Source organism: Homarus americanus, unplaced genomic scaffold (assembly GCF_018991925.1).
Source record: "Homarus americanus isolate GMGI-L3 unplaced genomic scaffold, GMGI_Hamer_2.0 scaffold24523, whole genome shotgun sequence".
In the NCBI taxonomy this organism is placed as follows: domain Eukaryota; kingdom Metazoa; phylum Arthropoda; class Malacostraca; order Decapoda; family Nephropidae; genus Homarus; species Homarus americanus.
In genome coordinates, this window is record NW_024744357.1 from 5,258,263 (window position 1) to 5,398,262 (window position 140,000).

The following is a 140,000-nucleotide window of genomic DNA, read 5'->3' on the forward strand; positions in this document are numbered from 1 at the left end:
CCGAGGCAGATAAGCGCCAACGTCGGAAAACGCTGCCGCCGCCCCTCCCGCACTAGATGTAGCCCTCCACATGTGCAATGAATATGGACGACACTGCCGGTCCCGTATCGGCCTCTTTAGTCACCTCAAAACTCACTAACCTAGGTGACATCCCTAATAACTCATATCATTGTATCATAGCTGGATGATCGTCATACTCGATTCTGAGTGACAGCAAAGTAGTAGTGTGTGTGTGGGTGGGTGGTGTGTGTGGTGTGGGTGGGGTGTGGGGAGGGTGGGGTGGGTGGGGTGGTGGGTGTGGGTGGGTGTGGGTGAGAGAGAGAGAGAGAGAGAGAGAATAAATAAGATATGTTCTGGAAACTGAGTCACCTCCTTTTCCTCCTTCTCCTCCTCTGCCTCTTCCTCCTTCCTTCCTCCCTCCCTCCCTCTTCCTATGCCCCTTCCTCCTTCTCCTCCTCCTCCTCCTCCCCATCTTCCTCCTCCTCGGGGAATTCTACAAAATTATAATCTTTATAACCTGGGTGATGACGGCGTGTGTGGCGGCCGGGGTGGTGTGTGCACACACATACACACGTACGCCCACACACATTTCTACTACTACTACTACTACTACTACTACTACTACTACCTTAGAGTCGTCTTATCAGTTCGCCAGGCAGGTAATTTTTCCATGTCCAGGTGACCGACACTCACCCGGCGGACCAGCTAATATTTTCTGAAGTAAACCAAGACAGGAATTTATCAGGAGCTGCAACACTCCACATTCCTGTACAGGCTTAATCAGACAGGTCAGTCACGGGTGCAGCTTGTCATTAGTGTACCTGTATCAGTGACCTACAGGTGTATCTCAGGTGTAGGTCATTTATCTCTACAGTAAGCTACCAACCTAACCTAACCTAACCTAACCTAACCTAACCTAACCTAACCTAATCTTTAGATGAAATAAGCTAAGGTTGGGGAAGACCTGAATCTTGAAGCGTCATAGAGAGAGAGAGAGAGAGAGAGAGAGAGAGAGAGAGAGAGAGAGAGAGAGAGAGAGAGAGAGAGAGAGAGAGAGAGAGAGAGAAAGAAAGATTTTCCCCAGTTGTCACCCCACCAGCACACAATACGAACTGTGTTATTTTTTCTACCTGTCAGGACGCCAGGTAGGAGGATGTTGGACCACCTCACCTGAGATATATAACGAGGAGTAGACGTATTTTTATGAAGACTTAAAGTACAGTTAATATTTCCATAGACTCTGGGAAATGTGGTTGTTCTTGGAGGTTAGGTTAGGGTAGGTTAGGTTTTACTAATTTAAATGTGAAAAGAAAGCAAACACAGCCAGTGGTACAGACAACAAACACAGCCAGTGGTACAGACAACAAACACAGCCAGTGGTACAGACAACAAACACAGCCAGTGGTACAGACAACAAACACAGCCAGTGGTACAGACAACAAACACAGCCAGTGGTACAGACAACAAACACAGCCAGTGGTACAGACAAACACAGCCAGTGGTACAGACAACAAACACAGCCAGTGGTACAGACAACAAACACAGCCAGTGGTACAGACAACAAACACAGCCAGTGGTACAGACAACAAACACAGCCAGTGGTACAGACAACAAACACAGCCAGTGGTACAGACAACAAACACAGCCAGTGGTACAGACAACAAACACAGCCAGTGGTACAGACAACAAACACAGCCAGTGGTACGACAACAAACACAGCCGTGGTACAGACAACAAACACAGCCAGTGGTACAGACAACAAACACAGCCAGTGGTACGGACAACAAACACAGCCAGTGGTACAGACAACAAACACAGCCAGTGGTACAGACAACAAACACAGCCAGTGGTACAGACAACAACACACAGTGGTACAGACAACAAACACACAGTGGTACAGACAACAAAAAAGTGGTACAGACAACAAACACAGCCAGTGGTACAGACAACAAACACAGCCAGTGGTACAGACAACAAACACAGCCAGTGGTACAGACAACAAACACAGCCAGTGCAGGACAACAAACACAGCCAGTGGTACAGACAACAAACACAGCCAGTGGTACAGACAACAAACACAGCCAGTGGTACAGACAACAAAACACAGCCAGTGGTACGGACAACAAACACAGCCAGTGGTACAGACAACAAACACAGCCAGTGGTACAGACAACAAACACAGCCAGACAAAACACAGTCATGGTACAGCAACAAACACAGCCAGTGGTACAGACAACAAACACAGCCAGTGGTACGGACAACAAACACAGCCAGTGGTACAGACAACAAACACAGCCAGTGGTACAGACAACAAACACAGCCATGGTACAGACAACAAACACAGTCAGTACAGACAACAAACACAGCCAGTGGTACAGACAACAAACACAGCCAGTGGTACGGACAACAAACACAGCCAGTGGTACAGACAACAAACACAGCCAGTGGTACAGACAACAAACACAGTCAGTGGTACAGACAACAAACACAGCCAGGTACAGACAACAAACACAGCCAGTGGTACAGACAACAAACACAGCCAGTGGCAGACAACAAACAGCCAGTGGAAGACAACAAACACAGCCAGTGGTACAGACAACAAACACAGCCAGTGGTACAGACAACAAACACAGCCAGTGGTAAGGACAACAAAACACAGCCGTGGTACAGACAACAAAAAAAGCAGGGTACAGACAACAAACACGCCAGTGGCAGACAACAAAACAGCCAGTGGTACAGAACAAACACAGGTGACAGACAACAAACAGCAGTGGTACAGACAACAAACACAGCCAGTGGTTACAGACAACAAACACAGCCAGTGGTACACAAACAAACACAGCCAGGGTACAGACAACAAAACACAGCCAGTGGTACAGACAACAAACACAGCCAGTGGTACGCAGACAACAAACACAGCCAGTGGTACGACAACAAACAGCAGTGGTAAGACAACAAACACGCCAGTGGTACAGAAACAAACACAGCCAGTGGTACAGACAACAAACACAGCCAGTGGTACAGACAACAAACACAGCCGTGGTACAGACAACAAACACAGCCAGTGGTACAGACAACAAAAAGCATGGTAGACAAAAACACAGCCAGTGTACAGACAACAAACACAGCCAGGTACAGACAACAAAAAGAGGTACAGACAACAAACACAGCCAGTGGTACAGACAACAAACACAGCCAGTGCATGGACAACAAACAGCCAGTGGTACAGACAACAAACAGTGGTACAGACAACAAACACAGAGTGGTACGACAAACAAAACAGCCAGTGGTACAGACAACAAACACTAAGTACAGACAACAAACACAGCCAGTGGTAGACAACAAACACAGCCAGGTACAGACAACAAAAACAGCCAGTGGTACAGACAACAAACACAGCAGTGGTACAGAAAAAACAAGCGTGTAGAACAAAAACAGCCAGTGGTACAGACAAAAACAAGCAGTGGTACAGACAACAAACACAGCCAGTGTGAAAACACAGCATGTACAGACAACAAACACAGCCAGTGGTACAGACAACAAACACAGCCAGTGGTACAGGACAACAAACACAGCCAGTGGTACAGACAACAAACACGCCAGTGGTACAGACAACAAACACAGCCAGTGGTACAGACAACAAACACAGCCAGTGGTAGACAACAAACACAGCCAGTGGTACAGACAACAAACACAGCCAGTGGTACAGACAACAACAGAAATGGTACAGACAACAAACACAGCCAGTGGTACAGACAACAAACACAGCCAGTGGTACAGACAACAAACACAGCCAGTGGTACAGACAACAAACACAGCCAGTGGTACAGAAAAAAACACAGCAGTGGTACAGACAACAAACACAGCCAGTGGTACAGAAAAAACAGCGTGGTACAGACAACAAACACAGCCAGTGGTAGAATAACAAACACAGCCAGGTACAGACAACAAACACAAGTGGTACAGACAACAAACACGATGGTACAGACAACAACAGCCAGTGGTACAACAACAAACAGCCAGTGGTACGACAAACAATGAAGAAAAAACACATAGTGGTACAGAAAAAAACAGATGGTAGAAACAACACAGCCAGTGGTACAGACAACAAACACAGCCAGTGGTACAGACAACAAACACAGCCAGTGGTACAGACAACAAACACAGCCAGTGGTACAGACAACAAACACAGCCAGTGGTACAGACAACAAACACAGCCAGTGGTACAGACAACAAACACAGCCAGTGGTACAGACAACAAACACAGCCAGTGGTACAGACAACAAACACAGCCAGTGGTACAGACAACAAACACAGCCAGTGGTACAGACAACAAACACAGTGAGTGAGACAACAAACACAGCCAGTGGTACAGACAACAAACACAACCAGTGGTACAGACAACAAACACAGCCAGTGGTACGGACAACAAACACAGCCAGTGGTACAGACAACAAACACAGCCAGTGGTAGCGGACAACAAACACAGCCAGTGGTACAGACAACAAACACAGCCAGTGGTACGGACAACAAAACACAGCCAGTGGTACAGACAACAAACACAGCCAGTGGTACAGACAACAAACACAGCCAGTGGTACAGACAAAAACACAGCCAGTGGTACAGACAACAAACACAGCCAGTGGTACAGACAACAAACACAGCCAGTGGTACAGACAACAAACACAGCCAGTGGTACAGACAACAAACACAGCCAGTGGTACAGACAACAAACACAGCCAGTGGTACAGACAACAAACACAGCCAGTGGTACGGACAAAAACACAACCAGTGGTACAGACAACAAACACAGCCAGTGGTACGGACAACAAACACAGCCAGTGGTACAGACAACAAACACAGCCAGTGGTACAGACAACAAACACAGGCCCAGAAACAACATAACATAACTGACGCTTTAATAAACACTGTGACCCGGGAGAGTTATACACACAGACATACAGACAGACACACAGACAGACAGACAGACAGACACAAGACAACAACCTGACACATCACTTAACAGACACAAGACAGACATTTAAGACATAACACGGGACGAGGCGGGTCATAATAAGGTGATATAGAACAATGTTAACTGCTCAAGTGGTGAGAAAGAATGAAAGAATGAAAGAAATATCAAGTTATGTTCAGCACCAACAGTTAGATAGATTCCACCATAAAAATATCATATATTTTACCTTTTTACCCAGAATAAAATTTTACCTGAGATGATTAACTCAAAATAACTATCGTTTTAATTGTCATTATAATCTTGAAACTTTTCTCTAAACTTTAATTACTTATTCTGGTATTTTAGTTTCGTTTTTGTTTTACTTTTATCATTTAACTTCACTTATATTTCTGGCCAGGTGATGTGCAGGAAGATGTGGCTAATAGCTGATCTTGGTAATTTTATAAACCTATTTTTTGACATTAACGTATGAAATACTTAACAAATTGTTGAACTTACTTTATTTTGAGTTGTTTGCAGATCTTTTATCTTTGTAGGTCACTGAAGTCCACATCCCTCTGTGTTGAACTAAAGCTGCCGTTCTCTGGTAGTTGTAGGGCTTGTCGTCACTGGCTGAGAGGAGTACTGAAGGCATACTGTCCGGGTGACCAACCACACGAGTAAGACTACCCATGGTGCATCAGTGAAGGTGGACAGGCTTACCAACCCTACCCTCGACGGTCCAGCAGGAGGGAAGAGGTTCGGGCGATTAAAACTACCACTTGAGGTAACGACTCCTACCTGCGGGGTTTCCGTGGAAGAGGGAAGGAAGGTGATTAAAACTCCGGGCGTAACTGTCAGGTCGAAGGAGGAGGAGGACTGAGAGGGAGAGAGAGGGAGGAGGAGAGAGGGTGGAAGAAAGAAGGGAAGAGGGGAACATGGAGGAGGAAGAAGAGGTGACTGAGTGAAGCTCCTTGGGTTTACTGCCATCATAAGCACGAAATATTCCAGGGAGGGAATTGACTTTTTTTTATGGCCTATAACTCTTAGACGCATTTGTCACCACCAGTGTCGTCCCCCTGGCGTCACCCACCTCCTGCCCTGGGGGTGGCCGTTACCCAGCGTCACCACACTCCTGCCCGGGGTTATGCGTTACCCAGCGTCCCTACTCCTGCCCCGGGGTTGCCGTTACCGTCACCACACTCCTGCCTGGTTGCCATTACAGCGTCACCACCTCCTGCCTGGGGTGCGTTACCCAGCGTCACCACCTCCTGCCCCGGGGTTGCCATCACCTCCTGCCCTGGGGTTGCCATTCGTCACCACACTCCTGCCTGGGGGGTTATGCGTTACCCAGCGTCACCACACTCCTGCCCCGGGGTTATGCGTTACCCAGCGTCACCACACTCCTGCCCCGGGGTTATGCGTTACCCAGCGTCACCACACTCCTGCCCCGGGGTTATGCGTTACCCAGCGTCACCACACTCCTGCCCCGGGGTTATGAGTCACCCTGGCATCACCATCATCAGCCTTCCTCATACCTTGTCAATATTAATGTCTTTTCTTACCGGGTGGCAGCCAGCTCAGGGTCTGCGTGTTCTTCTACCCATTCTATAAAGCGTACTGCAGCTCTCAATACGAAGACAGGAAGATGCTCCTTCAACTGTACAACTCTCAAGTACGTCCCAGTCTGGATTACTGTATACAGGCATGGAAACCCTACCTCCAAAAAGATCTAACACCCCGAGTAAAGGGGCAACACAGAGCGACTATGATGATTCCTGAACTATGTCATCACGATTATCCAAGTAGACTGATGGCCTTAGGACTAACAACCCTTCAGACAACCCACAATAGAACAGATCTCGCCCCAAACATTAAAAATCCTGAAAGTGATGAAAAACGTGAACCCGGGACACTCGTTAGTGATGTCACGCACCACCAACACGAGGGGACATAACTACAAGCTCGTCAAGTTATCATGCAGAACGAATATAAGGAAATGTTCCTTTATAGAGGCTGGTAGACCTATGGAACGGTCTACCAACCCAAGCTGTGGTGGTAGTGGTGGTAGACCTATGGAACGGTCTACCAACCCAAGTTGTGGTGGTAGATTTGGAACAGTCTACCAATCCAAGCTGTGGTGGTAGACCTATGGAACGGTCTACCAACCCAAGCTGTGGTGGTAGACCTATGGAACGGTCTACCAACCCAAGCTGTGGTGGTAGTGGTGGTAGACCTATGGAACGGTCTACCAACCCAAGTTGTGGTGGTAGACCTATGGAACGGTCTACCAACCCAGGTTGTGGTGGTAGACCTATGGAACGGTCTACCAACCCAGGTTGTGGTGGTAGACCTATGGAACAGTCTACCAATCCAAGCTGTGGTGGTAGACCTATGGAACGGTCTATCAGCCCAAGTTGTGGTGGTAATAGCGGTAGTCCTATGGAACAGTCTACCAGCCCAAACTATGGATCAAGAATGGTACTGGGCTTCATAATAGCCCTTGATAAGACTATCAAAAACAATGGAGGGATCCTACACAGGCCACTGACCTCCTCCCCTCGGAAAGGCCACCTTTAGTGGATGACCATTAGGTAAATATTGCTGGCTGTAAATTCCACATTGTCATAGCGTGGAAGTCACTCCAATGTGAAGGTATTATAATATTAAAATATTTTTTTCTATCAGAGGGTTGGTGCCAGGGGCTTAAATTTGCAGCTCTTTGCCAGTATGTAGTGCACTACCCAGAACTCACCACGCTGAGGTGGCTGCAAGGCGAGTTCCACTCCTAACCCATCCCAACCTCCCGTCCTTAATGATGAGTAAGTCTTAATAGAAACGTGTGTTGGTCACAAGCAGTAGCTACTGTTTTAACACTTGTGTCAACTTCTGAGGATCCTGACATAGACCTTCACCTCTACACTGACATGCTGCTGAGCAACTAAGTCCTTCTACAGCACAGCTACGACGTCCTCTGCTGTGGTATTATTGCAGCTGCGTGTTTACCACTCCAATTAGCGCTGGCTCTAATGGAGCAAGCAGCGACTGAATGCAACCTTCTTCCTCTTCTTGTTAGGTGTAATGGGCTGGGAGCCCAGAGCAATTTTCCAGATAATACTGAAAGTTTGTTGTGTGTCTGTATGAAACAGTAGACAGTCAGTGGTTGCCTGGTTGGAGGATGATGGTCACTCCTTGTCTGTACTTAAGATCATCCTGCTCTTTATATTTCTGGTCATACAGCTGGCTCACCACCACGGAAGGTGTTGTCAGTGCTGCCTGTGTAACCTGGTAAACAGTTCCTAGTTCGCACAGTGGAACTTCTAATGATAGGTTTGTCTTGACCATTTGAGAGGTCTCACTTCCACTGGTTGAGTCCCGTCCTGTGTGGTCACGTACACCTAAGCAGCTCGCACATTCCTCCACCATTCTTTTTGGCAGAAATCTAACCTTGTCCTTTACTCCAGTTCTGAGCCATAATTCAGTACAGTAGTCAGATATTTTTTTTTTTTACATAATGTAAACACTAGAGCAACATGTGTGTCTGGAAACCAAACCACAACAACACTGAACTTGATGGAGGCATCTGCAGCCTTAAGTAGGACCCTAGTACTGTATCTGCCTCTTTTATGTTGCACAGATGGTGGAGGCATATAACTTCTGTGTTGGTAACAGCCTTAACTTTCTTTCCATCTTTGAAGCCTGACCAATGACTTTGGCTACTCGTGGATGCAAATGTCGTTGCTGTCTTCTATTTGGCCACCTTGTTCTTTCAAATTCTTAATAGATTGGCCACAACCATACTAATCAAAGACAACATTAACACAAGGAGCAAGATTCATCCCCAAAAGGATTCAAGACCAAGTCAAGTACCTTGTTACTTAAATGACCAAATGTTGGTACACCTTGATTGCAAACCATTTATAGGACAGCCATTCCATCTATGATCCAGTGAGATGGTTCAACGCATGGAAGGCGATGTTGTACGCGATTTCTTTATCCAGTTCAGCTAGAAGTGTGTCTTTAGCATGTGACAAGTGAGCAGTAGAGGACAACTAATGAAAAAGGTACATCTTTTAAGTTAACATCTCTGGTTTTAACCACAACAATCCTGCTAAACAGTATTTTATCAGCGTCAACTGCAGCAACCTTGCGAGCGACGTTGTTGGCTCTTATTCTTCACTGACATGGAGGAAAGGTCTTTAGATTAAGTGTGTTTATGGCATCATAGACAAAAACCTTATGAAGCTGCTCAAGTTAAGTCCTTCGTGGCCACGTTTTCTGGGGTTACCGACCTACCACACCTGTTACTGTACTATGTTATACAAATTTCTTAGCTGGTGTCTAGCTGAGGGATTGATCATCTGGCTATTGATAGTAGAGATTAGCTGTTTGACATTTAAAAAAATACAAAATAGGTGTCAAATGTTGGTAGGGGATGCTGACCATCACCAGTGGAAGTATCATGTTCCTTGCATTCCATTTTTATTCATGTGGGGATAAAGTAAGGAATCCTTTTTCATCAGTTAATGGTAAAGTTTCTCTGTCCCATAATCCACCCCATACATAATGGAATGGCAAAATGAACATTGATAAAAATTTGTTAAGTAAATATACCAACAAAATTTTTCCACTGTGACCCTAGCAAACAGCAAAGGTTTTCTCCAGGTGCAGCACTGTAGTTTCCTCCTGTACCAACACTGGACAGAGAAGATAACAAACAACAGACCGACTGCCTAAATGACCAATAACCAGATAAAAGTAAGTGGTGGGTTCACACAATAAATCACAAAGCTGGGTTAAATAAAAACACACTCTTGTACAGAATAAGTTCACTATTCTTTGTTCCAATTACACAAACAAACATTATTATCTACAACTACACGACCCAGAGATCACTTGTTGTTATGTTATGCCATGATCAAAACACTAGAGTTAACACTGAATGGTTAATGAGGGGGTTTAAAACATATCCTCTCTATAATGTTACATAAGGACCTCTTCCTCATCCTCCTCCTGTTCTTCCTCTTCTCAGCAGCATTAACAGACATCTCTTCCTCTCCTCAATCAAGCCACATAACACAGCTCAAGACAAAATATTTTCTACCATAAATATTCTCCTCTCGATGGCATTGTGTACTATTGGGTAATTGGTCAAAGTGGTTCCAATCCTAACCTAACCTACGTTCCAACTGTAATAAACCTCATATCTTGATGGCAGGATTGGGTTGGGTTGGGTTGGGACCCCTCTGACCTACAACCATACTGCTGGTAAGGTCATAGTTTAGTTTAATTCTGTATAACTCCTTAACAACAACAAAGATATGAACAAACAGGATCTTATTGAAGGTTTAGCTCCCCACAATACTGAATACTGTGGTGTAGATGTTCACCCTATGGCCACTACTCCCTCAACTCTGTCACTTATAACCTGGAGGCATCCCACACACAACCCACCCTCCCTCCCCACCACCTTGGATTCATTACGTCTTCGATGAAAAAAAATAATAATAAGTCACGAAAGTTAAATTATGGTTAACAATTTTTCCTAAATAAATATGTTTGTGTTCATATACAATAGTGCCTCAAAATATAAATACAAATATATATAAATATATGTCTGTAATTACTGCAATTTTGTGATTTTTTCTAAATATTTAATATTTACTAAAAGTAATTTTATATTTGTATAGATCATGGAACTTTAAGTCTTTTCTTCGTCCCTGTGAAATGAAAGGTATTAGTACAGTTCCTTAAATGCTTCACTCTATACCTGGTTATTTTTATATACAGTATATCAACAATAATCTGCTCCCAGCACTACACTCTGGCCCCCAACTGGTCTCCTCTTGTGAATATTAAAACATTACACGCTTCCATAACACACAAATACAGTACAGTACACACTTAATACAGTACTCCATAATGATACAGTATAGACAACATCCTTCTGAAGGTACAACACACACGTCTCATATACAGTACAGTGGGTTTATCACAACTGTCCCTCGTACGGCCACACGGTATATAATAATTACTTCACATAGTACTGTACACAAAGAGCAACACGTCTGGACAACATACACGTAAAATTGCAACAAAAAAGTACGAGATAGACGCTATGAACGATGACGCACGAGGAAATCGGTCTTCTGAAATACGACGGCGAGATAATCGGTCAAAATAAATGTATAGCAAACCAACTAAAACTCATTCTTCATAACAGCCCACACAATGTTGTGATGATGCCAGGCAGTGCTCAAGCAAGCAGTCAGTCAGCCAACCAGAAGGTATGTCCCAATACACCATGCAGGGCTTATCACTGTTGCTTGTACACAAGGGTTTGCTTTATTTACCAGTACACCCACAAAAACCTAACATTACAAAGTCTTCTTCAACATCCATGTACCTTTGTAATGTTCTCTCAACAAGTATAAGAAATATTATGGTCCTCAGAGGGCTGCCTTATATAACTATAATTCTTGAGGGTTTATCAGTAAAAAAAAATACACCCCATATAACATGTTGAAAAGAAATATATATATATTTATATATATACATGGGTACTGTGTGAGGTGACTGGTGACCATGACAGTGGCTGCCTCTGTACCTCCCAGGGCAAGTATTGTCAACTAATACTGAATTAGCCTTGTTCCATAACTTACACACTAACTGTTTTTTTGCCTAGAGATCTTGCAATACTTTTTCTCGAAATGAAGTTAATTCATAGTACTGTATATTCTGTATATTATCATACACACATACACCAGTATGACACAGGCTATATACTAAATGTATTCCTCTTTATCAATAAATTGTGCCTTGTTGTTCATCAAGACACATAATACTGTAGAGGTGTTCTTCCAATATCCACAGATGTCATCAAGCCTGAGGACAAAGCCTCAGTATAAAAGTCAGTTTGGCCATACAGTACTCCCATTAAGATTTGTTCAGGAGTGATCACATTCAATTAAGTACAGGTCAGACACAACAGCCAGTGAGAGCAGACTATACTCTACAGTAGCTTGGGTTTTAGATCTTTTACTGGTAGGAAATAATGGCTACCAACTGGATGTTAAAATACAACTGTAAAATATGTTCTTGTTTGTTGTACTCATCATTATTAGCCATATTACGTCTTGTACCATAAGTGATTCTGACGTGCACACATTTCAAGTCTCTAATGTGAGTGTAAGTATATTTGTACAGTCAACCCTCACTTTACGCGGTTAATACAACCCACAGGGTACCGCGGAAAGTGAGAAACGCGTAAAGTGAACAACATAACATATGGGATTAACTGAAATAGAGACCGGGCCGACCCCCAAACTCCACTTTTTGACGACACACAACTATGTTGTAGTAAAAATAACTTCTTAAATTTATGATGGTATGCACACACAATTAATAATTAAGAGAAATATCAATAATATTAGGTTTTTTAACACTTACATTAGTAGAAAAGATGGCTGGGCACACGGGGATGGGGGGTTGGTTCCGAGGCAGAGGGCAGATTATTGGCCGTCACCTGTATCACTATCCACCACATAGGCTTGCAGGGCCTCTTTGTCAAACCCCTCAAAGTCCATATAAGTCCATATCCTCACTACAATTATCACTATCACTGACTCGGGCCGGCTGTGGTGGGTGGCAGGTGAAGAACTCGGTAATGTTTTAATGACTGGGCGACCTTGTGCGCACCCTGCTTGCGCTGCTTACACAACATGGCGGATGGCGGGAGAGGGCAGGAGAGATGGCAGGAGGTTTGGATCCAAAAATGGCGCGGCTCGCCAGCCGCTCTCCGCGTAAAGGGGTACACGCACTGCAGAATGTGAGCATCCCGGGTTCCGGCAGGGTCCCGCGTAAACGTGGAAACGCGGAATGTGGGACCGCGTAAAGTGAGGGTTGACTGTAGTCTATTGCTCGTTGCACGGTTTGGTCTAATCATATGTTGCTGTCTCATTGCTCGAGTGCACAATGATGGAGATACAAGGTGGTAGTGGTGGTGGCTCCTCAACACTTACTTAACTGTTAGGAAGTTCAGAATCTCCTTCTATAAGAGACAAAACACATGTGGGGTTTTGACTGCAGCAAATGATGACTGTGTGTTGTTACTCCAACCACCATAGCCCACACTGTAACCTTATTAATAGAATGAGCATGTGATGTTCCACCTTTCACACTCACTAGGTCAATGGACAAAATATCCTTTAGCTATTTATCAACACAAAAATGTAATGTCCTTTATTATGCATTAAAAGCCAAGGCATATTGTCTTTCTTATCCTAAGGGAAAAGTTTATTCAAGTAATTTCACAAAATCTCGAAACCACCACACTAGATATGCACCTTAATACTGTACTGTGGTCTGTCAGCTTGTACAGTAGTGAGTGTGGTAGCTAAGCCTCGTACTGTACTGTACCAGCCAAGCTGTCTCATTAATCCATCAAGTTCTGAAGGGTTAAACCATCCTCATCCAAGGGTTAAGTGGCAATTATTACTCACAAATCAAAGAGACTCAAATCTAACGCCAATGTCAGGTGGGGTCACAGTACTCACCGTGGTAAAGAACAGAGCTGTCATTCCAATCATTCAATGGTCTAAAATTAAAATACTAATTCCATCTCACACAGAAGGTTGGCACCACAGAAGGTACTGCCCAGCGAGCATTATACCTTTCACTTCGGGTTTGGTTCAGTGGCTTAATACTGGAAACTTATAAACAAGCGTTGGATGATGTCTCGAGGGTAAAAGGAAATTATCAACCATAAGCATGAAAATGACTTACATTCCTTCACAAAGCACAGACTGCAGTTAACCACTAATCAGCATTACGAGTCCCTCCTTTATTACGAGTTTTATTTCTTTACAGATCAACTTTCCATTCTCATTGACAACCACTTTCAAGAATTCAACTAAAACAACTAATTACTCACATGCAAAGTCTTGACAATTCCAAAGTCGAAGTTAAAATCCCATTAAATACATATACTGTAAATCCCAATTTGAGAAGATGTGTCTGGGAGTATACAGTAGTGTAGTCAATAAATCATATATTCTAACACATTTAATAACCCTACCAAATAACTCAAAAGTACAATATATAAATATTATACAAAGTATGAAATTATCAAAATCATTACATCACTGGTTTAAAAAAAAAAAGAAAAGAGGGAGAGAGAGAGAGAAGGGAGGGTTCTGTTGTAGAGCATGACAACTGCCCACTGCTGACAACTGATACACAAATATTACACTGGGAACTAAAACCTGAGCTGATGGTAGAACACAACACATGTGACCGATGTAAACTGTGTCATCCATCAGTCTAGTTGACAAAGTTCAGACAGGACACTTCCCTAATAATGTTTCAAGGCCACTGCTGTGCTCACCAATCCTATCTTGCTGAGTAAACCAAAGAACCTAAAAGAAATACATGTGTACTGTACAGTTCTCTCATTTATAACACCACAAAAATAAAAGTTTACCTATCAACAAACTTATTAAGATTTGCACATTATTTGTAAAGTATAATGCACACCTTCCCAAATGTATAATAAAAGCTAAGTGATAATGCTTGTTAGTTATCAGGTGGTAGAGTTCCCTCCTTCACGATGACTAGTTTTACCCAGTGTCAGCACAACAGGGCCTCAACAAGCTTACCATAGCAGGAACCTTACTCCCCCAGCAATCAGCATAAAACCCAGTCTGGGATTGTGAAGCACCAAGTTCCCTGTGTCCCTTGTCTCATGTTGGACTGTACTCTCTATTGCCACTAAAATCATTCCTTAAATCATTTTTGTGAGGGTAACACACACACACACACACTTGCACACATACATACATACATACATACATACACACACAAAAAATAAATAAAATAAAAACTGATTCATGTGGAATGAGCAGTGCAATATATTCCTCAGTTTCATTCCTCTTTAAAGCCAGGCAATAATATTTTTTTTATTCTTTTCTATTTGTGAATGATATATACTTTTTCTGCAGAAGGCATATCTCTCATTAAAAAGGGGGGACCTCTCGGGGGGAACATTTTCTCTACGTGATGACCGCCAACTTTAGGAGGAGGTGCAGGTTTGGGTACGAATGGTCCCAGGCAGTCATCACGGGTGTCGACTAAATAAAACTAATTGACTCGCCTATAGGTTTGTTTTCCAGCATTTAGCAAATGGTTAAGAATAAAAAAGGCGCTTCAGACTTCCAGGCCTCGCAACACAACAAACATACGCTACAATAAAAAAATAACCCTCGGCACGAAACAAAATAAAATACATCGCTCCGCTATTTCAAGGCCGAGCTTCTAAGTCTCAGGAGCCTTGTTCATGCAGTTTTAAGTCCAAGTTGAGAAGCATCACAAATGTCACTAATAAACGTGTCTGTCTTTTCTTTATCTCACATTGTCCACCTACACAAACACCACCCGAGTTACCACAATAATTTGTTTAATATCGCTACACCAGCCTAATCCTCCTTCTTCTCTTCTAAAGACTTTGGCGGTGGTTCAATTTCAGCCGCCGTAGCACCGTTGCCCAGTGAAGCGACCTCCTTCATCTCCTTCGCGTGCTTCTCCATGTCTTGTGAGAACCCAAACTCGTTCATTCTTGAAGGATCAACACGATATATGTAACGCTGAGAAGAAAGACAGATATAAAACACATTAAAAGGTGAACACATCCGGAAAACTTTACAAATACATTACTGGAACACCAAACACCTATTAGTTTATTCATATACAGTAGCTATATATCACTGACCTTGTGTTCATATATAAACTATGTCCTCCTTATTTCAGTCGTCCCCTTACTACCTACACTACCCTACTCCCCCTCAACCACACAACATGGGAGAGAAATAATGGATAGGAACAGACCAACAATTTCTACTCAGGTGTTGGGAATTATGGCGAGTGACTGAAAGACTCGAGTATTATCTTACTCAGCTAACACTATAACATCATCATAAACACTAGCTCACTGTACCTCACTTATAATCTGTAACAATAAGCTAAAGGTATACAGTACAGTACCTTCAGTTCTTTATAAAACCCTTAACTAAGTCTCTTACCTGTACCTATCCTATTCAATAACCTGGAAAACATATTGACTAGTGTATATGTAGACGTATGTACATTCACTCACTCTCTAACTCACTCACTCACTCTCTGGCTAACTCACTCACCCACCCACCCATTCACTCACTCTCTAACTCACTCACTCACTCACTCACTCTCTGGCTAACTCACTCACCCACCCACCCATTCACTCACTCACACTCTAACAGGTAAACACCAGAGACCAGCATCATACCTGGTACAAGAAGATGAAGAAGATGACGTCGTCTCTCAAGCAGCCTAACCTATACATGGTCGGCATCTTAATTACAAAGGCGAATATGTCGTCGATGAAGGTGTTTAGGGCCTTGTAGGTGAGCATCCTCCAGGGCAGATGAGCCACAGACTTGAGCTTATAGTTGATGAACAGCTGAGGCGTCATCATGATGAAACCTGAAGGAGACGACACTTGATTTATTTTACCATCTCGGCTAATTGGGTCTCTTGTTTGGTTAAGTCACATTTTATGACCAACACAGACACATCGAATTTCATAAAAAAAAATAGTTAATGATTATTTTCAATACCCACGACTTTGTGATGGCAATAAAGGTTGAAATACCAATAACTAACAATGGTTATTTGTCTTTAGCTCCAAGAAGTTAATGATCCAACGTCATAACATTATCCCGAGCTTAAAATAAAATGTAGATATATACCGAAGGTGAGGAGGAAGCCGTAGAGCATGGAGAGCACGAAGGAGTACCACCCCTTGTGCTCGTCGTACACCAGGGAGTACATACAGTAGCCTCCCAGTAAGGGAAACAGCGCCATTGACAGGTACTGGAAGGCTAGTTCATCGTACTGCTTCGTCAAGGAATGGATGTACGTTCCCTTGTCGGTGAATTTAAGTGTGGGGATACCCATGATCCTCCTCTCTCGGTTTAAGGAAACATTGGTCACCTGATGAGTAAAATAAATGGAGATTAATTCACTGGATAAAACAAACTAGTCATGCGCCAGTCAACGTCCTAAATATGTTCTTGGAAACGTGACGTTAACCGAAATGGACGTTGTCCGATCATCACATAAACTTTGTATTTATACTTACGTGTATGTGGAATACTATATACGTACATATACACTTTTACTCTTAAATCACTACTGTAATGTGATACAGGTGATTAATTTTTATCTCTTGTGCAAAATACATGACATTTATATTAAAATTATTCACTGTTTTACAAGGATAAGAGCAATGCCAGCAGATGGGGGAGAGAGAGGGTGCGAGGGGGCGTGGGGGGAGGGGAGGTAGTACGTTTGACAGTTGGCACAGGCCCAGGTCTAACGCGTGTATATTTATCAGTTCTTAAGTGAAATGACCTGGGTGAATATAATTAACATTGTTGGGATTCTTGTAAGATACTGATTAATTTGAATATAAACATGCTGTAATTTGCACTAGACATAACAATTTTAGTACCATAATCAAATTAGTACATGTGCACTCCAGCTTTGCACTAAGGTCATTTATTTCTTTTACGTTTCTTTTATTATGGTGTGTGCATGTAAATGGATGAAAATAAATGAAGAAATTTATGTAAATCTACCCAAAAATACAGTTGAAAAACTTTTTATAAAATGTACTACAGTATTGTACACTAATGTACTACATTTTTTATATCTTGAGCAAAATATATGACGCTTATATTCAAATTAATCTCTGTCTTGCAAGGATTTCAGCAATGCAAATTATATTATCCTAACTTTAGTCTGAGATATTATATAAAATAAACATAAAGAAATCACCAATCTTTTATCTTGAACACGAGGGTGGTGGGAAGAGGGCGGGAGGTGAGGTGACAGAATGTCTGGCGTTTGTTTGTTTATTTATTTGAGATAAGATTTGACAGTTGGCGCTGAAGGCCTGCCTGTGTGTTTATTTATCATTACTTAAGAGTGACTAAGCTCTTCTCATAATTTGCCACCCAAACGACCTGGGTGAATATAACTTACATTGGAGGGATTCTTGTAAGATAGTAATTTATTTGAATACCTGTATAAACAAGCTATATTTGCAATAGACATAACAATTTTAGTACCGTAATCATTTAGTACATGTACAATACAGGTTTGCACTTAGGTCCATTGTTACTGTACAATATTGACTAAATTCACTAGATAACGTACGCCTGGCAGCACAATCTATAAGAATACGCGATGCATACGTGACTGTGCCCGCTCTAGGGCCATTTAGGTTCGCTAGGTCCCATTATTTGAATGTTTTTTTTTTCAATTTAAATTTTAATTGTTTATTCCTTGATAGAGGAAGCGGGATCCTAGTGCTGTCACTTGGTACCCCTGTACCATAACACCAGAAGCAACTGGCCAGTGTCACAAGTATATACAGTACAGTACAGTCATCCCTTGGTTATAGCGCCTAATTGGGACCCCGCCGATAACGAAAGTACAGAACCTATGGGATTTATTCTAATTGGTTCCAGGCACCCAAGACCCAACCCCAAGTTTCCCATTTTACGACCATTTATACCCACTAAATATATATATAATGTTATGGTAAATATCATAAACACACATAGGCATGGCTAGGTTTATTACAAAGTGATGAAAAGGGTACGCTTAATACTGTAGTCCACAAAACATGTAGCTATGCTTTTTTTATTTGGTCCCCCATCATACGAGTCCGTTTTCTCTCACATCAGGACGCCTGAGTCCTCCGTTTTCTCTCTTAATCTTAGAGTGCACCAGAGACTTCACTATACTTAGTAATGCCACAGAATTTGATATTGCAACCCCAATTGCAACTGGGGTTGCAATTGTTGAGGCAACTAGATATGTCTGATTACAGCAAATGTGTTATTGTCAATTTGTAGGTGAAAGATTTTATCCTCAATAGATGTAGGTTAACATTACACCTGGAGGCAAATGTTTAAAAAAAGCCTAAGGAAGGAAGCATATTCCTTTAACACATAATATCTGACCAGTATGGGGAGGATCATCGTATCTCAGTCAGGGGGTCGTGGAGTGGTGGTCCAGCAGGCGTCACGGATTTTTATTTTTTTTTTGAGGCGGGCGGATATGCGATCGGACGTTGTTCGGTTGGACGTTAATCGGCGCATGACTGTATAACACACTAATAACCTCTATTTAATGGACTATATGGTGAGGAAAGTCTGCTATATAGAGGGCCCATTAGATGTGAAACCTCCATCTAGTGGATTATATGGAGAAAGAAGTCTATTATATGGAGACTGTACTGTATAATTAGCACTTGATCTGAGTTTAGTTTCATGCATGGCTGACAACTGTACACATGTAGGAGGAGATACGAGAAATAAAATCAACATAATATTTCAAATTAACGTACATGTATGTGTTCTCCAGAAGTTGAGAAACCTTTCAAATTAAGTGTAGTAAGTAAGGCATAATGATTCTGTGATTGCATAATATGGATCCTACACAAATCATTCATATCTATAGCCAAAGATACTTTAATGATCACCACCACCCAGTGTAGGAAAAGTTATGGTTCAATCTATAGCTACTAAAATAATGGTAATCTTGTATCAAAAAATGTACTTAGCATAAACCACGAACTAACGGGAAACACACACACCACCACACGATAGGAAGGAAGGTAAGGTAACCTGTACATAACTTACCTTAGTGATTTTCCAGAGCTCAATACCAAGGCCTATGAAGCACGACACCTTAATAACAAAGTTGGTCTCATTGTCCAGCACATAGAGAAGTACAATGACTGACTGGAACACATTGAAGAAAACTGAACGCACCGACAGGCCCTCGAGACTCTCACGGTTGTTCCAAAACTGGATATCTGGGAATTTAAACGAGATGAAATATAAGTGGTGGCATAATAATCTTTAACTTACCAATACTAAAATAATGTCTTATGTGCTGTTTAACATTTAATAGTTAAGAAAAAGCTTGACAAGAGGGATTCTCAAGAAGATTTGGAACTCCTTATTATTTTACCTGATGATTGAACACCTTAATGTTGAATGAGGGGATTAAGATTAGACTAAGTTAGTTTAGTTTAGTATTAAAGTTGTTTAATTATCGCCTATGAAAGTTACAGTACAGTACCTACACCTTTACCACAATATGTACTGTACTTAATCTTATTTTCTGAGTACTGTACTGTTCACCAAGGGCATATAACTCACCATTCTTAAAGGCGAGGAACTCAAACACAGAGTGGAGGAGGGAGATGATGATGGTGAGAGCCAGCAGGTACGGAGACGTCTCCAGGAAGGCCTCCTTGATGGTGTCCTGGTCCTCCTCGTCCTCCTCCCCGCCCAGACCCTCCAACATGGCAGTCCCCGGCCACCTGGTGGGTGTACACAACAGCTTGAAGGTGCAGCGTGGAATTCTTATTAGGTGTTGATGAATAGACGAATAACCTATTATGTCTCGTACGTCATGTTGGTGACACTTCCAGGTGTTGACCGAAGCAGCAGAGTAAACACCGACTTATTGGTATTTTATGATAGTCAGATTCTCAAGAAATGAAGATGGGCAGATCTGGGACCACACTTCTTTTATTTACTGTATAACACAAATTTATTTTTTTATGGATTGTTTTGGTGTTTTAATACATTTTTGTTGTCATCTTTGGTGTTTTATGGGACTGTTTTGCTCTTGGCACTTATTGAAGCAATACATCTAAGTTTACTGGTTACAATATGAGAAGTTATAAGTAGGCTGGTATATTACAGATAGATGTGTGTGTGTGTGTGTGTGTGTGTGTGTGTGTGTGCATAAATTAAGACAGGTCATGTTGTTATTGTTTATTTATCTTTCATCAAATGGAGAAAGAGTTTTGAAAGACTAAAACAGCCAAACCCTCGATGCAATGCTGAACGGATCACACAACTTTCACAGCTCCCTGGATACTGTATACTGTGGGTCCATTATCTACCAGTAAGGCTGTAATTTGCTCCACTCTTTTAAAACCTTGGCTAGCTAGTATACAAGGTGACTGGAGACAAGAGAAAACACAGTCTCTCCCACCAGTGTTATTCCCCCTCTAACTAATCAGGACCCAATTATCTAACACACTTTAAAGTTCTTCCTCCACCACCACCACTCACATACTCTACAAGTGGACAGGCAAATCACTCAACTAACATAAACAAAAATTCAACTGAAGAGGATTAATCCCCAGCCCCCAACAGGTAGGACAGACAAATGAACACATGGACTCTGCAGCGAAGTTACCTACCGTATACCAGCATAAATACCATCTACAAGTACTTCTTCTTACCCATATCATGTACTGTGCCAACCATAAGATATGTAGCTGTATTAAAACTGGTGGAAGAATTCATTTTACACATTTGATCACTCACACACAACAAGGCATACACACACAGTAGAGGATAAACACCAAAAACACCATCAATACAAGAATAAACAGAGCGACATGAGACATACAATATACGATCTGATATAATGTACACAAACAGTAGACAAGGGAGCACACAGAGAGCTGTTAATTCATCTCCTGAGGCAGACACAGAAAACAAAGAAGCAGACGTAGATTCATGAAGAGATAGAGAGACAAGAGTACGTGTCAGCCTCCGTCCTTCACTAATAATAAGGAAAGAGAATAATATATTGAGAACTTAAGGAGAATAAGTAACAGCAGAAGAAATATAACACAGCTTTATTACGACTGAGACACACACACAAGTCTTTGATAGTCGTACGTGACCCAACAACAGCAAGATTCACGTACAGAGAAATAACCGAAGGAGAATTATACCGTACAGTAGTAATATATCATCGGCCAGTTTAGTCAACACAAGTGTACAGTAACCAATGCCAGTACAGTACAGTGTAATTATCAAGGAGGTGGGAAGCTACTACTCACAGTTACTATAGGACATCATAACTATAAACCATAGAGAAGGAGTTCCCAAGCATTTCCCAGTGTGGCTCCATCTAGTGCTGCCACCTATCCAGTGAGACCCCAAATCATTATATATACTGTATACAGTATATGACGAGTCTTAAAACAGATACGGACATGTTTTATACTTATTTAACTGTAAAAACAAGTCTAAAAGTAAACACTGGCAGAAACATTCATGTTTAATGTGTGACATGTTTATACCTGGGGGTGGCAGTATAATTATGTGGTTAAGCAACATAACGTACAATTTTCTTAGATACAACTCTGTCATATTTTGTATGTGATATGTGTGCATCATCATTTAATGAATTTTCAGTACATATTACATTAGTCATAATTCATATGTAACACACTTTTACATCTGTCTTGAACAAAAACTGAACAAAATCATGACTCTGTTAGCAACTCTGGGAATCTATCAATGAAATTTTCTCTCCGCATCCATGGAAAGTCGGGAGTAAGGTGAGCTGAGAGCAGATCAAAAGTAGGAGTGTGGAACTTCTCTTGTGAAACCTGTCATCAGGGCAAGCCTGAACCTGGATTGACCTAACCTGACCTGACAAGGAGAGTATCTGCATTAATCCCTAGGACCATAATTTATGGTCCTGACTTAACGAGGCAGTACCTGTTGGCCACATCCTTCACTCCTTGACACCTGGACTAAAAAAAATAAAAAATCACATGTGACCACTACAAGACCCAGGTGACTCCAGCAACCCTATGAGGTCTATGGGAGCCCAGTGACCCTAAGTTCTATACGACCCCATGAACTCTATGCAACCCCTTATGATGCATCTTGTCCCAACCCCATGTTTGGGAGCCACTGCCATTTAGCAACACTGGTGACTTTCCAACTACTGTACGGTACTGTAAAGTTGACAACTGGCAGATCATTATCAATTTCCTTCTGACATAACAAATCTGTAGAGAAGCATCAGGAAAACAGCACCAGAATGATTGCAGAAGCAGAATAAAAACAATAAAAAGCAGATAATTTTACAATGTTGAAAAATACTTCATAAACCACAGCCTTGAAGGAGGCACAAGAGTATCCTGATCTATGAGGAGACTTAACAAGGAGGCAGAGAACAATAAAGGACTATCACACTACAGTACATTACACTTTTAGCTGAACAAGTGAGATACAGTGTCTACACTGCCTGGCTCCACACCACCCAACACTGAGCATCAAGTACGTGGTGCTGATGGAGTCCCACACAACTCCGCACTGACTAGAGTAATGAAGACCTTGACTAGACTTAAAATGTAATATATTCAGCACTTGGCAAGGGAAAGGTATCTCACTCGGTAAAGACATTCTTCTGGCTGTTAGGTTCATTCACAGCCTTCTTGTTCATAGATTACATATGAACACTGAACATTTATATTGTATTTGAAATCAATGTGTCTGCAACATATTACATCACAACCCCACAAACACCCGAGTACCTGTTCTAATACAAATAAATACAAAATACAAATATTACACCACGATGAAACGGCAAATGCCAAAACTATTACCTCGTGCGTAGAACATGTCGTTGCTGTCGAGTCATAAGCATAAAACCTGTCAACCTCGGCCTCACACTCACTAACTCACTAACGCCATATAAAACAATATGATCCAACAGGTAAAACTAGTTGTCTACCATAAGCTCCAATCATGACACCATGTCACCCAGGACCCATAATGCTTCAAATAATCACACTTAATCTTACCTTCATAAAGAAACACCATTTGATGTTTTCTTTTTTTACTCTTTCAGATTTGTCCTGCTATAATAGTCATCATCAGGTGGCTGGCAGGAAACAACACCAACAACCTATCCCATCATTTGGTGATTTTCATTTACCCATAAAGTATTGTCCAAATAAATGTGCTTTTTGTACAAGAGCCTCAATTACTTATCTGTAAAAACTTAACAATACTTCCCAAACACTTAACTGAACCTAAGCATCACTTATACTCTATATTATTCCTCAATACTTTATACAATAACTCTCAAGTATTTCCAGAGCACAAGTTTGATCTCGTTATCATAATACAGTACTGTAGTGATAAGAGGGGAGGTGTGTCATGAGGGCAGCTGAGGACTCCAACTGTGATATAACAAGTGACAATTACCTGCACCACCAGACACAAGTGACTGTGTTGTACAACTCTACTTCACCAAGAAACTAAGCCTCCAGAAAAAAAAAAATCTATCCTAAGGAGTAGTACAGTACATCTCACAACCAGGTAGTTTATGTCAACATTAGAGGAGTTAAGCTGGACAAGTGTTGATAATGCACCAACAGGATACTACAGTACATGTAATATCTTATGTTTATAAATACAAATAGTTTTTTAATCAGAGTTTATCTTGGCACATTCATTCAGAGGCCAACAAATGACTGGAAGTCTTCAGACACAACAATAGGCATATAATACTGTCACTAAGAAAAGGGGGTTTAATCCAACTTTATTTTAGTGCAAATATTCCTATATTAAGTGTGAGCCAACACAGCACAGTACATAAAAGTATAGATGCCATAATGTCATCAAAGAAATATTGCACTTAAATAAAACTCTGAGTAAACCTTCCTAACTACAATAGAAGAAAAATGTAGCCGTAGAAGCAATATTGTTGAGGAACCATCACCAACTACCATCGCAATGTGTACATTTAAAGGCACCTCAGAATTGGTCTCACCTTACCACTGAAGATATTAAAACTTCCCTAAAATGTATTTAGTTCCAGCTTTTGTTCCTCCCTTGTAAGAATAAATGTACTGTACTTTTAAGCTATTTCCTGAAACTACTATAAAGCTCAAAAGCAGGGCACTCATTTTCAGGCAGTTGCATAATCTGGCTGAGTTCAAGATCAGAGGCTCCTTGACCATGTTGCTGGCACCCGGGCAAAACAGACTGGCACTCGTACCTGCTCTTCATGGCCTGAGCGGCATACAGCTGCCACCTAAAGAGGGAGAGCGGCTGGAAGGTGACGCTCAGGTCCAGGATCTCGGAGGTATGATTGATGGGTTGGTAGTCCTTCACCAGGTTCCAGTACGTGTTCATGAAGACAATCGGTTTGTACCTAAAATGAGAATGTATACGGCAAAGAGTTACATATTGAAAAACTCACAAAAGAATTGTTTACAACTTCTCATATCATCTTATCTACTACAGCTCACTCCTCCACAGAGCTTACTGAGGTGGCGTTGATGACTCTGCTTGATGATTGTGATTAAATTTTACTTCACCAGAAATCAATCACTAAAATTAATATATAAATTTTCACGCTTGAATATTTTCTTCCTTCTTCAGAATTGCAAGAGTAAGGGCAGAGAATTTAGTCATCCCCAAAAATATTTTGACTTTAGAATACATACTCCAAGTTTGCCAGCCGTGGGGTAAATAACATCTACAGTACCTAACTTTTACTTGATATGAGCATATACAGTATATACATTCTACAGCTCAGGTAACACTTGTGGTGGTGTTTGCTAAATAATTATATCCAAACTTAAGACTTCTAGCATTGCCCCACAGTGCACCCAAAAGTCAGTGTTACCTGTCTCCTGCGGGCGTGAACTCCATGTATTCGTCGAGGGGCGGCGGCACCGCTCCGGGCGTCCACTGGGTGAAGTCATACACCATGTTGACGGTTATGTTTGGGTGCCAGTGAGACACAACTTCCTCCTTGAGAGTATCAGCTTTCTGCCCAAGATCACAAGAGACATATTAAGATAATAGGAAGAGTGAGTTAAGAGGGACTTCCTACTTCTGATATTTACTATGATTCATCATATTTGCTGAATTACTTGACATAAATACATCATATTGTATAATCTGATTTAAATCCAAATATTATCTCATTTTTATCTCACTACAATAATGAATAAAAAATTTTCTATCTTTTGGATATCATGAACAGAACACACTCCTCTGGTAAACCACACACCATGACCTCCTCGTCAGTAAGCTTAGTCTCTCCGGTGATGAGGTTGCTGGTCTTCTTGTAGCGACGCCTCTTGTATTTATTGAGTCGCTGTGAGCTGTACACTGTGTACTTCTTATTGTAACCTTCAAGACCATCGGCAGGGTTGGGGGAGTTCCCGCTCATCACAAAGTACACGTGGAGGTAAATCGAGCCGTTGTTCCGTAGAAACTGTAAGGTCGTGAGATAATCCTCAATAATGAAGATAAGATCGGATTTCATTCGTATACTTCATATGAATATAACAAAAATCAATCAAATGAACAACTTTTTCTCTACACTACCGAAGATGTGTTGAAGGTAATTGACTTGGTATAGGTTCCATCTCCATTGGGTCCACTCGTCCAGTCTCCAAAAACGAGGTCTTTTTTACACCACACCAGGGCTTTGGGGTCCCTGAAGGGAGGCAAGTCATCAAACTCAGCCATGTAGACATAAAGGTCCATAATTTGTCCGTCCTTGAATAGATTTAGGGCTGGGTTACGTCCACTGGGATCCAACTGTCCCTCTGTCCCACCCTGAGGCCCAGTGGGTTGCTGAGGACGTCTGTACGAAGCAATTAAAAAAATAATAATAATAAATAAAATGCAATGGACATACAATAACAACTATATATCACAACCTGGTAAAAGACTCTCATATATCAATCAAATATTAGTTAAGAGGAGAGCTTATGGTTAATCTAAAGCCCTGAGCTGCCTATCTACCTGAAGAAGGATGTTATGAAGTATATTATGATGGCTCTGATGACGAGGGACTTGGTGATGGCCATGAAAGACTCTCCGGCGGTAGGTTGACGAGCCTGTTGCTGGCCTCCGTCTTGTGCAGCAGGGTCTTGGGCGGCAGGAGGTCCGGCGGAGTCTGCCAGGGCGACCTGCTGGTCTCCCTCTCCCTCTCCTCCACCACCACCACCTCCTCCCTCCCCACCACCTCCTCCTCCCTCACCTGCTGAAACCACCTCTCCCTATAAAAAATAATCACACACACACACTGTTAAATATCACATCCTTCAATTACACATCTTAAACTACGTAGTTCCTATACAATAAATCCTTTCCTGTGGTAAAAAGGTTCTGTATTAAATTACACTCAAAACACATTATATATCTCTTGCAAATACTCTATCGTATATATACATTTCCGAGACCCCACAATCATCTCACAAGTTCAGAGTTGGTACTATTCTGTTTGGGGACCAAGTATCTATGTGTAACTACAGCACACAGTCTACAGTACAACATCAATGGACCTAAAAATTAACGTCAGACCAACTTAAACATGTACTAAAATTACTATAAGTTGGGGAGATACGTATAAAATAATGTGATCCATTATAAAACCCAACCTCAAAAATATTACAGATAGAACGCTGAGCACAACGTGGAAGTCGACCGATAACAACGTGGAAGTCGACCGCTAACAACGTGGAAGTCGACCGATAACAACGTGGAAGTCGACCGATAACAACGTGGAAGTCGACCGATAACAACGTGGAAGTCGACCGATAACAACGTGGAAGTCAACCGATAACAACGTGGAATTCAACCGATAACAACGTGGAAGTCGACCGATAACAACATGGAAGTCGACCGATAACAACGTGGAATTCGACCGATAACAATGTGGAAGTCGACCGATAACAACGTGGAAGTCGACCGATAACAACGTGGAAGTCGACCGATAACAACGTGGAATTCGACCGATAACAACGTGGAAGTCGACCGATAACAACGTAGAAGTCAAACGATCCAAGAAAATACTAACGAGTTGTTCGTCAATTATAGCCAAACCAGCGTGTTCTACCTGTAATATTTCTGAGGTCGTTAAGTTTTAAAATGGGTCAGAGAACTCGCGGAGGATCTATACCCTGTGTACTGTACTGTGCCATCCTTCCCAACACACAAGTCAACTTTCGTCCCTTAATATGAACTCTTAAAAACTAACATTTACTGATTTACCAGTTTGATAAGTTTGCTTACCCTCCATCAATACAGGCACATGACACACACAGCTTATTAAATGACACTCACATCATGACACTCACATCATGACACTCACATCTTACCACTGCTAATAACTCCCTACTACAGAGCCACCACCACTACAGCTCCTCCTTCATAAGTAAACAACTCTACTCTACTCGAATCTGTTAAATTACTGTACTGTTATTTGACAGGAATTCAACGAGTCTACAGTATATTGGTAAGAATTCTTTTAAGAGACTCGTCAAAGGCCCTGTGAGATGTCCTGTTTACCTTTAGGCCTACAGTACAGTAACTCACCTACAGTACAGTGCCTCACCTACAGTACAGTGCCTCACCTACAGTACAGTACCTCACCTACAGTACAGTACCTCACCTACAGTACAGTACCTCACCTACAGTACAGTACCTCAAGAGGGTTTTGTGAATCCGTCGCAAGATGGAACGATGCGTCAAGTTTTGAGACCAGACACTCAAGCTTATTTCACCTGATGACTTAACCCCCACATCGTGTTAGGGTGAAATAAACTAAGGGCACTCATGATGCAAAACACGAAATAACCAAACTCTGAATAAACATACAGTACAGTATTCTAATAAACTTAAATATGGATACACTTCAGCTGCTTTACAATTTTATACAAGAAAATGGGATGAATGTTAAAATTAAAATGGTAAAATTATATTTTCGGTCATCCCTATGTTTCTAATGATTTTGATCTCACCTAACCTAACCAACCTAATCTAGCCAATCTACTCAAACCAACCTACCCTACCCTACCCAACATAACCCAACCTAACCTAAATTCCTAACATTTCCCGGATGAGCACAATGATAATAATACCAATACAATCGTTACTTTTTCTACATATTGTTTGTTTGTTTGTTTTTTTTCATGGGATTTCACCAATTTGTTTGAAGTTGTTAGAGGTCTGTCTTTGTATCTTTTATGGGGCTTTAAAGTATATTTGTTTCAACGTAAAGAAGACAAATTCTGAGAGGAAAACAAAGAAGAAATCATTGATAACTTGAGGAAATAATGTTTGGACGACCTTAGGGAGCACCAACTCTCTTCACTGACCATCAACGACATAGTTAATGTATATATAAATCGTCTCTGAAAGCTGAGTTAACAAACCCAGTAAACCTAACCTAACCTAACTTAACCAGTAGGTCTTATAAGAAGGTCGTTTAGATATCTAGACGGTCCATCGCTCATCACGATCTTTAAGAGTGAGGTGCTTCCCCGCCTGGAGTACTGTCACCCCGTCTGGTCCCCGGGATATGCTAGGGACTGTCAGTTGATTGAAAATGTCCAAAGGAGGGCCACCAGACTGGTGCCTGCACTACAGCACTTCAGCTACCCTGAGAGATTAGAGCGCCTGCAACTTCCTAGCTTATACTACGGACGGGCAAGAGACGACCTAATTGAGGTGTATAAGCATCTCAAAGGGCACTACTCAGTCGAGTGTCCTTACCTGGAGCTGGCGGACGCTCGCCCCACAAGGGGTCACAGCTCAAGGTTGGAGAAGCCGCAAGCCCAGAAAACTGTAAGGGGTAACTTTTTCGGAGTGAGAGTTGTGAACTCTTGGAACAATCAACCAGAATGTGTTGTGACGGCACCAAGTGTGAGCTGTTTTAAGACCAGACTTGACCAACACTGGAGCAGGTTCAGGTACATTCAGGAGCCGGTGCATGCCCAGTATTTGCCAACAGTGCATAACAGAGACGTGACCGATCGCCCAAGCGGCTAACGTGCCGATCAGTGGTGAAGAGGATAAAAGTAAAAGTAATTTAACCTATTACTAACTTAACCTAATACTGCTTTCATTGGTACCCGACATCAAAATTAATACTTTCTGTTTAATATGGCGGGGTCTAGGAAGTTAGGTAAGGTTAGGTTAGGTTTCTTTGGTTGGTTAGATTAGGTTCTAAGTTAGTTAATGACGCCTCCTTTAAAATACTAACTACAGTATAATGATAAGAACACAAAGAAAAATATATGAAATTGAACAACGCCTTCTGGTGTTAGATATCTCCTGCAGGATTACCTAAGAAAATGTGGGTAATGAAAGTTATGTTACGAGTTAATGCTGAATAAATATCTGAGTGAATGATCATACTTGTTTATGGCCTCTAACCTTCTCTTTTATCATTATATATTATCTCCCCCCTTATAATTGGTCTCTCTATGGTATTATTGCGTTTACACACCGTTCATTCCTACCACTAATCTTTTATCATATTCGAATAAGACGTCTAATTATGAGATAATTTTCATCCATTACATTACCGGCGGAAATGTATAATAACGGAGATAGCTCTTCCAAGAAATTTTCTATTTTCTTCCATTAACCTCCCGCCATTATCGTCTGCCTCTCACCCAACGCTGCGTGTCTCTCGCGTCTCCTTCATAAATCGTACACGTCACGCAGCCAATCAAAAGAGTTTATGCTTTTGGAACCAATTAAAATGATTTGGGGTTTAATTCAGAGTATATTTCGCCCAATCAAAATCGAGTTTTATTTTGGGTTTCTCAATTTTTGAAATTCAAGTTCAGTTCCGACCATGGAAGTCTGCGATGGATGTCTCTTAAAGTATATGGAGCTGATGGAGAGTTTATGGAAAAAAAAACCTAGAAACTATAGCATTTTTTTGATCGCATGGTGTTCCTCCAACCTCAGTAAAGTGTACTAAGAGCAAGACGGAGTGTAAATATCGCAAAGACCAACATATGTGGCGTTAGGTAAGAATCCAACGACGACCAAGAACCAGACCAATAAGGTAAGAAATAGAGGATATGGTGAGAGTCAGTTAAGTTAGGTTAGGTTAATTTTTTATTTTTCTAGTTTTTTTATGTATTTTTTAGTCACTTGGCAACTTTATTTTTTAGGAAAACATCAAACAAAAAAAATCACAAAAAATACCCAGCTAGAGAGAGAGAGAGAGAACGAGAGAGAACGAGAGAGAACGAGAGAGAGAAAGAGAGATAGAAAGAGAGATAGAGAGATAATATAAGTAATATATGACCAGACATGTCATCCTCCCCTCACCCTCACCATCATGACTAAGCTCTTCTCCTCTCACCCTCATACCATTATTCACCCCTTTAAAACCTCAACTAACACACAGAGGATATATATACCCTCACCATTCACACCTAATAACTTACCTGACCATTACTGGGTTCAATATTTTCAGTCATTTAAGAGGTGTGAGAGGGACGTCGTCTGCACCCTGTATACCCCAGCTAGTGAAGGGACGACTGAACGGCGAAAACAACGGGGACGACTGAACAGCGAAAACAACCCCCTCATCAGGAAAAAACCTTAATTACTCTCTATATTAATGTATTAAAGATATATTTATTATCTTTATGTATGTTATGTGAAATTTAATATCGGAATTATATCTTATTTTTTTAATATATTGAGATAATTACTATTTTAACTTTTCTGTGGATTATAGTTTATATTGGGTTAAATGTTGGTTTTAGATGTCATATTTCAATAAAAGAAAGATGATACTTATATTATACTTCATAATGCAGGCTCAGAACACGAATAATGAGGTTAATTAACGCTCTTCCTGTTGGTTAAGCTGTTTAGTAAGTTATCGTCTTTCAGGAGGACCACAGTTACACGTCTTCTGCACAATGTTAAAAATGTTACTATAACTATAAACGCTAAACTATTTATTCTTCACGTAACACAAGGCAAGCAAACCTAATATAATCTATTTAAAACTAATATAAAAATTTAATTATGTGATTTTTTAAGTTAGCTGAGGTTAATTATTCATATCTTGTGAAAATTTAATGGGTTAGTAGCTTTTTCTGTGGTATTATTTGAACATTAATTATTTTCTAGGAAGCACATCCATTGAAGAGTCTTTGATATAATATATATTATTTACTGCATTACCTTTATTTATGTCTTTTACTGAATAAACAATATATATTCTCCCTAGATTAAAATACCCTAGTGGAATTATACATTAAGGCTAATCAAACCTAACGGACAAAGTTATATGTTATTTCCACATAATCTATACAAAAACTTCTCAAGTAAAGTCACATCACTACTTCCTCTCCTTTTTTATTTATTTATGGTCACATTATAAAATACTGACTACTATTTTGTAACCCACCCGACCACTGCTATTATCAGAGTTAGTTACATGGTGTGTTATTACATTCAGACATGTTAATTAATGTCATAATGTAAGCCACGTGTTCTCTGGCCAGTGCACTGCTGACCTACTTAGACTATTACGTGTGTAAACTATAATGAACTCGGTTATTGATACAAATAGCTACCTCTGTACAGTATAAATAAAACAATCTTTAGAGACATTAAGTTTAAATGGAGCAATAATTCCTACTTGGGGTTCACCAGGGCGAGGGTCTGACACTGTTTTGGGGACAGCTGGATTAATAATTATTTCTTTATCATTTTCACCAATTATCAGTTTACTCTCTGTGTTGTTTGGTTAGAAGGACTGAGGAGCACTTGTTAACTTAAACTAGCATAAAGTTAGGTCGGCATTGGGTTAGGTTAACCCTTTAGATTATTTTTATGTTTTACTTAGGCCAGACAGGTAAAGATCTTGTAACTAGACTTATACAACATAAATATAGTGTTAGGACAGGCCAGGAATCCAATGCTCTGTTTGTTCATTTGAGGGATAATAAGCATTGCATTGACTGGAATAATACCTCCTCAATATTACCTTGTAATTCAATTGACAGTAGGAACATTATAGAATCTAGTCTCATTAAACATACCGAGTCCGTCAACATGAATTTAAGCATTGGTATGTACAAATTGGATAATTTCATAATTAAGAAGATTTGTAACCAGGTGAGAAGGTTGGGGCAGCTTACCCTCTGACCTGACTACCTACCGCTGCGGTGCTTTTGTGAAGATCAGTAGGGTCATTACCTCTACCAGACCACTGTGGACTTGATCTCACCCTCCTCTGTATATATATAACATGTTCTGTATTTCTTCTTAATCTGTACTCACCCCTGAAGATGTGAATTACACGAAAGTGCTTGGGAATTTCGTGTTTTCTTTTTCCTTGTGGTTATCAGCATATACCTGGATCACGCGCACCTACAGTGATTTACTTGTGTGTGTATATATATATATATATATATATATATATATATATATATATATATATATATATATATATATATATATATATATATATATATATATATATATATATATATATATATATATATATATATAGAAAGAGAGAGAGAGAGAAATGGAAATTATTTTGACAGCTCCGGCATCTTAAAAATTGGCACTGCAACACTGCCTGTAGGAAGTGGTAGCTATCAAAGAGGGGAGTACTTCCACCTGGGAAGATACTGGAAGCATATGTTGTCTAATGGTAGACCTTGCTGCTATATGCTATATGCAGGTGGGGGCCGATATGCTCCGAAATCTTACGTGTGACTAGTGACAGCCCTCATATACCAATATTTATCGTCCATGGTCTCATATTGTTTCCCACAAAGTATGCACAGAGAGTTGTTTTAGCTACTGTACATATTGGAAATAAAGATATGGTAATAATACAAAGATTATTGCATGCAAAATAATGTACACACACACACACACACACAGGATCACACAGGCATGTGGTTTCCTAGATGTCTTTTACGTGCATTACTATTGGAGCGTCTCGGCAGGCAGGGTAGAGGAGCGAGAGCACATCTTCACGCCAGCACTGCCAACTGACACTCCTTTTACATAAATGAGATTTTTGACCCTACAGACTACTGCTTCATGCTCTTTGGTCTCAGAATGGAGAGGCAATACGTGTGGGAAGACAATTGGATAAAAAAAAGTTTTGGGCCGGGGTAGCACTTACCAGGTTATTTTCCGCATAGCCTCAACTGATACTGAATATGCATTTGTATAAGATAATTAATACTGACTATGTGTGTACTGTAATGGGTAACTCATCCTAAATCTGTGTGTGTGCACAGTACAGTACTGTACAGGGTAATACTGTATTAAGAGAAATTTAATCCAGTTCTTTCATCATGCTGTGATGTTTTGAACACTGGAACACAAACCAAATCTGTTTTCAAATCAAATGTCAAAATGCACGCTTCTCTCCCCATGCTGAACAAACACACAACCATGTGAGAACATGTAAGTTACCCGCAGAAGTCACATGTGCACGAGACCACGTTGTGCGTCGTCACATGATACACATCAATAAAACGGGGATAAAAAAATATATGTATAAGAAGTGACAGTTTTCTTCTTTTAAATGCTTCACCTTTTGTACATTACCAGATTTATACTTTTTTCTAATAACCAGCATTTATTAACAAAACTAATGAGTGATGAATAAAGTCTCATTTATCTTCAGAACAAAAGAGATGATGGGAGACAGGACCCACGTGGCTGTAAGTCCCATACATAAACACCTTAACTAAAAAAAGAAAAATCTTGTACTCACAATAAAATAAGAAAAGGTCTAGCTATTGTATAAGCATGAGTGTAATGAGAAGATGAATATAGAAATATATATTTTAACCACATGAATTTAATAAAAAAAAAATTCATTATGTTACAAATTACTACATGTTATATATTTTAAATATTATTACTTTGTATTTTCAAATTTCTCAAACAGAGGGAGGGTTTAGAAAATAAATTCTTAATTACTATTTCATTACCAAATCAACACTTCAGCACCCAGGGCACAGCCAGTGTGTGCTGAGTCAACTACTGTACACTTAACTTCCTTATTAATGACATGAAAAAAAAAAAAACAATGACTGAAGATTTTATTTTCCAACTCCTGCCCAGCGGTGGGTGAAGGTGTGGCACACAGCCCCGGCAACTCACATAACGTAATTTATGTCATTACTCCGTGGCCGTTGTGGGATTCATCCCGTACTGGAGGGGCCACCCAGTCCAGGTCCACCACCCGCTGTAGTAACCGAGCGTGTGTACAAAGAGTTGAATGAGATGTGACCGTGCTGCCCAGTGTATGGGTAAGAGCCCTGTGTGGTGCTCAACAAAGCAGCTCACTACAGTACTGTGGTGGGTGGGGACCGGCTAATTATCTTTGGTGAAGTGTGGCCCGAGAATACACTCGTGGCAGCCATAAAGAAAATCAATTTAATGATAATATAAAATAATATTTCAGTAATGTACAAATAGTTCAATATGTGATAATACCAACCATATAAAGTACATCCTACTTCCTCTTAAACCACTTATATACAAAAAATCTGATGAATCACTTTCCAAATGCATGATACTACAACATCTAACAATACTTTGTACTTTCTAGTCAAAACTAAACTAAAATTAAGTAAAAAAATAGTGACTACATTAAAATATTTGTATGTAACTAACTTGAACAATCACATTAGCTATACTGTACTGTACTCTACCTTAACCGATCCTCCTCTTTTACATGCAAATATTCCCATAGCTTTTAAAATATGCTTTCTCAAAGCAAAACTCAAAAATCAAGCTTTCAGCATCATTACTTTGGTAAATTAATAATAATTTCCTCCTTTTCAAGTACTGTATTTAGAAAAGTATAAATGAATAAAAAAACTAATGGGGAAAGTAAATTCAGTAATTTACCATTTCTAGATGGTGACCACGGCTCAGATTAACAACATGGAGGCAACTAATAACTGCACGCTGAAAAAATTTTAATGCCTTCGGCAACACAAAGGAGATATGATTACAATTATGTACAAAAAAGTTATCAAGTTGAAATTGATGCTCAAAAGTAAAACTTTTGCTGTAATCAAATTAATAACGAAAAAGATGTCATTCCTGCCTACTGGCAAAAATCAAGAGCATTTTGCACCATTAGACATGACAAATTCATTCCTTTTAAAAAGGCAAATATATAAGTAAAACCCAACTTTGTCTTCACTACTCACACCCTTCATACTAACCTATAAGCACACTTATTGCTACACACTGCACGTTAATGAAGGTGTTGTGTTGAAGGAGCGGTCGTCCTTATGTAAAGTATTTTGCTGCGGTTGCTTGATAAAATCACTTCAGAATATAAACAGCTCAATGAGTATTTCACGAACCAGGTAGTGTAATGTACTGTCCAGGGTGACTTAGATACACAGTGTACAGTACAGTGGTTGTTGCATACTGTACAGTATAGTACAGTACACAACAACCACTGTACTGTACAGTACAGTGGTTGTTGTGTACTGTACTGTATATGACTGACCTACAGACAAGTCATCTTCCTTGACTATGACTCAAAAGTTACACACCACTTGGTTAGGTATAACAGATGAGGCTGATCATTAAATGCACATAAACAAGCAAGATATACAAGTGCAGGAACTTCCTAATTCTGATGGACCAAATCTCCATCTCTCACACAGAGATATAGTACTTGTACAAATCATTTTCTTCTCACACTAAGGATGCATTTGTAATGTGATATCATGCATATAAAATATTCCAATGTCAACAAAGTATATGTAAATTATTTTAACTACAGGTAGTGGCAACTGTTTTAGATGAATACCACAAGTCCAGATGCTCACACCAGAACATAAAAAACCCATAAAGTTTAACTGGGTTTGGAATTAAATTTAAAACAATCTCTAACATTGTTAACAACCTTCAAGTTGTTCACTAACACAATATTTATGTTTATGAATAAAAGTTTATGTGAGTGAGGAGTCTCATCACAAGGCTTTCTTGCACATTCTCAGGGGAGTGTCAGAGGTCCCTTTGAAATGCCAACACCGGGGCGACCAGCCGACTAACTATCATGGATGGCTCGGACGTGGATGTTGGTGGCATACTCATGGTGAGGTGTGATGAGTACTAGAGGTGTGGGGAGGGGTCCTACATGCATCACTTCTGGAGGGTCAGGTACACAATGCCAAGCCAAAACACTCAGCCAAAGCTTCGCGTGTTCACAAGTAGGTAGACTCGCCTGCAAAAATCAAAGCTCCGGCGTTACTTCAAAAGCTCAATACAAAACAACAACACTAAACCCTCAATGTTCCACCCAGTTATGTGCATAATGAACAACAGTAGTCAAGCTAAAATTGATAACATTGTTTATCTTCATCAAAGCAAGTCTTCATTATACACATTGAGCCTTGGTCAGTGGTAACTCACACAGATATTACACATTCCATATTAAAATTGGTTGCAGCCATTGAAAGTTGGCAACATATTCATACAGTATTAATATAAGGAAGAGTAAATATTGTAGTAACATGCAAGGTAGTAGGTAATTTTAGTAAAGACCCAAGTATATCCACAAGTCATGCACATCTAAAACATGCGACTACAGTACAGTACAGTGCTCCGCACAGTCTGGAGATGACCAGTACAGCAACTCTATCAAGAGGAGTGTGGGAAATCAGTCTAGGGAGAGGCTGACCATACAATAGGACAGATAAAAACAATTATAATATAAACATCTTTAATGAGGATCTTCAATTAAATGTGACACAGTTAGTAATTTAAAGCCTTCATTAAAACTAGACATCTGCCTACAAAGAGTATTGATAATTACATGGCCAATAAAGGCTTAAATTGACTAACCACACCACAGATCAACATGTTCTACATAGAGTAGGAACCTCTAGCTGTATGAAATTTACAAAATATCTTTCCTATCATGTTTCAACATCTAAGAACCTGTACACCACTCTTAGCTATCAGTAGTGTTCTATTATAACTTGAACAATGAGTACAGTTTCATGAGATCTCAAAATGTATGTACAGTAGACAGTGATTATCACGCACTCCGTCGCCACCTTCGGGGAAGGGGCAGGGCAAGGGGGACACCAGAGCAAAATCATTAGCGACAAATTTTATAAAATATTTAAAACAAATTTGCAAAGCTAAACCCTCAACATCTACAAAATGAGTCAAATATTTCACATGCTAAAAATTCCTTCAAATTTTTACCAAAAACCCTGAAAAAACTATTAGTGTATTACATGAACATTGTGCACTGTTTTACAGCATTAATGATATTGTCCTTCACTTTTCTGAGGATTGAGGTACCTGGCACTGGGATGTTGGAGTCAGGTACTTTTACACCTGGAACTTGGCTCCTGGTACAGTACAGTATCTGTTAACTGGCACTAGGCTTTAACAACACTTGTTCATACCATTTATTCCAGTTCTCTGCCAGTTCTTCACCTGCGATGGCAAAGAACAAAGGAGCAAATAAGTGTTTCAGCCATGTGAACAGGTGAAATTATTATTAATAATAATAATTGATGCTCTAATACAGACCCCAAGTAGCAATGTTTCCTCAATATCAATTCTTTATCACACACACACATTGCCAGTCAGCAAGCTTTCAATCTCTCCCAACAGTCAACCTAACCACAATCAACTTTACATGAGACAACAGGGTAACAGGTTTACGGTTGAAACTTTATAAAGGAGCCATGGCACCACACACACGGGTCCTGGCTGTGCATGCCTTTGACTAACATGTTATATCAACAATCCAACTGATAGCAATTTCATTCCTAATCTTCACAAAGAAGTTTCAAAATCAACTTTCTTACAGTATTGAAATGAAGAAAAAAAATTTCTTGAAACTAAAGTTTGGAATTGATTAAGTAACCGACCTGGAAATTGTAAATATCTTGGCACTGAATTCTTAGTGAACAACATATTTGTTACAATGAACCTTGAACAGGTGTCTCAGCCACAAGCATAAATTATAAGGTAGTTGACTGTGGGTAAGTTGGTGACATAATGTCATCATTCCCTGCAAATTCACATTTTAAACCCAGGGGCACTGAGAGCTTCCCAGTGATGTATAACTTGCTACAGGACAAAGTCCCAAGTAAGTCTTGTCTTTAATTCTACTTTTTCCACCACTAACAACTTATCACCACACAGCTCTGCTTTCCTTATTTGACAATTATATCAATGACTAAAATTCTATTGACTTGTAAATGGTAAAAAGTGTCATGATTATGTAAATTTTTTGTTTTAATACATTTCTTCAGAACGTGATGACAATCATGGCAAAACTGTACTTTTGTAGTTGGAGAAAGTTACATAAATTAAAATGGCAAGGTTGAATATGACTTCCCTAGGTTCCATTTTACTAAAAAGAAAAATACCAGTAATTGTTAGCAGAGGGCAAACAATGACTTCTCTAACACAAGGTTCATTACTTAGATACAAACACCTGCCAGAAAATGTATTCAACCAGTCCTACCACTTCCCTGAATATATAAAATGACAATTTATTTCCATTATAAATATACTGTAAACCCCTTGTCAGCTATTACAATGTTACCCATTAAATAGGTTAGTGAGAATTTACCATAAGTAAAGTAAAACACAAATTCGTGAAGTAGATCCCCTGACAACTATGAAAATGTAACCATTTGTAAGTCCAACAGCAGAGAAAATTAGAACTTACACTTCAAAAACCTATAATGACAATTTTGCTCTTGGCCTGACACAAGAAACTTGCCATGAGTGACTTATAATGGGTGGTGGTGAGGATCTAGAACAAGTAACATGGGAGCTCCTGAAGCAGGTGACCCACTGAACATTCAAAACACCTGAACATCAAATCCCATTCCCTTCCCCCCTTAAAAAAAAAATAACAATCAATAACATACCACGATGGAGAGGTTAAGCCAATAATCTTTAGTACTGAGGAGAAGAAATTTCCAAACCAGTTAAATCAATGTACTGTACAGTGGGTGTGATCGCCCTTAATTTGTTTAATGTCACATAATGCAACTAACAGTACATAAGTGACACAACACTCTTGGAGTATATGTACAGTTCTGGGGTATTACATGTTTCTAAGAGCATCAAAGGCTAGGTCAGAACACCAAAGTCGAGGGAGCGATACCAATTTTTTTTTAAATATCAGTTTATACAAAAATGCGACGGGAAATAATAAGTGTGGTGGTCACTACAGTATGTACTGTAGTAGCATAATACAAACAACTGCAAAAAAATGCAAGTGTAATAGCTGCACTTGCTGCAGTCAGCAGGGAGAAGGTAAAAGCAAGCCTTGGCACTATCATGTATAAAATGGTTGTACCTTCATCTGAAATCCACAGTAATATTAGCCCTGATATCACCTTCACTGGGTAAAACAGGAAAAAAAAAAGAGAAACACCTAAAAATAAGCGAACTTACAGTGAGAGAATGTCTCGAGCTTTTCAGGACCCACATTGAACAACATTACATTGTCGCCTTAATAAAGAAAATATGACAACACATATGTACTAATATACTAACCATGTAAATGAAGAGTAATGAAATTCCACCAAATAAGTTTTCGATAATTATTCAACATGAAACATTTACTGTACTAGCAATACTTTATTTCTTAACTAGAGGTGCTTCAAATGTCCTTCTGTCCTTACCCAAGCCTCTTGGAAGCAGGTTATATAACCGTGGCAGCACTTGAAAAATCCGGGGTCCACATTTATCAGCGACCGGTGATTGTGCCGTCATTATAATATCCATCTCACCTAATATCAATATAAACTACTGTACACACCTAATAAACTTTCCCTCTACATAACACACTTGTTTTAAAACATTAACATCATTATGCTACCTATGAAGGACTCACCAAACTTACTCCTCAATAAGAATGGCTTCAGACAGCGGTCGGTGACCAACGTGAAGAAGGGGACTTTTCAAATGGAGCCACGCCAATAATAATGTTCAGCGGAGTGCATCAACAAGCGTACAAGCCTTTGCATCGTGGGCTTTCTCGAGTCTAACGTCATCTGAAGTTTGTACTTGGACAACATTCACTATCAGTAAGAAGAATGTTAGCCAGCATGAGCTTTGTCTACAGCAAACTGAACACCAGTGATGGTGCATCACACACAAACACTAACATATGTAATTAACAGTGAAATAAAAGCATCACATTCCTCCATATTTAACATCCAAAGACTGATTCTTCAACAACAACAACAACAAAACATTTCAGGTAAGTTAAACAGAAGAAGGTGATACAATAACTTAATGTTAGTGAACTTCTTGAGAGAATTTATTACAATGTTCAAAATAATATTATCAATTATCAATTGGTGAATAACTTTTTTTTTTAATTAGCACAAAGCCATGTCAGCTAACTTCTCAGTTCTTAAATTATTCAATAGACACATTATATTTACAATAGGATAAAAACCAGATGAGTGATGTGTAAATGTGAGTGAGCCGAGAGTGACTTTTTGTATTAACGATGCCTTTCTTAGCCTCTTACAACATCATCCTTAACACTCCACTATCATAACAAAATGGCACTAAAACATAACCTATACTCTACTGTATCTTTATCTTTCAAATTTAAAGCTTAACTGCAATACATAGTGTACGGTATAACACGCACGCACACACACACACGCACACACATCAACAAGATCCATTTGCCATACATGTGTACCCTCAGCGACCATCACAATTCACACGTGATTGGCTGCTGCTCGTCAAGTCAGTCGTGCCATCACACACACACATTTCTCACACCCCACCCATGGCCATCTCTCACACCCCCACCCATGGCCATCTCTCACACCCCACCTGGCCATCTCTCGAGCCACACACACACACACAAGGCCATCTCAAACCCCACCCATGGCCATCTCGAGCCACACACACACACAAGGCCATCTCTCAAACCCCCACCCATGGCCATCTCTCACACCCACCACGGGCCATCTCTCACACCCCACCCACGGCCATCTCTCGAACCACACACACACACACGGCCATCTCAAACCACCCACATCTCACCCCCACCCATGGCCATCTCTCACACCCCACCCACGGCCATCTCTCAACCCCACCCATGGCCATCTCACACCCCACAAACAGCCATCTCTCAAACCACACACACACACACAAGGCCATCTCTCAAACCCCCACCCATGTGCATCTCTCACACCCACCCACGACCATCTCACACCCCACCCACGGCCTCTCAAACCCCCACCCATGGCCATCTCTCACACCCCACAAACGGCCATCTCTCAAACCACACACACACACACACACACACAAGGCCATCTCTCAAACACCCACCCATGGCCATCTCTCACACCCCACAAACAGCCATCTCTCAAACCACACACAAGGCCAAATCCAACACATATGGCCACCTTTGAACTCAGGAGGGCACAAGGTATCAGACAAACAACACAATTAAGAGATAAGAGAAGCTACCTTTTGAAACTCTCTGTCGTAGGTGCAAGGGGTAAATGATGCAGCTGGTTGGCATCCTGTACAGTACGAGTCCATTTAACAAACATATATCCACTTTAAGTACAGTAAGTAAGTGTCTGCTTAACATACATCCACTTAAAGTACAGTAAGTAAGTGTCTGCTTAACATACAGCCACTTAAAGTACAGTACAGTAAGTGTCTGCTTAACATACATCCACTTAAAGTACAGTACAGTAAGTGTCTGCTTAACATACATCCACTTAAAGTACAGTACAGTAAGTGTCTGCTTAACATACATCCACTTAAGGTACAGTAAGTAAGTGTCTGCTTAACATACATCCACTTAAGGTACAGTAAGTAAGTGTCTGCTTAACATACATCCACTTAAGGTACAGTAAGTAAGTGTCTGCTTAACATACATCCACTTAAGGTACAGTAAGTAAGTGTCTGCTTAACATACATCCACTTAAGGTACAGTAAGTAAGTGTCTGCTTAACATACAGTACAGGTCTTCAGGAATGCATCACTGAGCGTACATTAAGAGGACTCTGACTGACTTTGTCACCTAAGAGAGCCTACACATGGGCCAGCTACAATTGTTCAGGTATAAACATATAATGCACACAATATACAAGGGTGTAAAAACAATTTGTCATACAATTTGCACTCTTGACTAGGTCGTTAATATATCTGAGAGGGAGGGAGGGAGGAGGGAGAGTTACGTTCTCTGGTAGACATAACACAAATTCAACAAAACTACATGATAGGACCGCCACTCTCACCATCTGGACCACCACTCTCCCACTAATTACCACACTTCACCTCATTTACGTCCCATCCCAATAGGCTATGAAATATATTTCAATAAACCAGTTCATTCCATAACATACAGTGCGTGTCTAAAAAAAAATACTCTAATCACTGCCTTCAAGAGACATTGTGGTGGCAGACCTCATATTAACAAGTGAGGGGCAATATTGCCGTTGTAATCCACGCAATCACTAAGGAAATCTTTAATGTACAGCGAATACATTTTCTTTTTTTTGAGACACCCTGTGGGCCAATAAGAAAACTTTCATATTTGGGAGGAAAAATATTCAACACTGTTTCCCTTCATTTTGCCCAATACTGTACAGTGCTGTACTGCAATTAAGTGTTTCTTAACAACAAACTCTGGAGGCTGTGAGAGATAGCAAGATTTAATACAATCCATCTATGTTGACATGATGAATCTAAGGATACTTATTTCTCTGATGTATGGTTAATTTGGCAAACAACTGCATCTTGTAAACTATTTCTGTGGTTGAAGCAGTATAAAAAAGGTACAGTATATATATATATATATATATATTGTATATATATATATATATATATATATATATATATATATATATATATATATATATATATATATATATATATATATATATATATATATATATATATATATATATATATATATATATATATATATATATATATATATATATATATTTTAATGGATGTTTGCCAGGAACACAAAACAAGAGGTGTGAACAATAAGTGAAAGCGATAAGACACTTTCAGCTGAGAGCATTAGACTAGCTAAACATATCAAATTTAGATACATTTCTGATTAGCCCTGAGTTACTTTGGACATATATATGCCACAGAAAATGAAAACCTCAATAAGTAAAAATAAGAATAACAAAAAATCCCTTAATATCATACAAATCAAAAGTATATTACCACTCTCCTCAATAATATGAATTTGGATTCAACAATTTCAGTGACTATCGCCACTATCACATATCTTATTTTAAATTAATTTGTAGAAAATGACAAGGTACCAACCCTGTAGACACTAGGGCAAAAATAAGACAATTCTTCTTATCACAATTTGACAATACTTCCATGCATGTGACGCCTTCCTCTGCACCACGCCCACAAAGGTTCACAAGACCAATACATACAAAGACTAATCATAACTTAAGATACAACAACGTCACCGACTGATGCCTCCAAGAACCAAAATAATGTACCAAAACGTCGTCAAAATTATACCGAGACTCTACCTCAACCAGCAGAGTTTAGTCAGTACTGTACCGATCGACGAGACAGCATCAAGGACTCTACCTCAACCAGCAGAGTTTAGTCAGCACTGTACTGATCGACGAGACAGCATCAAGGTTGACGTAAGGTGAGCGTCTCTAGTTATGGCCGAGTCTGGGAGTAATTTTGATGCTTGTTTTGCATATCATCTTTAAGTTTCTGCTTAATTCAACCAGTTAGGTACATGTTTACATCTTGCGGCTACTGTATTGGGACTATTGCTCGTTGGAAGCTTTGTGTCCGTGACCCCTGGACAGGAGGGGCGTGATGCTCGTCTCTTTCCCCTAACAATCATAAAGCCAAGAAGAGGTAGATGTGACAAGGGAAAAAATTACTCTTCAGCCCAACTTGAGAAGAAATAAGTTTCATTACATACTGTACCACATTCTTGCAGAAGGTGTTAAGAAAAGGAAATTACATTCACCCAACAAAATACATGAAGAACCTAACAAACTTATCTCTGGAAATATCTGTACTTTACATACACAAGTTAATTTTTAACATGTAATATTGCTAATGAGAAATGTCTTATGGAAACCATGTGCTGGTGAACAACTGTTTGCACAACCACATGTGCAAGTAATGTGCATATAAATTATGATCATGTGATAAAAAAAAAAATTATGAAAAAATGGAAGGATGGCTTCAATCTGTAAGATTCACTTTGGCAGATGTGAATGGTGAAAGGCCCAGAGCTGAGAGGCCAGGGGTGAGGTGAGAGGGGGTGAGAGGAGGCCAACCATTCCCCCAGCAGGTCCCAGAAGAGGTGAGGAGTGGGGTCACAGGAGCACCTCCGACCCCTCCGCTGAAAGGAATCAATGTGTTATGCAGGCCGTTGTCTGCACACCTCTCAATTACAGTTATCAGTGGCATGCTCAGAGCACACACGTGCGCTCACACACACAAAAGTCTCTTATAAATAATTTCCAGTACAAATTGCATTCAATATCATACCAAGTTTTACTGGCAGTGTCAGTTTTAATTTAGACACAAACTCAGACATGGACCTTATGTCACTTTCCAAGTCCCACAACTCCAGCTGTCTTTCTTCCCATAACCACAAAAAGAAACATAACTGAAAATGACTCCTCCTTCCAGTACTGTACACTCCATCCATATTATACAATGAAATATTCAATATTCTCTAAAACACCACACATGTATGGTTGAGATTATGAACCCATTAGAACACACACACACACAGACACACACACACAGACACAGACACACACAGACACAGACACACACACACACACACACAAACACAGACACACACACACACACACACACACAATAAAAAAACAAAGCCAAAAAAGAAGCATATAGCTTTAAGTTAGACCAAGGTCCAGTTATAGAGGAGAGGGGGGCTAGTACACATGTAGGAGTGGGGTGATGCTGACCACCTGTAGTGTTATTGTTTGAGGAGGTTCAAGAAATACTCCCCTAGTGCCCTCCCTCCCTCCCTCCTCCCTTTTCATAGTCTTACCCTTAATGGTGGCTATAATGTTATGAGAAACAGCCTCTGGTGTTGGACTCGGCAAATATATAATAACTAAAGAAATAGCATAATAATAATAATAATAATAATAATAATAATAATAATAATAATAATAATAATAATAATAATAATGATAATAATAATAAATGGTCTCTGTCAGGTCGGTTACACTTGCAAATGGACAACTTCCAACAAACTATTTTTTCTGGTAAATAAACAAAATTATTTTTTTCTACAGTAGAATTAAATATAAAAAAGGTGTTAAATTAAGAAATATACCATATTTTAAGTTTTTTTGTGTGTGATTTTATAACTAGAAATTTAAATTCCTAAAACTGTCCCTATCACCCGCAGTGGGAGAAGAACGCTGGCATCCATTTTAAAGTTTATTTACTTTTTATCTCTTTGTAAGATCTACAACTCATTAACAGTATTAAATTTGATCTCATAAAGCAGAAGTAAATTCTTTAAGCAGTGTTTTATTTCTCTGGGACCATTAACATGTGTCACCCCCCCCCCCAACCCTAGACCAAATCTCCCGGTGATTCTAATAATAAAACTTCCCAAAAACTGAAGAGACTAAAATAGGCTGGAAAAAAATATAATAATAAAAATAAACTAAATAAATAAATCACCCTGAGTATCACAGCACAAGTTTATGATATGAAGCAGTACTATAATTATCTTTCTGAGGGGCAGAGTCTTCCTCCAGTCAGTGAAGGTAAAGTGACACACACACTGTACTGTACACGACAGACAGACGGCAAGAGATAGTAATGCTATATATGCCTATACATCCAATAGTACCGAGTTTTACAAATTATATCTACGTATCACAACTCTCGTGTTCTCTTGCACAAGTTATAGGAAGAGAGACAATATTACTGTAACTCACGACCTGTGGAGACATTGTGTTTCTATTTAAACATACTCTGGCACCTTCTGTGTGTGTGTGTGTGTGTGTGTGTGTGTGTGTGTGTGTGTGTGTGTGTGTGTGGTGTGTGTGTGGGTGTGGGTGGGTGGTGGGTGGGTGGGTGGGTGGGTGGTGTGTGTGTGTGTGTGTGTGTGTGTGTGTGTGTGTGTGTGTGTGTGTGTGTGTGGTGTGGGTGGGTGGGTGGGTGGGTGGTGGGTGGGTGGGTGGGTGTGTGTGTGTGTGTGTGTGTGTGTGTGTGTGTGTGTGTGTGTGTGTGTGTGTGTGTGTGTGTGTGTGTGTGTGTGTGTGTGTGTGTGTGTGTGTGTGTGTGTGTGTGTGTGTGTGTGTGTGTGTGTGTGTGTGTGTGTGTGTGTGTGTGTGTGTGTGTGTGTGTGTGTGTGTGTGTGTGTGTGTGTGTGTGTGTGTGTGTGTGTGTGTGTGTGTGTGTGTGTGTGTGTGTGTGTGTGTGTGTGTGTGTGTGTGTGTGTGTGTGTGTGTGTGTGTGTGTGTGTGTGTGTGTGTGTGGGTGTGGTGGGTGGGTGGTGGGTGTGGGTAGTGTGTGTGTGTGTAGTGTGTGTGTGTGTGTGTGTGTGTGTGTGTGTGTGTGTGTGTGTGTGTGTGTGTGTGTGTGTGTGTGTGTGTGTGTGTGTGTGTGTGTGTGTGTGTGTGTGTGTGTGTGTGTGTGTGTGTGTGTGTGTGTGTGTGTGTGTGTGTGTAGTGTGTGTGTGTGTGTGTGTGTGTGTGTGTGTGTAGTGTGTGTGTGTGTGTGTGTGTAATAAACTCAACCACAAACTACTGGCATTACCATCAATAGTTTTCCATATTTTCCGTCAAATTACCATATGAACAAAGACCATCAACATTAATAAAATAAAAATAATCCCCCCAAACAAAACCACTTTTAAAAATATGTTCAACCAAAAAATAAAATATGTCCAGCAGAAACCATCTCATGACACTGTATACACTCAACCCTGACAACATCACACAACTGTATTACTTTCTTATCTGGCCTGGTCAACATTACACCCCAGCCACACTGACATGAAATACTAGATAATTCAGCCTTGCCTCACATCACTTGCCTTTTTCTCTTCATTTCTTTTCAGGGTTGGGTTACCGTGTTTTATAAAAAAAAAAATCGGAATATATTCAGGACATTAAGACAGACAGACACAAAGATTAAAAATAGTAGGAGACATTAATGTGTGACGGTGTGTACGCACAGTAGTGTCTCCGTTAGGACACATATCTTATTATATACAATCATTAAGTCATCTAAGCACATTTCTTATATTTGCTGGAAAAGAAAATTATGTGACATTTTATAATTTTTTTTTTTACATTATCTTATAGAGGAAATTAACATAACATACACAGTACATGTTAATTAATTAGTAGTAGTAGTAGTAAAAGTAGTAATAGTAGTAGTGTTATTTCCCTGAGTCATATAATGCTACACCTATGCTGCATGAGCCAACAATGTCATTCCATCAGAGTGATATCCTACAGAACAATCTACTTCTTCTACCTTCTTTATCATTCTTTTATCTCTTATCATTGTGTACTGTATTCTGTCTACCTTCTTTATCATTCTTTTATCTCTTATCATTGTGTACTGTATTCTGTCTACCTATCATGGTGTCAGAGACTGTATGGAAGTCAAAAATAAACACTGACGAGACACCCTGAATGAGGACAAGTGGAAAATAGCCATATAAAAGTGATGATGATGATGGTAATGATGACAGTGATGATAATGATGATGATACTGTAGTTGAGATGATGGAAATGATGATAGTGATGATGATGCCAAAACAAAAAACCCCGAGAAGACTGGCCAAAAGATCTTCGACACAGCTCTCCTGCCTTTGTTGACGTCACTGTTTGCTTACCTACTTTGGATGGCAGTGCACAGGTATTCCCGCCCTATCACCGTGAACACCCAGCACTGCCGTTCTTTAGTCAACAGCGGGAACTCATATACAGTACCTATCAAACCATCCAGGTAATTGTGGCATTGTACAGGACAGGTATTTGACAAACTATGGATAATCAAGGAAATTTAGTGGATAATCAAGGACAAACTGTGAATAATCAAGGAAAATTGGTGGATAATCAAGGACAGACTGGAGGCTAGTACACATTTGCCAAACATATTCTGTACATAAGCATTGAACAGTAAAAGTAACTCCTTGGAAAAGACTTGTGGTAGCTAGTGTAGATTCATCCCTGATAAAATGACATTGTTAACATAAATGAATGTTATTTTAGTGTAAAAGTCACCAGTAATTATGATAACTACAGTATATTAATGCAGGTATAGTAGTGGTTATCATAATTATCTTTAGAGACAGAATATCATAGTATACAGTACAAAGTAAAGGGTAAAATAAAAATATATATATTCCATGACAAAATATAAATAAGCAAAAGGAAGAGGAACTTTTCTCTAAGTGAGGATGATCCTGTGGTAGAGGAATATATTTACAGATACACAAGCCAGCAGACAACATGCAGCTCTCTGGTGTATCAAACAACATTACTATGGTCAACTGACAAAGGTTACTACAGTACTAGACTAAGCTCTGTGTGAGGTATACAAGTGCTTTTATACAAAACAGGTGCTAGGCTCTGTACACAATACACTTTAAATATATATGTATATACAAACACTAAAAATCATAATAAATCAGATGTGAGAATACATATCACACATACAACTACTTGTGACTGTGCTCAAAGGTGAAACAACTCTTCTACATTTGTACTAACATGAGGTCATCAAGCTACTGTAAGCCTTGGTCAACCATCAACTGTCAATTATGGCCATATTTTGAGGACTTGTTCTGCACATCTTTCCTTGTATGGTAATTATAGACAAAGTTCTTCTAAGTGGATGATAGTAACACAGTACAGCACCAAGCTACGTCACAGTACGACAGACACCATAAGGCAGAAAAAGGGCAATAAAAAACATGGCCTCAAAATTCTGAACTGGGAACTACATTCTAATAACAGTGCAACTGAGCACGAAGGAATAAAAAAACCTGCGATAGAAAACGTACGGGATGTAGTTCATGTTTGTGTCATGGGGAAGCAGGATGTGTGGTGGTGAGGGGGGCTAGGGTCATGTAGGGCCCTCCGGCATCGTGTAATGATTCGGGTGGGCGGCCGAACAGTCCGACATGAGCCGATATCGACCCACGTAGCGCTCTGGGCAGTGGCCATCTGAGGGCGGGTTATTGCACTCTTATTACCACACGGACACACGCTATTGCAAAGAACAGTTGGTGAGACATTCTCCATTTAGTGTGTACTTTGTGAAAGATATAAAATTGAGTCAAACTAAAAAAAAAAAAAAAAAATGGTCCAAAAAATAGAGTTCTCAACACAGTTCTGTCACAACACACTGTAAACAATCCATTCACATGAAGTCTAAAATGCTTTGAAATACATCAAATTGAAAAACTTATATCAAAATCACTTTAAACTATGTCCAACTGCATAACAATCAATGCACATAAATGATACAAAATGTGTGTGAAAGCTTTCTGGATACTTAAAAATCAAATGGTGCTCAAGACAAGAAAAAAAAAAAAGATATTTACTGAGGTTCTGCAAACTGTAGCTGGTATGTAAGCCCTTTGAGCCTATAAGAGGAATCAAGATAAGGTATTAATGACAAAGGATAAAAAACAACACAATAATATGCTATGGTATTATACATCAATGCACAGAATTAGGTTATGCACTTGCCTCATCATGCCTACTGAACAATATATATATATATATGACGGAATAACCACACTCAGTCACCACCACGTCTTGTTGGTGTCTGTTAGCTCCATTACCTGCTGGCCACACATATAGATACTGTACACAGTTTCTCTAGCACACATTATTACTAGTATTTAATGTCAGCTTCAACGACAGATATCATCATAAATTATCATATCACAAACTAGTATAATTAAACTGTACTAACTACTTTATTTTATTTATATTTACACATACATGGTGGTGCTGGTGCTCACATACTCCACAGAGAAACAACGAATAAATAATGAAAAAAATATACAAATAAAAAATTACAAATATTTTCATAACAAATTTAGGAAACTAATATGAAAATGTTCCTAAACTTAAACTCATGCTAAATAAATAAAGAAATTAATAAAAACCACCTTATTATAAATACTTTACCCACTAGGCTTAAGAACTCTGTTTCTTACCGAGACTATCACCGTCATCGTCATTCCTTGTTCCACCGTACACACCAATCATTCCCTATTCTTTCACTACATAAGTCTCGGACATTCCACCCATGATTTTTCACACTTCTGACAAGCCTCATCATGCTTTATACTGAGTGACATCAATCAACATCAACCTCAAACTATCTCTTGTACAAACACACACACACAAAGATCCTCTCTCTCTCTCTCTCATCCATGAACCCTGAAACTCGTCAACCTGTGACTCCGAAACATGACACCGCATCATTGTAATAGTGCTCCTTTATGACCTTATGATCGACTCAGATGATTCGTCATGTAGTGGCCACGATAAGCATTACAGGGTGGTGGAAAATTTATACTGTACTCCATCCTGGTAAAGCCAATTGGTACTGTATTACCCCATTGGCTAGTCAAATCACAAGAGATACAAACCCCCCCTCCCCCGATAATCTTTCTAATTTGCCCCTGCTCTCTCTCTCTCTCTTACCCTAATCACAACTCATCATCAACAGCAAATTCAACCGTACACAATAAATATACAAACGGATGCATTTTAATTACGAATTTATAGACAAAATCGTAAATCCTCTTGATACAAAATATAATTGGCGACTTTTTTCGGGGTACTTAGTCGCCAAGGACGAGTTTTTCTGACCATAGTTATCATATATATGGCCCAAATTCTCTCCTATATTATTCCTCGCTGTCCCACTCCTTGCATGTTTCCCCACTCACCCCACTCTACCTAACTCATCCCATGTCTCCCACTCACCTCACTCTCATAAACTCGACCACACTTTATCTCAGCAGGATGCCACACACCATGCACAGACCACTACACTAAGAACAAGGCTAAACATAGAAATTCGTTTGGTGTGAACTTAATGAATACAACATACGTGTAAATAATACTACTGTACAGTACAATGTAAAACAATGAACAAGACTGACACTGTGTTCTCTTCTGGGGATAATGAAACACAGTAAATAAGCAGGATACTATATACAGGTCCTCGACACACACTACTCCAAACTACCCCACTTAACACTCCAGCGCACCATTGACTCAATATCCAGGCCAGTTTTCATCTCGTCCAATTGGCACGGATGCCATTCTCACAGCACTCAAAAGAAAAAAAAACACCAAAGATTGAGTAATTATGACTGACGCCTGAGATTTTTTTTAGTCACTCCTCGAACTATTCTCTCTCGTGGTGATCCAATACTAATTAGATATATGGCAACCCTTCCGAGCATGAGGGCGTCAAGACTCGAGTACTTCAGTAGTCTCCCAGCAGTCACGCAGGGAGATGCTGTGCACTTTCCCTTTAAATTTTCTTCTGTTGTCCCCCTCACACACACCTGCCCTCCATTGTTCAGTAATATTGCCTGCAAAACTGTTTGTAAAGTTTTCACAAAATTTGTTTTTATTTAATTCACTATTTCACTTATCTAAACTTGTAAACATTGTTTGTGTGTGAACTGCTGGGATTGGCTTTTTGTTTAATAAAAAATTGCTTACAACCAAACTGTACATGTTTGCAAAATTCTAAAACCAGCTTTATTACTGTACTCATAAAAAAAAAATTCACCAATATAAAGCGTATATATCTGCTTTTTTTTAATCTAACACTTATTATCCTTACTTAGTTGGTTGTTGACTAAAATACAAGTTGATCGTATTAACAAATGTAATGCGAGACTTCACATTATCAAAATTATCCCTTTTTTCTTTTTTTTCTCACTTTTTTCTGTTGTTATGAAAAAGAACACTCAATTATTTTATATAAAGAAAATTAACAGGTTGCCAAAACAATCTATCCGAAGACAAAAAACAGATATAGCATGACTCTTCTGTGCAAGGCGGTCATAATTATCCCCGTGCGTGGGGAGGGGTAGTTGTTATAAATAAGGCGCGTGAGTGTTGATGTGGCTTTGCAACTAAGTAATACACACCGAATCACCATGTAATTAAACATTCACTTTATGTCAAACTAACAATACTAATCGTGCAATTACTCAATAACTACCTACAGTAGAGTACTAGGTAATTAAACAAGACATTAAGACACTATTCCATATCAAAACTACAGTACTACGTAAGATACAGTACAGTACATACTCACCATGCACTCTGCGCTACTAAGAGAAAAAGTTAAAATATCAAACATTCTATCTCATTCTGCTGCTGTATGTGGAGGCACTCGGGAAACATATGAAGTGTCTTATAACACACTCTCTTTGGCTCTATATAGTGACGGTCAAGAAAGGACTTGGTAACCGACCAGCTCAGCTCTATGTGACACCTCTCTATGTGCAGTAAAGTGACTCTAAATGACACTTAACTTACACCTAACCTACCATGATTAACACTAACCTACCATGATTAACATTAACCTACCATGATTAACACTAACCTACCATGATTAACATTAACCTACCATGATTAACACTAACCTACCATGATTAACATTAACCTACCATGATTAACACTAACCTACCATGATTAACACTAACCTACCATGATTAACACTAACCTACCATGATTAACATTAACCTACCATGATTAACATTAACCTACCATGATTAACACTAACCTACCATGATTAACATTAACCTACCATGATTAACACTAACCTACCATGATTAACACTAACCTACCATGATTAACACTAACCTACCATGATTAACACTAACCTACCATGATTAACACTAACCTACCATGATTAACATTAACCTACCATGATTAACACTAACCTACCATGATTATAAACTGACCCTAAAAACTCCTGACAATATTTCACGTGACACAATGACCTGGAATGCCAGAACACGACACACAGCTTCTCCGTGACCTTACATAACACCAAGACCAGCAAACCATTATACTGCTGTGCTAAAGAATGACTCAACATGCCGACGTGCAAGCATGCGTGCGTGTGGATGCCTGCCTGTGTGTGTGTGGAGATGCTGGAGTTAGCACATGTAACGTATTCATGGTATTAGTTTTGCGTGAAAGATTATATTTCTTTTGTTTTTTCACAATGAGAATGAAGAAAATCTCACCAAACTGGCTTGCCTGGGTGCTATTTTACACAGTTTAAAACACTTTCTTTAATAAACAGTAAGAGTACGGTACAGGGAGATTATAAAATCCCTCGGTGTTTGCGCTTTCTAGTCAGTCGGTCAGTCAGTCCCTCGGAAGAAGTTACACAGGGGAAGAAAAAAAAAACAAAACACAAAACAACATCCAATTAGTAAGTACTCATCATTTTCTGCACACAAACTAACATCATTATCGGCCACATCTGCCGTGACTTAAGACTTGCAAGGATTGTAGAAGAAAACGCATTTTTTTTTTTTACCCTCTACAATTCATCAGGAGACAAGTCAGAAGAGACATATGGTGAAGAACACAGATTATGTACAGAAAATGAGCTAGAGTACATACCAGGGTGTAACATCTTCCTCGAGGACCTCTGGAAACACAAACACCAAGAGAGAGTTTTGTAAGCTCCCTTGTACAACCAACACACTATATAAGAAGAACAGACTAAAGATCAATCTATAATTATTAATATTGAACACATATATATATACACACACCTATCCATAAATAATACAGACATTACTCAAGAATAAATTAAATTCAAAACTACAAATTAATCCACAAAAAGAGTTAATACTAAAACAGCAGCATCAGTTAAGTAAGTCAAACCATTAATCTGTGAAATTAGTTATGTAGAGAATAAATTCAGTTAGCTTTGAGTGAGTCTATGAATTAGTTAAACCCAAATACAGTACTGTACTACAAAGTTTTAAGAACAACAAGTGAACAATTCAACTTCTAAACAAATGAACCAACAAGATCTACATATATATACTACACTACTGAAACACAAGTCAATGAAACAAATAAACTATATTGAAGATAAGTTAATGAAAAAAGGCATACAAGTCATCCATAAATCATGTCTGACACATTTTAAAAACCAATTAACCCCCCCCCAAAAAATATTAGATCCAACAAAACATAAGAGTTATCCATCAAGTACTAAAAAATATAGATTTCATATCTATAATGCCTTACAAGTTATTAAGGTTTAAAATGGAGTCAGATAATTTACGAAGCTCTGTACGTATATATATTTAGTGTTTTCAAAAAGCTGCTTCACATACAAAGCTTAAATCATAATAACCTCAACGTCTTAACTGGGAAGCTTTAATGGCACAATTTTATAAGAGATAACACCATGCACTGAGAGAGAGAGAGACATAGAGACACACACACACACACAGAGAGAGACAGAGAGAGAGAGAGACAGAGAGACAGAGACAGACAGAGACAGAGAGAGACAGAGAGAGACAGAGACAGAGAGAGAGACAGAGACAGAGATAGAGAGACGAGAGAGAGAGAGACAGAGAGAGAGCAGAATACACACAAAGAAGAAGAAAAATAACACAATAAGCAAAGGTAAAGCACAACGATATACGGTAAACAAAAACAGCAACATGGAGGACATACTTCAAGTCATTCTGGCCACGTTCGCCCTACATCTATAGAGGGGGTTACACTACACCAAAACAAGAAAGCTGGCTCCAGACTTTAAAGGCCCGTACAATGATTCCAACCCCCACAGAGCAGGAGACGCGAGAAGGCAACTAATGTACGCGCTGCTTTAAGTCTGTAATATATATATATATACCAAATGGGTACTGAGACTGTGCAGTGCTCTAGATGGGTTCTCTTCTCCTACTTAGGGAGGTCTTCAATCCTATGTACAGTCGTGGACAAAAAGAATTCTTAGGCAGGCAGGCAGGGGAGGCAGAGAGGGAGGTTGGTGTATGGAAGGACATAGAAGCTAGGTGGAGACAAAATTATAACTACTTTTTTTTTTTTTTAAATTATGAGGCAGGCGCGGCTCACACTCCCTCACCTGCCGAATTCTCTTTGTCCACAGCTGTACGTATCTGGGTGTGGTCACTGGCTGGTGCAGTACAGACACAACACTATTTACTACTATAAAATATATACAATTGTATCTCCCTGGGGCTGAAAAGACACACCACAGTCCAGTCATCCAGACATAAACTGCTGACATAAACTAACTAGGGGAGGAAAAGGGCGACAACAAAATCGAAACAATCATGGGGGGTTCCTGGTCATATTCACCCCCACTCCAAAAAAAAAAACCAAACTGTTTTACAATTAAGCAACAACAGAACTTGAGACGCACTAAGGTTGAACTTTTATCTTAAGTAGCTTGGTTGATACACTGGGAACCCTTACAGTGAAACCTCTATTTAACGGACTATGTGGAGAAGACAGACCCGTCATATCGAGTGTCTGTTAGATGTGAGACCTCCACCTAACGAACTAGTCCGTTATACCGAGAGTCCATCAGGCGTGAATAACCTCCATTTAAAGGATTATATAAAGAGAGAACTCCCGTTATATGGAGGCTTTACTGTACTCATCATCTCCAGTCAACATGTACACAAGCGAGTGGTGTTTGGGGGAGCTGAACGCTGCAGAAAGATACACGCAGGTTACTGTACTGTTAGTTGAAAGCGTCAAGCTGTGGATTCTTCTACTGTATATGTATTAGTTTGGGTTAATTTGGTCCAGACAGATACAGCAACCTAAATTATTATTGTTAATGAATGTGTCTCTGGAGAAGAGCCATTTATACAGTGTTACCAATTTCACCAAAGAAAAAAAAATATGATGTGGAAAGTATCATCATAATGGTTTGTTTAATTCATTCCCTCACCCACCCTACCACTCCAGTGTGTGAGATATCCCTATGTGTACAACAAAAAATTCTCTCCTCACCCCTAACACACATCACATATTTCCTGAGATACATCAAAAATAACCATTAACAGAAAGAAAAAAAAGTCACATCGAAGTCTAAGAAACCATTGTGGGTGTAAACAAAAAGACATTAGCAATTTTTTCATGTTGTTTCCCTGAGGCCCAACTCTACCCTCCTCACTACACTGCTTCCATACCTGTCATATGTCTTCCCTGTGTGTTCTCGTCTTACAACACACACACACACACACACACATTCTACCCCTCCACTTAACAATGGGTCCATCACAAAATACATAATACAGTATGATTCTTTTTCTATAATTTAATGAATTAGTATTTTTCTACAGTGTTTAGCCCCCACACAAGCGCTGCTAGTTCTGAGATGTGGACGTCTACTATTAACTGTACAGTATCTGGGAGGCGGTGGATCGGACTTGCTTCCCAACAAATTGTATTGGTTTTTATAACATCTCACAAACTGTAATGCAAATATGTGTTTCTGAGGTGGAAGTGCACTTATAGTTGAACTACTAATGTCTGATGATACAAATAATAAAATAAAATAAAAATATCAACATATCATACAATGTAATATTAAGGCAAGAGACATAAAAATATTATCAGTGTTCATAACTGATCAACATCCAGGACTACTGATCCTTCATATCTTTTTTTAACCTTAATTTAGAAAAACAATACAAATCTTATCAATTATAAGAGTAAAAAAAAAACATAATATGTACCGGTAATAAATAAGTCCACTACAACATAAATAACCATCTCTGTTAACTCTATCACTCAGAAAAACATACAGTATCCTTCACGCCATGCCTTCACCACATACAAAACACAAGTCATAATTATAGCCATGAGGAAGCACAACGTTATAACTATACACATAAAACAAAAGCAGGTAAGAGGGTCCCACAGCACAGTAATTTTATCGATACTGTAACACATAATTACCGTACAGTTCGTGCAGGGAACAAATTACTGTACACTTGTCACTTTAATCATCGTGGTAAATTATGAAACATTGAGACAGCTTAAATGGGGAAACTGTCGTCAGATGATTTAAGCTCATTCTGACCCTAAAGGCAAACTATGAGCAATAACTCAACACGTCTGACTGAAAAAATATAAAAATAAAATCCTCTTGAATCATTCTGGGGTAAATGAACTCTAGTGAAAAATATATATTAGCTTCAGAGATCCATTACAAACCTTCACTGCATTTGTACTACCAATCCTTTATACTAAAAAAAACAAACTATGGATGACCGACTCGAAAAAAATAAAAAATAAAAGCTGGATAGTGAGAGGCATTGCCATAGTCTACACACACACATCTGAGCACAGTAGTACACATATTTAACATAATCACATGACTTTATATTAAGCAACAGGGCAACAATGCAATAGTAAGCACAGAACTAAACTAAACTAAAAAAAACTATTAAATATGAAACAAAAATCACCTGGCAGAGAGACACCCACAAGAAATAGCAAAGGTGGAGAGTAAATACAATAGCGTAATACAATAGAATACAGTATACGGGGAAGACATACACTTCCTACCTGAGTCCCAGTCTTCGTCTTCTTCGTCATCATCGTCGTCGTCCGTGTCTGACGAGGAGCCGGAAGGGGTGATGGTACTCGGGGTAGAGCCGCTCTCTCGAGACTCCAGCACGTTACTGCTCCCTTTGTTTACGTACGACACCAGCCACCATAATTCAATCTGTACAGTATGACACATCCAGCGGGAATTGGGGTTAAAAAAATATATAAAACTACTCGAACTTACAAAATATTTGCATTACTGTACAACTTTCAGCGCTTTACCGCCAAACATTTCCTCGACCAAACAATGCGTAAACACCAAACGTTACAACCGACTAGTATGCATAATCACCGCTATCGAGGCAAGTGAGAGAACGAGTCACTTTTGACCTTAACGACATGTTGGATTTTCTCTGTAATTACTCCACAAACAAGGCTTTTCTACCCTGACACTTTAAATACAAACATCATCTACCATAAGCTATTAATACACAGTTTATATACCACAGGGACATCAATCACAATTCACGTCAACCAAGAGTGAGGACCTTGACGGACAGCAGCAGGAAGTGAACGCCCACGCACACAAACTCCAGCATCTTGTCATATGAGAGAATGATTCAAAAATTTATTGTCCGTCAAACTAAATTATTCAGTGATATAGACAGAAATAGATTAAAAAATAAAGGAAATTTTAGTTTAAAAAATTAGTTACCATCACCCCTAAAAAAGTTTGTCTCCTCCCATTATATAAATATTTCTATCATACTAAATCATCCACATGTTCCCCCCTTTCCCACGTGAAGCTACCAACGGGCTGCCTCTTTACCATTATCCACAGTTAGTACATCTGCCTCTTTTCTGCATCACTACAAATATTTAACTGCAGTACAACATTCTAAAATCCATCGATCATACTTTCGGTAAAACAAGGTTAATTAAGTGTCAGTGGTGAGTGAGCAAAGTGAGATATTAAGTGTCACGGTAATTTATATATACTGTACACCTTGACTGACTAACACGCTGTGGAATTCCCTGCTACAGTGTCCCCCCCCCTCCCCCCACGTTACTCACATAATCTCCACCAGCATAAAAACATCCTATTCTAATTATCTTTAATCTCTAGTAAAGGGATACTTTTGGTGCTACTGATGACGACATTAGTTTTATCCATGATGAGGGTGATCGTCTCTCAACAGGAAATGGGGATAAATAAAACTACCTGAGCTTGAGTCCAGATATTATCATGGTGTCACACTTATTACCCACTATGATAAATATTGATCATTGTGTTGTTTATCATACTAATCCACCATACTTACCAGACCCGTCCTAAATGCAACTGTTCATTTGACCTTACCCTCACGCCTATAATACACACACACACACACACACACACAAGAGTACACACGAGTACACACACACACACACACACATTATGCTGACCGACCTGAAAGTCTTCCGGTAGTAGTTTGTGATGTGTGTCCTTGTTGGCCTTATCCAACTGGTCCTTCTTCAACACCACCAGTACCTCCTGCTCGCTCGCCCGCGCCTCGTCCCATGGATCTCCCGCCCCGACGCACACGCTACAGGAGCAGAAGTCAGCAACACTTATATAAATGATACGACACATTCGCACATCCAAAACAAAATCATAATAGGGTAAAGGATAATAGTAGAGCCTTTATGACATAATTCAGGTGATCTACAATGTCTCAACAATATATCATATCCCACATCTAACATAGTGTAATGGTAGTCTGGTCACACCTTATATTTAAGTTAACTGTACAGTATCATATTCTTCCGTGTGTCTAAAGTTGCAATTTAATGCGTGTGTCACGTTGCATTTTTGTCATGGCCATCACTTGCATCACTGTCACACATCTGTCTACATTTAAAGTGAAGTGCTATTCTCCAGGAGGTCTTCCAAACCTAATATGGTAACACCCAGACTCTGAAAACTTCTACCCAAGTGCTCACCCCACCATCTGATTCCTCATGTCTTAAATATTACAAGATGTTATAGTTCCAATAATAAAAAATGCCCAATACTATGTTTCTCCAGAGTAAATTTTAGAATATTGACTGTTTTTAATCCCCCCCCCTCCTAGAGAGGTAGTGCTTAACACCATATTATATTTCCTGCATGGAGAACAAATATGTTGGTCTCACATGAACAACAATATTCAAATGCCTTAACATAATTTTAATTAAATTTTGTGCAACCTTTCATTAGTTATACGTCCTTTAATTCGTTACATAATCACCCATAAATCGGAAAATCCCCGAGACAGAGGAAACTCTTGGCTCACATGCAGTGTCTGTATCAATCAACAACTACAGCACCACAATAATATAAAGACATCACAACTTCGTGCCATACAACTCGCAAGTTTAAATTCTCCCTTTTGGAAACTTGTAAAAGATGCATTAAAACCCGAAGCACAAAATACCAGTACAGTACAATCAAACCGTTCGTTAACCGAGGGACCGCAGTCGTTACTTCTTCGAGACAACTCTACGCTGTATTAAACAACACCACCACCACTCTGGAGCCACAGGTTAAGAAGCATGGACAAGCATTAATTTATAAAACTTACCTGAAATAAACTTGATCTAAAAGTCAGTTGGATGGATGGCAAACAAACAAGGGAGACAATTAGAGTATCGTCAGTGTGCTGTATTGTGTTTCCTATGTTCTGAGTGTTCTGTACCTACATCACTTCTGGGAATACGGTAGAGTTAAGCAACTATACACAGATCATGGCCAAGAACACGAAAGCTAAGATGAACCGTGTCAACACAGTCCATTAGTTTAATTGTGGAAATAAGAACCGGGGTTGAAACTTAACACAAATATGAACATAAAGTTTCCTCAATAATAAGATACTGTATTCATAAACTGTAAGAATGTATAAATATTAATCACCCCCCATCGCTGCTCAGGGACATGGTTAAGTTCAATTGAGCTTTCACACGTTGAAGCGACTATTTCTTACATTACAGGTGTGAAGGGTATCTAAGTTAACCCAACAGAGAGACAGGAAGGTTTCTAGTGGTGAGAGGATGCAGTACATTTGAGGGACTACCACAACTCTTTTTTTTTTCAGAGACTTTGGATCACTACGGCTTCAACTCACACCGCCTCCCATTAACTCGTATGAACGGGTCTAACTGAGAATAATTCATTAATTTGAAAGTCATAACGAACAGAATTAATACAAAACCCTAATGTACCCTGATTGATATATATACACTACTGGAATCTGAGGGCCAGATCGGTATACAGTCTTATAGCAAATTTCCATACAGAGAGGTAATACTGAACAGATAATGAATAAACTGCACAATGATTAAAAGATACTTGGTTGGCAGAGTACAGTATCACCTAAGACAAAATTATTTACTGAATTTGTAAAGCGTGATGTGTTCCTCTGAATCACTGAAGGCAGCTCCTTAAAATGACTTTAATACTTCCATTCGCTAGTTAAATCCTTGATAAATGCATTAATTAACCTAAAATACTATTATCCAGATGAATCCTCCCTAATGAATTCTCTGATACACGCTCCTCAACAGTTGTGAGAGACGACAGATGTACAACCATAGCTTCAGTGGACATGAGAAATATCGCAAACTATTAATGCAAAACATACATTAAATCTAAGAAGAATACTTTTGATAAAACCTTAAATACATCTTGGTCAAATAAAGGAGAATCTATACAGCAAATATATACCTTATCTGTCATTAACCAAGGCATACCTACCTAAATCATGTACAGAACTCTATGACATTTTCAAAATTCAGAGAAAAAAACAGTAAATACACAATGCTTCAACAAAGGTTTCCAGCCACCTACTGTACTCACCTTCATAAGCTGCTAACTCAAAGTCTTAAATACCTTCGAGAGGCAAAATAGATCTTCAAAAACAACTACGTAACGATGGTAGAATCACAAACACTACTAAGTCAGTTTACATTTGTTCTACATTAGGTGAGAGTCTGCTGCTGCAAATGTGATGTGACGTGGGTTACTTCATCCCCTTGTCTTGGTCTGGTCTGGATATACCAAAAGTTAGGTATGTGATACTGTACAGGTACCAGAATAATGTACTGTACTATGATCACACTCAGTGAATTTTAAGTGGAACTATTTTGAACCTCTGTTGTAACTTTGATCATCCTCAGCTGTCATTACACTTCACAGGACCTGATTGGTTGTTGGTGGCCAAGGAGGTTTGTGGATAGGTCAAATGTAACCAAAATTTATCTCCCCCCCCCCCACCCAGTTAAAGACCTTTAATCCCTTGTGTACAGGGTTCCCTCTGGTCTGAATAAAACTTTCTGACGTTAATAAATAAAATTTTGAAGTGGCGTCCCCACAGTGAAGGGGTTAATATTGTGAAATGTTTTGTTCAAAATAGTCCAGTACTTGAAATACCTTACATATTATGACTGAACTATACACAAAAGCTTCTGCCTTCAGCATTACTAAATAAGAATAAAAAGAAGTTTACCTTTGTAAGCCAGGTTAACCAGTATGCTATGGGGAAAAATTGAAGTTGGGAGGAAAACAAATGAAGTAAGGAACAAAGATTTACATAAACAAATTGGAAACTGTAACTTTAAAAAGACATTTGGAGATTAATTTTGTGCAGGACAATTATACACAAGGCCAATAAGTGGGTTAAACTACCAACGGTGGGAGAACCCGTTACAGTGTCCGGTCCAAACCATCTCCCACCAAACACTAAAACCTCCACAAGACATGTACAGTATGTCCTTTTAACTCTTCTTCACTATAGTCATTACACTGTAGTAAAATTAATAATAATAAGGTTTAAAGGGGGAAAATAACAATTGAAGTCACACATCAGTGCAGGCCATATAGATAGATAAATAAGTGTGGATACTGTACGGTACATACACAACTCTGGTCTTACAAATATTATGGTAACTTTCCAACACATGGGAAAAAAATCAAGTGATACAAGATGCAACTACTGTACTTTACTCTGATGGTTGTTCTTTAGGGTATTTTCCTTTTCTGGGGTAAGAAGGGAGCAGGGGAGGGAGTGAGGGAGTGGGGGGGGGGGAGGAGGAGGTCAAACATTCTACAGTACACTTTCCAAACACTAAATTTTTAAGTGCACTTGAAGTATATTAAAAAAAAATAACTGAAGGCAGAAAAGTTAAAAATCAAATGCAGCAACACTCACTCACTACCTTAACATTACAGTGTAGTACGTGAAGAATAAGTTCCTCAGATGCACAGCCGAAATGAAGGTGCCCGGTAGGTAGGTGGATAAGTTGTGACATTACAGTGACCTTCCCTCGGCCCTCTTCTACACCAACCAAAGCATAACACAAGACCCACACAAGTTTAAAGTTCGTACTATTAAAATGATGCAGCAGGTACAAGCAGTCAACTGATACAATAATACACACGGTGAACTGGTATAAGAAGCATCGTGGATATGAGCACATGTAAGCAGATATTTCTACTTGCTGTCATGGTCTACCCGGTCACTTCCTGTACCTGTCATGCAACTGGTGCCACTTTCCTCTCAAAATCATAATCATTCAGGTAAAACTAACACACTCATTACTAAGCTTACAGTCAGGTAAATTCTCTGCTCATACCAGCATTATTTTAACAGTACATCAACAAGCATTTAATGACAGTTCTCCAATAGTATACAATGATGATTTTGGGAATGATCAAGTATTACACCGGAGACAACAGAGGGAAGTGGAGTGGAGGGTGAAAAATGGTACTGTACTGTATATTACTTACGGTAGGGGGCGGTGAAGTGTGTTAAGCAACTGTACTCTACATATACAAAGTAAGCATTGTAGTGTATTTGTGAAGACTCAACATGCAAGGAGCAGGGGATGACTACATGATGATGGGAAAAATTACAGTGTGATGGGAAGCAGATTGCTAATGATATCTGTTAAGTGGGGAAGGGAGAAAATGGGGCTGTAAAAATTCAATGCCAAAAAAATCCACATTGATGTAATAATTGAACATCCCCTTCTGCAACAACAACAAATATATTACTATATGGTTTTGTTGCTTCACTAAAATAATGTGTGTACTGTACAACATAGACAAAGTCATAGGATTGGAATTCATCACTCACAGCAGGTTTTTAATATGTTAATGTCACTTATCCAATTACTGTAACATGTTCACTGGAATAACTACATTGAGTACAGGAGAAACTCCATAAAGTTGAGCTCTTATCAAGAGTTTTGTTTTTATTGTGACTTGTGTCAACCTGCAACACTACTTGTGTTACAAGATGATCATTACATACAGTATCTGATGTGTGGTGCTGTGGTCAGTACAAAACAATATGGATGATTTAAGTGTTCACAGTCTAACTAATTCTTGTTACACATTTCTGAGAAATAATTCACCCGCCCGGTGTCCAGCTGACCGCGAAACTTTGTGAAGAAAAAACAGAAAATTTTATGGCTACAGTACAACATCTTTTCTAGGTTTAATCTGTGCGCAAGTCTATCATTAGATTCTCAGACTGTCTTGTCAAACTAAACTAATGTTTGTCTACAAAGACATTATTAGTACATCACATGGGACTCAACTGGAAGTGACTTGGTCCTAGAGATAAACATACTGTACAGTACTAATATAGTCAGGCACACTTCCCAGTTAGCACACACTTAACAACTCCATATCCAGCTTCTGAGTCTGAGGTGTCTACTACTGCAACACTCATATCATATCAGCAATTATGAAGAGATTCTCATGTCATGTAATATTCTTTTGGAAAAACTTGATTTTTTTTACCGAGAATATTAATATTCCAAACTTGCAATGTTTAGTGAAAGGGGAGTTTTCCAGCACTTGTTTCTTAGAAATACATAGGGAATAAGGATAGAAGCACTTTATGAAGACTGTGAGAGCAACCAAGTGTGCGAGTGCTCCTCAAACATTAAGGATTCAGCTAAAAACACCACACTGGGAGGACAGCATCCTTACGGGAGATGCTGGGTATGGTGACGACGACGCTGACGATTTTGGTGGCGGGGCCGAGAAAAGGGACTGAGATCACCCCCGGGGGGAGGCCAGTCCTCCTGTGTTAGGCTGGTGAGATGCCCCGTGGGGAGGCTCTTGCTCTCTTCCCGATCGCGACTGTGCCTCTCGGACTTGCGAGAGTCTTGCCTGTCCCCGCCGAGGCCGGCGGGATGTGCCCTCGCTTCTGCTGACTCCCGTCTCTTGTGCCTAAAGCAGTCATGCTTGGCCACACGAAAACTATTACTTCTGCACAGACCAATAGAGACTTGCTAACCTTCTTGTGTGTAAGTATGATCACTAAATGTGTTGCAATTTAGACAAGAAAATATTAAAGACAATAGTCCTACAAAACTACAATACTGTATAGTGTTTACTGCAGCCTACTGTAGCAGGTTATTTAATACTGCTGTGTAAAACATCCTGATTATGGAACTGATTTATGTACTGGACTTGGAATGGTTAATCATCAAAGATCATTTAAGATTACAGTACATACAATATTACCAGTAAACTTCCCTACACCATAAACACAGCATAATACAAGCTAACAACTATACAGTCATATACTATACTATACTATACAGTACATCTAATTTATTATTCAAAGACAGTGAGGATCATAATAAGTTCAGTTAACTAAGATGGAATAAAACTTGGTAGAGTTAACTAAGGAAGATGGAGTCAAACTTAGTATATACTGTAATTGAAGTTAACTACAGCAGAAGAAGTAAAACTATCATCAATTACTCTTTACATAATGAGAATTGTTGAAAGGATGAAGAAAAAAAATGCTGATTAAGAGGAAGATGATAATAACTGATAACAAGCACTCTTACCTTTGTCTGATATTCTGTGTGTTGCAGGTGTTGTGATTATTTTGGTCAGACGCCGTAATTTCGCAGCCGTTAGTTATTTTTTTCCCTTCCTCGAATATAAAGTGCGTATTTAACCAGGCACTGAGTAATTTGTCCTGAAACATTAAACATTACCAGATAAATATAAACACACACGCACATTGAACACTCCTCGGACTCTGTATCTAAACTGTGTCATTTCAATCAACAATTAAGTTATGTTATTCTTACCTGTTACTGTTATATATATAAAGGTAAGGCGAACACATGAGGGAGAATGTTTTTAACAGTATATAAGGGAGTAGAAGCTTGTCTCTTTTTCTTTATATACATTCTTACATTTCTAGTGAACCAATTAGCCCATAGCTAAAATCTACTGGAAGGAAACTGCTGCAGGAGAGGGAGGTGAAGAGCAAGGAGGAGATAGAGGAATGGGGTAAAGGGATTTACAGGAACACACAGTACAGGAGAACAACAGCAGGACACTACAGCATTGAGGAGAAGTTTGTTTGTTTTTGAGGGGGAAGGGGAGAATATTACAGTCGAATTTGTTTCCTCTTGCTTACTGCCACGTTAAATCAAAGCAGAAATAAAGCTGCCAAGATTGAGAAAAAATAAATAAAAAAATAATAAGCAGTCCTCACTCCATCTACATTCAAAGCTAGTCACCCTACCTAGTGCATACAGCAGAATGAATAAAACCACACAGGATGTTAAGAGAAAGATAGATAGATAAAAATAAGATAAAAATATTGAAAGAGAGACAGGTAGGAAATGGGTAATGCTGGTTTGTTTGTATGAAGCTACTACAGTAAAGGGGGAACACCAGATTTGGGACCTTGTTGTGGGTGGTGAGGACTATAGTGTGATGCATTCATGTACAGCAATAGGAGAGTGACCATAAATAACATCTTGAGGATCTGTAGAAGAGAGAACATTAATCCAAGGTGCCAGGTCACCATTAGTTGCAGTGGATCAGTAAAGTGCCATTTGTTCAATCTCTTCTACAAACCATGGAGATGTTACCACTATTAATTGTGTGTGTGTGTGTGTGTGTGTGTGTGTGTGTGTGTGTGTGTGTGTACCTTGCTTCATGGGGGAGAAGGCCTAAAGGATTAAATAAGGAAACAGTATAATAACTTACTGTTCGTCTAACAAAGTTGGTTCTTTTCAACTCAATCTTGATATCCCCTGAAAATGGTCTGGCTTCCTCATTCTTGACGGGTAGGAGCAGCCATTCCTTGCCTTTTCGCACGTCACACGGTTGCGAGCTATAACCCTTTTTGTTATTGTGGGTGCTTATTACCAGATACACCTCTGAAAATGGAAAACATGACCCATTTATTATTATTTCCAAAACCTGCATAGAATACATCACACTACAGAAAAGCAAACTATATTATAGGTGAGAATAAACTTCCTTAAAATTTTCAGAAGGAAATCAATGATGCATAATTCTGTAAAGGAGAACTACACAGAAAATTACACATCTCAAATATTGTCTAGACAGTGCATAAAGGGTGGGGCAGGGTGGTCTATCTACTTGAAAATCTTGTTTAATGTGCAAGAAGCTGTCACCACCTATAAAAGACCTGCTACCTTACTGAGGTTGGAGAAGCATGTTATATCCAGCAGTGTAGTCAGTCATAACCTGAGTGAGCATAACTAAACCTGGCACCAGAAGAGTAGAAGTTATCACTGACCTGTTCCTAGGCCAAAAATTACATAAAACAGAAGAATACATACAATACAATTTTATTTATTACTATCATTGATGATGAAAGATACAGCTCAGTAATACCCTGGCAATTCAAGAACATTCAGACAGATCCAACTAGGGACAAGGGGTTGGTAGCTACTATCCACAAGTGGTCATCAGGAAACTGGAGGTACTGTAACACATGATATTCCCCAACTTCCTGTGATGTGATCTGCTGCAGGAGGAGGTTTGTGGCCAAGAAGGTGTCATATATGTAGCCTTATACTTTGTAGGAACCAATGTAGAGCCTTATACTTTGTAGGAACCAATGTAGAGCCTTATACTTTGTAGGAGCCATTGTGTTTACCCTCCTCTACCCTCATACAGTACAGGCTATAGTCCCTATATACGAAACACCATGTACAGCCAATCAATCTTGTTAATCATGGCCAATACATCAAATGGTGCAGCCTATCTACGTCATCATATTCCACCTGGCTATTGGCTTGTATAACAAATCAGTGATCATAGTTGTTAATCATTCCCTCGATCAAACACTAAAAATACAATTAAACATTACACAGTACACCAAGATCATTGGTCAATTTTTACCTATTTGAAGTGATGATTACCGAACACTGAACGAGTATACTGCACATGGCTGTGGTTGGTACCTCACATTATAGTTTGAGGGAGGTTTTGTGCCATCCTGTTCTATTAGCAGGAAATGGGACACTCTTTCCATACTTTTCCTGTTATAATGAAATGGTCAGAACCATACATAAAAACCAGGCTCATCCTTCCTTTGTCATCAAACATCCATTCAATTCTTTCTGGTGAAATAGATTTCCTCCTTTCAAAAACAAAGCCCCAGCTGCATATGTGGCAACTCAATACAGTATATAAATAACCAACTCTCCATAATGTACCTCCAAACATCCACTTGGTAAAATAACAGAACTGTGTTGCCTTCTTCACGTAGCGCCTCATATCCTGTTGCCTCACACAACCTAGCATCACCCATCAGTAACACATCCATCCCCAAAATCAGCCAGAGCCACGCTGTCTACTCATTCACTGCATCGCTGCTTCCTGGCCGTCCACTACCTTATCTTTTACGTAACTTGCATCACATCCCCATATTTCTCCAACAAATGTTCTCTATTGTTGCTCAATATATTTAATATGTCATAATACATGATGACTGCAGTTATAAGGAATGATTCTCCACAAACATGAATCCACTGTCTCCTGGAAACTAAATATTCAATAAAGAGTGACAGGTTCATAATATAGGTGCCATATACCAAAGAAAATTCATTAGAACTTATGAACGATGGTAGAAAATGAGATAGGAAGTTCCTACAGCATACTTGGCATCTTACCACCAACACCAGTTTCATAAGAATCCTCAGGTACATCACCAATGTATTACAAATTCTAAACTAACACCTACATAGCCATATAATGCACTGCCCCCCCTCCCCCCTCCAGCTCTGATCAATATATACTAGTTATGTCCTGTGCTGTAAATCAATTAAATACACAAATATTACCTATGGGAAATGTTACAAAGTGTCTGAATGACAGGATATGAAATAAAGAGCCTGTTCTTGGTTCAGCTCAACCTCCACCCCTACAGCAGGACTCACAACACCTACAGCAGACAAGTAACATGACTCACTGACCTGAGTTTACACTGGATAATGGTGCAGTCATTCTGGCTTCCCTGAGGCGGACATAAGGTGGATTATAATTAAAGTTTGAGGTGACTAGTTTGGCATAGTACTCCACATATCTTCTTTGGCTGGGTATAGTTACTCCCTGAAATAATAAAACCATAATTATTCATCACTGGTCCTCACTTCTTAACTTCTATTAGTACAACAGAGCATTACAAGTGAAGTCTATGATACATGTGTAACAATTGAATAATAGTACAGTGTATATAATTAATAAGACAAAACCTTACTTTTCTATCAAAAGTTCTCTTATCTCCATAAAAATCCAATGCGTCTTGTGCTAAAATTTTGAACCGGCAGTGAAGTAAGTAGCAGCATATCATGACACCTGTTCGTCCCTGTGAGAGGAGGAGCATGATCAGTAAACACACAGGCAGTGAGGCGACACAAAACATGGATGACATTACAGTAAGCGGCGCCACTAAACCTAACTTCTCACACCAGCAAATATTCCAGGTACCGGGTATTGATTATCTCACAACCCACACTATCTATCTCTTAACCCACACTATCTATCTCTTAACCCACACTATCTACTTACAGTACAGTCAGTTCTGCTATAACACGATAGTTGTGTTCTTGTAAAACATCGTGTTATAGAAATTCGCGTAATAGAAATAACAGGGCTTATGGAGAAAATAGGGTTAGGTGCAGATTACTACTCGAAATCGAAAAAAATTTAGTAGTTAGCCTAACACAAAGGATAGCACAGTCTAAATAAATGTTACATTCATATCTAATAATGAAATCATACAGTAAATGTAACACTTTACCTTGAAAAAATATGAATATAACTTGATGGGGGAGAAGGGTGATTTTGAGGTTGATAACATCGAGCTTCTCTTCAAGGGTTATAGCCTTTCTTTTACGATCATCACCGGGAATGCGATCACCAGAATGCTTCTTGGAGATATTCTTCTTTACCATATTCACAGTTAACACCACAAAATTGGAGAAATAGTAAGCAAAAATCGCGTTACAGCAAACAAGCGTTCGCGTTATACAAATATCGTTCCTCTATTCATAAATCGCGTTAGAGCCAATTCGAGTTGTCAAAACACGCGTTATAGCAGAACTCGCTGTATGTCAGATTATTTACCCTGAAATATAAATACAGTATATACACTCACAGATCTAGGTACAGTAATAAGGCATAAAGTGTCTTGAGAGTTATGGGTGTGTGTCTAACTCCCCTTACCCCTCTTGTCATGACCCTCGCCACCTCACACTTCCGTCACTGTCTACCTCCCCAAGATAAGCCGTATCTTGCTGGATCTTCCTGAGCTTCATTAAACACTCCCCACTGCCTCACTTCTTTTCTCTCGTCCTCACAATTATCCTCTCTTAATAGGCTTCGGGTAAACCACTTGAGAAAGAAAATCCCAGAGTTTTTTCTGTAGTGATGTAAGATGGTGGAGAGGTCTCGGTCCCCTGACTCTTAGCCCTCAGCAGCTAGAGGGGTCAATGCTCCTCTTAACAGGATGCTCGTTCACCGGCGGGTTGTTCCACCACCTGAGTGTGCAGAGGTTACGAGTGTACAACGAGGGAGAATCCAGACCCTCCCTAAACAAGTTGAGAAGTGAACCCACGACCCTTTACCAGCGAGGCAAATGCCCTACCATGGAACTCATCACATGGTCAAATTATTCACCAACATATTATATATAGCTACTCTTTGTGCAAATCCCAAATATAGAAGAAAGGTAGTTCATGGAGAATATCAAAAAAAAAATATGTTCTTTATCCCTATATGAATATTTTTCCAGTGTAAGAACTAAGAACCTCTCAGCCTTATGTTTCCTCATCCTGTCTCACTATATCCTGAACCATCCAATAAATATTTCCATATCACTCATTTCTAAATACACTCTACACTCTTCTACAAATTCTTAAAATAATAATAATAATAATAATAATTAATAAAAAATTAATAAAAACAATAATCAATAAAAAGCTCCCCATTGTGCATATACCAAATATTGTGTGACATCTACCCCATAAGTGATGGCTCCTGTACAGTATTGTATATGAGTCAGTTCCACAAAGGGCAAGTGTTGTAGGGCCACCAATAAGGTACCTAAACTATTTAAAAATCCTACTACACATTGTTCTGATGGGTGGAAACTGTTTACACTGTGTTTTTATGGTAACTAGAGAAGGCTAGTAACATGTGATCTGCCTTCAGGGGATCACTGGCAGGCGGACTCAGTGCCTTAGCTCATATTATGGAGGGTAAATGTCATAATGTGGTGTAGTCCTCCCTCCCCACTTCCTCATTTCACCATCCAAGGCAACATGTTTTAAATATCCTCACCAAGATAATTCATTATTTAGTATTTTTATAAAGATGAATCATTGGTTTAATGTCATTATTTATCACTTTTACCGACATTACAAATATTAATAATATTTGTTGATGTGGGTAAAGACAACAATAGCTACACCTATAAGAATTAAAGTCATTGTACACTAAATAAAAACACTACTGGACTTACCTTTCCAGCTTTACAGTGCACAACAGCCACATTTTTCTGATCTGCGTTAAGCCAATCTGCCATGTCTTTGCACAATGGCTCGATGTCAATCAAAGGAGGAGGATTGTGGTCAGCAAACGGGAAGGTTCTAACGCGGTTATGAAATCTTGCTATATCATACGATCTATTTCTTTCAGAGCACCTAAAAAAAATACAAAGGTTTTATCTTAATGCACACAATCTTAAGAAACAACAAGAGTAGGATCCACAAAACCTACTTCACATCAAAACCAGAGTGAGGAGCAAGTCAGCAGGTCTTCCTCGAGTACTACTGTGCCTGCCACCCCCAAATGGTGACAGGTCATAAGGTTACTGTATTACAATAATCTCCTCGAGTATTATACCGAGACCACTACTATAACAAACACACAACTACTATACAATACCCACAGTATCATGACACTCACTGGCTCAAGTTCCTTCTGACTGGATGTACTGTATATATATATAACAACTCTCAAGGCATCACAGACACAAACTTCACAGATGTCTCGCTTCAGCTAAGACAACACACACTGGCTCACAGACACCACAAGAACAATTTATACAGATCACCTATATATAAATGATTAACTAAATGCCCTAATGCTTCCTGGGGGGAGGTTAAGTTAGGTGGTTTATATTAAGGTGAAATAATCTAGAGACGCTAATCTTGGTGCTGGCTTTCCTAATAAGGTTCTTCCCTGACCAAACCTCCGAGCAAGTCAGGATATTGTACAAGGTGTTAGAAAGGTCCATGTGCATCTACAATAATTTACATTATAGTTGTTCCTTGTTATATCTACATTGTTATACTTACAGTAAATAATGGGAATGGTAGCTATCCACTTCCAACATTTACTATGATCATTTATAATATTTACTGTAGGTAGAAAAGGGTAAAAAAAAAACTATACTGTAATTTTAATTATCATTGGTACACAGTGACTTTTCTAACATTCTGTATACCAAACTGATAACAGACCTGAATAAAAACTGGAGAGAATATTATACATTATATGAAAACTTAATGAAGGAGATGAGATCTATAATCTGTTCTGTCAGGAGTTAAGAAAAGGCAGGAGAGGATTTTATGATGTATCAGTACAATAACTACAGTATATCTAAACATCATTCCACTTAATATAATAAAAAGATCACATAAGCTACAGTCTAACCACCACCAGTAATGAACAGTTTACAACACACTGACTTCACCACCTGTCCATACCCTTCTTCCTGGCCATATTTCTTTTATAAAACAGGAGTGATCGAGAAGGACAACAATAACATCAGTACATAAGATACAATAATCCAACACTTACTGTATTTAACGGTAACAGGTTGGCAATATAACGAGCAACATATTTATGAGGTAGTATATACAGTAGGGTAGAGGTCTATACAGTAGGGTAGAGGTCTATACAGTAGGGTAGAGGTCTATACAGTAGGGTAGAGGTATATACAGTAGGGTAGAGGTATATACAGTAGGGTAGAGGTATATACAGTAGGGTAGAGGTCTATACAGTAGGGTAGAGGTCTATACAGTAGGGTAGAGGTATATACAGTAGGGTAGAGGTCTATACAGTAGGGTAGAGGTATATACAGTAGGGTAGAGGTCTATACAGTAGGGTAGAGGTCTATACAGTAGGGTAGAGGTATATACAGTAGGGTAGAAGTCTATACAGTAGGGTAGAAGTCTATACAGTAGGGTAGAAGTCTATACAGTAGGGTAGAAGTATATACAGTAGGGTAGAGGTATATACAGTAGGGTAGAGGTATATACAGTAGGGTAGAGGTCTATACAGTAGGGTAGAGGTATATACAGTAGGGTAGAGGTCTATACAGTAGGGTAGAGGTCTATACAGTAGGGTAGAGGTATATACAGTAGGGTAGAGGTATATACAGTAGGGTAGAGGTATATACAGTAGAGGTATATACAGTAGGGATATACTTACAAATTATATATTCTGTAGTGGTCCTTGTGTCTGTCCTCTAAGAAGCGGCAAACGTCGTCAATGTGGTTTCTGTACACCCCCTCCAGCTTCTGAGCAGGGAAGCCCATGGCAATAAGACGATCTGTGATATCTGGGTCGCGTGTGTTAAGGTTTATACGGCGGCAAAAGGTTTAAACACAGTATAACGTAGATCACCACCAAGGCTGTGTCAATCCTTCAAACGTACAAGTAACTGAACTGTCACGAGGTACTACTGCTGCTGTTGTCACCCTTATACCATACAGAACTACTACTTACATTCTTCATCACAAGTTTCAAGAGTCTATGGGATATGTTTACACTTACAAAATTTTAAATATCCAAAACGTTCAACACACAACTGTGGCCAACACACGTGAGAGCGGCCGTCACTGACCAAACATACAGTACCCGATACATGTAAAATATAAAAAATATATTCAGTGTTGTATCAGTTAGTACAATAAATGAGTTAACTAATCTATGCAACTTAGGTAATTTTCAAGCCAAACAAATTCTTTCACCCAGCTGACAGTTGCCTAAAACACCGGCGCCTCTCATGTAACCAAGGATAACTATACCTATATTTCAGAAGCCCAATTAAAACTACCGGTATTTATAGGCACATGAATCACCACTAATAGCAAAGCCAATTAAACAAAACACCAACAGAGAAAGTCCCATTAATGATGAAGAGATCACACAACACTGGATGTACTGTGTGGGCCCCATAACAGTGAGTAAAGGGGGAGATGTACTGTGTGGGCCCCATAACAGTGAGTAAAGGGGGAGATGGACAAGAATGACTCGCTTACACAAAACAAAGGACAGTCTCTTAGTACCACTATGTTAGTACAGTACATGGATATCCTGTACACACACACACACACCATGGGAAGCTTGTACAAGAATGTGTATACAGCCACTACTCGACTTACGACCACCTGGACATACGACCGCCCCAGTTGTACCAAAATTTGTTCAAATTATGTACGGTATTTTCGAGTCCCGATGTTTGTGATTGCGCTGTGTACTGACAAAATTTTTGTTTGTAATTTCCTTTAAAATGGCTGGCAAGCTTAAAAGTGGGAGTTTTGTGGTGCTGAGAAGAAAAAGAGACACTCAATTTAGATTTTCTATGTATTATTTTCGCATTTTTGACTTACGACCTGGATTTGGGTCCCTAACCCCATCATAAGTCGAGGAGTGGTTGTATATGTGGTACACACCAGGAACCAACCATCCCATATGGCACCAGTACTAAAAAAAAAAAATTAAAATTTCACAAAAAAGCACCTCAGTTTATTTGACCTGATGATTAAACACCATAATGCTACCTGGAGGGGCGGGGGGGGGTAAATTAGATGACATCAGGTGAGGTCAGCACTTGGGTGTTTAATCATCAGGTGAAATAAACTGGGGCACCTAATCCTCAAGTTATCCACTAATGTACAGTATACAGGTATTCTGAGCTCGAGCTGTGGTCATACCTGTCAAATACCTTCCATCAAGTGTGTTATCTTAATTGCAGGTGTCAGAAGCAAATGAAGTCACCATGTGTCCTCTTTCATGTTATATTTTCAACACTGGTAGTAACTGTAAAGCTATCTATCTATCTACTGCACTGGGGACCTGGACGGTGTTACGTGTAGCTATAGAGAAAATCCATCAGTGCTGGACACCTTGGACTACAATATAATTCTGATCTTGATTGTCATACTACAGTAGTTATATAAAGTTATCATTAGTCAGAATAAACATATAAGTGAACACGAAATATGACAGAATTATTACAGATATTCTCTCATTTGTGCTGACTGCCTGGCAACTGTCATCAATGCTATCATCATCACCGCAGCTGTCAAGGGTACAACACAGCTCTCAGGAATAACTGGCCATTGACCTGACTTAACACAATGACCACAGCAGCCCCCCCCTCCCTCCCAGAACTATTGTAAGTATAGTAAAGACAATATTACACCTCCCTCAAGGAAGCAAAGTCCTGGCTTACAGTTATCAGTTACAATCCACTAGTTATCAATGATGTCAGCAGTGTGCGTGCAAGATAATGATATTACTTGATAAAATATATAAATTTATACAGTAACCCACTTCTCATGAGCATGATATCTTCTCCTGTTGAATTTCTTTTCTCTCAATTCATGAGGACAATACTGTACAGTACCAGATGTGTTTTATCTTCAGTCCCTAGCCATATATACTGTATAATGTACATGGATGAATTTCTACCCAATAAAGTCATATGAACTCCATGACACTTTTAAAGTAGGTGTAAGTTCTACTAGGTATATACAGTACTGTGTGTGGAGGTACTGTATAAGGACTAGTGAATGTAAACTACAGTGGTCCCTCGGTTAACGAGCACAATCCGTTCCAACAGGTTGCTCGTTAACCGAAAAACTCGTTAACCGAAACCATTGTTTCAATGGGTTTTTGGGTAATTGGTTCCAGCTCACCGAAAATTGCCTAAATTCAACAAAAAAGGTAGAAAAGTACACTTACTTTGAGGTGTGTATGTAGAAGGCTCCTGGATGATGATGATGATGATGGGAATTAGAATGGGGATGGAGGAGAAGGAAGAAGAGAAGGCATTGGGGTGGAAGAGAAGTCACCCCATGGCACCATTTCACCCATAAAATTTTAGTTCTCTTGGTGTATTTCAAGATTATTTTCTTTAAACAACACTGCACTGCATTATATATTGTCAATATGTAAAATATATTTCAAAATGATCAATAATTTGCTTGGAAACACAAAAAAAGCATTTACTTGAAGAGAGTCTCAAGCAAGATGTTACCTCCACTAAAACAGAGAGACTAACGCCTGTCTGGTGTGTTAACAGGCTGGATGGCACGCCAGAAACTAGTTTCTTTACCTTCAATTATGTTCAATAATAGTTAAAATGACTAAAAAAGTTAATATTAAACTTTTAAAATTATTGAATAGTATAAACTTCTTGATATTTACTAAAATAGTAAGGAATTTAAGCCCTAAAACCGATTACTGTATTGGCGGACTAATACTACAGCTGGTGGACCGCCAAATGCAAGCGAAAACATGTTGAAGTCGGCTCGTAAAAAACTCGTTAATCGAGGGATTGCTCGTTAACCGAAGTTAAGAATCTTATGGAAGGTAAATCGTTAACCGAGGCGCTCGTTAACCGAGGGACCACTGTACAGTATCTACCAGTTCCTCGGGAGTGATGGCACCCTCGACACCACCACCATTACCTAACTGTGTTTTACAACTTAGTAATTTTTTTTTTTTTTTTTTGGTGGAGACTAAAAGTTCAAGAAAATTTGTCTTGAAGATTAGGAACCTCAGCTTATTTCACCTGATGAATTAAACACCATAATATTAAATAAGGGGTCAGGTCAAGTTAGGTTACCTTATGGGTGTATTAATCATCTGGTGGAATGAGCAGGACTTCCTAATCTTCATGAGATCCCTAACGCTCGTCTAACCTAACCTAAGCTACTGTACTACTACTACTACACATGAGACTACGATCCTCCCCTACCGAACACACTCCATCAGCTGACCAAAACAGTCCCAACCCAGTGTACAATATTAACAATTAAGTTTAGGCCACAAAAAGTTCCCAGACAAACCAGTGCTACCACAGAGTAACGCAATGCACGTGAGGCGATCACCGTCACTATCACGTGCCAACTGTAAATATACCGTATAGTATAACATAACTAGAAAATACGACTCCAGGTCACTGCGCCTCTTAGATGTACTGTACGTTATAATGATTTATTAGTGATGTTGTATGTGTAGTTTTTCACTGAATTGATAAACACTGGTTGTATCAGCATACCTGTAGTCTTGACAGAATATTATACTGTACTGTACATCCTGAAACCAATAGCTACATATATGTACCTACAGGTTAAAACTCAACAGTATCATCTACAGTAGTACACCCCAAGTATTGTTTACCACCAATCATTAACTACCTGTTCCATCTGTTAGTAAGGTACAGAATTAACTGTATGAAGCATGATCTCAACAATGTAAGACTGCTACACCAATCATCCCTTTACTGTACTCTCCCTGTATGTTATACCGAACCTTCTGTAAAAAAAAAAATAATAAAAAGTCATATCTGTAGTTCTTGTGGTTTACTTGCATGAGGTTGGTAAGTACTGTACAGTATACTGTACATTTGAAAAATAAATTTTATCACAGACTAGCCACAAAATTGGTTATGTTAGGTTAAGGTAAGGCAGTGTGGGAGGAAATTGGGGCCAGGGGCAAATGCCAAGATAACAGGCCAAGCACTGCTGGGACCCTGAACTCAGGGACACCAAGTGTAAAGGCTTCATCCAACCACACAGCTGTAACCACTGCCTTCATTTTAAATCATATGTTGTATAGCCAATAGACCAAGTAGCTACAGTAATATATGGTACTGTACACACTACTGTACAGTACTGTAGAGAGAATAGTCTCCCTAGGACCACATGAAGATTACCCCTCCCCCCAGCCTATTTACCATGATAATTAAACACCCTGGTGTTAACTGGAAGGTTTAGTCAGGTTTGGTTAGTGTTCGGGTGTAAAATCATCCTTAGGTGATATAAGCTGGGATGCCTAATCTTCAGCTGATCTGATTTTGTTTATAAAGTTCTAGGGAAATTAGAAAGTAACATCCAGTGTTAGATGGGTGAGCAGTAGCATGGCTGTGGGTGGTGGCGTGCACACTCATATTAATCTGGCACTCACTTAGTAAGGTAGCAAGGGTCCACATCCATACCCACAACATGCATTAAGATTAAAGGGAAGTTCTCACATTATATCTTAAGGAAATTTTCACCATCAAGTTTGTTTCAAAGCCCAAACTGCAAATCCAGAAGACGAAGTAAAAAATAAAATAAAATGGTGTCACAGTCTTAATAATGTCCCTATAAAGACGCACGAGGGTTAAACAAGTTACTGATGAATTAACAGGTGACACGACCCAATTAAATCAAACCAAACTAGATCATATTACTTCACAAGGTTACATTAGGTGAGGTGTGATAGACTCAGATTGAATGGTATGTATTGGCAGTGATCATTAAAGGTAGGTCGTACAGCCTAGGTTATGTTAGGTTAGGTTAGGTTAGGTTAGGTTTGGTTAGGTTTGGTTACGGTAGTATTTGGGTGCTTAGTCTTGTGTTCAACTAATATTTTCATTCCTTCCTCACTGCATTATAAAGGTATTACATATATAGCATGAGCGTGTGAACTCATTCCTCAAAATTTTTGTGGGGGCAGAACCTTTCCTAATTTATACAGTGTATGTAAGGTAACTATGTAATACTGCACACAATGATATTCAGGAGGTACAGTAAACTTTCCTGTAAATGACACGGTCGAAATATTCCTGACAACTGTACACGAGCCCAGCCAACCCGTGTATCTACCCTAACCTAAAAATAAAGTAATACAGTACGGTTTTGGTAACTCGGATGATGATAGTTTGCTTGCTGTCAGAAATATACTCAATTAGTCTTGTAATGTCCGTTCTGAATGCATACAGATGAGATCATACACAGTACTTCATACACATATTTACACATATATACAGTACTGTATTTTCATAAGTTTGCACCTGTCTTTTCTTGCCTTCTGACCCTCACTGGATATCAATTCTATCATTCTATGCAACACAACAGAAAAACATCAAAATAAAGCCCTCCAAATTATTCAAAATAATAAGGTAACATCCTGCCTTCATATCTTTACCCACTAAATATCCATTACAACTATTGAAAAAAAACCAAATTAGTATAAATCCCATAAATAAAATATGAGAAATAAAGTGGCAACTCTCTCCTTAGCGTCTAAACTTCCCCAAAAGGTTAAATGATGATTGTTGACAAGTGAAGGAGTGTCCCATAATACGACTCTGCATGGGGAGGGGCCTCTTGTATGTGTGGAACTCCCTCATCAGGTGATAATAATGGGTAAAGGTTTAGATCGTTCCCCACCATGTTTACTTTACAGCTATAATGAAGAAATATGTTGAGTTTAAAATCCAATCATGATGAAGGCCACAAGACCCTAACCTAGCCTGACCTGACCTGACCTAACCTAACCTAGCCTGACCTGACCTATAATCCAACAATCCTCGGATACTTTAATCTAGGTTAAGGTTGGTTAGTGTTGTGTTCTTCCTCGATGATTTCAAAACTTGTCTTAACCCCCCATCAGGATTTACATATAATGACTACACTTAAAGAAATATTAAAATAGACATCATTAATAAATATCAAGACATAGTGGCAATGCTAAACAGAAAATTTACATATAGGTATGACTGAATAGAAATACTGAATACGGTACTTTAACACTGTGTACATGGAACACTATAGCATCATTACTACAACTATTAGATAAACTCACGAAACAGTAGTAGCAGCCACACTGGTTTGTCCATCACTGTCACCCACAAGACATGACAGGTACTGTACTGTACATGACCTGGGTACTTGCACTGGTATAGAGGTATGTACATGTTATTTAATGATACAGTATGTTGTGTAAATGTAGTGTAGCAGACACATAAATAGTGAATAGTCCAACCAGTATAATTCTTACATGTGATCATGGACCCTTGTTAGGTTATGTTTGGTGTGTGTCAAATGATTATTCACATCACATGAAGTTTAGCCACACCAGCTTATTTCACCTGATGGTTAAACACCCTAAAGCTACCTGGGAGTTAAGTTTAGGTTAAGTAAGTGTTAGGGTAGTCAATATTTAGGTGAAATAAGCAGGGGGGGGGGGGAGCTAGTCTTCATGTGATCTGATTACTCTGTGGTCCCAGGATACCAAGGTCCAAAAGAGACCATGATCACATATATGTCATAGGAAAATATGGATGTAATATACTGTGTAGAAATACCTATATGACACTGTTACAGACACCCAGCGTTCAACACTTGTACTCAATGATTGGTAATACTGAAGCTCTCTTTGCTTTATTACAGTACAATACTCACTATTTTCTTTGACACATGATGCTGTAGATATAGTAGAAAAATTAAAGTAATTATCAAGATGCAATAAATTCCAGATTTCTCATCTAACCTGACTTGAAACTGTCTATGGTATGCTAAGGCCGGACAGGTTAGGTGTATATTACTTTTGTATTTTTCATTAACTCATTTCAACCTAAATCCTGACAGGTATGCAGGGAAAGCTTCAACATTACAGGTATATCAATCAGTGGATACAGGTGTTGAGTGTGTAGGTGTAATCAACATGTGTCATGCAGGTGGTGGGTGTTTGTTTGACATACAGTTATAGTATTGGACAGGTGTATTGCAGGTATAAGGGTGAATGAGTGGATAGGATAGGTTAGGTTAGTGTTAGGTCAGGTTAGGTTAGGTCAGGTTTGCCTGAGGTTAGGATAGGTCTGCTTAGTACTGAGTTAGGTTAGGTTAGGTTAGGTTAGGTTTGCCTGAGGTTAGGATAGGTCTGCTTAGTACTGAGTTAGGTTAGGTTAGGTTTACCTGAGGTTAGGATAGGTCTGCTTAGTACTGAGTTAGGTTAGGTCAGGTTAGCATTAAATTAGGATAGGTCGAGTTAACATTCAGTAAGGTTAGGTTAGGTTAGGTTGGCATTAGGGTCGTCAACCTTAAAGTGATCCTTGTGTAAGCCTGGTGCTGTGTGTGTGTGTGTGTGTGTGGGTGTGTGTGTGGGTGTGTGTTGGGTGTGTGTGTGTGTGTGTATGTGTTTGTGTACATGTAGGTTTATTATTGTTGTGTGTTTATATTGATGTCATTAAATATAATATAGTGTTGTTTTGTAGGTGCTTAGATGTAGTGTTATATGTTAAAGTGTACTGTAGAATTGTATAAGTATATGCAGTTGTATGAGTAGAACTTAAGTGTATGTGTGTAGGTGTGGCTATGTGTATATAGGATGTATGTATGTGTATAAAGCTATGTATGTGTGTGTAGATACAGGTATGTAGAGGTGTACATGTGTTGCCGTGCAGGTGTGCTTGTTTCAATCACTCTCAAGGCCAAAGATCTTCCTTTAAAAATCATCACTATATCACTACACACTTTTTCCATCACTATAACACTGTCTTTCACTACACAATCCCAGTTTCTATCACCACACAACACTGTCACTTCATCATCCACGTATAACATCTTTAATTAAGAGTTTTTTAATAGATTATCAAGTATTAAAAATTTACAAAAAAAAATCAAAAAAAAAATTAGAGTAACTAAGAATCACACCTCACATATCCACACAGTTCTAATCCACACATATATAAAAAAAAAGGATACAACTAAGATCCAAATCATATCCATCTTCTTTAAACCTTCTCTTTCTTTTTGACACCAAGTTCCTTATACCCTTGCTCATTGTGGTGTCATTTAAGAGAGAGTGTTGGGTGGAAGGCTCACAGTATAGGACACACAACACACCAACACAACACCATCTTAATATTACCCTGCCACTATCATATTTTCCCCTATAGCGTCATATTGTTATTTCCCTAGATACTACATTTTAGGTACTGATTTTTTACTTGAATTTTAATATTTATGGTTATTTTATGCTTTGTGTTGTTTGTATATATGTAAATTAAATAAGTTCTTGTTGTTACTGTTCTATTATCCCTATAAAGTCCTGTTTCTAGAAGGTAATTTATAATTTTGTCCCTAGAAATATATATTATCCAAAAAATTATCATTGAAGATTTCTAACTCATTTAATATATCGTATATGTGTTTATAATAGTATTTTTAGTATAAAGTGGACGAATTAAAGACTTAATTAGTTTTTCTCTTCTTCCACATGAAATTAATTTAGCCTTATGGTCTCCTAAATACACTAGTTATATAAATTATACTATCAATAGTTGAATTACCTAAAAACTATAGCAAATAATACTTTATTAACACAATAAATAGTAAAAATAAGCGTCTCTTAAATATTCCCTTTTCCCCTGCATTAATTCCCTATGTAGAATATCCTTCCCCAGACATGGCGGCGTAGGAACACTGCGCCTCATGAACTAGTGCGTCAACCTTAACCCACTTTCTTAAATTTGTTTTAATTTTTCTTACCATATAGTGTGAATAGATTAAGCATAAAATATATAACAGTATTTGGTGGTATGATTATGATGACGATAGAATAAAAGGTTAATATGAATAGTAACAGTAGGTTAAATACACCGGAAGAAAGTTTTTGGTCTGTAGGGAAGCAGATTGACTCACTATCTCTAACGTCACATTATTTCTTAAGTTTATGAGGGAAATGCTTGGGATATCCGGAAAAATCTATTCTCTGGTGATTAAATGATAGTTGGAAGTACTGTACTAGTTGGAGGGACGCCATTCATTGTCTCGAGGTCATCCTCCTACACCACCACTAGAGTTATATCTTTATATTAAAACCCACTTGTATTTCACTCTTTATTTAAATGGATTCCTATACAATGCATTATATGTTGCAGGTAACCGTGTCACTTATGAGGCTTGATCTGTAGTCTTTGTTATAGGAGTTATGGAGACGCGGTTTGACCACAACTCGCCACCCGCGGCTAATAATTTCCAGAAACTTTCTACACTTAATATCACATTGCGATTATTAATAAACGAATCTACAGACACTTAATAAATCTAGCCTCATTTTTTACTAATTGATTATGATATTATAATATGCAAATTGGTAATAAATTAGGTAGTAATGGAAAATCTTGCCATCATTTTGGAAGGTTCTCACCACCGCCTACCACCTGATGCCATGGCTGTGTACTGAACCGAGGAAGATGCTGTCAGTTATACCACCACTAACCTTACTCTCTGCAGCTGACAGTCTACCTTGTCACACAAAACAAATATAATTCCCTACCCTAAAGAATTCCACCTCTATAGATAACAAGAAAAGTATACAAAAGGAGTAAGAGGGAAAACAGAAAGAGGAGACGCCGTGGGGTATGTTGGCCAAGTTGTCAGGTTAGAACGACGCCGGGAAACTAAGGGTAACATCCGGTGTGTGTGTGTGACCCCGGACCACCCTTGTCCCTCACAAGTCACCAGCGACTCTTGAAAACGTTCTCAACTTACTCACATAACTCGTAAGTGACCAGTCAACCATTAATACTTTCTCCATTCTCACAGTCACAGGAAACTCTTAAGATCTTATCAAATATCTCACAAGTCACCAGGACCCATTGAAATACTCTCCAAACACTTAAAATGGTTTAATGTCTCATATAATCCTTTTAATGCCCTCACATGTCACCAACAGCGCTTATAATGCCCTCACAAGTCACCAACAACGCTTTTAATGCCCTCACAAGTCACCAACAGCGCTTTTAATGCCCTCACAAGTCACCAACAGCGCTTTTAATGCCCTCACAAGTCACCAACAGCGCTTTTAATGCCCTCACAAGTCACCAACAGCGCTTTTAATGCCCTCACAAGTCACCAACAGCGCTTTTAATGCCCTCACAAGTCACCAACAGCGCTTTTAATGCCCTCACAAGTCACCAACAGCGCTTACAATGCCCTCACAAGTCACCAACTGCGCTTATAATGCCCTCACAAGTCACCAACAGCGCTTAGACTAGCAACTTTGGACTGACGTTACGTAATGGAAAGAACTTGACATCAATATATAGATTACAATTATATTCAGTAAGATCGTCATATAAGTTCACATTGGTTCATCGCATTCATACACAGTGCAGATTTACAATTATAAATATTTAATGATTAACCAAGGAGAGCACAAGAAAGACGGTAAAGATGATAAAAGAAGAGTACATTTTCATTGCTGTCGTCTTAAACATGTCGACCAACACGTAAGCTCCCAAGCTGGTTCTAAGTGGTTAGTGTAAATATTACCGGATTACCTCAAGATTAAGCACCCCAGCTTTTTACCTGAGGGTTAAACACCTTACTACTACTACCTGGAGGGTTTACGTTAATTAGAGTCGGTTATGATTAACACTAGGGTGTTTAATCATCACGTAAAATTTAAATTTGGGTGTCTAATCTTCAGGTGATTCATATTCCCTTCTGATGCAATGTACAGATATAAAGACCGGTATTCTCATTCCACATGTGTCCCCTTGAAACAATGGCGACATGTTAGCTTTCAGACCAATGTTAATAACTCTCAACAGCGGGTAATGTAGATTTTGCCTTCTGGTGCAATATATGTATACTGTATATATATAAAAGAGTGGTATTCCCTGTGGTGTGTCAGAGCCTCGTGCATCCTTTGTGTGCTGGCGGCCTGCTCACTGGCTTTAAAAAAGAGGGTCGTCTCCGCTCCGCTGCACACGGGGTGGGTAAGTCCCTCCCTCCCACCTATCCACCCCCTCCTCCTTCCTCCTACTATCCTTTCCCGACGCTGGATATTCGTGGAAGGGTTGGCTTCACTGCCGAGGTACCCTCCATTAACTCCAAGCGTTATGTCACAGGTCTCGAGCCTTCTGGAACCCCCACTGTTAACCTTCCTCTGACACCATTATACCACAGAAGCCCCGACTCTTCTTACGGCGCTTAAGACAATCAATGATTGTAGTTGCATTAAAATTAATCATTATACCAAACACGCCTCGACTCTGTTATGGCGCTTAATTTAAGGCTTAGAAGCAACGCAAGATCGTAACTTCATTTAAAATCATCTATAACACCAAAGAAGCCTTGATTTTTTCCGCCAAGGTGCTTTATTAAAGACACGCCACGAGACATTAGTTACCAAAGGAACAAGATTAGAATAAATTTAGAGCAACAGTTAGCTTACAGCTCAGCAGGGGCGGAGCTTTGTAATAGGTTGTGGACCGTGTGAGAGTGTTGGGTAATGAGCTCTGTTGATTGCCATAGTGTGCCTGACATATACGATCAATTAAAGAAAGATTATTAGAGATATTCAGGAAAAATATCAAACAAGTTAGTATTTGATCATCACATATAGTCCATACACAGGCCGCACCTCCATTATGGGGCTCAGTTCTGGTGCCCTTATTATAGAATGGATATCAATTCACTAGAGTCGGTGCAGTGAAGAATGACGAAAATTATTCCGGGACTTAGAAACCTTCCATATCAGGATAGGTTAAAGAAACTTAACTTGCATTCCCTAGAAAGGTGAAGAGTGCGGGGAGATATGATAGAAGTATTTAAGTGGGTGAAAGGAATCAATAAAGGGGATATAGATAAAGTTCTTATAATATCCGAGCAGGATAGGACTCGGAGCAACGGATTTAAGTTGGATAAGTTTAGGTTTAGGAGGAAGATAGGAAGGAACTGGTTCACAAATAGGGTGGTGGACGAGTGGAACAAGCTTAGCAACTTTGTAGTAAGTGCAGGAACTCTGGAAAGTTTCAAAAGGAGGCTAGATAGATTCATGGATGATAGAGAGTGGTAGTAACTCTCGACAGGAGCTGCCATGCACAGGTCAACCAGCCTATTGCAGACTCCTTATTTTCTTATGTTCTTATACAATGGTTAAAAATAAATCGATTTAATCACATATAATTCCAGATGAAATAAATAACAATAAAGTTAACATAAGTAACTTAAAAGAAATCACATTAATGCCATAATTCATAAATAGAAATGTCGTAAGAAACAAAAAATAATGGTAATTTGACCCCACTGGTCACTTGACGTCATCACAACATAGAGTTAAAGCTAAAATAAAAAGGATTTGTATGACTTAAATGGGTTTTAATTAGGCTAAAGAGGGTTCTAATTTAAGAGACTTTAGAATAGAATAAAATGCTCTTATTTAAGCGGTTTTAAGGTAGAATAAAGGGCTTTTATGGTAAAGGGTTCTTATTTAAGGGATTTTAAGGTAAAGGGCTCTTATTTAAGGGGATTAGGGTATGATAATTTCTTATTTAAGGGGTTTACTATTTAGGATAGAGAGAAAGGGGCAATTGTGGCAGTGAACGAGAGAGAGAGAGAGAGAGAGTGTGTGGTGTGTCAGGAAGCCAGAATAGGGACAGGAAGGGAGGGAGAGAGGTGAGATGAGATGAGAAGGCGAGAGAGGGGGAGAAGACAGGATGAAGGAAGGGAATGAGAGAGAGGAACGAACTATATTTACAGTACCTGCTTTTATTGTATCATCAAAACCTTTTATCGGAAATTATCATGTAAATAGATAAGTAATTACCATTTCAATAAACATATTTGCCAACTAGACATAATCCTGACAGCTCTGTCCTATGTCTTCCATTAAACTCCCTATTATATATACATAGTACAAACAATACATTAGTTTATATAGTTTTTATTAGTTACAAGATAGTTATACAAATTATAGTCACAATGTTAATCAGACACACCGGAACAGGTTAAGGAGGGCAAGTACCCAATTAAGGGGCAGGTACCCAATTAAGGGGGGCAAGTACCCAATTAAGGGGCAAGTATCCAATTTTATGAAGTGATGAACTGACTAGCCTTGTTGACCATAGTGAGGGAAATGTGTGTGTGAAGGTCTGGTGTTCAAAATCGGTCACTGTACAGGATGTTGTCTCTCAGCTTCAAGACTAATTTTACAGACTATGGGTGTGAACGGTGTGTGTGTGTGTGTGTACTGTTATCTGATAGTTACTTAACTCATACATAAACTGCCCCAATTATTGTGAATTCTAAAGATACAAGTTCTAATTTCCCTCTCATGATCCACATCGCGTAACTCATTGGTAAGTACAGTCAACAGGGCACCAGACAGAGTTATTATACTGTGAACATCAGTTAATAAGATGTGAAGGATTACTGATCTAGTTTTGGGTTAAGTTATCTTGTGTGTGTTTAGGTTTTGTGTTGAGTTAGATTAGTTTAAGTTTTGGTTTAATTACTTAAGGTTAAGCCAGTGTTAACTAGAATACAATAAGACAGTTTAATCTGGTTATTTCCCTCAACACGCCGTCACTCCTATAATGAAGCAGCCAGGTACGCTCGAATTCACACCTGCTGGAAATATAATCACGGGAAGTACATATTTAATAGTCTATGTCACTTGCCAATTTTAGAAGCCTGTTTGTTGGTGTGATACTTTATTTTGTGTTTGGTTTGAGTTATAAGGTTTATTGACGAGGAAATAATGTATTTTTAATCTGTCTGTATGTCTGTCATTCTCTCTGTTTCTATATGTTTATCCGTCTCTGTCTCTCTCTGTCCATTTATCTTTCAGTGTGTGTGTGTGTGTGTGTGTGTGTGTGTGTGTGTGTGTGCGTGTGTGTGTGTGTGTGTGTGTGTGTAGTGGACTCCAAAAAAACGTCACACAGACTTTAACATGTCACTAGAAAATTCAGGTGTGTTAGGTATAGGTATATAATCTGATTTGGACCCCCCCCACACAGGACCCCCCCACACAGGATCCCCCACACACACAGGATCCCCCCCCCACACACCCCACACACAGGATCCCCACACACACACAGGATCCCCCCCCAAAAGAGTTCCGTGCTAACTCAAATGCCCCCTAAAGGACCTGGATCAATTGTGAATGCACGCGTGTTCTTGGCAAGTTTATAAGAATCTGGGTCATGAGTGAATGCGTCATAGGGCAGATATATTGTACTGTACTCTCTCTCTCTCTCTCTCTTTCTCTCTAGGTCTATCTCTCTCTATCTCGCTCTATCTATCTCTCTCTATCTATCTCCAAATATTGAGAATAAGTTTGATCCTTGGGTGAAAAACAACGGGACAATGAAGTGGTCGGGAGGTCCACGTTTTGTTAAGTTTATGAAGAACTGAGCCAGGAATTCAGGTATTAACAGTGCCGGATTAACCATGAGGCACTTGAGGCACTGGCTTCAGGCCCCCGACTCTAAGGGGCCCCCAAATCCAAACATTCTCGAAGTTGAAGCGTATAAAACAAGAACTTCGCTCAACGATGTTCTAGCAAAGTCTCAATTTTCTGTGTCTTATAAACATTAAATGTGTTATTTTGCAGAAGCTTAATATTGATGAAATCTTTGATAAATTTGGGTATATTTTGTTCTTGTTATTTATATATACCTTGAGGGTAGGGGGCCCTGTGCCTTAGGCCCCTATTAAGCTTAATCCGGCCCTGGGTATTAACCATAGTTCATATAAGGCTATCTTTGGTAACTAATGGTAGGCCTGGTAACAACGTCTTTGGCCTCAGGACTGATTAACGACAGGCAAAGGGACTCAAGGGAGGATCATCTAGGTGAAGTTATTGTAAACTTGTAAATTGAAAACACAAGCGAGAACACCGGTCATGGCGCGGCGTGGAGAAAACAAATTAAATTAACTCTAATATGTTATCTGTGAGTACTTCTGAAGGCACCTCGTATAGTTTCAGATACAAATCACGTTTTAGGTATAAAAAAGAGACAAGGGGGGTTCATTCTTGTTCAATATAGGTTCAAAAGTTGCGTATCCTATCAGCCAGCATCAAGCAGGCTGACGTAACGCTATATGAAAACAGTATCTAATGAATCTCACCTTCCAGCAGATATTGAATAATGTGTGACAGCTACAGTACCATAGGTTGACTGGGGAAAGGGGAAACCTACGAAATATTATTGCAGTAGTAATGAACCCTAAATGATTACTAAATCTTCTTAACAATGATCAGACTTTATTCCTACTTATTTTTAGGATGTTTATTGTCCGTCCTAACATATACTAAACATTTCAGGTTCTCGAATAAAAGAAATTACAATCAAATTACTACCTACATAACGCCAATGGATGTCTCTGAAGGCCAAAAAAAAATATATATATGACTGATAAATACTGCGCCTTGTGTGGACACGTCAAGGTTTCTTTGTACAAAACTGTGTGCAGCCAACATGTGTTAATATTACAAGAGGAAATGGCTCACCTGAATAATCTCCTCCAGTTTATTTCACCTATAAGATTAACCATTATTTGTGAGGGGGGTTGGGAGGTTAGGTGAAGTAATCTGGGGTGGAGATTTTTTTAGGGGATCAGAGGAAATTATTATGTTATTCTAAATGCCACAACAATATGCCATGTAAGATTAAATAACATTTTTTTTATGGCTTTAATTATATACAGTCCAGATGTAAAACGCTTATATATTTTTAATGTTGTTTGTATTGTGTAGCATTAAACGTTGGCAGCGTTTAAATTTTTTAGCTATTCAGTTCATAGATGAAATATTTTGTTTAATTATTACGTAATGCCAATACTTGAAACAACCTCCATCTACAAGGTAAAACAGTTGACCAACCAGCGAGCACACGGCCCCTCACACCGCCACCACGGTGACCAAGAGCATCCTCACACTTGCATCACCTCGGTGGCCAATCAGCGAATATTCCACCTCACACCACCACCACAGTGACCAATCAGCGAATATTCCACCTCACACAATCACCACAGTGACCAATCAGCGAGCACTACACTTCACAACACTACTAGGTTGCCCACACACAACAGTTGCAACACCTAGTTTTCACACGAGTGTCTTGCTAAGTCCAGGAAGAACTAGTTTTCTCAAAGTTGTTGAAACTAGTTTTTCGTGATATGTTTAGTTATAACTAGTTTTAATTATATACTATTATAGTCCTGGATTTCGGGTTTTCCAGCTGGATTTGAGGTACATAGGTTTGTCCCTCGTAATGCTAGCTGTACCGAACAGCCTTTGGGACATTTAGTGTTAACTAATTAAAACTAATTTATAGTTATTTCGGATTTTGTCTAACGTATATAAACAATAATAATCGGTAGCAGTCCAGACAGTTTAGTTTAGTGGAGTCTGAAAACCTGACTACTGAAGGCAAGGGTAACTGTTCCCATTTATAACATTATTGTGCATATATTACTAACATACTGTGTGAACAACATGTCAGAGGAGATGGTCACTCACTCAAAGGGAAAACATTAATTTGAGTATTAATTTTGAATTGTTGACATAGTAACAATATAATATTCTCAACCACAGAGTAAGGCTAGATATTAATAGATTATGCTCATCTACAGGAGCCGAAGCTTAAAAATAATTTATTATCCCTATTTATAAATATTTTGTTTTACCTTTTTCGGAAACAATTTGATCTATACAAATATTATAATAATTGATAGTCATTTACACGGTAGATAATTATTTGTACGTTAGGCAGATAATTTCCTTGGGGGGGAATTATCAACTCTATCAACGTTATCTGATCTTACAAATTCTTAAAATATTTCTTATGTCGGCCATAATAAGTTTTATCTCTAATACAAGGCTTAATTAGGACAAATTTAGTGTATAATATTTAACTCAACTTGCTTTGTTTTCACCCTAAATGTTATTAAGTGAAGGTGAAGTTAGAATTAGCTTTCACAAAATATTAGTAATTATTATTAAAACAACTCGTAGTGTCCTGTAAGTGTGTTTAAAGCTCCGTTTTGTTTAAGTCTGTATTGTGTAGTGAGAAAAGTGAAAATATAAGTGCAAGTGATATAAGTCAAGAGGGGTGGGAGGAGGAGGAGCTGTCACCATGCAGGGCTCTTCCGGATAAGCCCCCCCAACCATCCCGCTCCCACCCTCCCTCCCTTGTCTCACCAGCCTCTGTTGTTGGTATTTTGGGGGTGACACGTAATTGTTGTAAATCTTTTATAAATACTGCTTGTTGGTGTGTGTGGGGGGTAACTGTTGACTGAGATAACTCATATAAGTTTTAATATTAATTTCGTGAAGCCAATGCCTATGGAGAAATAATTCAATCGGGAAATTTTCACTACAAATTAATTGATTTTTTATGGCATCTAAATGATTCTAAATATTATGTTTAGTCTTTGTTTTAATCGCGTGAGTAACTGTGGCGTCACCATTAACATCCGTGTGAGATACCTACTGCACTTGGATTTCTCGCCACACGTTGAATCGATGTGAACATGTACAACCCCTATTGCTCATATAAGCATCCAACCTGTTTGAAGCTATCCAGTGTATTCGAGTTAATGATGATATTTGGTAACTTGTTCCACTCATCCACTACTCTGTTACCAAACCAGTGTTTACCTATTTCACGCCTAAATCTAAATTTGTCTAATTTAAAACCATTGTTACGAGTTCGCTCCTGGCTGGATAGTTTGAGTACCTTTGTTATATCACCTTTGTTTAGCCCTGCCTTCCACTTGTACACCTCTATCAGGTCGCCCCTCACTCTACGTCTCTCGAGGGAGTGCAAATTAAGATGCTTTAACCTGTCTCTATACTCAAGGTTCCTAATGCCCGGGATTAGTCTTGTCATTCCCCTCTGAATTCTTTCCAAGGATTCTATATCCATTCTGTAGTACGGTGACCAGAACTGAACTGCGTAATCCAGGTGTGGTCTCACAAGAGCAAGATACAGTTTTACGATGACCTCGCTAGTCTTGTAACTAACACTCATTTGTATGAACCCAAGTACTTTATTAGCCTTGTTACGAGCAAAAACACATTGTTTACTTGGCTTAAGGTTCCTACTTATCATTACTCCTAAATCTCTCTCACAGTCTGATTTCTCTATGGCATCGTTGTTCATCTGGTATCTGGTTTCCCTGTTTACATCTCCTATACTGAGTACTTTACATTTGTCCACGTTGAATTTCATCTGCCATTTTTCAGACCATTCGAAAATTTTTTTTAGATCTTCCTGTAGTTTTGCTGAGTCCTCGTCAGATTTAATTACTCGCCCTATTTTAGTGTCATCAGCAAATTTACTTATGTTATAAAGAATAAATAATAAAATAAATAAAATAACAAAAACAAATGTACTTATGCTGCTGTCAACGCCGATATCTATGTCTTATGTATATATATAATAATAATAATAATAATAATAATAATAATAATAATAATAATGGTCCAAGTACTGAGCCCTGGGGTACTCCACTAGTGACGTTGCTCCAATCGGATTTAGTGTCGTTAATGCTCACTCGCTGTTTCCTGTCCTGTAACCACGCCCTAATCCATTTTAGAATATCTCTGTGTAAGCCAATCAAATAATGTAACGTTGTCAATAATAATTTATCTACTGTTTTCTGTCCAGGTTGCAATATCGTGATAGTTAATGACGTATGTGGTTGATAACACTTAACACTGTAACCAAAGTTATAATACAAAATGAAACTGACAATAATGATGTTAGTTTTTTGTAATATTTCGTCTTCTTGTATTAACCTAACTTAACCTAACTTAACCTAACCTAACTTTTATATTAGTAAATTAACTTAAGTCAAATAGTTAAACAAATTCTTCCATCTTAAGGTAGGAGAGAATTGATCAACTTGGGAACCTTTGAGACTACGAGGGGCGATAGATAAAGAATAGCTATTATTAATGTACATAGTATTTAGTTAAGTGTTTAAGTAAAGGACATTGACTGGGGGTACCACAGGATACAGTGAACGTCCTGTGTGTGTCTCATAACAGTACACCCACGTCATAGTACACGGTATGTGAACCAAGGGGCGGCCACCATGCCTCTCATACTCTCACGTAAAGTTAAATGTTTAAGTATTTTAGTTTATTGATTGAGATAAGAATTTAACTTATGATGTTTAAGAGCAAATTATAGTTTGTTCTTGGCAATAGTGAGCATCAGAGTCTTAATGAAGTCATAAAAAAAGAACATTCCACAGCGCAAGAAGTCTCACACTGTGGGAGTGTTCACTTCTAGGAACACAGGGAACACCAAGACGCCTTCACAACTAATTGTCGGTTTAGAGTGCGTGAGGCGGAGCACACTGATGACGTCATATCCTGCCCCGGGGGGGGGTCTCTTCCGGTGACGTCACGAGCCTCTCTGGTGCTGCCTAGCAACACTAATGACGTCATGGCTCGGCCCCCGCCCCTCTACCTGGCCACGGCTGTCAATAAGGTCACACCTGGACTTACCCAGCAACGATGGCGCCACGACCGACTCAGCGCTCACCTGGCGACACCACACCTCGCCTCGTCATACCTGGCGACGGTCAATAAGGTCACGCGTGATCCTTTTACCGAGTAACGAATCGGTCATGGCATCACGATTAGGGGCCAGCACGGCAAGAGATGACGTCACTAACTCCTACTCCGCAACGACCGGTGATTACGTCGTGGATTAAAAAAAAATAATCTTTAATCTTATTTTTCTTTACGAGTCTTGGAGAATCTCGGGTGTGGGGAGCGAGGTGTGACGAGGGAGAGTAGGAGGGAGGAAGAGTAGGGGGAGGGGTGAGTAGGAGGGAGGGGAGAGAGATTTTCTGGGAGGGAGTGGGGGGGGGGAGAAGGAGTCCTTGTGAATTGAATTGAATTGAAACATTTTATTTAGCCAGAATAACACAGATACAGAGTGGATAATAATAACAATATTAACATGGCTGAGAACCTGAGCTGCACCTGATATATACTATACATTTATCTCAAGGAAGTATTATGTAACATTTAGTATCATCTGGAATAGTACAATAGCATGGTGGTAATAAGAACATGTTACCACGGTTATCACTTCAATATTTATTATTTTTATTTATTTATTATTTATTTATTTTTTTATTTACTTATATATACATAAATTACAGTGGAATTGAAAAACATAAGTATAATGGGGGAGCAGTACAGTAATAAGGTTGAACAGTAATAAGGTTGAACAAGAGGACAGAGCTGTCAGGATTATGTCTAGTTGGCAATTATGTTTATTGCAATGGTAATTACTTATTTATTTACATGATAATTTCCGATAAAACAGTTTTGATGATACAATAAAAACAGGTACTGTAAATATAGTAAGTGTTACAAGAAATATTAATACTTCGACAATAGATATTTTTTTAGAGATGATTTAAAGGAAGGGAGCGTAGTCTTTGCTGGGATGGGTGGGGGTAAGTTGTTCCACACCTTCACACCATGATATTTTATGGAGGTCTGGGACTGAGAGGAGCGCATGGGGGGTGGTCTTAGTAGCTCTGGGTGCCTTAAGTTGTATCTCTGATTATTCCGGAACTGGAAATAATTATTGTCAAGCAAGTGATTGATAGATTTGTAAACAAAGAGGGCACAGCAGTAGGTGTTAATATCCTCGAATGTTAAAATTTCCAATATAGCAAATTTTTCGTTTGTGTGATCTGGTTTTTTTTTCAAGTAGGTCATTGTCCATACAATAAGAGCTAGTCAGGAGATTTAATTGTTAAACATAACCTAACCTAACCCTACGCTACACCCTAACCACACCCTACCCCAACACCATACCCTAACCAAACACCACACCCTAACCACACCCTACCCCAACACCACACCCTAACCACACCCTAACCACACCCTACCCCAACACCACACCCTAACCACACCCTACCCCAACACCACACCCTAACCCATCACTACACCTCAAGTACACTCAAGTGAGGAGGGTGTAGCCTAGTGACCCCGGCGCAGTGACCTTTGACCTACTGGGGGGCGGTAGCTAAGGGGTGGGTGGCAGGTGGGGTGAGTGGCTGGGTGGGGGTAGTGGCCGGGTGGGGGGTAGTGGCCGGGTGGGGAGTGTGGAGTGGGGGTGAGCCAGGTGGGGGTGAGTGGCCAGGTGGGGGTGGTGGTGGCCAGGTGGGGGTAGTGGCCAGGGGGTGGAGAGTGGCCGGGTGGGGTGGTGGCCGGGTGGGGTGGGGGCCGGGTGGTGGTGGTGGAGTAGGGTGAGTGGCCAGGTGGGGTGGTGGCCAGGTAGGGGTGGTGGCCAGGTGGGGGTAGTGGCCAGGTCGGGTGGTGTGGGTAGGGGAGTGGTGGGGGTGGGGTGGTGGGGTGGGGGGTGAGTGGGGTAGTGGCCAGGTGGGGTGTGGTGTGGGTGGGGTGGTGGCCAGGTGGGGGTAGTGGGGTGGGGTGGTGTGGGTGGGGTGGTGGGGTGGGGTAGTGGCCAGGTGGGGTGGTGGCCGTAGGGGTAGTGGCCAGGTGGGGTGGTGGCCAGGTGGAGTGGTGTGAGCTACATAAAAGTGCAGTGGCTTTATCAACCTTCAACTTTAAGTGAGATGCCATGCTTGTTTGTGTGTGTGTGTGTGTGTGTGTGTGTATATATATATGTGTTTGTGTGTGTGTGCTTGTGTGTGTGTGTGTGTGTGTGTGTGTGTGTGTGTGTATATATATATGTGTGTTGTGTGTGTGTGTGTGTGTGTGTGTGTGTGTGTGTGTGTGTGTGTGTGTGTGTGTGTGTGTGTGTGTGTGTGCTTGTGTGTGTGTGTGCGTGTGCTTGTGTGTGTGTGTGTGTGTGTGCATATATGTGTGTGTGTGTGTGTGTGTGTGTGCGTATATATATATGTGTGTGTGTGCGTATATATATATATGTGTGTGTGTGTGTGTGTGTGTGTGTGTGTGTGTGTGTGTGTTTCAACTGCAGCATCTTGAAAGCCAGAGATAGACAGACAGACAGACAGACAGACAGACAGACAGACAGACAGACGTCATTCAGCTGCCAGCGTCTCAGAGCCAATTATAATTGATAGTGTCAGCCACCTGCACGCTACTTCCTCCCCCTACCTGGTGCTACTCCCTCCTGTCCTCCCTACCTGGTGCTACTCCGTCCCCTACCTGGTGCCACTTCCCTACCTGTCTCCCCTTACCTGGTGCTACTTCCTCCCCACCTGGTGCTACTCTACCTGGTGCTACTCTCCCCACCTGGTGCTACTCCCCCACCTGGTGCTACCTCCCCCACCTGGTGCCACTCCCCACCTGGTGCTTACTCTCCCCACCTGGTGCTACTCCCCTTACCTGGTGCTACTCTCCCCCACCTGGTGCTACTCTCCCCCTACCTGGTGCTACTCTCCCCTACCTGCAATCCTCTCCCCACCTGGTGCATTTCCCCACCTGGTGCTACTCTACCTGTTCTCCCCTTACCTGGTGCTACTCTCCCCTTACCTGGTGCTACTCTCCCCCACCTGGTGCTACTCTCCCCTACCTAGTGTTCCTCCCCACCTGGTGCTACTCCTCTCCCCCTTACTGTGCTATCTCCCCTACCTGGTGCTATTCTCCCCCTGCCTGGTGCTACTCTCCCTACCTGGTGCTACTTCCCCCCACTGGTGCTTTCTCCCCCTTGCTCCCCTACCTGGTGCCATTCTCCCCTACCTGTGCTACTTCCCCCCTTACCTGGTGCTACTTCCCCCCTACCTAGTGTTACTTCTCCCCTTACCTGGTGTTTCTCCCCTTACCTAGTGTTACTCCTCCCTTACCTGGTGCTACCCCTCCTGGTGCTACTCTCTTACCTGGTGTTACTCCCTACCTGGTGCTACTTCCTCTCCCTGATGTAAGGATGAAGAGGCAGCAGGAGAGAAAAGTAGCGAGGTAGTAGCAGGACAGAAGTAGCAGTTAGCTGAGGAATGTCAGTAAAACCCGTGACTGTTCCTTTGTTTAACAGAACGACCGTTACCTGTCTGTCTGTCTGTCTGTCTTGTCTACCTGTCTATCACCTGTCTGTTTACCCACTTCTGTCGTTCACCAGTCTGTCTGTCTACCTGTCTGTCTGTCTGTCTGTCTATCTTGTCTACCTGTCTGTCTGTCTACCTGTCTGTCTATCTGTCTGTCTGGTTCATCTTGTTCACCTGTTTGTCTGTCTACCTGTCTGTCTGTCATCTGTCTGTCTGTCTATCTTGTCTACCTGTCTGTCTGTTCACCCCGTCTGTCTGTGTCTATCTGTCTGTCTGTCTATCTTGTTCACCTGTTCGTCTGTCTACCTGTCTGTCTGTCTATCTGTCTGTCTGTCTATCTTGTCTACCTGTCTGTCTGTCTACCTGTCTGTCTGTCTATCTCTGTCTGTCATCTTGTCTACTGTCTGTCTGTCACATCTGTCTACCTGTTCATCTGTCTGTCTATCTTTCTCACCTGTCTATCTGTCTGTCCTGTCTGTCTGCCTGTCTGTCTGTCTGTCATCTATCTTGTCTACCTGTCTGTCTGTCTGTCTGTTCATCTATCTTGTCTACCTGGTTCATCTGTCTGTCTGTCTGTCTGCCTGTCTGTCTGTCTGTCTATCTATCTTGTTCTACCTGTCTGTCTGTCTATCTATCTTTATATCAATTAGGGTTAGGTTAGGTTAGGTTAGGTTAGGTTAGTTAGGTTAGGTAGAAGTTAGGTATGGGTACAGCCATACACACACCATCCACACCATACTATCCACACCATACTATCCACACCATACTATCTGCACAGACAGTTCAGGTATACACACAATCTGTCAGTCCTGTGTAACGATAATCGGGATGAATGTCTGCCAGGCTAGAGAGATATTGAGTGACAGGTGTGGAGTAACAGGTGTGGAGTGACAGGTGTGGAGTGACAGGTGGGTGACAGGTGGAGTAACAGGTGTGGAGTAGGTGTGGAGTGACAGTGGGGTGACAGGTGGGAGTAACAGGTGGGAGTAACAGGTGTGGGAGGAAGGGGTGGTGGCGTGACAGGGTGGAGTGACAGGTGTGGAGTAACAGGTGTGGCGTGACAGGTGTGGAGGACAGGTGTGGAGTAACAGGTGTGGTAACAGGTGGAGTAACAGGTGGGGAATGGGGTCAGATGGGAGTAACAGGTGTGGAGTGACAGATGTGGAGTAACAGGTGTGGAGTAACAGGTGTGGAGTAACAGGTGTGGGTGACAGATGTGGAGGACAGGTGTGGAGTAACAGGCCTGGAGTAACAGGTGTGGAGTAACAGGTGTGGGACAGATGGGAGTGACAGGTGGAGACAGGTGGAGTAACAGGTGAGTGACTCAGGGCTGCATGGAACGCCTGATTGACCTTCACCTGATGGTCAACACCCAGGATTGATCGACTTATCTACTGAATGTATTACCGAATGTTGTTTAAGCCATCTGTCGCCTGTACTACACACTACAGGTTAGGTTAGGTTAGGTTGGGTTAGATTGGGTTAGGTTACGCTAGGTTGTGGGTTAGGTTAGGTTAGTTAGGTTAGGTTAGGTTGTTAGGTTAGGTTGGGTTAGGGGTTAGGGATTAGGTTAGGTTAGGTTAGGTTAGGTTAGGTTAGGTTGATTAGATTAGGTTAGATTAGGTTAGGTTAGTTAGGTTAGGTTAGGTTTGGTTAGGTTAGGTTAGGTTATGGGTTAGGTTAGGTTAGATTACGTTAGATTAGTTGGTTAGGTAGATTACGCTAGGTTGGTTAGTTACCTTGCACACCACACACACCACACACACACACACACACACACACACACACACACACACACACACACACACACACACACACACACACACACACACACACACTCAATAAACTGTACCGGAAGAAGAGTCACACTTTTACTTTTATACTGGAGGCAAGATTCGGTTTCCTCCTGTACTGACAATACTGAATGATACGACTCGCAACGGAGGGACAGCGAACAGAGCTATTGTACCTGACCTCAGCGGGTAATGGTAACAGGAAATGTACCTAAATAGAGCTTTCAGTGTGTGTGTGTGTGTGTGTGTGTGTGTGTGTGTGTGTGTGTGTGTGTGTGTGTGTGTGTGGTGTGTGTGTGTGTGTGTGTGTGTGTGTGTGTGTGTGTGTGTGTGTGTGTGTGTGTGTGTGGCTCGACGTACATAATACAGTTACCTTGTCAGGTTCTTCTCACCTGTCCACCGCTCTCCTCAATCTTCGGGTCCTGTGACGGTTATTAGTGTGACGGTAACAGCTAGTAGTGGACGGGTGACGGTTAGTAGTGGACGGTAACAGCTAGTAGTGTGACGGTAACAGTAGTAGTGTCGGTGACGGTTATTATGTGACGGTAACAGTTAGTAGTGTGACGGTACAGCTAGTAGTGTGACGGTAACAGCTAGTAGTGTGACGGTAACAGCTAGTAGTGTGACGGTAACAGCTAGTAGTGTGACAGTGACGGTTATTAGTGTGACGGTAACAGCTAGTAGTGTAACGGTAACAGCTAGTAGTGTGACGGTGACGCTGAGTGTGACGGTAACAGTTAGTGAGTGTGACAGTAACAGCTAGTAATGTGACAGTAACAGCTAGTAGTGTGACGGTAACAGCTAGTAATTAATGACGGTGACGGCTAGTAGTGTGACAGTGACGGCTAGTAGTGTGACGGTAACAGTTGAAATGGTGCAGTGACAGCTAGTAGTGTGACGGTGACGGCTAGTAGTGTGACGGTAACAGCTAGTAGTGTAACGGTAACACCTAGTAACAGTGTGACGGTAACAGCGAGTAGTGTGACGGTGACGGCTAGTAGTGTGCCGGTAACAGCTAGTAGTGTGACAGTGACGGCTAGTAGTGTGACGGTAACAGCTAGTAGTGTGACGGTGACGGCTAGTAGTGTGACGGTAACGGCTAGTAGTGTAACGGTGACGGCTAGTAGTGTAACGGTGACGGCTAGTAGTGTAACGGTGACGGCTAGTAGTGTAACGGTGACGGCTAGTAGTGTAACGGTGACGGCTAGTAGTGTAACGGTGACGGCTAGTAGTGTGACGGTAACAGCTAGTAGTGTGACGGTGACGGCTAGTAGTGTGACGGGGAGGCAGTGGAGGGTGGTCTTACTTAAACATGGGGTGGCGTTGTGTGTGTGTGGTCACGTGACGCCCCTTCGACATCCACCATCATCGATCTGATTGGTTCAGGTGAGTGAGGGGTGGCTCCTGTGGGTGGCAGTAAATGGGTGGTAAGGGTGGGAGTGGGCAGGTGGGTGGGAGTGGGACAGGTGGGTGGGAGTGGGACATGTGGGGAGTGGGTGGGTGGGGGTGGGACAGTGGGTAGATGGGTGGGGAGACATGTGGGTGGGAGAGAGAGAGTGGGTACAGGTGGGTGGGAGTGGGACAGATGGGTGGCAATGAGAGAGAGAGAGAGACTCAACCGGATATGAGAGAGGAAACAGCAGCTGTATAAGAACATCTGTAGGAGGGGATCTTATGTGATGGAGAAGAACCACAGCTGTTGCTTGTGTAGTAACGTTATAGTGCTATCCAGTCATTCACGTTCACATAATAATTCAACCAACGCCATGCTATCCAGTCATTCACGTTCACATAATAATTCAACCAACGCCATGCTATCCAGTCATTCACGTTCACATAATAATTCAACCAACGCCATGCTATCCAGTCATTCACGTTCACATAATAATTCAACCAACGCCATGCTATCCAGTCATTCACGTTCACATAATAATTCAACCAACGCCATGCTATCCAGTCATTCACGTTCACATAATAATTCAACCAACGCCATGCTATCCAGTCATTCACGTTCACATAATAATTCAACCAACGCCATGCTATCCAGTCATTCACGTTCACATAATAATTCAACCAACGCCATGCTATCCAGTCATTCACGTTCACATAATAATTCAACCAACGCCATGCTATCCAGTCATTCACGTTCACATAATAATTCAACCAACGCTATGCTATCCAGTCATTCACGTTCACATAATAATTCAACCAACGCCATGCTATCCAGTCATTCACGTTCACATAATAATTCAACCAACGCCATGCTATCCAGTCATTCACGTTCACATAATAATTCAACCAACGCCATGCTATCCAGTCATTCACGTTCACATAATAATTCAACCAACGCCATGCTATCCAGTCATTCACGTTCACACATTTTTAGTATGTTTTTGATTCTATCCTTGCTCCTCCTTTGTTAGTCTTCCTCTCTTGCTCCGACCAGCCACCTCCATATACGCTATTTATTAACCAAAATTTCACTTCCCGTTTGGTTAGGTTAGGTTAGATAGGTATTAGGTTAGGTTAGGTTAGATAGGTATTAGGATAGGTTAGGTTAGGATAGGTATAAGGATAGGTTACAACAGTTTAATTTAAATTATATTGGGTTAGGTTAGGTAAAGTTAATTTATGTTAGGTGAGGTTAGGTTAGGTTAAGGTAGCGTTACGATTAGGTTAGACTAGCTATGTTAGGTTAGGTTAGGTTAGGTTAGGATTACACTAGGTTAGGTTAGGATTACACTAGGTTAGGTTAGGATTACACTAGGTTAGGTTAGGATTACACTAGGTTAGGTTAGACTAGCTAATGTTAGATTAGGATTACACTAAGTTAGGTTAGACTAGCTAGCCGTTAATCCTGTGACGATAAACACTAAATAACAGGGCGATGGGAGGGGACAGACGTGTTAAACCTCAGGTAAAACAAATAATAATAATAATAATAATCATATAAAAAATAACGCCGCCAATCTAGTTGTCATTTCCCTCCACTCAGTCGTACAGTCGCCTCTACCATGTTCATATCCGCTAAGCTACAACCATTCCAAGCCTCGTATGATATTTCACTTCCTGTAGATAAAGATTTGGTTTTAACTTAATTTACTTTATATATCAAGTACAGCCATTGAGTTATTTGGAGTCTATTTTGAAAGGTTTAATATCTATCTATCTATCTATGTTAATTTTGCCTAACTCAATAACATATGTTTTGTTTTTTTAGTATCTGATAGAGTGTGTTAGGTTCCAGGTGGTGATAATTAGAGTGTGTTAGGTTCCAGGTGGTGATAAGTAGAGTGTGTTAGGTTCCAGGTGGTGATAACTAGAGTGTGTTAGGTTCCAGGTGGTGATAACTAGAGTGTGTTAGGTTCCAGGTGGTGATAATTAGAGTGTGTTAGGTTCCAGGTGGTGATAATTAGAGTGTGTTAGGGTATATGGGTGATAACTAGAGTGTGTTAGGTTCAGGTGGTGATAATTAGAGTGTTGGGTTCAGGTGGTGATAATTAGAGTGTGTTAGGTTCAGGTGTTGATACTAAGTGTGTTAGGTTCAGGTGGTGATAATTAGAGTGTGTTAGGTTCCAGGTGGTGATAACCAGTGGTGAGAGTGTGTTAGGTTCCAGGTGGTGATAAGTCGGTGTGTTAGGTTCAGGTGGTGATAACTAGAGTGTGTTAGGTTCCAGGTGGTGATAATTAGAGTGTGTTAGGTTCCAGGTGGTGATAATTAGAGTGTGTTAGGTTCCAGGTGGTGATAACTAGAGTGTGTTAGGTCTCCAGGTGGTGATAACTAGAGTGTGTTAGGTTCCATGTGGTGATAATTAGAGTGTGTTAGGTTCCAGGTGGTGATAATAGAGTGTGTTAGGGTTCCAGGTGGTGATAACTAGAGTGTGTTAGGTTCCAGGTGGTGATAATTAGAGTGTGTTAGGTTCCAGGTGGTGATAATTAGAGTGTGTTAGGGTATATGGGTGATAACTAGAGTGTTAGGGTTCCAGGTGGTGATAAGTAGAGGTGTTAGGTATATGGGTGATAACTAGAGTGTGTTAGGTTCCAGGTGGTGAGATTAGAGTGTGTTAGGTTCCAGGTGCTGATAACTAGAGTGTGTTAGGTTCAGGTGAGTGATAACTAGAGTGTGTTAGGTTCCAGGTGGTGATAACTAGAGTGTGTTAGGTTCAGGTGGTGATAACAGGTCAACTAGAGTGTGTTAGGTTCGAATTGGTGATAACTAGAGTGTGTTAGGTTCCCAGGTGATAACTAGAGTGTGTTAGGTTCAGGTGTGATAACTAGAGTATGTTAGGTTCAGGTGGTGATAATTAGAGTGTGTTAGGTTCCAGGTGGTGATAACTAGAGTGTGTTAGGTTCCAGGTGGTGATAATTAGAGTGTGTTAGGTTCCAGGTGGTGATAACTAGAGTGTGTTAGGTCCCAGGTGGTGATAATTAGAGTGTGTTAGGTTCCAGGTGGTGATAACTAGAGTGTGTTAGGTTCCAGGTGGTGATAATTAGAGTGTGTTAGGTTCCAGGTGATGATAACTAGAGTGTGTTAGGTTCCAGGTGGTGATAATTAGAGTGTGTTAGGTTCCAGGTGATGATAACTAGAGTGTGTTAGGTTCCAGGTGGTGATAACTAGAGTGCGTTAGTTCCAGGTGGTGATAATAGAGTGTGTTAGGTTCCAGGTGGTGATAACTAGAGTGTGTTAGGTTCCAGGTGGTGATAATTAGAGTGAGATGTGTTAGGTTCCAGGTGGTGATAACTAGAGTGTGTTAGGTTCCAGGTGGTGATAACTAGAGTGTGTTAGGTTCCATAACCAGGTGGTGATAACTAGAGTGTGTTAGGTTCCAGGTGGTGATAACTAGAGTGTGTTAGGTTCCAGGTGGTGATAACTAGAGTGTGTTAGGTTCCAGGTGGTGATAATTAGAGTGTGTTAGGTTCCAGGTGATGATAACTAGAGTGTGTTAGGTTCCAGGTGGTGATAACTAGAGTGCGTTAAGTTTCCCCGGGTTCTGATAGGAAAGATAACCTTTAAGTCAGGATAACTGGTAGCGGATGTCTCACCTTTGTAATATCAGAAAACACTATTATTTTTTTCCTGCTAACTGATAATAATGTAAGAATATCTGTGACTCACTCCATCAAGGCCAAACGGACTCTCAATAAATCGTAAGTTAATGTATTGTACCTTAACTAAAAGGTCACTTAATACTAGTTAGGAGACAAATTAACACTAAGACTGTACCTTAATTAGATACGTTCATTTAATACTTAACCTAAATAAACCTAACGCAATTAACCGAACCTTAACTACCCTAACCCCCTCAAGTAACATGAGGGTAGTTAATCTTCTGGTAAAATAAACTTGGGGTGGGTGGTGGGGACTTATCTTCTAGTGATTCCATTGTGGGGATTTTTGAGAATCTGTAGCCAAGATTCTAAGCACAGAGAAACATTCATTGTAAGATCCTTTGAGTTTCTTCAGGTATATCAATAGGCAAGGTTTAAAAATATATATAAAATGCTAGATAAGCCTCTTGAGTACTGATGAAACACTGAGGGTCTCTTATCATCATGAGTCAACATTAATGGGACTTTGTTAGGTCTTTTCTTCACTTTCTCTCTATAAGACCAGGCCAGGTGATGTGGTGAACAGTGGTATTTCTACAGACCGATCTACCTTACTTAACTCTTCATAAATGTAATAAAATTCATCATCATTAACTGCCTCATATTCACCTAAAACAGCATCATCACTCAAGAGAAGCGCCTCACTGGGACCTCCTACCCTACGTCAGTGTGAAGGAGGACTTAGGAGAATTGGGTGATGTAAGGGAAGAAGCCAAGTAGGAAAGGTTAAGTAAGAGCTGGTGTAAGACTATGTGTAGGGAGGTAAAAAAATTCTTCTTAAATATAGTGTTAAATTTTGATACATATAGACATAGATGATATATAGATAGAAGGCTAAGACTTGCATTGTCTATAAACTATAATTAACACGAAATTTAAGAATACTTTAGTTGGCCATTATCACCTTGTGTCATGCCAATATAATAGTTATTTTTATGTTGAATATTTAACATAGAAAATTATTTATAGCTTTACAGAGTGTATGATGATATTTACATGTGAGTACAGTGTCATAACATTAATTTGCATGGATTAATTAGGTCATGGAAGCAGGTGTAGTAGGGATGGATAATGTATTCAATATATATTTATTTATACTGTATAATGATATTTGATTAAGGAATTAAGAGTAATGTTGAACTTTATTAATATCTATATCATAGTGGTTCCCGGAGTCATTTATATATTCTTAACAAGTTAATAAATATCTAAATTTTGAGACTTATAGGCATAATTTTAAATAAATATCACCTAATCAAATTTAACTTAGGTCATTAGTTATGGTCTAAAAAGGAAGGTTATGTTAATTCAAAATAGCTAGAAATATTATTAAACACATAAAAAGAAAACTTTACAATAATTCAGGTGTTTTACTGTCACATTATCACATTATTCAACCTAGGAAATGAATCTATGTATGTAAGATTATTCATGGCTAATTTAATGATACAAAATATATATTAAAGTCAGGTTTATAATGATTTTAACACACAGGGGAGAGGGAGAGGGAGCATGAGAGGGAGGGAGCATGGGAGGGAGAGGGAGAGAGAGGGAGCCGCGTCACCCACCACCATCAGCACAGGTCCACTCCATCACTATCATCTACCTTATTTTCTTTCATTTTTAGACCTGATTTTTGTCATTAGGTATTGTATAATGACTGATGTTATTGTGTGTGTAGTTAAGGCGGTGGTGTTGGTCGTTAATGGTGGCTAGAATAAGTAAATTGAGGGTCAACCACCTAAGAGTGTTTGGTGGTAATGAGTGATAGTATTGATATTTTGTTCCTTAATTTGTTATATAACTTCTCTTGGGGGTAATAATTTGAAGGGATTAGTTTATGTACGTAAATTAGTTCAACATGTATGTAGATTGGTTCATTATGTACGTATATAAGGCTTTGGATATTTGTCCGGTTGTCTGTTAAGTTGATACAATTGCATGAAACTTTGTGGAAACATTATTTATAATTTATTAAACAGATAAATGGAAACGAGAATCCATTCAATTGTATTTTATCTTAATTTGGGGAGTTTATTTAACGTTTATTACTTTTATCTTGGGTAATACTTGACGTGTCTTGTGCATGTGAACAACCTTATTGGGTAAATATTAAATTGAAGACAACTTATTTTTTATATGACGAATTTCAGAGGACTCTACCTAGCCTAGCCTAACCTAACCTAACCTAACCTAACCTAACCTAAACTAACCTACATGACCTAACCTAACCTAACCTAACCCAGCCCAACCTAAACTAACCTACATGACCTAACCTAACCTAACCTAACCCAACCCAACCCAACCTAAACTAACCTACATGACCTAACCTAATCTAACCCAACCTAAACTAACCTACATGACCTAACCTAACCTTGCCTTGCCTAAACAGAATTACACAGAGTCCCTGCGTAAGTGTACAGCTAATATTGTCGACTAATTTTAGACTGCACTTATGTTATTTGGGTAAAATTTTAGTTCTGGTCATTCCTATGTTTTTTCAACGGTTTTTGACGTGTTTTGAATGATTTTGATCTAACCTAACCTAACCTAACCTAGCTCCAGAACCCAGGAACTATATCTAACCTAACCTAACTTAACGTAGCTCCAGAACCCAGGAACTATATCTAACCTAACCTAAATTCATAAGATTTCCCAGATGACCGCAACTAAAATAATGCCGTTATTTTACCCAGTAAAATTTAGGTTCGGTTGAAATTATGTTTTACCGATGGTCTATGATGTGTTTTGAATGACTTCCAAATAGGCGTGTGACCGAAACAATAATTTTACCATAATTTTCTAGTTCCTTGTCTGATTCTGCCTCAGTTATATTTCAAGAAAGAATAATTAGAAGTAAAGGTTAGGTTAGAAATGGCCAAAAAGCGAGTGGCCAAAAATCCCCAAAATAGGTCAGGTCGGGTCGGGTTGGATTAGGTTAGGTTAGGTTGAGTGGGGTTTGAAGTTATATCATTAAAATTACTAGACTTCAGGTACAGTATTATGGGTGCACTGTAATTTGCTGTGGTGAGACCTGTTGGGTGAATAAAAAAAAATGTTTTATCTCATGTTGTCATATTTATAACCACACAGGGAACATTATTAATTTAACTTAAATACCATAAATATAAGTCCTGTGACAGAGAGGTACCTGTTTATGTAAGTTCTTCTAAAATTATTACATTATCCTTTGGTTAGGTTAGGTTAGGTTGGTTCATCATATCTTATATATCAAAATTATAATGTAATAGTCAGTGGAAGCATTTGACTGTTGGTAAGAATTTGTACATTTATAACAGATCAAGTAGCGTGACGGTGCTGTGTTGTGTTGTGTTGGGTGGAGGCGGCAGAGGGAAGTCCATTATTTATACAAAGAGAAATCTTTAAAAAACCGAAAACATGAAAATCGTAATTCCTTGTTCTTCGTTGCAGTTTTTTCAAGGCAAGGAATAGTCGAGCTTAATGTTAGTACAGTTTATTATTTGTTAAGGAAAGGTGCACATGCCCAATTGTCTTCAAGTCTTACCTGAACAAGTACAGTGCAGTATTATACAGTAAAATAGTTAACAGCATTTGCCCAGAATTTGCATATTTCTTGAACAAATTTTATAAACTGGAGAATGTATGGAATGATTTTGCATTGTCAATAACATCTTTTTTTCCCATAGGATCTTGACCATAAGTTTGTTTTAAGGTGTAGAATACCTGTACTGTATAAGAAAAAGCAGATCACTTGATGATTAGCCCCAGCTTATTTCAGCTTAAGATTAATACCCTAATGTTAACCTAACCTAATCTCCCGTATTTAGCATTAGGGTGCTTAATTATTAGGTTCAAGAAGTGAGGGTTCCTAAACATCAAAAGATTCAGCTAAACCACACTAGACCAAGACTTGATCACCTGAGACGAGAATGTGTGTGTGTGTGTGGTAACCTGTACAAACACTTAGAGGAGGAGGTGCTGTAAGGGTGATCCTGCAGCACAGTACAATATGTGTGGGTTTAGAAGTGTTCAAGTGAGCACACCAAGAGCCTGACACATTTGTTGTATTGTCCGGCCAATTGCTTATAATTTGTGTGTTATTGTTGGTAGTACAACAGACATGCCTGCACTAGTAATTTGGGGGTTTTATTTATAGAATAATTATTATCCATTACATTACTTTGTGTAAATATAATGTATCCTATGTTGGAACTGTGGAAATTTACTGTAAATATACTGTAGCTACTTTGAAATTGATGAGTAAGCTGTGACTTCTGTGGCTTTGATGCTTCAACAAACTGACAAAAAAGTCATCATAGTTTGTGTTGTGAGGTGTTCTAGGCTCATCAGGTACAATGAACTGTTGTTTATGATGGACGTCTTCACATTGTAGTATTTACCCTAAGTTTGTGTGTTTTTCATGTTCTTCACCCAGCTTTGTAGTCTACACAATCACTTGAGTACTGTTACTATATCAGTGATAACTCTGTAATAGTACAGTAATTGGTTACAGCTGTATTTTACACCATTAGTAAAATGTCAGATCACATGAAAGCTAGGCACCCCAGAGGCACCCCAGCTTATGTCACCTGATTATTAAACACCAATGCTAACCTAACCCTCCAGGTAACATCAGGGTGCTTAATCATCAGATGAAATAAGCTGGGGGTCTGTGCTATGTAAACTTCCTGCCATCCCAAAACTCATTCACTAATTAGTTTTGAGTTTTTACTTAAAGAAAACTTATTTTTTTATCATACTGTTTGACCTTGCGTGAATTTTAGATATAAATATTTGACAAGAAATACAGTGTACACTTGATGTACTGCATGTATTGGGAATTTCAGACTGGTGCTGTATATAACTACTGTATGTAAGAAGAGTGGCATGATATCAGAAATTTATATTATCTTGTACAACCTAACCTAACCCTCCCAGCTAAGGTTGTGTTTTTGTCAGATACTGTACTGTACTCAGAATACTGCCTGGTTCTGTGTGGCACTTCCTCTAATGGAGATGTTTGACAGGTTCCTTACAGATTATATTAATTTAGTACATAGTGTAATCTAGTGTAGGAAAATGAGCGAAATAATTTTTTTAATCACCGTGAGAAGGACAGCTCTGATTATGGTTGCTCAGGGGGCTACAGGGCTAATTTGCTATACTGTACCTGTAATTAGGATAGATGACACACAACTCTGTCTCTCCAAGTTTGGTTAGGTTATGTTGGGTCAAGTATACGATAGTCGTCACTTTTTTCCCCATAGTATCGTCCATCACTCGTGCTTCCTGTGGAGACATGATCTTATGATGTAAATTTTTATTGTATTTTTTTCTAAAGATTTACACCAGATTTACTTTCTATTATTAAAACACACCGGGCACCTTCCTCCAAACATGTCGCCCATTTTGCTGGCTGTTGGCCTGTCTGCCCAGCAAGCAGCAGGCTTTCTGATGTTGCAAGAAATGGGTAATGGTTGGGCGGGGATCTTTGCTGGCTGGATTAGTGCTCAAATGAGCTTCGTATAATTTCAAGAAAAATTTGAAATAAATCCTGAAACAATAATAATTTAAATTGTAACACGTAAACGATGACACATTTCTATTTATTCATCACTTTAAAACGTCTTTAGTCTTATTAAATCATTATTCTGGGTCTTCTTTGACAGGCCAGCCACTGCCACTTTTAAAAAAAACTTCACGACGCACCCAATGTCTTTTCTTTAACTTTTGAAGATGCCTCACTTGCTTCAGCAGTTGAAGAACTATAGCACAATCCTGCAAGGCCTCAACTGTAGTAACGGGATCCATGGCGGACCTCGTCAAGACGCTTTGTTATTGTTTTCGTTGCTTTGGGCAGATGCAACAACAAAACATCCCAGTGTGAGTCAAAACTTCTCTTTGTTTTTTGGCCGGACCGTGTTGGCCAAACATGTTGGGAGGAAAGTGCCCAGTGTGCCGCTGCCTTTACTGTAGAGACATTAATTTTTATACACCTTCCTTCAGTGCCACTCTGATATACTGAACACTTTAGGGTGAAGGTTAAGAGGAGGGCTGCTCTATATTAAGAAGTGTTACATAGTGATCATCTGGACTGAAAGGAAATGACAAAGAATCCTCACTTGAAGATAGACCCACCCTCAGCTTATTTCACTTAACACCCTAATGCTAACCTATCCTAATCCAACCCCTTAATAGTGTAAGGGTGTCTTATTAACTTGTGAAATAAGCTGTGGGGAGGGGGAATAATCTTCATGTGGTCCCAGTGATCTGTTGCAGTTTAATGAGGACAGAATTGCCATCCTTGGGTGACCACACCGAAGGCAGAGCTTGTGTTGGTTACTTGGGTGTTGGCCATTGGTGACAGTATCATTACCAGCTGTAAATATTTCTGGGTTTTTATTTACATTTGTCTCATTTATCATCATAAAAAAGTTACTCTTCATTGCCTGCCAGCAGCATAGTGTAATTTTGTTAGGGCAGTGGATATTAGTCCACACTCTCAGACAAATAAGTCTCAGGTGGCATTCATCCAGCATTCTCCTGTAGTTCCTCCACAATCCATTCCTCGCTAACCTCACCCAACCAAACCGAACCTAACTCTCCATACATCTGTTTTGTAGTAATTTTGTGTTATTTCCTTAAGAAACTGCTCCCAGGTGTAGTGAACAAGAGGCACCTCGTCTAGGATAACTACCACCTGTGAGTTATTTGACCGTGAGTGCCGGACAACACCATATCCTGTTGTTAGAGCCGGTTCAAACAATCAAGTCTAGACAATATGGTGTTAAGAGTGTTACTTGATATAGATTGCTTAAAGTTAACTTGGGAAGAAATAGGTTTGCTTTGTTTTAACTCTTGTATTGACATCATGTTCATCTCGGTGTTAATGAGGCAGTATTTTGGAGATGTTTCGTGTACACTGAGTTATGTGACTTTCCACTCTATGACCAAAAATATATTGAGTATAGTATTTAGGTAGATGGATGAATAGAAGGTTAGTTATATCTAAGAATATATTAAAATATTACAATTTCAACTGCATGAATGAATTTTGCACGTGTGATATTTACACTGGACCCAAGATAAAGAATGATTCATTAGAGAAAGTTTCACAAGAGAACGAGGCATAAATTTCTTTCGTTTTTCTTGAAGACCAAATCATTACATATGAATGATGGATTCACAAAGATGGACTACAGGTACGGTGCAGAAGGCGGCCCACGGCTGCTCTCCTGTTCCCAAAATTCACCACCAAATGTTTATTAACCGTATTAACATTATTAAACACTATGATGAATAGGAAATGCAGTGTTTGAATACATACGGTAATAGTACTGTAATGTATTGTTCAACGTTAATAAAATACTATGATATCATTAGGATAATAATGTTGTACATTAGACCATTTTAATCACCAGAGTGGGACTTGTGTCTACAGAGTTCCCAAGAAACCTTAAATAAAAAAATAAAAAATTATAGTTCTTCTATTTAATAAAGAAAAAAATATTAATTACTATTTTTTTTTTTTTTTGTTGCACTTGAATCGTATCCTGACAACTCAACAATTATTATAGGACAAACATTAATCACGACCTGTTTGAATTGCTTTTACATTAGATATTAATGGTCAAATTTAAGATGAAGATGAACCACGCAAAATTACCCTTTAATAGTACTGTACACCTAGATGATAATACAGTGATCCCTCGGTTAACGAATTACCTTCCATAAAATTCTTAACTTCGGTTAACGAGCAATCCCTCGATTAACGAATGCCTTACGAGCGCCCCTCAACATGTTTTCTCTTGCACACTAGCTGTCATATTAGTCCGCCAATACAGTAATCGGTTCTAGGGCTTAAATTCCTTACTATTTTAGTAAATATCAAGAAGTTTGTACTATTCAATAATTTTAAAAGTCATATATTAAATTTTTTAGTCATTTTAACAATAATTTAACATAATTTAAGTACAGGGAAACTAGTTTTTAGTGCGCCAAACAGCCTGTCAACACACCATACAGGCGTCAGTCTCTGTGTCTTCAGTGGAGGTAACATCTTGCTTGAGACTCTCTTCAACTAAACACTTTTTTTCTGTGTTTCCAGTCAAATTTTTGGTCATTTTGAAATTTATTTTACATATTGACAATATGTAATGCAGTGCAGTGTTGATATAAAGAAAATAATCTTGAATTACACCAAGTAAACTAAAATTTTATGGGTGAAATGGCACCATGGGGTGACTTCTCTTCCACCCCATTCCTTCTCTTCTCCCTTCTCCTCCACCCCCATTCTAATTCCCATCATCATCATCCAGGAGCCTTCTACATACACACCTCAAAGTAAGTGTACTTTACTACCTTTTTTGTTGACTTTAGGCAATTTTTGGTGAGCTGGAACCAATTACCCAAAAACCCATTGAAACAATAGTTTCGGTTAACGAGCAACCTTCTAGAACAAATTTTGCTCGTTAACCGAGGGACCACTGTACTGTACAGTAATAATATTTAGTCAGTAAAATCATCAAAAACATTTACAATAGATTTAACATGTACTGTATATAGAAAATGCAGGTACAGGTATATAGACCATACTGGTGTACAATTTCTAGTGTACCTAGATGGTGTAGGTACAGGGTGTATAACACTAGTAAAGCACATCAACCAAGAATAACTGACAGTTGTGTGAGGGCCAGAACTGTTCCCATAAGAAATTAAGTTTGATGATAGAACAATTCACAAATAATCGAGGTTTTCAGGAACTTATTATCGTTTTTTATTGAGGGTCCAGTGTACTATACAGGTATAATAATGGAGTCCTGTGTACAGTACAGTATTGACTTTGTAGTGAAGATTGATAAGAACAGTAGTATAGGTATTAAACATTGTTGTCAATACTGTATTGTATTACGTCTACTTTGGACAGTTTTTATGGCTGTAACTTACAGTTTAGTTTTATAACCACAACATCGCTGGTTGGGGCTTCTGTAAGTATATTTCAAGAGTGCATAAGCAAAGACAGCAGATGAATCTCACCTGTATTGTGCATTGCAACAGCGCTTTTGATGAGGGAGTGATTTCAATGTGTCACCTCTCTTTACCAGAACTATTGTCAATGCATTTATGTCACCATATGCATAGCAGGACAATGAAATGTCTCCGCTCCACCCATGGATTATATACAGTATGTACATAAGAGGTGGGATCCAAGGGTTGCAACAGACCTTAACCTACCTCCCTAGATGTGGCTCAACCGGACAATGTAAGGTTGTAGCCTTTTGTCTAGGTGGTACAGGGTCTGTCAACATCCTCTCTCATGCCTGCAGGCGCCACCACTATATCAGGCTTTTACTCTACAGGCAAAGATATATTGTCTCTGACTCGAGGAGAACATTGATGATATGTCTGATACACGACGTAAGAGCTGTGTGCTGTTCTGTTGTGGTGTTTGAACCCCAGCATAAGGGCCACTGAGCAGCAAGGTTACAGCATCATCACAATGTTGTCCTCACCTGATCCATGTTTGTTGTGTATACTGTACAAGGTGCTGTAACTTTGTAGCTGAGTCGCCCCTGTGTAAGGGACCCAGGTAAGCAAGCAGCAGTGATTTGTATCTATGATATATTTCAGGGTGATCAAAATATATTGTAAATAATAGTTTATCTTTGTTGAATGATTGAAATATTTAGTAAATGTGCCTAATTGTCCTGTCATCTAAGCTTCACCCATTTTTGGCCTGAACCTTTGCAACAATCACAGATCATAAAAGTTGAGTGGTTGCTTGGTGCTGAGTTGATCCATGGGTCACTTAGCTACCAAGAACCAGTTAACAACCATAAATGTGAGGGCTGATAAGTATGGTATTAGTGGTTGGAGTTTAGCTTATAGGTCAGTTATGTGGAGTGTGTTGACATTGTTGTGGTCTCAAAGGTGATAACTACAGTTTACATGTGAAGCTGCTTGACTCACGCATCTGATATGGAGACTTGTGTAAACCTGAAGGAACAGTAAGATATGACATTTGTAATGAGTTGATATAATACTGTACTGATTTATGTGCAGACAAATTACTTATAAAAGCTTACCAATATTTGTCTGGTAGAATTAAGGTCTTTTATGTACAGTTGCCATCACCTGCATCTGGGACAGTGTCTGGTGCATTTTGGGAGATATGGCAACTGTGTGTTTGTTTACTGTTACAGGTGATAATTGAAGGCAACTGTCCACATATTAAATACAGTGCAGCACTAGCAGTGTATTGAGAATGGCACAACATTTAGCGGGTCGACTGAAAATACCACAAATTGTGTACAGTTTAGAAAATGTTTTATCAGTAACAAAGACTTCCTTAAAATAAGCTCTCCATACTTAATATATTCCCCAGAACTAAAAGAAAACAATGTGTCTAGATGAATGATTTATTGAAGCAGGCAAGAAATATTTCAGAATTTCTATACAGTAGCCCACACATGGTGAGTCTTGATGTAAGCCTGTCTGTTGAAAGTACTGTATGGAGACAGACCAGAGCTGTACACATGAGTACTTTCTGCGAGTTGTGTCACTGACCTCAGGCAGATGAAGGTTTGAGAGTTTAATTTGTTGTATGTTTTCACTCGTTCTTGTTTCTAGATATAACTTATACACAATGTTAAGGGACAGAATGGTGTAATTTTTATTTTTTTTTTTTTTTATGAAAATGAGTTCATCCAACTGAGATCTTTCCTCAACTCTGCTGTTTATGTTGTCTTAAATTCCAACTTTTATTTCATCATGGATTTAATCTTGCAGAAGAATAAGAAATGTCCAAAGTAGAGACTAGCCCCGACGGCCCTCCGAGAAAGCTCCCTCGTCTCGACAGTGAAGGAGATGAGGGAAGATCGTCGTGCCCGGCACCCGGAGGCAGCAGCAGCCAGGGCCCGGACAGAGAGGACGCTCTGTGGTCGTGGGCATCAACTGGATGTGCGTCACTAACAAAAACATGTTCTGTTTCTGCCAGTGCATCACATAATCATATATATTCCCTTAATTAACTTATGCTTCCTATAGGTTGCAGAATCTGTTAGAGGCTTTGTGTAGTTATGCCAGTCTGAATTACCGGTATTTAAGAATGAGAGACACAGAGTAACAGTGAGAGCAAGAGTAGAGGAGATGTGTAAGAATGAGAGTAAGACAAAGGGAACAATGTCATATAATTAATAAAAATTCTGCTAAATGTTGTACAAGAATGAGAGAGAGGAGGGTGGAGCTGGTACTGAATAGTGTTTTATATCATCATCCAGTACTGTACTAACACACTGCTCTGCATGGCTCTTCAGTGATAGTTACCCTCTGTATAGTTCTAAATAAAGTTTAATGTGTACATATATTGCTCTAAAATGTCATGATTTCTGTATATTATTTAAGGTGTTGTGTGTCTGTATTCAGTACTGTCTAATATACAGTCCCCCTTCACTAGTGTGTTTACAACGGCTTGTCAGGTTTTGTGCAGTGTGGCAGCCCTGTGTTTGTTTACATTCAACAGAAGGAAACTCGCAAAAGTAAGTACAGTATACTATGGAATCAAAGTAAAACAATATTAAAACAAATATCGCATTGTAATGACGTGTGGAATGTTTATATGACGAGCCCCTGTAAACGCACTAGTGAAGGGGACTGTTCATCTATGCACAGAAAAAAAAATTAAAGGCCCTTTTCTCAGTACAGTACTGTATGTTGCAGGCTGGCCAAAACTAAGAATAAACACAAACACTCTTTTTTTTTTCTCTGTCTCATAATACTCTTGGTGCTGTAAGTGAGGTTTTCTGCTGTGGTATTCCCTTTCCTCAAGACCCCAAGATAAACATCCAGTTTATCCGTGTCACGTCACATTGCCCAGCGTTACCCCATCAGCAGTACGTCCGTCTCCAAAAGCTACTTGACGCCATACTGCTCAGTCGTTGATGATGCTTCGTGGCTGTTCACATCCTGCTGTTAATTTATTCTTTTTGGTTTATCCCTTTTTTTGATATCTCTATCAGCTTCTGTGCTCTTTAGTGATGAAAATCAATTTATAGTTTTACAGAATTGAATATGTTATAGGACTGTGTGTTAATGTACCCACTGTAGGTGTACAGCATGAACACTCCTGGGGGTACACTGTCATACTTAACTACTGTACAGTATATTACATCACTTTATGTAGGTCTCACTTGTCATACTACAAAAGGGGTGTTTAACAATCTGTTTATCTCTTGAGTCTGTCTGTGTGTTTGTTATCTTCAGTGTTGGTGGCATTTACTTGAGGATCAACACAAGTTTGGCAACACTTGCATGTTTCCTCAACATACATTAAGAGAAAACAAACAAAGGAACAAGTTTTCCCCATTCCTTGGATGATTCACAAGTGTTTGCCTGACATGGTGTTGAGTTGCCAAGTAAACCACTAGTTGCTTGCTTGCTTGCTTCTAAACACAAAAGAATTCCACTTCACACAATTTTAGGTAATTCCCCCAGCAGTATCTGAAATATCTGGTCTTTCCCTGCATTTTATTTTCTAATTTAATTTTTTTTTCTCCGCATACCTAAACACACACACACACACACACACACACTGGCCTCAGTATATCCGTTTGGTTTATCAGTGTTACTTAGCACTACCAGCTACCATACCTCTATCAGTGTCACATCCACCCCCCAGCACCCATTGACACTACTGTATACTGCTTATTCTCTCTCTCTCTCTCTCTCTCGCTCTCGCTCTCTCTCTCTCTCTCAGTATAATAAATTAAATGAAGAACAAGATTTCATTACAATTGGGAGACATAAGTTTTTAAAATTGTTCTCAGTGAAATGATAGACAAACCCAAAGAAATAATAATGTGGAAGTGAACGATGACGGATTAAAGTGAATGGTGGTGTGGATTTCCTTAACCACTTGTGTATGGGGTCACCTCTCCGTCGAATAAAATCGTCTTGACATTAACCAAGTACGACACGACCTCAAGGGGTTTAAAGAATATGTTAAGAAAGGTTAAAGATGGGGAAAACTAGTCAGCCTTTGGTGTTCTTCTATCTGGTAATGGTGACTCCTCCACACCACTAATGTTCTGTAATGTAACGACTGATCTGCCAAACTCAGAATTCGGTAATATACTTTCACGAGAAGATGAAATAGTTGAATGTCTTTGGGCCTTGTTGTTGAAGGAGGTTTGAGTAGAAGACATGTGGTAAGGAAGAGACAACAGATGAGAGGAGGTATTGTTACCCCTCTCCCCTGTCTGTACGCTTAATAAGAAGAGCTTTATACAGGGTCATTATTTTATGGTTATTATTCAAGAGCCGTTTCACTGATTCTTAGATCCCTGTTTAATGCACGGTCTAAAATAAACAGTCGTAATTATTTAGGCCTCTTGTATATAAAAGAAGGAGCCTGTATTAACAACCTTTAGTTTCTTAATAACCAGCAAGTACTGTACTGTGTCAAGCATAACCTATAATGGGTCATGAATACTTGAAGATACATGAGTATATTAGGATGATTGATGATGATATGATGATGATGATTGTGAGTTAGTAGAGAGACAAATATGATCACTGATGGTAAGGTCATAAGGAAAGAATGGTTCACCAAGATTATCCTACCAGCTTATTTCACCTAAAGATTAACCATGCTAACCTAACCTAACTTAACCTATTCTAATCTAACCAAACCTATCCTATCCTAACCTAACATACTCTAACCTAACTTAACCTATTCTAATCTAACCAAACCTAACCTATTCTAACCTAACCTAACTTAACCTATTCTAACCTAACCAAACCTAACCTATTCTGTCCTATCCTAACCTCATCCCCCTAAATAGTGTTAGAGTGGTTAATCTTTAGGTGAAATAAGCTGGGACAGTAGAGAAATCTTCAGGTGATATAGAGCAATGACAAAAGGTGTATAAAAGTACCTGTGTGTGTGTGTGTGCCAATTTTTCTTTAACCCTCAAATTTCATGTAATTTTCTAAGTTCTTCGATTTAATTTATTTTCTATATATTCAAGTGTTGTTCCTCCTGTAGATAATCAGTTAAGTTGTAGAATATTTGGTCTGTATTTTCAAGGCTCACAGAAGCTATTATTGAACACAGTTTCCTCATAAAATCCCAGGAATATTCATCGTAATGTTTAACTAGAATTGTTACTGGTATTTAAATCTCTTCATTTCTTATTGATTTTTATTTATCTATATTCCATTGACAGTATATATAGAAATTGGTGAATATTTAATGAAGACTTTAGCTTATTGTCAGAGCACAGTATGTCAGAATTCTTTAAAATAATATGCATTGACAATATATATTTTTGAATCCCTGTTTGATATATAAATGGTGTAAACTCACTCGTTTTTATAGCATTGATAAAGTTGTCAGTAGATTTTGAAGATTACAGTACCCGACTTTGTGTATTTGTTGTTCCTTCAAGGTGTTAACTCAAGCCTTGCATTTTGAAACTCTCCTCTGATGGACAGCATGTTGGTGTATGGTCCCCCCTCAATAGTGTTCAAAATTCTCTCATAGGTGAATAACTCTCTTAAGTTTTTTCATTTGTTTTCCTGTCTTTGATTTAAGGAGGTAAGTACTGCCCTGTTTCTATATACTGTAGTTTGGTAAGACAAGAATTATATACACCCATTACTTAATGCTATGAGTCCTTCTGTAGTTGTCATTAATAGATACGTACAACAAACTACAGAGGCGGGAGTGTTGTCGTACCTCACAGTATCATGACTCACAGAGGTTCATACAATGCAATATTTCATTACAGAAAGTGTAGGAATGTTCCTTACTGGTTGACCAAAGCTTAACCACAAGTTACGGTACTGTATTTAAGAATTATGGTCAGGCTAATCGTAACTAGATACCGTACATTTATCATAAGAGAAAATTCCAAATGATTCCTTATGTATATATTTTGTCTCTATAACTGGTGCTAAGTATCTAGTTAAAGTAAGAGTCTCATTATAATTTTTAAACTTTAGTATTATTATTTTTGGGTTTAGCTTAGGGTCAAAGAGTCAGGTGGTACTTCCTTACATTTTCAGCCACGAACTATTGTGAAGGTGAAGCCAGGGCAGTATTATTCTTCCTGAACACTGTGGAGATATAACGTGTTGTCTAATTGCTTTGTGACAGTGACCTCTACTCGGGCGTCTGGTGGGAATGATGCGTTGTCAGACTCCCGGTACGAAGGCTTCCAGTTGTTGGATGAAGTACACGATGGCGATGACGACGATAATGATGAACCAGGTGTGTGGGTGTGTGTGGGGTTGGGTTAGGTTAGGTTAGGAATCATGATAGGTCAGTTTAGGTTATGTTAAGGACAGATTAGTAGTTTAGATTAGGGTAGGTCAGGTTAGTTTAGGTTGGATCAGGTTAGAAAATGTTTTAAGTATGGTATTCACGAGATATTAAGCCAAGATAATACTATTGTCTTATATCTGCCATGAAACAAGGTAAGGTAAAAAATACTCAAGACTGTGTGTGTGTGTGGCATTAACTGGTAAAAGATTATCCTTCAGGTTGTGTAGTTAAATGTTACTACCTGTGTGTAAAGTTAATTAGCTTGAATAAAGAGGAAGACTAAATATAAAATGATGGAGAGAGAGAGATAGATTACTCCATGATCAGAAGACTGTGTTAATGGAGGAGCTTTTGGGTGTAGGCTGACATCATTATACAAGGAATATACTTTATGAGCTAACTATAGGAATGATGTACAGAACACAGACATATACAAGTTTCCCTGCAAGAACTGTATTTCTCCTTATTACTTTTACATTTCTAGATGGTCAAGACTCGGAGGAGGACTACGAATATGACTCGGAAGTGCCAGAGGAAGAGATTGATGCCTTACTTGAAGAAGGACTACCGGAGGAGATGAAGGGCCCCAGGAAGAGGAAGAAAGACACTGTTCTTGGTGAAGGAGAAGAAGCTCCTTATGATGAAAGACAAAAAGTTGTTCTTGTGGGTAAGTTTACTGAGAATATTAATGGTATTATATGAGTATTATTGTTACATGCTGGTACATAAGTCATGATATACTGAATAAAATTAATAAGAAATATGGGTTTATGGACAACTGCTGATGGGAAAGGGGAAGTAAACATCTTTATAACACAGTAGATAAAAGAGGTTCATTGGGTGTTTTGGAAGTGTGTGTCAGAGAGTTGGGGGTTGTAGAAAGTGATTGGTGCTAGTTTACACCCAGAGAAGTTAAGGAGTTAAGGAATGTTTTTGAGTGTACAGATAAGATGGAAAGGAACAAATCAAATAGTGATGAAAACAAAATTATATTGACTACACCAGAGAGAGACAGAGAGAGAGAGAGAGTGTGTATGTGTGAATGACAGAGAGAGAGTGAGTTAGTGTGTGATTGGAGCATCTTGTTTGAAAAATAAGTAAAATATATGAAGACTAAGATGTAAAGGAAGGACATATTCTCCACAGGAAAAAAAGTTCATAGTTGTGACTTAATATTTCAGAAAAGGGGAGTAATCACTTCGAGGTCTTGCCTGAAGGGTGGGTGCAGGTGACTCATAACAGTGGTATGCCCGTCTACCTCCACAAGCAGTCGAGAGTTTGTACCATGGCCAAACCTTACTTCCTCGGCCAAGCTAGTGTTAGGGTAAGTGTGGGTATTGTCAACACTTCCTCGGCCAAGCTAGTGTGAGGGTAAGTCTGGGTATTGTCAACACTTCCTCAGCCAAGCTAGTGTTAGGGTAAGTCTGGGTATTGTCAACACTTCCTCGACCAAGCTAGTGTGAGGGTAAGTCTGGGTATTGTCAACACTTCCTCGGCCAAGCTAGTGTGTGGGTAAGTCTGGGTATTGTCAACACTTCCTCGGCCAAGCTAGTGTTAGGGTAAGTCTGGGTATTGTCAACACTTCCTCGGCCAAGCTAGTGTTAGGGTAAGTCTGGGTATTGTCAACACTTCCTCGCCAAGCTAGTGTGAGGGTAAGTCTGGGTATTGTCAACACTTCCTCAGCCAAGCTAGTGTGAGGTAAGTCTGGGTATTGTCAACACTTCCTCGCCAAGCTAGTGTGAGGGTAAGTCTGGGTATTGTCAACACTCTTGTGTGAGGCAGAATTGTCAACACTTTCGGCCAAGCTAGTGTGAGGGTAAGTCTGCAACACTTCTCGGCCAAGCTAGTGTGAGGTAAGTCTGGGTATTGTCAACACTTCCTCGCCAAGCTAGTGAGGGTGAGTCTGGGTATTGTCAACACTTCCTCTCCAAGCTAGTGTGAGGGTAAGTCTGGGTATTGTCAACACTTCCTCGCTAGTGAGGGTAAGTGGGTCATTGCTCAACACTTCCACTGGTCACTTCGCCACCAAGTTAGGTAAGTCTGGGTATTGTCAACACTTCCTCGGCCAAGCTAGTGTGAGGGTAAGTGTGGGTATTGTCAACACTTCCTCGACCAAGCTAGTGTGAGGGTAAGTGTGGGTATTGTCAACACTTCCTCGACCAAGCTAGTGTGAGGGTAAGTCTGGGTATTGTCAACACTTCCTCGGCCAAGCTAGTGTGAGGGTAAGTGTGAGTATTGTCAACACTTCCTCGACCAAGCTAGTGTGAGGGTAAGTCTGGATACTTTTGGCTGTGTAAAAATTTTGTTTATACTTTTAAGAAAATTCAATCTGGTATACTGTGAGTTAGTCAGGTAAAACACCGGAGGAGGTCTTGGCAGTATGAAAGTGATTAACCATCCATAGCTTTGTTGTGTAGATTAAAAATTATATTAGAGATCAGCATTTAAGTCAACATAATGTATTTAGCTCAGGTTAAACCTTCATGCTGTATTTAGCTCAGGTTAAAGCTTCGTACTGTACTTAGCTCAGGTTAAAGCTTCGTACTGTATTTAGCTCAGGTTAAAGCTTCGTACTGTATTTAGCTCAGGTTAAATCCTCGTACTGTATTTAGCTCAGGTAGTTTGCTAACATGTGTGTGGTGGTGTCAATACCCTGCTAATTAATGCCATACAAAATCACTTTCAGAAACACGACATCCCCCTGAGCGCCATCCCGTGCTTCCAGTACATGAAGGCTCTTGAGATTGAGAAGAACAACACAGAGGAGAGCAAAGAGATTAACGATCAGGAGAAAGATGAACAAGAAGACGGTGAACAGGTAAGAAATTATTATGTGGTTTGTGAGAAGAGCTTCCAGTTGTAGTCAGGAGAGCTAAGGAAGAAATTCCTTCTTTGAACTTAATTATTTATTTTGGACTTAAGTTACCTCACATTAATATTGTAATTGCAGACTATTAGTTAACCAGTTAATATTACTTCTCAACAAAACTTTATGTATCATTAATGATTTTTGGTCAGAGAAAACACATCACATACACATACCAGTAACTCTTATGTGTGATGAATTATTATATCTTTTATGTTATTTCTAGATGTTTGTATGCAGGAAGGTTATGAAAGTTAGTATTGTTGTGTTTGTGTATTGTATTGTCTCTTAACTCTGAACCTGACAGAGAGGGGAGGAGTCCATGATAGGGGTGATGGAAAATGGAATTGATGGCATGAAGACAACACCAAGTGGGAGTCGACCTTCAGGGTGTCCGGTGGCAACTGGGAGTCTGGCTGCTGCCCTCGCCCTCAACACAAACAAAGAAGGTGTGTGTGTGTGTAAGGGTGGATCCAGGGGGGGTGTCCTGGGGGTCCAGATCCCCCTTTGTCCTCAGAAAATTCCAATACTTTTAATGTAATGCAGTATTGTACTCAGGCATTTTTGTAAAGTAAAAAGTATTTACTGTTCTCATATCTGGGGTGACTCTTCTGTCCAACTGTTAGATAGGGTGGAATCAAAGGCATTTCGTCTTATTAACGCTCCTCCTTTAGTTGATAATCTTTCTTCCCTTTCTCTTCACCACAATGTTGCTTCACTCTCTCTCTTTTATAGGAACTTTAACGGGCAATGTTCGGTGCATTTGGCATCCTGTGTACCGCCGGCAAGGCCGTGGACTCTTAACACACGTCTTGCCCACCGTTTCTCTGTGACTGTCGGTCACACTATAATAACCCGTTATAGTACATCCTTCTTTCCTCACACTGTGGAATGTTCTGCTGTCTTCTGTGTTTCCATACTCATACAATCCGTCTCACTCTAAAAAGTTGGTTTTCCGGCATCATCGTGGTGTAGATTAATATAACCATTTCCTTTTCTATTTTTAATTTCTTTCTATTCTTCTTTTTTCGCCCCCCTAGGCCCCATTGTGGCTCGTTCGACCTGTGCCCAGGTGGGCTAATTCCCATAAAAAATAAAAATAAAAAATCCTAATATCAAGTGCACCTGGCCTCAAAATGCCCAGCTGGGTGGGCTCGCTGCATTGCCATGTTCTCCCCACCCACACCTTCCTGGACCCCCCTCCCCCTTTTGATATTCCTGGATCTGCCCCTGGTGTGTGGGTAGTATCAAGTATTTGACTCACGCACTAGGTGGAACTGTGGGACTGGAACTTGTACATAGGTGGTAATGTTGATGTATTCTCCAGGCACTTAAACTTCCTCCTCAGCTTTGGTCTTCCTTACTTCCTCTTGTCTCTGGTCCTTCACACATTGCGTTTCATAGGAATAATTATTAATATACGTACACATGAGGGATACTAGTAGATAATTATTAAATGGAAATGGATGGTCTGGTTAAAACCCAAATAACAAGATTTTAAATTCACTTACCATACTCTGCAGGTGCTTGGATGTATAAGTATTTTATTACCTTAAAATATTAAGTGTTTGCTCTAGGTTATGGGTATCCAGCAGTATAGCAGGTGAAGGCTTGCTGAAGTTTACATATAAAAAAACAAGGTTGAATTCGTCCCTCTTGCCCTAGGTGTGTCTCCACCGGCCGCCCTAATGGTGGGAAATGCCAAGATTGAGACAGCCGTTGAGAACTTGCAGCAGCAGTCCCTGGATGTGTCGGAGTTACGAGAGTACTGTACTAAACGCTTCCAGTTTAAGAGCATCAAAATCATCAGGTTCAAGTGAGTAGTGTTGGTCTGGTGCTGTATTATAAACAGAGGAGCACGAGCATTAGACTGAAGTTAACAGCCAGGTGTGTGAGTGTGTGTGTGTGTGACTTACCGTCATGCACCATAAGATTTGTTTTCTACGAGAAGATTCACTTTATATGATTTTAACATTTTCATTTGAACTGTTTAATTTAACAGAATATAGTTTGTGGAACTTGGATGTTATTGTGGAGAAGCTGCAGACTGGTGTATTGAGGGTTGTAGATTCTTTGGGTTTACCCTATAGTGTAAATACTTGTCATAGTGGGTTTCTTGCTCTCCTGTACAGTTCTTATTAAGAGCTAAAATTCATAAGTACAGTACAGTATTACTTGGTGTCTAAAATTTTATACACACCTCCATAAAATGGACTTCTCTCTCCATATAATCCCTTACATTGGGGTATTATATTTAACAAACCCTCGATATAATGGAATTTTATCTCTATATAGTATGATAGGTAGAGGTGTCGTATCTAATGGACCCTCGATATAATGGACTTTTATCTCTATATAGTGTGATAGGTAGAGGTGTCGTATCTAATGAGCCCTCGATATAATGGACTTTCCTCTCGATATTGTTCGCTACTCTACAAAATAACTAAAGTACTGTACTACATGAATTTGATCTCTGATAGTGTATACCAAAAATATTGTAAAGTTCATGAATACTATATAATAATTAATTTATTTTTAAGGTCTTGGGCAGAAAGAAGAAGATTCCAGAAGGTGAACAAGAAGAAAGATCGTCCACAGTTACCTGAAGGAACCAAACTGATCTCATTAAGGAGACAAGGTAACACATTCACCTGGTGTCAGCCATTCACTGTCTTATGTCTTCTACAGCCAACACATTGTTTTCTTCACTGGTTGTCTCTGTTGATATAGTTCACAGTACAGTACTGGGAATGTTTATGTATGGATGTATTGGCAGAAGTGATTGAAATAGGGAAGTGTGAATTAAGTGAAGGAATTGCTACAAGGGTCGATCACAGTTGGGTTATGGCTGTTATCATGGAGTGAATTAAGATCATGGTTGGAGGAAATTGCCATAGTCATGCTGCTGTGTGGTAAGAATAATCAACACTGAACGTACTGTCGGTAGAGAGAATATTTTAGTGCATGTTTTGTTTCAGAGGAGGATGGCGCCCCAGCAGCCAGCAGCAAGAAGGAATGGATCATGAACCCTAAAGGAAAGAGCTATGTGTGTATCCTTCACGAGTACGTCCAGCACGCTCTAAAGAAACAACCCAAGTACGTCTTCAAGGAAGTTGGTAAGTGACTTCAATGTATATCTTATCTCGCCTGACTGTAAGGTCATCCATCTATCTGTTTGGGACAAATTGATTTTCTTCTTAATAATACAGTATTATACCATAATCTAGGTACAATATAAACTTTCTTCTAGATATCCTCTTTTTATTATCTTCGGATCATGTTAAAGCTTTAGAGGGATTGGATAGCAACAGATAAAGAGAGAGTCAGTGTTTGCTTTTCCTTCCTGGTAAACAATAGTGAAAACATTCCACAGTATGTCATCCATATTTAATTACCAGCATCTCATATTACAGTGTGTACAGTTATTAATGACTTGTTTTTCATAATATGTAATTCACTTTGTTCACCAAGTTGACTCATCAGCGAGACTTTCCTCTCCCATTCAAAAGTTTGCACCTCCTCCTCAGCCTAATTCATGCTGCACCACCAGAGAATGCTGCCACACCTTACGCAGCCACCATCATCATCAATGAGATGCAGTACAGCACAGGGTACGGCAGCAGCAAGAAGCAGGCCAAGACCGAGGCAGCCAAGGCCACCCTGGAGATCCTTCTGCCTGAGCTGGGGGAGAAGATCAGAGAAGAGTCCAACACTAAAGGGGATGCTGATCTGTCTGTGAGTTGTGAGATACTGTATACTGTATGTCTTGTTGGAGGTTCAGCATCTCAGAATGTTAAGAGGATTAAACTACAGTGTCTTGGTTTAAAATATTATTGAAAAGATTCCAATACAGTACTTGTATCTTAGAAGACTTGCCAGTGTCTCTGAAAATCGTGATAATGGTGATAAAAACAAATCTATGGTATCACACACACTTTATAAGTACTAAATGCTTCAGTACATATTGGTTGACGCTACACTGCCATAATGTTAAATGCTCAGCGGGCGTCAGGGTATGAATATAAATGAAATTATCTGTATTAAAAACTAATCATTGTCCTTATGGCTGTTATACTGCCTTATAAGCTTTTCTCTCAAGATGTTATAAAACTGCCAATACTCTATTATGGTACAGATTGATGGGTAGGTAAGAACTTTGTGCTTCCATATTCATCATTGTTACCAGGATGTTTGTGAATAATTATCCTCACCAAACACACAAATTTCCCTCTGTCCCTCGGAGTAACATTACTAGATTCAGCGTCACTGTCCTAGGATAATTTTATTCTCTTTTTAAACCTTTTCCTGCCATTAATTTATATTTTTCTTGTATCATTCTTCTAATTCTCCCATTTCTGAGGTCCCTGTACTCCTTGATCTACCTCACACAAAAGTGGAAGTAAAAGACGATAGATAGATAACACGTGTTAATATTTACCTCCAAATATTTCTTCTCATTTACAGTTCTTCGACGAGATCCGTATCGAGGACCCCAGAGTACCCGAGCTGTGTAACAAGACGAGCGAGCTCTCCCCGTATTCTATCCTCCTCAATTGCTTACAAAGAAACTTCGGCCTTAACGGAGCAAACATAGACTCCAGGCTGGTCACTCAGAAGAATCAAAAGAATGAATTTGTGATGACCGTCGGCAAGCACACGGTCCAGGTACAGTGTAAGAACAAGAAGGACGGCAAGCAGAGAGCATCACAGGCTATCCTTCAGGTATGGTAACACTGGCGGTAAGGGCGAGATATTTAACGTGGTATGACTTTCTTCTCTGTACAGTATATGACAGATAAGATATGGGTAATTATTATGACATATAATGGTGACTTCTACCCATTAGCTGTTGTGCATCTCTGGTGTGTCTTAGCTGATTATTATTATTGTTGTGCAGAAACTCCACCCACACATCAGTAGTTGGGGATCTCTGCTACGACTGTATGGGAATAGATCGATGCAAACTATGAGGGAAAAGAAAGCTGAGGAACAAGAAATTACATTACTTCAGTCAAATGCCACAGTCAACCAACCCAACACCTCCATCATCAACAAACTCAAACAAGAAATGCTTAAACTACAGGAATTAAAGGTACAGTTGCCAGTGAACGAGTCTTTGTTGAAACACCTGTAGCGTCCCATCAGACTGTTCCTCCTTCTTCACACCAAACTCCTCTTATGTCCAGCAGTTGCCTCTATGATGTTTTTACCTCAGTCGGTTCTAATCAAATTACTTTCAGAAACTTTACACACTCTGTAGCTGGATGCTTGAATGTGTTTTTCCACTCCCAAATTATTCCTACTGTGGGCGCTGTTATTCTATTATTTTTAGTTCCATCAGTAACCTTTATGAATATCAATCCTGACTTACTCTTAACAGTCTACAGTAAGAACTTTTTGACCTGGTCTTACTGAGGCAGCCAATAATGAACTCTTATAAGTCTTGTCTATTGTGTGTCTTAGTGAAAGGTTCCTCTGTTGTGTCCTGGTGCCTTTTTCCTCATTGTCACACGCTGAAACATTTACGTCCATCATACATCATTTTACAGTGATAGGCAACGTCATTACCCGAGCTGTCAAAATGAGCTGCATCTTTTTATGTCAGTTCATGCCACTGAGAATATTTCATGTGGGAGTATTTGGAATATTTGGTAAAGTAAATGTACGAGTATTTGTGTTAATGTATGTATATTACAATGAATTCTTCCTGATGTACAGTCACGAAGAAGAGTCCTGTCGCCTCTCCTACAGCTCCACGAACCCGAAGCACTAGACACCGATGCCTCAGGTTCACGAATCTTAATCTTGGGGATCGTGGAGCAGCAGGAGAGTTGACAGGACTTTTGTAAATATAACCAGACAAGATGACATTTCTGTTCATTTTTTTACCACTTTCATCCTACCTTTTATTTTGTTGCATTAATGTTTGTTTCTCTGCCCTTCAGAACTCCATCCAACCCATAGGAAAGTTTCTCCCTCCTGAAGATGTTGCTCTGCCATCTGCTTCTGGAATAGACCTGAATAATGTGGACTTGTAAAGAAATGCAGCTGGTGTTTTTGTAGTAAGTACATGATTGATGGGAGGTGAAGTGCAGCTGGAACCATTTTAAGATGTGCAGCTGAAACCATTTTAAGATGTGCAGCAGTGATGGAGGGAAATGCAGCTGTTACCATTGTCAAATGTGCAGGAGTGACAAAGATGAGCTTTAATGACTGGGATAGCTGAGAACCTTGCTAGTCACTTATTCCCAGTAGTAAATGAGGAAGTTGATGAAGACACCAATTTTCAGCCATCACAAACATTTTATCTTCCCATGGAGGTTGTATTTTCCCGGAAGAAGTATGGCACTGTACCTCACTCTACCTTACTAGCAGAGATTCAAGGCAGGTGGTCGTCGTTCACCGCCGTAGGTATTCAGATTGTGAATATTTGCACTTCTTATGCAAGGTGAATTTACATCATTCATTAAGCTGTGATGAAAAATGATTGAAAAGTTAACTGTGATATTTTAAAGTGCATATGCTTGATAAATTTTATACAATTATGAATGAATTCTTGACCAACTTACCGAGGTCATTACTGTAATAGATCTTGTCCATCCCAAGTAACTTGACTATTAGTTTAGATGTTATTTAAGATATAAATATATCATTTTCTTTTTATTGTATAAAAAAAATATAAATGAAAACTTGTAAAGGTTGTACAGTACATTAAAAAATCACAAGAAATGAAAGAAACCCAACATTTACTGTACTTTTAAAGAGAATAAAGAGTTTTACACATGTCTGTACAGTATATCACCTTCAGATAGTCTGCTTGAACACAGAATAAATATACTACACATTATGCTCTGCAGTTGTCTATTACAGGAGATGAATTTTATATTATTATTTTTATATATCCAAAGTGTATGGTTGACTAGATATGACACTGATTGTTCTCCAAAATATCAAACAAAATGTAATACAGTATTTACAGTACAAATAAAAATTGTCCATCTGAAATTTTGTTAAGGGATGAATTTATTGGAGAGTTTACTGTGTAACTTTCTCAGTCTTATACTATATGCCTTTTTATGCTGAAGAAAGTGTCTTAAAGATGAGTTGGTTAAATGTATGTAGGCTGCATAAGGTCAACAGCAGGACCTTTGACATAATGCAGGAGGGGGGATGATGGTGGAGCTATTTTGATTAGAAAGGGAAGTTATCCAATTCCTGGGAGCACAAGTGTGAAGATACATATATCATATATATAGATGGGCACTCATAAATATATATATATACAGTGGGGTATGCTATAACGAACGGATCCTACTACGAATATTCCTATAACGAACGGTTTTACCTATAAAATTGAGAATGCTATAACGAACGCAACTACAACGAACGCGGATGAATACGGGACTATTTCGTCTGGCGCATGAATATTGTACAGCGGCTCACAACAAGAGCGTCAGGCGCCATCTTTGTCTCATTGTGTAGCCAGTGCACCACTGTTATTGTTGAAATTTCGTCTTTTGATGTGGAAATTCGTGTTATTTGTATAACTATTTTGTTATACAAGTATACAATTGTAACAATGAATCGTCCAAAGCGAGTGAGAAAGCTAATAACCCTTAAAACTAAGAAAGAAATCATAAAGAAACGTGAGGATGGAACAAGCATTGCAAAACTTAGTGATGAATATGGGATGGCTAAATCAACCATATGTACGATTTTGAAGAATAAAGAGGAGTTGAAAACTGTGCAAGTGGCTAAGGGAATCTTTAGACTTAGCAAAGCAAAGTGTAATGTGATTGAAGAGATGGAAAATTTACTCTTAGTGTGGATAAAGGAGAAAGAAATGGCAGGTGATAGCATTAGTGAAGCTATAATTTGTGAGAAGACCAGACAATTGTTTGAGGACCTTAAAGCCAAGACTCCCAGTGGAAGTGATCGTGATGTGCCAGTGTTTAGGGGTACCTGCATGCTGAACAACACTAAGGTAAGATAAAGTACCGTATTTTTTACATTTTCCACAGAAAATTTTCAGTGTTAAGTGGTTGTATTTGGGGGCCTGGGACGGATTAATCCTATAACGAACGAGGTTCTAGAACCAATTAGATTCGTTGTAGCATACCCCACTGTATATATATATTTATATATATATATATATATATATTACACAATAGTAGGTTAGGCAAGAAGTAGATTCCCAGTATAAATGGTTTAATCAGCAACTATGAGAGTGTGGGGTAAATATGTGTAAGTACTGAATTATTAGGTAGAGTATTTCCTAAGATTCTGTTCACAGACTAGTAATGGCAGGTTTGAAAGACTTAATAACAAATCATAAATAAAAATGACAAAAACTAAAGCACTTGGTAGTAATGAGCTGAAGGAAAAACAGAAATAAACTTGTATGGTTTTGTAAAACAATGAAAGTAAAACAACAGGTTGGCTACTGTGTCAAGTGACTGACTAATGAAGAAACTGTATGAGAAAGTGTTGATGATACCTGAAGGAACAGAGTAGGAAGTGACCTGAACAGATTAGCTTATTTCACCTGATCATTTTTAAACACCCAAACACAACCTGGGGGATTAAGTTAGGTTAGCATTATGGTGTTTAATCATCAGGTGGTCCTCAGAGTACACCTAATGTAGGGCCAAGTGAAGGGAGGAAATGAAATAAGAGGGAAGAAGAGTACAGTACAGTATAACATTGTATTTGCATCGGTGAAATGGAGGAAATCCTTAAAATGGTTTCTTAACCTGGGGTCTGTAAGGGAATCTTTGAGGGTACGTGACCGAGTCCTGAAAATATGACAAGTAATACAGCCATAAAGAAAGTCTCATAATTCTTGAAATCCAGAAATGTTCTCCTACCTGGAGATTGGTACCAACTACTATTTACTGCCATCTGTGAGGAAAATCAGCAGACATGCAAACAGTCATCTTACTGCAGATAACACGTCTCTCCTGCCACTCACACCTGTGATTAAGATCAGGTGATTATTGTATTTTTTGTCCTACAAGTTTAATTAAGCTATGCAACATGGCCATGACAATGTTAAACACACAAGCAAGAACACAGGTACCTGTGCACAGAAGAGCACAGACACATGAATATGTACATTTATACACAAGTACCATATGCACACATACATGAGCATGCACATGCAAAACAAGTACTGTACAGTACAAGCACATACCTGCATATACAAACACGCATACATAAGCATGCACACGCATACACAAGCAGGCACATGCATACACAAGCACACATACAGACATACACTAGTTTGCACACACAGACATACACACAAACATTCACATATACAAACACACAAATGTACCAAGTGTCTGGGGCAAGGTATTATGTTACCATTAAGACCCACACTGGAGACCTGAGGCGGATGTTAGTTGATAGTAGTAATGTCAGAGTCAGGCTCCAGCTTATCATCCCCAGAGAGATAATCAGAGCTTCTGGTAAGGAGACAAAATTAACATAACTACAGATGCAAAAATACGACATGTAACTGTTTGACTTAATACACAAAAGTAACATCCAAAATTGGTGCTAAGTGAATGTGTTATGACAATGTTAGTGTAATATAATGTAAATATATACACTGTGACTAACAACCTTGTCTGTGAAGTATTTTGGTGCTAAATGTAAAAACCTTGGGGATGTAAATAGAATTATCAAGATAGTATCGCCTTCCGCCCCTGTGTGCTGCTTCCTTGTCATGGGAAATAGATAATGTAATGTGGACGCCTTCTGAGTCCTGAGTCTTTTAAAGATTGTTTTGGTAAATAGACTTCAGATCCACCTGAAGATCAGACACCCCAACTTATTTCACCTGAAGATTAGACACCATCTTATTTCACCTGAAGATTAATCAACCTAATGGTACCTGTACTCCTCTTTACACATAGATTTAACTTACTCGTGTACACATATATAAGCAAGAAACTTTATAAAAAAAAATCTGGGCTTTACGTGTTTTTTGAAAGGCTATTGTTTTAACACAATTTTCGAGTACAGTATTGGGGAGGATGGGTCCATGGCCCCCACTGGTGGATTAGCGAGGTAGTGGTGGGGGTTCACCCTCCCCTTACGAGTGACAGGGTGAATATATACATGGATATTTATTCACAAAAAAGAGTCTATTCAAATTCACAATGGTTGAGAACATTCGGTATTTGGTAAACTGTACGTTGACAAAGGATAGCCCAAGAAAGTTACGTTAAAGGTTTGGGGTTAATAATCATATTATTTCTATAGGATATATAAATATAAAGTTGTGTGACTGATAAGCGTTTTATGACAACGCTTCTGATGCCTCCTAAACTAATTACAAAGGATTAGAAACTGAAAACCCTAAACAAGGTAAACCTGTCATAAATATATCAAGATGTAAGATATATTGACCCTAACGACGGCCAGTGAAGATGGAACAAGAACAAGAAGAGGCTGGAACATTTGACTCAAGTGTTTATATTGCTTGACTTTGCCAGATTTATGCAAGATGTTAATATATATCCTTTGAGGTTTCTAGTTGCGATTTTCCTTTAGGGAGTTAAGAACATAAAGATACACGGGTATGTCCTTGAGCTTGATACTGGGCACGTGTTTGTCTATTAAATAATTCACTTTACTGTGTGATATTCTGGGTAGTAAACGCGTTTGTTTCTCAATGAGTCAGGTCAATCCATACTCCTTGTTTCCTCCCTCATCCTGTTGTAATCACCATTGTAATATGTAAGTCTCTTCCCTTCAGTTTAATTTAACACTATATCGATTCTTCAAAAGCATCTTCCGTTCACCCTCACCTGACTGGCTCTTGGGTTGTAATACGTCAAAATCTCATCACAATAATAAAAACCTGCTGTAAAGTAAGTTAAGTACATAAAAATAGTGAACAGACAACTCTGATACATAAATTTCCTAACGTTTTAACAAGGTATGTGGAGTGTGTTGGTCACCAGAGAGGAAGGTGGTAGGCGAGACAGTCAGTGACCAGAGTTATGTTGATGGTGTGCTTGATGGAGTGTTTAGAGGGCCGTATAGGAGCTACACGGCACGGACACACACTATATACAACACCAGTAACGGTAAAAGGCATCATACACCTCGTCAGTAAACAAGAGAGAGATCTAACAAACCTTGACTGAGGTAACAAGGCACTAATGGTGGCGGTGTACAGCTGTCAGACGAAATATGGTAAATTAAATTTATTGTTTTATGTCTTAGTTAAATAATTATGTCAAGCCATTTGTAGGTTGAAGGTAGCTTGCTAAGTTAACATCTAAAAGGACTCCCCCCCCCCCTCCCCCGACAGCTTAAATGGCCACTAATTGTAAAGAATCAACGTTTATAAAATTTTATTGGTGTCATTCGTGTACTTAGTGTTGTTTTGTAATTTTTATAATATTCCAATACTTTTCTTTAATGCAGTATTGTACTCAGGCATTTTTTGTATAGTAAAAAGTATTCAATATTGACCTCAGAATATCTCCTAACATCAAGTGCACATGGCTTCAAAATGGCCCCAAAATGCCCATGATATATGGATCAGATTTAAAAAAAATGTTGAGGGGGAGGAGGTTACAGCCCCAAAAAAAAACCCCCTCAGCAGAGTGGGCTCGCCGTGTCCCCCCCCACTCACTTCTTGAACCTGCCCCCCCTCCTGATATTCCTGGATCCGCCCCTGAGCTCTATAATGGATCACCACGCATGGACACATTAGGGCGAGATGGATATGTACATTTATTTTTATTTACGTGACTGAAGTATTCTTATTCTTCTGACGTAATTATTTTGTATATTTAGTAAACGTTGTACTGAGCTGATGGCAGACTCGTGAGGATGGGTAGGTGTTTATATAATTAGTTAATGGTTCATATAGCTCAGTACAAGGTGCACCTATTTCAGCTTGTTGATGACTAATGTATTTACTAAGACAGAATAGCTTATGTTAGGTTAGGTTAGGCTAGGCTAGGCTAGGTTAGGTTGGGTTAGATTTGGCCTAAACAAGGTTATGTTTTATTAGGGTAAGTTTAATAGGTTAGGCTAGAAAAACTTGGGTTAAATTATTCTAGGTTGGGGTTAGACGAGGCTAAGTTAGGTTAAGTTATGTTATCGTAGGTCAGGTTAGGTTAGGTTAGGTTACGGTGGGCTGCTGTAGACAATGTTAAGTTATGTTAGGTTGGGTTCTATTAGGTTAGGTTAAGTATCTGGTGGTGGAGGAAGTGGCAACCGCTGTTTCCTTTTCCTCGAAATAAAACAAACTAAAAACGGCAGACAAGTCATGATTTTTCGACAATTTTACCTCAACATGGAAGAAATATATTACTGGATTAGCCGGGATTCAGGACACGAGAAATTGGCGGCGTGGGACCTGAATCCCTCCCGCCAGCTGTGACTGCTTAATGACCTCACTTATGCTCTTAATGACTTTAAATTTCGCGTTTCTTTTAATTTTAATTTTAAAACATTGTGTCTTTTACCTCTTCACAACTTGATGGTTTATATATTTTATTTTTATGAACGTCTTTAAACCCTAACATAACCTATCCTAATTATAACATAACATAAATTAGTCTAGTCTAACATAACCTAACCTAATTATAACATAACATAAATTAGTCTAGTCTAACATAACCTAACCTAAATTAACCAAACATAATCTAACATAAATTAACCTAGAGTAGTCTAACATAACTTAGCATGACATAAATTAATCTAACCTAACAACATAAATTAACCTAACAATCTAACAAATTAACCTAGAATCCTAGACTAACATGAATTTACCTAACCTAACCTAACCTAACCTTACCTATCTTACATAGCATAACATAATTGAACCTGAACCAATATGCATAATTATGTTCGGGTATGTTAATAACGTAATGTAACATAATTTAACGTAATATAACTTGACCTTATCTAACTTAACCAAACCTAATATGACCTAACCTAACCTACTATTTTGATTTCCTGTTAAGAACGTGGCTTAATACTTTGTTTTGTTGTTCCACTGAATATTGTGTTGTTTTCTTTGTTTTTAAGAACCTTTTGAGTGTATGTGGGGGGACCTGTGGTGTAATGGTCAGCCTGCTCGCCTCGCAAGAGAGTGGACCGGGTTCGATCCCGGGCAGGGTGAAACTATGGGCAAGTTTCTTTACGCCATTTGCCTCTGTCTACCCAGCAGTAATTGGGGACCTGGATGTTAATCGATTTGTAGATAGTGTTCCGGGATAATGGTTAGCCAGTGCAGTTGGCGAATTGTCCGGTCTTCTTGGACAATTCCATGACACTCGGTAATGCAGCTCGTTAACTTAGGCCCTAAGTCTTAGGGTGTGGTTGTTGTGTTGGCGACAGCTTCTACACCTTAAACACTGGGTCATGCAGCTCGTTAACTCAGGGTGTGGTTGTTGTGTTGGCCACAGCTTCTACACCTTAAACAAATTCACGCCCAGGTGGCCCTTGGGCCGGCCATCCTTGTTACACGAGGGGCAACCATTATGTATGTATGTATGTGTTGATATATATATACCACATAGATGCATGTTGATATATGTTTCTATGTATATAAATATGTATGGTGATGTATATTAATATTTATTTGTGTATATTATGACCTTATGTTCGTACTGTATATGTATGAGCCGGTTACCTGTTATCAAGGTCATTTGTTCCGTCAGGTTTTATCAGAGGAGAGCGGACGATAACACGGGTTGGGGGGGAGAATAAATGTGAGAATTATGTAAATACTGGGCAATAACTCCTGTACACGAGAGATAAGAGAGAGATAAGATGTATTGCTCACACACACACACGAGTATACCTACAATATGTCCGATGATAGTACTATACAGTGTGGCCACTAAGGAGTATGGCCACGAATATAAGGTTAATTAATCCAGATGTTTATCACCAGGCTCACCCTCTCACCACCTCAAATATTCACAAGTAAACATGAAAAAAAAAAAACACGATAAGTGGAAAAAATTATGATTATAACGTAGCGTGTTTGTTTTCCTCTTTACATGAAAAAAAAATATATTCTTTACACGGTGCTACGTAGTGATAAATATTTATATGAATGTGTGTTTTTCTCTTTTATTTACAGGATTTTTAACGAATAGTTTTTATTTATGTTTTTATGTAATTTTTTATATATTTTTGTTGGTGTATAATAAGAGAAAGATAAGGTTCATCGATACACCACACACACTCCCTTACACTACACTTGGTCAATAACACACACTAATAATAATACACTTTATTTTATATTTTATTTAACACTCAGATTTACCAGTGTGAGTTAATTAGTTACAGTTAAATCACAAACAAATCATACTTGTCACACTGATGGGAAAATGACCCGTATTACCTTACAGTTTTACAGTATACAGTTAACCACTAAAACCCGTTCACCTCACCTCCTGAACCACGAACCCCCAGAGAGATTCAGACTCATGAATCCCTTTTATTTATTTATCAAGTTACTTCACATACAGAACATGGTTACTTATACCTGTAGAAAGATCAAGAAAAACTCCTATACTACATTAGCCTCATCTTGAGACACTGTAATACAAACCGGACCACGTTGTATGTAAACAGTACCACTGATACATAAACCGTAAACAGTAGAGGGAGTTTCTTAACGTTATTGTATCTTGTATTAGCCGAACATATTTACTGTATTGGGTTAGATTGCAGGTACAGTGACGTGTACCGTATTTACAGTGTGATGTAGGTGATTTTTTCTTGTACTTACGATCTACTGTAATCACACACACACACACACACACACACACACACACAGAGTTAATCCACAAACTGTACATTAGTGAAAGTAACCATAGTATAGTTTGCTCCAACAATCATTAGCCCTTTGGTTACGGGAGGTTACCCTAAGCTGAATAAAATCGTCTGGCGATAACCAGAATAAAATGGCAAGTGCGGAAAACGCATTAGAAGGGTTTAGTTTAATACCAAATAGTAGATAAATATATTATGTTGAGTGATGGAAGCGTCTCAGTGGGTAGTGTTCAGGCTTCACTTACTGAGTCAAGCTTAGTCGTCGTTGATGTGGTGACGACACAACGCAGCGGTGCCAGCCGTCAGAGGAGGTGTTCTCTACTACCTGAAGCTACGGTGGAGGCGAGTGGTGGTGGGGGTCACAGTCCAGCGTGTAGTGGAGGGTGACCTGGAGGGTGACCTGGAGGGCGCACCCAGCTGGACTGGTAGTGGCCGGTGTTGACGTAGTGAGGGTGTGTGTGGTCGAGACTCACCTCATACCACAGGTAATGCTCCAGCTCTCGCACACCGGCGAAGCTCACCCTCTTCACCGTCAGCTGGTGCCAGGTCTCTTCAGTGACGTTGTTGAAGGTGACGTTGGTTTTGGCAGCCCGAACCTCCGAGGGCTTGACGAACTTTGTGAGTGTCATGTGAAGGCGGACCACCATCTTGTCCAGGCGGGTCGCTGGCCGGAGGTAGTAAGAGTAAGTAGTGTTGGGGCTGGACCACTCCGGGAGGTGGACCAGACCGTCTGAGCGAGTCGACCCTTCATGGATCTCACACACCGCCTGCCCAGTGGCGAGCGTCACTCCTTCCTCTATACCGGCGGCGCGGGTAGGAGTGTTCTGTGCTGCCCACACGCCCACCACCAGCATCCATACCACGCCCATCGCGCCCCGACCAGCGGCCATTTGTCACCAACCGCTCTGAGGTCGTTTCTTTTGAGATGAGACACCCAGAGGCAGTTCTTGGAGAGGGAAGAGACTGCTACTTATGCACCTCCTACCGCTACTGACGAAGGCCCGGCAGCAACTACACGTCTCACCTTCATATCCGACCCAATTCTGATAACGATGCTCCAGGAAGTTTGCGTCACTGATATCTCTCTCTCTCTCTCTCTCTCTCTCTCTCTTTTTTTTGTTGTCTTGCTCCGGAAGTTATGGTGGTTGACCCGTCTGAGCCACACCACCACAGACCCGACATAAACTTGTATACTGATGGAAGATGCCAATTGTGAGAATCCACAACCTAGTAACTCTCTCTCTCTCTCTCTCTTCTCTCTCTCTCTCTCTCTCTCTCTCTCTCTCTCTCTCTCTCTCTCTACAAATATCGAAATTGTGACCACTTTTTGTGGATATTATTATTAGTAGTAGTAGTTGTAGTATTTCATTATTACCAACAACTTTAACGATACACTTTATCAAACAAACACTTTAACCTCACAACATTTGTCAGTTTCCAATAATATAGTTCTGGTGTTGGTTTAATAACTCACTTTTCCGCCAAAAATTACACCGAGTTTCCCACGAAAAAATAAACATGTTTATTACCAATAATTGCTTCGTGTTTTTGCCATATACAGTATATTTTTGTCCGTGTTTTCCCGCTAAAAGTTTTCCCTTTACAGTATTATGACAGATGACAATATTTGCTGTACTATACTTCATGATTTCCGCCTAAAGGTGTTTTTAATTTCCCCGCCAAAATGCATCACGTTTCCCGCCAAATATGATTTCCATGTTTCCCGTCAATTTTTTTTATTGTTGCTGTTTCCCACTAGAAGATTGTGACGACTCTGTCCCCTCCTTACTCTACCACCATAATCATCACTTGCTCCAATTGGACACCAGGAGAAGAAACTGCTTCACGAAGCTACTCGACCCCAATGAGCACCGTTTCAGAACCAGTTTCCCATCTGACTATGAGACCGAGGTATCGAGGCAAGTGTGTCTGCCTGGTAGGTTAGGTTAGGCGTTCCTCTTCCTCCGTGGTGTGGACGACGAATTTAAGGGCTACTGTTGGTAGTGTTGTGATGGTTGTGGACTACGGCGTTAATCCCCGGTTCCTTGTGGTTGGCCATCTCAACCTAGACTTGTTACCTGAGCTGCCATTTTCTATCAGGTTTTTGTGTTGTATATAGTTTGTGTATTTAATGTTTAAAGTAAGAATTATTGGGTAATATTCTGGTGTGTTTTGATAATTGTATATTTATGTTTTACTTGTGTTATTTAATGTACCTAATTAACTAATTTAATCAATACTTAATAATAATGATATTAAATTACTCAGTTAACATGATAATCTTATCCCTTCCATAACTTAAATTTGTCTGTCACGATAAGTGATTCTTGTGTGTGTGTTCCTTACTTGCTGCATCCACGTATTTCAACCCCTAGATTATTCACTCCTTATTTTAACTTGTCAACTTTACCTTTCCTCAGTGTTGTAGGTAGCAAGAAGGCACATCACAAGATGCATTATGTTTCCCGCCAAAAGTTGTTTTCATATTTCCCGCCAAAAGTTTTTTTTTTTTGTTTCCTTGTCAAAAGTTGTTTTTTTGTTTCCCGCCAAAAGTTGTTTTCCATGTTTCCCGCCAAAATTTATCTCCCGGTCAAGTTTATAGCACCACACAGCGACTTAAC

General features: G+C 39.5%; 3 protein-coding genes across 25 annotated transcripts; 1 reads left to right on the top strand and 2 right to left on the bottom strand.

Moving 5' to 3' along the window:
- Positions 1-13,220: 13,220 nt before the first annotated feature.
- Positions 13,221-31,216, bottom strand: LOC121877901 (cleft lip and palate transmembrane protein 1 homolog). The gene is made up of 11 exons (XM_042383857.1): positions 31,110-31,216; positions 26,662-26,918; positions 26,239-26,500; positions 25,919-26,125; positions 25,529-25,674; positions 24,896-25,051; positions 20,224-20,387; positions 19,699-19,874; positions 16,735-16,978; positions 16,272-16,468; positions 13,221-15,594 (listed from the first exon to the last, which is right to left on the bottom strand). Exons 1-11 carry the CDS (start codon positions 31,140-31,142, stop codon positions 15,427-15,429), a joined length of 2,010 nt encoding a protein of 669 aa, XP_042239791.1. The 5' UTR covers positions 31,143-31,216; the 3' UTR covers positions 13,221-15,426.
- Positions 31,217-34,207: 2,991 nt separating this feature from the next.
- Positions 34,208-82,601, bottom strand: LOC121877846 (phosphatidylinositol 3,4,5-trisphosphate 3-phosphatase and dual-specificity protein phosphatase PTEN-like). 21 transcript variants are annotated; one of them, XR_006091051.1, is made up of 14 exons: positions 82,446-82,601; positions 74,110-74,239; positions 72,134-72,314; positions 69,869-69,976; positions 69,585-69,720; positions 67,342-67,514; positions 66,180-66,313; positions 65,308-65,589; positions 59,743-59,878; positions 58,302-58,470; positions 50,282-50,323; positions 49,739-49,901; positions 44,284-45,064; positions 43,671-44,222 (listed from the first exon to the last, which is right to left on the bottom strand). XR_006091051.1 is itself a non-coding variant. In XM_042383746.1 (12 exons), the coding sequence occupies exons 1-12, from the start codon at positions 82,522-82,524 to the stop codon at positions 45,039-45,041; spliced, it is 1,587 nt and encodes a 528-aa protein (XP_042239680.1). In that variant the 5' UTR covers positions 82,525-82,601; the 3' UTR covers positions 43,671-45,038. The 21 variants fall into 21 exon arrangements, 14 of the variants coding, with proteins under 14 accessions (XP_042239687.1, XP_042239685.1, XP_042239682.1 ...); XR_006091050.1 differs by lacking the exons at positions 43,671-44,222; positions 44,284-45,064 and adding an exon at positions 34,208-36,910; XR_006091052.1 differs by lacking the exons at positions 43,671-44,222; positions 44,284-45,064 and adding an exon at positions 37,392-38,136.
- A 23,323-nt stretch (positions 82,602-105,924) lies between these two features.
- On the top strand, positions 105,925-129,342 carry LOC121877710 (microprocessor complex subunit DGCR8-like). 3 transcript variants are annotated; one of them, XM_042383545.1, is made up of 14 exons: positions 105,925-105,968; positions 115,157-115,327; positions 119,526-119,639; positions 120,178-120,360; positions 120,875-121,017; positions 122,380-122,511; positions 122,867-123,008; positions 124,225-124,375; positions 125,100-125,197; positions 125,538-125,675; positions 126,110-126,294; positions 127,024-127,281; positions 127,457-127,651; positions 128,505-129,342. In XM_042383545.1, exons 2-14 carry the CDS (start codon positions 115,168-115,170, stop codon positions 128,595-128,597), a joined length of 1,992 nt encoding a protein of 663 aa, XP_042239479.1. In that variant the 5' UTR covers positions 105,925-105,968; positions 115,157-115,167; the 3' UTR covers positions 128,598-129,342. The 3 variants fall into 3 exon arrangements, with proteins under 3 accessions (XP_042239479.1, XP_042239476.1, XP_042239477.1); XM_042383542.1 differs by having other exon boundaries at positions 105,938-106,032; XM_042383543.1 differs by lacking the exon at positions 105,925-105,968 and having other exon boundaries at positions 112,883-115,327.
- The last annotated feature ends 10,658 nt before the right edge of the window (positions 129,343-140,000 follow it).

What these genes read in the sequence shown, in the direction of transcription:
- LOC121877710 (XM_042383545.1), top strand. Translation starts at nt 115,168, where the DNA reads ATGTCCAAAGTAGAGACTAGCCCCGACGGCCCTCCGAGAAAGCTCCCT. An exon ending in CGACGATAATGATGAACCAG is followed by an intron (nt 119,640 to 120,177) that starts GTGTGTGGGTGT and finishes TTACATTTCTAG; the next exon opens with ATGGTCAAGACTCGGAGGAG. An exon ending in ATCAAAATCATCAGGTTCAA is followed by an intron (nt 124,376 to 125,099) that starts GTGAGTAGTGTT and finishes TTTATTTTTAAG; the next exon opens with GTCTTGGGCAGAAAGAAGAA.
- LOC121877901 (XM_042383857.1), bottom strand. Translation starts at nt 31,142, where the DNA reads ATGACTGAAAATATTGAACCCAGTAATGGTCAG. An exon ending in TTACTGACGAGGAGGTCATG is followed by an intron (nt 25,675 to 25,918) that starts GTGTGTGGTTTA and finishes GATCTTGGGCAG; the next exon opens with AAAGCTGATACTCTCAAGGA. An exon ending in TCTTCATCTTCTTGTACCAG is followed by an intron (nt 15,595 to 16,271) that starts GTATGATGCTGG and finishes CTTTCTTCTCAG; the next exon opens with CGTTACATATATCGTGTTGA.
- LOC121877846 (XM_042383740.1), bottom strand. Translation starts at nt 82,524, where the DNA reads ATGAGCAAGGGTATAAGGAACTTGGTGTCAAAAAGAAAGAGAAGGTTT. An exon ending in AGAGAACTTTTGATAGAAAA is followed by an intron (nt 69,721 to 69,868) that starts GTAAGGTTTTGT and finishes TTATTATTTCAG; the next exon opens with GGAGTAACTATACCCAGCCA. An exon ending in TACTACCGGAAGACTTTCAG is followed by an intron (nt 58,471 to 59,742) that starts GTCGGTCAGCAT and finishes CATACTGTACAG; the next exon opens with ATTGAATTATGGTGGCTGGT.